General features: G+C 39.6%; 2 protein-coding genes and 4 long non-coding RNA genes across 14 annotated transcripts in view; 4 read left to right on the top strand and 2 right to left on the bottom strand.

The window, feature by feature from the left end:
• LOC107316201 (uncharacterized) overlaps nucleotides 1–17633 on the top strand; it is an 18437-nt gene extending 804 nt beyond the window's left edge. Inside the window, exons 2-5 of the long non-coding RNA XR_014948964.1 lie at nucleotides 11282–11349; nucleotides 14042–14092; nucleotides 15962–16027; nucleotides 17515–17633. This is a non-coding gene — a long non-coding RNA (uncharacterized LOC107316201). The remainder of the gene's footprint in view (nucleotides 1–11281; nucleotides 11350–14041; nucleotides 14093–15961; nucleotides 16028–17514) is intronic.
• Nucleotides 17634–22993: 5360 nt separating this feature from the next.
• On the bottom strand, nucleotides 22994–25884 carry LOC107316200 (uncharacterized). The gene is made up of 3 exons (XR_001556228.3): nucleotides 25679–25884; nucleotides 24102–24162; nucleotides 22994–23127 (listed from the first exon to the last, which is right to left on the bottom strand). It is a non-coding gene; the product is annotated as an uncharacterized LOC107316200 (long non-coding RNA).
• A 2964-nt stretch (nucleotides 25885–28848) lies between these two features.
• RAB11FIP2 (RAB11 family interacting protein 2) lies at nucleotides 28849–60495 on the top strand. Of its 6 annotated transcripts, XM_015867452.3 has the most exons (7): nucleotides 28913–29842; nucleotides 40190–40632; nucleotides 41337–41799; nucleotides 51289–51374; nucleotides 51872–51986; nucleotides 52405–52450; nucleotides 56034–60495. In XM_015867452.3, the coding sequence occupies exons 1-7, from the start codon at nucleotides 29490–29492 to the stop codon at nucleotides 56259–56261; spliced, it is 1734 nt and encodes a 577-aa protein (XP_015722938.2). In that variant the 5' UTR covers nucleotides 28913–29489; the 3' UTR covers nucleotides 56262–60495. The 6 variants fall into 6 exon arrangements, 5 of the variants coding, with proteins under 5 accessions (XP_015722940.2, XP_015722938.2, XP_085411437.1 ...); XR_014948963.1 differs by lacking the exon at nucleotides 51872–51986 and having other exon boundaries at nucleotides 51191–51374; nucleotides 56034–57181; XM_085555311.1 differs by lacking the exon at nucleotides 51289–51374 and having other exon boundaries at nucleotides 56034–57181.
• An 18716-nt stretch (nucleotides 60496–79211) lies between these two features.
• On the top strand, nucleotides 79212–92449 carry LOC146760005 (uncharacterized). Its single transcript, XR_014948960.1, has 5 exons — nucleotides 79212–79479; nucleotides 79784–79869; nucleotides 82607–82751; nucleotides 85782–85919; nucleotides 89310–92449. It is a non-coding gene; the product is annotated as an uncharacterized LOC146760005 (long non-coding RNA).
• Nucleotides 92450–92873: 424 nt separating this feature from the next.
• On the top strand, nucleotides 92874–99976 carry LOC107316167 (uncharacterized). Its single transcript, XR_001556206.3, has 3 exons — nucleotides 92874–95191; nucleotides 99038–99123; nucleotides 99812–99976. It is a non-coding gene; the product is annotated as an uncharacterized LOC107316167 (long non-coding RNA).
• Nucleotides 99977–102726: 2750 nt separating this feature from the next.
• Nucleotides 102727–141952, bottom strand: LOC107316216 (uncharacterized). 4 transcript variants are annotated; one of them, XR_014948961.1, is made up of 5 exons: nucleotides 141775–141952; nucleotides 141463–141565; nucleotides 118143–118312; nucleotides 107792–109118; nucleotides 102731–105438 (listed from the first exon to the last, which is right to left on the bottom strand). XR_014948961.1 is itself a non-coding variant. In XM_085555310.1 (4 exons), the coding sequence occupies exons 2-4, from the start codon at nucleotides 141544–141546 to the stop codon at nucleotides 109010–109012; spliced, it is 363 nt and encodes a 120-aa protein (XP_085411436.1). In that variant the 5' UTR covers nucleotides 141547–141565; nucleotides 141775–141952; the 3' UTR covers nucleotides 102727–109009. The 4 variants fall into 4 exon arrangements, 1 of the variants encoding a protein (XP_085411436.1); XM_085555310.1 differs by having other exon boundaries at nucleotides 102727–109118; XR_014948962.1 differs by lacking the exon at nucleotides 118143–118312 and having other exon boundaries at nucleotides 102732–105438; nucleotides 141775–141948.
• Nucleotides 141953–144179: the final 2227 nt, after the last annotated feature.

The raw sequence follows: 144179 nt of genomic DNA, 5'->3' as shown, positions 1-144179 counted from the left end.
GCACATCCCACCCCACTGGAGATGTGCCCATCCAAGCGCCCCTCTTAGTGGTGAGGACAATGCCAATAAGCAGTGCAGTTTGAGTAGGAAACAATGTATTCAACCTCATGGTTACCACTGGAATCTGGCTGTGAAGCTTTGTTTTGGACCAATCTAACATTAATTAATGTTTACTGTCCTGAGTTACTTCACCAGGAACAGAACTGCACTTCCCTTTTTGCCCAGATGTGAGGGACCTGCCCAGGCAGCAGCTCACACAAAGGGAACTTTCTTTCCCTTTTATGTGAAATACACTTCTTGGATTAGAAAAGTCCAAAGAAACATGTCCAGGGCCCAGGACAAATACTGAATAACTTTTGTTCCATGGAAAGTTTCCATGTTTGAAAACAATGTCATGTTTGGGGATTGCAGCAAACGCTGAAACACTGAACTTGCCCATCAGATTGAAGTGCCTTTCAGTTTCTTTATCCCAGCTCCAACTCATTCAGCCTTAAGAAATGGGAAGAGAGACTTCTTTTTGGTAAATACTTACTAACATGTGATTTTCAAATACCCAGACTGTGGCTCTGACTGCATCCTGTCACGCAAAAAGAGACATTAAGTAATTCCCTAGCGTTAAGCGGTCTTTCCTATGTGTGGGACCATAATAGCCTAGGGGAGTGCAAAGAACTCAACATAGTTGAGGGCATAACTGAACAGCTTTGTCAGCTGGGAATGGAACAAATGCACATCTTGATACATTTTTGTACTACTGCAGCTTCTGAATGCTATGCCCTCTCTTCTTTCCCTTCAGGAAGTGTGCCCGGCCCTACACAAAGATGTAAGCAGCAATCACTATCTTGCACAATCATAGAATTATCATAGAATCATAGAATGGCCTGGGTTGGAAGGGACCTCAGGGATCATCAAGCTCCAACCCCCCTGCCACATGCAGGGCCACCAACCTCCATATCTAATACAGGACGAGGCTGCCCAGGGCCCCATCCAGCCTGGTTAACGAGTTCTGCACTCTGGATTGATTCCACCATTCCTGTGTCTGCATCTTTCTGTAGATTAAATAAACTCTTTCCTCTCACTTTTTCCCCCCTCACTCCCCATAAAAATGTCTAATTTTGTTCATTAGAAAGTTAAATGGTCCCACCAAAACCCACTAAAGATTTGGTTTAATACTTACGGTGAAGTCACAACAGCTTTTCATGATGCAACTTGACAAGTTCCTTCAAGAAGGAGTTGGGAGCTTTCCCGAGTCTGGACTGTAGGGTCCAGCCTTCACCTGAGTTGCGCTGACAGCAGATCACTGCTACTGAAACAAGGTAAAGGGTCTTTAGGGCGATTGTAAGTTTAGAGCCTTAGCAGGAGTGGGAGTGAGGCTGGTAAAAATCAATGCAAAATTGCTGTCCCTGCTTATCCAAGGGAAGTGTGGAACTGTGTTAGCACACAGAGAACAACAAAATAGCAAACAAGCACTGCTTACCAATGCTTCAGCAAAGGAGCCCATGTATCCCTGTTGGCTGGTTGGCTTCCAGCAGCCTCTGGGAGCACTTTTATCTTTCCGCCACTCTGATTTAAGATACGGAGTTACTTAAAACCCCCTAACAGTCATCTAAATGTCAAAAGATGAAAAAATAAGTTTCCATCAGGCTCTGCTTTTTATAAAAATATATCAATTTAATAACTTTGGTTTAAAGAAAAACAGAATGATCATGTTAAAATACTGCCAAATTTATAAACTTTGACAGTCCCACATACTGAGATGAACGGGCAAATTTATTAAATAAGAAATAAAATACATTTTCTCCCTGCATTCATTGTAATAAAAAGACGCACACATCTGTCCCAAATTTCTTTTAAGGCACAGAGTGGCTGATGCTTACAGGAAAATGGTGCCTTTCTGCTGGCGTACCTCAAGATAAATCCGCAGCTTTGCAGTATCAAAATTCAAAATGTAATCAGTTCAAGTAGAAACGAGAGCAATTGTTTTCATCCACATTAACCCTTCGATGTCACGATTCAGTATCCTGCAGTGCGTATGTAAAATAGCAGAAAGCTTGTGCAAGTCCATCTCGTTGGGTTGGTACCTTCCCATGGGAAAGCATGGGCCACATTGCAGCAGGTTTTGTTAGGATGGGAGGCACAGATTTACATGCTTTCACTTAATGTTGGCAAGACGCCTCAGCCTCCTTTCCCAGCAACCTACAACAACATCCTGAGATTAAAAGGTTGTTTCAGGTGTACTTCAGCACTAGGTTATGTTGCAGTTAGAACAGTTAGAATACAAAGAAAATGGAACATCTTTCAAGAACGAGAACACAGCAGTCCTCCATCTCTACCAGTAGTTTTCACACAAAGTCTCCCACATCTCCAAAAGAAGGGGTGTATTCAGTAAATCCTTATCTATGTGCTTGTGTTCTCCTCTCAGCCCAAAGACACTTCTTCTGAATCTAAAGGCTCCCCATCTACTCTGCTGGCCAGATGGCATTAAGGTAAACTGAGAAAAGGAAAGAATGGCCTTACTGGTCAAACAAGGGTGGAAATCATGCAAGCTGAGCAGGTGCGTAAGCAACTGTTTCGGGTTTTGTGCATTTTGTCTGTTGGGTAAAGCATATGCTGGTCCCATATACTGGGGAGCCAAGCATTACAAAGCTGAGCTTTATGAAAATTTAAAAAACTGAAGGCAGGAAAGGTATGTCAACACCTCGCTGCAAAGGTGAACCTTCCTAACAAGAAGCAAGAAGGTATTTACTGGGGGGTGAATAAGGGTCAGCTGGAGGCTCCCCATTAACACTGCCCATGAAGTCCTTGTTCTGATGGCAGGACACAGCTGCAGCTGCCTGGCCAGGCTAGGCTGTGTGTGCCCTGGCACAGGCTCTGCTTGTGCTGGCTAGAGAGTGCCTTTCTGCTATTGCCTGAAACAGTTCTGCAAACAAGGCGAACTGTATGAGCAAAAAGCACTTGATGCCAGTATAAGCTGTGATTCCCCGAAAGCTTTTGCCAGTGTGAAGTGTTTCTAAAAACTGTAAAAATAAAAACCCAAAAACATCACACCCTTGACTGGCATTGGCATGTGTGCAGACGTTTTAAAGGTGTATTTGGCACAGGTTTGCTTTTGCTGGATAAGGCCGTACCAATGTAATTGAAGAATGTTATGTTAATAATAAATGGCATGCCCATTAACATATTTAACAACATTAATAAACTGGAAGCTGTCAAACTGGTGTTACCCTGAACAAAGGCCATAATAACAGTAAGTGGTAATTCTAGGGGACTATGTGAAAACACAAATCTTTCTTCTCCTAGTGGTAAAAAGTGCTGAAACTGAAAAATAAAGCAATATCTTTCCCATTTTCATGAAGAGCAACTTTCAAGCAGGGGAGCTCAGTTTGGAAAGGTCTAGAATAGAAAACAACAAAATAAGGGAAGAAAAAAGAAATGAACTTGTGCTACAGTGGGTTGAGTTCTCTGGATTCCCAAAGGCTATCCCTTGCAATGGAAGTGTGTTGCTCTCAATGAAACAGATATTGTTCATAAGTGTCTATTGAGAATCATCTAAAGAGAATCAAGCTGCCACAGCAAAATGAAGACTTCCAAGACAGAGTTCCAAAGGGAAAATTAGTGGCTGTGAACACACCTGACTGGGACACAGCACAAAGAACCAATGGGCCAAGCTCTGCATCTGCACAGGGAGTCTGGAGACAAATCATTGAGAACTAGGACTAAAAAAGTAACAGCCTGAATAAAGGTTGCAGAATTCCTAACATTGCAGATAGGTAGGACTTATTGCAGTACTGGACAAATACAACTTGTGTGACCAGCTGTAACTCAACTATACCACAGCTGCATAAAGAAATGCCTTATTTTGTTCAGCAGAGGTGCCTGGCTCTTAGGGCATTGCCATAAAGCAGTATGACTTTACTCTGCAGCAAACAAATCCACTCCAAAGCATCCTCCTGCTTTCTTCTGAGCTAAAATATGATGGGATCTATAAATCAAGGAGACTAAGCAGGTGTGCTTCAGGATGGAGCATTCACCTCTCAGTTTGACAGCAGTGGTTTGGACAGGGGAGGTGTTAAATACATTGTAGGATGATATTTCTTCCCATTCAGCCTGCATGTTTTTTATTGTATGTAGGTTAGAAGAGCATTCAGACCCAGGGCAGCCAAAGCTCATGAGTATTTCCAAATCATAGGTGTAGCAGAAATGCTAAGTCACAGCCTGAAGCCGTGATTGAGCACCTGGTGTGAAGGCAGGGCCAATGCAGGGCAGCTCAGGTGTATGCAATTCACCTGAGTTACTGGAAGGGGCAGAGCCAAGATCCACCCCTTCCCAGACCTCATTTAAGGGTTGGCAGGTAGCAGTGGGGGATTGTGTGAAGGCAATTGCAGTGTCAGTCTTGCTGGAGAGTCCTGTGTGCCAGAAATCTTGTAAAGGTAAGTAGCTTCTTTATGCTTGTGGCTGTTCCGTTTGAACATATTCTCATTTGCTGTAGTCCGAGACTGTGTTATCCTGCTGTTGTTGCTGTGCTTCCCATCATGTTACAATGGGCTCGTATGGGTAAATGTTTGGGTTTATGTGGTTCCTTTAGCCTTAGAGCACCTTAAGCACAGTTTCCTTCTGTTTGCAGGCATTTTTCCCACAGAATCATCACTGAGACTGAAATGGCTCTCCAGGTGAATGTGTTTTTTGTTTTACAGGGCACCTGGGGCACATCCTGAATTATGTGTCTGTAATTCAGGAGGATTTAGGACACCTGATGTGTTGTGTACTGCTACAAAATTGCATTCCAGAGCCTGGCTTTCAACATTTAAAATCTGGAGAGCCTAGATGAAGTGATTTTGGGTGGGGTCCCCTTGAGCTTTTCATTAAATGGTTTTTTGGACAAGGATGAGCAGTAACATCAAGCGAACCTAAAATCCTGGCTTTGTATCTCCATGCACTTGATATTCTAATCCACCCCAATGTAATCTGCTCCATCATGCGGCCTTTGGTGTAGGTGTGTAGTGCAGATCTGACAACAGAATGCTATTATGCATGCACCCACGTGCTGCTTGCAGACAGAGCAGTGCTGCTGTGCAACTTCTGCAGAGATGTTGAGCTGGAGCATCCTCACCCCATTGCCATTCAGTGCTCTCCACCTCATAACTGGAGAATTGGGCCAGAGAACTGATTTCCACCAGGCATGCTGTTGCCTGTGCTCTGCTTCCTGCTCTGAATGTTGGCACAATGGAAAATACTGAGTGCATTTGGTATTAGCAGAATGGAACTCTTCCAGCTAGACAAGTGAGAGTAGAAAATCAGGTGTCCCAGGCTTTGGCATTCACAGCCATCAGCTGGTGTTTTGGATTTGTGGACACGAGCAAGAGAAGAAGAGGGCAGGGATAAAGATTTAATTTCATTGCATTTCACTTAGTAGTCCATGAAATTTAACATACAGGATTGTCATTTAGTTCAGATCCTGTTGGGGGGATTTAAACTCCATTAAGAGTTATGTTGGCGCGCTAACAACCTTCCCATTTCTTATTTTCAAGACAAAGATCAGTGTTTTACTTTCACAGAGAATGGAATCTTATTTTCATTTGATATAACTGCAATTCTGAAATCAAATGCCTTTTTAGTCTCTTTTGTATTTGTCAGTCATTACAATACGTGCCAAATGCAGAGCTCTTGAAGAAGTCCCTAGCAGGGAATAGCTCAAGAAGCAATAAAGTATTGAAAGGGACTGTAGCAAAGCCAGTGGCAACTGCACTTCTGACCCTGCAAAGGCATGATTTGAATCGATTTCTTAAAGTCAACTCATAAGTTGAAAATGTTGTTATATCAGATGAGTTTTTCTGGCTGCTCATAATGACAGAAGTGCTGTAAAACATTCATAGCGTTGAAGCTTTAGGAGTTGACCAGGCTTGACAAAGTGGTTCTTTGATGCCATCAAGAAGGGATCTGATGGCAAATTCCTACTAAGAATGACACAAATGTCTGTGTGAGAGATAACTTCAGTATCTCTGACCTAGTGAAAAGTGGGTAAAACTGAAGCAGCCATAGTTCTTCTTCGGGCAGTTCTTAGTTGGGCTGGCATGTGTTTGTCTGCTGTTCCCCACACAAATGACTTATGCAACTCAAGGACAATTTGTTGGGACTTTCTATTTGCCAGCAAAGCACGTTCTCACTCTGAAATTCACAATTATTTAAGAGTTGTAACTAGTATCTGTTCACTGGGTCATTAAATCAAACTAATGAAACCGTGAAATGGTTTCCCACTGCCAACAGGAAAGAAAGGAATTTTAGGGCTTTCCCAAGGATTTGCAATGACAAACTTGCCAATCAATGCTTGCTGTGTAATGAGTAGAGAACTAATTATGTGATGGTTTTTTGTTTTGTTTAATTTCAGAACAAAGAAAATATAATAAATGTCAATCCTGGAAACTTAAGTGTAGAATACGCTATAATCCAGAGTTCATTATGACTTCAGGGTCTGCTAATAGTAATAATAAGGCATTACACTGTTCTAAGAAGCTTCACATCTAGAAGGTAAATACTTAAAAGCTTTCATACATCAGCAAATCCAAAGGCAGGAATAGATGTTATTATGGCTTTAGGTGGAGGGAAATTCTCTCTTTTTCTAATCAGTTCTAAATCTGATCACAGAAGAGCTCAGTTTCAAAAGGGAGACTTGGTGTTGTACATGAGGGTTAGTACCTACGTTTTTGGATGCTTTCTTCCACTTCTGTGTTGGTATTCCACACTACAGAAACAACCTTAACATCCTTAAGAATCAAACTCAAGTTAAAAGCTCTGATAGGCATAGGGAGCAAATAAGTGCGTAGTGTTTCCCTTTACTGTTCTGTTATCAAAGACCACTGTGATTTTAAGTCTTTTTTTAAAGTTTTTTTAAACTCAAGTTGCATTTTGATTATTTCTATTCTTTGTACAGAAGGATCCTTGTCGAAGAAAGCAACCACAAAACCACTTCTGACAACTCGCAAAACCTCAGTGGTTAGAGATATGAAATTAACTGTCAACCTTAAAGTAGTGAATAGCATTTGAGCCCTAACTCAACATAAATTCAATGCATACTCTATGATAAACTCAGGCTTCAGAGTTTAATTGCAGCACCTCTGATCTAATTTTTGGAGGTGTCTGTTTTCATACCCTGCATCAAGTAAATTAGAGAACTTCAGTCATGATCTACCTGTGTTCCAGTTAAATATGCTGGTCTGTGTTGGAGAGAGGGGAAGACTTGTTCTTCAGAATAAAAGTAATGTTAGAAATAAATCCTACAGAATGATCTTTCCTGACAGTTTTATTTCATAATGGCTATGTTAAGTAGCTTGGACACCACGAATCCTCGTTTTAGGATCCTAACCATCCACAGAAACAACACCCAAAACAATTAGCTCAGGTCACAGTGCCTGTTAATCAGCATCAATATTTGGTTTCTATAACATTCTAAGTTACTTTCTGAGGATTTAGCACTGATGAGTGACAAAAAGTGATCCAATACCTTACAGAAAATCAGGCTGCTGCTAAAGGGGGCTCAGGCAAATTTTCTGCAAAACTAAGGGCAGAAAAGACAAGAAAATGGGAAAAGCATGCCAAAGTAGCCCCAGAATTGAGGGAAAGGTAACAGCTGGATTAATGTTCAGCTGCTTCATTTCGGGGTTTGCCATGTATAATTAAGTTCAATTAATAAATAGTGCCCCCAAGATAGGATCAACCAGACTTTGGGTGTGGTGCTTAATCACTCCTGAGTTGGGGAGTAAGGCCAGCAGTCTATAATGGATTTAACTAATTCTTTTAATTGAAGCTTCATTTGCCTGATCTTTCTAAGTGGTATTAATCTAGTGATTTGCAGAATAAGCACTTGGAAAAGACTTCCCCAAATCACTTTAGAATCTCAAAGATATCCTCCTCTTAGACTTTCTTCTGTGGGAGAAGTGATTCCAGACAATGGAGATTCTATTAATTTGGCTAAGCATTCAGTCTGCTTGGATAGAAAAGGAGAAAACAAAATACTACTAAAAAATTTAACTTCTAATATCAATGTGTTTGTGATGACAAATTCTGCAAGGCTCTGAATCATTTATTTATTGATTAGATATTTTGTTAATAACAGAATGATGACATTTCAGGTTAGATTTTAGGAAAAAAAAATTCTTCTCAGAAGGAATGGCAATGCACTGGAACAGGCAGCCTGGTGAGGTGGTGAAGTCTGTGTTTGGGTGAAAGGTAATGATGCTTAGGGATGTGGTTTGGTGGGCACAGTGGTGATGACACAAAGCTGTGGTGGCCCCACATCAGTACTGCAGAGGGAACTTCTGCTCTCATGGCTCAAAACATCACCACTTGTGCTACAAGGGCCTGGACTGTTACCCCACGCAAACAAATAGTGACGTTCCCACTGGCTCAGCACAGCTCTGCCGTGCCTTCAGCATACGGGAAAGCTCATCCTGTCTTTTAATGTCAAGCTATGAAAAATTTATCCAAAAAACAACCAAGCACGAGTAACGTGGGCTGTCCAACCACGCACACAGCTGTGCTGACTTAATGGGGGTTCGCCCTGATCTTTTTTCCTTCTTCTCCCCAAGGGCTGCTGTGCTGCCTGCATTTGGGCTGTAAGTTATTAGGAAAAGCTTTCTTACTCCGTGTTTCTACAGCACCGAGCACAGTGAGAATGCAAGGGTCTCTCACCCTACTGTCCTATCAATAATTAGGAGCAGTCATTATCTTATTCCTGTTACCCAATCAAAGAAATAACACTACTTCGAAGCAACTAACAGATGCTGCTGCAAGTAGCAAAGCGCCTGTGATACCCACAGCTCTTTTTCTGCTCTTAGCTAGCCACTAACTCACTTAATTTTGTGTAGTTTAGCACATTACAAGATTGTTCAAGAGTGCCATAAATGATGTCAGGCACCATCAGAAACCACTTCAGAAAATCATTGCCTGTAGCCAGATCAAAAGGTGAACACCTGGAAACTTGCAGTTCTGGGAAAGCAGAATAAATCTTTTTTTTTTCTTTTTCTTTTTTTTTTCTTTCTCTTCCTCTCAGAGATTTGTTTCTTTTGCCTTAAAGAATTTGAAAGGTTTATTTACAGCTTTTCAAATGACCCCTAATCTATTTAGAAAAACATAGCATGGCAAATTCATCTCGGGTGTAACTCCATTTGTTGACTTAAGCAGACTCGTGCCAGAAGGGAGCCTGGCCCAGGAGCTGCTCTGCAGAGACAAAAAAGGCATTTGAATATAGCGGTTAATTGGCTTGTTGAGTCCCATCGCAGAGTGTCCTGGAATATATTTATTAAAGATAAATCTCTTATTTTGGTAAGATGTTATCAGTGACTCACGGTACAGCTTTAACCCTCGCCCCGTTCCAGGCATCGCTGCTGGAGGCTGATAATTTTCACAGCACCTGACAGCATTTAAAGAGACATTGTGTTACATAGTTTGGTGAAATGTAAGACCATAAATAACTTGGAAAATTGCCTATTCTGACAGATATCAGCAATATAGATAATTAAAGAATCCATCAGGGTCAGCTTTTAGGAAGCAATATAAGAAATTATTTATTGTGGTGCTGCAGAATTTAGAGAGATGCTGGGAGGCTGTTGCAGGGTCTGTAAGTAATATTAAAACAATGCTTGCTCTTGGATAATATAACCAAAACAGGACTTGTCTGCTTAAGCTTACACACTGCAGCGTTATTTCTTGATCAGGTGTGTATCAGTTTATTATCCCCCTCAAGGAGGCACAAATTGTGAGTGTTTTTATGGTACCTGAACCCCTCAAAATGTGGGGTGTTTCTGTGCTTCCTGCACTGTCCTGCAGCTATGAGCCAAACAATTTACAAGGAAATCCTGAAGCCACAGGGCATACGCTTTCTAAACTGGAATGATAAAGATAACACTGAGGTGGAAATTTGGTTTGAAATGTGAGCAAACTGATTTTTGGGGGGTGGGGGCTTTGGGGGGGGGGGGGGGGGGGGGGGGGGGCATTGCTTATAAATGTGTCATCCAAAACAGGATCTTTTAATGAAACATTTAGTTGAAGCTGGACATAAGCACATGCTTTGCTGCTAAAAGCAAATTATTTAATATGTGTGCCAACATTTTATAAATTTCAGCCAGGGTGAAAATATTAAAGAAAAAGGAAAAAAAGAAAAGCAGTATTTTGTATAAGGCTGCTTTGATATATACAAGAAACAGTTGAATGCGTACACTGAGAGAAACAATGCATTCTCATATGAAACAACAGCATGTAATATAAAAGCAGTGAAGATAAACTTTATCAAAACCCAAACTATTCTTTTGAGATAAAATAAATGCCTGTATGACTTATGTCTATGCGTCAGATCCAGCATTACTGAGTTTTTAAAGCTGACTTTGTGAGGATGAGATCAGGCTCCATTGCGTGGCATTACAGACTGCATTCTGATCTAGAGTTATAAGGTCTGAAAACTTTTGTTTTCCCTGTGAGCTCTCTTGTATGAAGCGCGATTTCAATCCTTTCAGTGGATCCAGGCTATAAGTGACAGATTTAATCTGACGTGAAGCATTTCTGTTTGATGTTAACTGTAATAACAGCTTCATCCAGTTAGACCTCCTAAAGCTTTGTATAAAGCAGGTACTTGACACAGAGTTTTCATTTTGTTTTTGTATTAGTTGTCTTCCTACAAAAGTGTGAAGTGATAAGTAATCTGAATATAGAGTGTTTTTTCTCAGGGTTTCCCCTGTAGTTCACATGTACTACAACTGCATAATAAATAGAAGTTTTAAGTATTTGTTCATAGAGGTCTTTCCTTGAACTTAAGCATAAGTTATCTAAACAGTTGAAAAAAGATTTATAGTTATGAAGAGGCCTATATGTCAAGCAAAGTTTTATGATATGTTCCATAATAAATTAGCAATAAATGGATACAGGTGACTGTGGAATTTATGGCCTTTAATGTTTTAATGCTTCACTAAAGAAAAACCTATTATTAAGGTCCTAAAGGGTAATACAGGAATACCATCTACAAATTGTCAAATTAAATAGTTGTTGCTAGGTATTTGAACAGTGGAACGTTTTGGTTTGACCAGCAACAGCAGCAGATTGTTAAGAGAAAACTGGATCATCACAGGAGTGTAAGTGGAGGTTTTATCCTGCAACCTTACTGCAGCATGTCCCATCTGCTCCAGCAATTGTACTGAAAATAATGGGCCTGATCCTGCAATCGTCTTGTATTTGAACAATCGTCTTGTATTTGAATAACCTGTAATTAGCCATATAGTTATTCTAAGCCTCTTCACAGGGCTGTGAACTGCTCACGCAAGTACTGGCTACAGGATTCACCCCAGGTTTGTAGATGGACCAAAGCTGGTGAGTAAAGTGCTGTTCCCCTCCTTGGGTGAGACCTTTTCAAATACTTCCAACCATGTGAAAATGACTGTTTGAATTAAAGGAGTAAAACCACGTGGGAGAGGAAATTCCCCTAGGATGCACTTGAACAAATGCTAAGACTTGATGCACCTGTGGCAAAGCCCATGAACATTCTCCATTAAGGTCTCGTAGATAGTTAATCCTAATCAGAAGACAAAAACATGGTTAGAACTGGGAAGAATACAACTGAAGTGGAAACCAAGCCCTTGGGTCAATGCAGGAATGGTATTTGGTGGGGGAAGAGAGAGGGATCTACCTTTGAAGAACAGTCAGGCCAAGTAATGAGGGGACTCTTCAAACCCTTTGGTACTTGCTGGCACGCTTGTGGCAAGCACCAAGGATATATCACAGATCCAGCAAAAAAACAAAGTCAAAATTGCTATTTTAAATGACACATATCCAAGCCATTAGCACAGTGTCTGCACATTAACACATCAGCACAAAGGTAGGGCCCAGGGAGGAAAAGGGGAGGGGGAAAGAGTTATTCCAAAGTGCTCTGGGACTGCTGCTGGGGCAGCTCATCTCTAAGAGGAAACACATGTTATCCAGTCCTGTGCCTAGTAGGGTTGGACAGTAATTAAAAAATATATTTTATTTGCAGAGCTGGGTCTTGAAACTAACAACTCGTGCCATTAATCTTAGTGATTTATAGTGAAGATTTGACCGAGGGTCAGCAAGTGGGGTTTTGCTGGTGGTGCAGGGCCATGCACTCTGATGGGATGATACAGTCCTCAGCAGGACCAGTGTTACCACCGAAAGTAGTTGGGAGACACATGGCAACTGAACCCACAGCTCTTGAATCCCATCTAAAACTGCTAGCACTTCCCCCAGAATACAATGTAGGTGAGGCAGAGTTGTTGGATGGAGTGGGAATTAGGAAAAGAATGGTTATGGCCATACTTGCTTGTTTTGCTCCTGTCAGAGGTGGCTCAGCGGAGTCTGTCTACTGCTGAGCTGGAAACCATGAAATTTGCATTCCCACATGTAAATGCAAGCTAGCAGCTGATGGGTTGTCTAAACTTGAAGCTCTACCATGCTAACTGTGTTGCAGACCTGTCTCATCTGTCCTTCTGTGGAACTCTTCTGGCTTAGGGTGCCCTGCCCTGTTCCACTGGTAAAACCCAATATGCAGAGGGGTTGTGACCAGCACTGCCAGGCACAGCTATTGCTCAGGTGAAAATCTATCCACATCCAGAGTTGCTGTGACATAGCAACTTTCTAAGGAAGTTCTGGAGGCCAATTTTTTAGCCAGCCTCTAGCACAACATGGGGAAACATCAATTAAGCCCCCTCGTCTTTTCATTTCTCTTCAATGTGGCTTCAGTAAAGAGAGATACTCTTCAGGTAATTAACTAATTCATTAGCCTTACTTCTTTGCTCTACTGTCATGACACCTCTAGAAGTTCCTCCTTGTTTTGACAGGGTTGAGGATTTCTTAGTTTTCCAGATTTTTGGGGTGATTCTTTAAAGAATTTGATGGAACACCTGTGATTTCATCTGGAAGCTGTATGCATCTTCACCCTGTGTACAGCTAACTTCCAGAACAACCTTCAATCCATATGCCCATCAGCTGTTGGTTGGACTCAGCAGAGTTTGTATAGATGTGAATATTTGTGATTAAAAATCTGTTTTTTTGGATTCAAATATTATAGGATCTCCCAATGCTTGTTACATTTCCTTGTGCCTTTATATTATCTATCACTTCCATAGCAAGTTGTGCTGTTACTAGCACCACACGATTAAATAGAGATCCATGAATTATTTCTCTGTACAAAAACTCTCATGGGGAAAAACAAGTCATTTGTTTCCCTCATCCTTCTTCTAAATTAAACTTACAAAAGTTAAGATAGATTTGCTGTTCAACCCAGCATTTTTTAATTTACACATTTAGGTGGCATAAATGTATGAGATGGATTTAAACTGGAATAGTACTTTTATTCATTATAAATATAAGCTTCTGTGATGTTGTTTTCAGGTTATTTTGTCACTATCTATTATTCCACCACAATAAATCTTTAAACATGCATGTTATTTAGCTATAGTTCTTGAGATTTCTGATTTATTGATATTTTAATGGCATCTACAGTAGTGTTTAAAAGAGGATAAAGAGATAAAATTTATGGTTTTCAGATGCTTAAAAGCAAACTGAAATATATGAAAGTATGTAAGTGATGAAGTGTAATGAGCTACAATTGCTTTGCATTTGGGATTCTCAAACATTTTTAAGCAACAGGAAAAGAACTGAGATAAGTGTTTGTAGAGTCATCCTAAGAGATGATACATGTACCATATGATAAATAAGAAACAAGAGAATCACAGAATGGCCTGGGTTGAAAAGGACCACACTGCTTATCTAGTTTCAACCCCCTGCTGTGTGCAGGTTTAGCAAGCAGCAGACCAGGCTGCCCAGAGCCACATCCAGCTTGGCCTGGAATGCCTCTACGGATAGGGAGAAAAAAGGTGTGTGTCAGTTCATGTGATATGATGTTAGATATGTCAGGAGTTCACAGGAAAAAATAATAATTATAAAAAAAAGGATACTTATGTTGATAAACAGAAATAAAGAGCTAAAAACAGAGCACACAACCAAATGCATCAGCCTCAATCTTTGTGTTGTTGGTGATATTTTGCAGTTTAGAGAAGCACAAGGAACTGTGATGGGACGGATCTTCATAAAATTAAAGGTATGCTTTCCCATGCAGCTTCCTAATAGATCAAGACTGGGTTACAGACTGGCTTCTTAGGTTGGTTTATTTACAGTGTTTGGGGATTTATGGTTTTTTGTATTATTTTTTTTTTCCCAAGTTGTTGATTATTTTGATTATTTGAGAGAGATTTTTTGTTATACTGGTGGTATACACAGCAAACTGATTTTTGTGTCCAGTTCTATATAGTTCATGTAAACAGTACTTCAGAAAACACAATAGTTACTCAACAGCATTTTTGCTGGGATTCATATAACAGCCAAGTTAAGTTCAGGGCCATTTATCTTTTCTTTCCTTTCATTTATTTATTTGTTTTAGTTTCCCTGGCTGTATCTCCTTGTCTTCTTTTTTTTTTTTTCCTTTTCTTGTTTATTTCAACTCGAGAGATTCGGTGAAGAGAAAAAAAGAAATAAGTGGAAGTTATGCTAATGAATTCTGTGCTTCCCTTTTAAAGATACAAGCATAATCTTTCGCTCACATGCCTGCTGCAAATTCAAGCATGCAGGATCAAAATTTGAAATTATTCTCACTCTTGAAATAAAACAATTTATGTAAAAAATCTCTAGAATGCACATTTAAATCACAGCGGAGAATTCAGCACCTTGAAATCAATAGTCCAGTTTAAATCTAAAGCTGAGGTTGCTGTGCTAAAGAACACTGAGTAGTGAATGCAACTCAGGCTTTTGTTTGTGAATGCACTTTAGCGAACACCCCCTCGTCCCCTCCCCAGGACTGGGAGAATGAAGTGACACCATTGAGCCATTGGGAAATGAAGCAGCCATGTCCTGGCTGAGCTGATGTCAGCTCCTGGTTTTCTTTCTGCAAAGCTGAAGTTTGATTATATAACCCTGCCTCTGTCATTTGACAGACAAATGTGCTCAGGCCCCTAACATTTGCACTGCTGCTCTTGCTGCCATTAAGAGAGCCTATCGCCTTGTAAAAACGTAACTACATGTGTTTCATAAAAATCTACGTAAGAATAACAGCAGTGGGGTACTTATATCTTTTTGGAACAATTGAATTCTGAAACAAGCATCTCTGGTTCTTCCACCCGCAAATGGATCAAATTACATTTCACTAGGTAATAAAGTGTGGTACAAAAGCCTGTCCAATCTGTTTTCATCTTGTCTTGTACAAAGTCTCAGATAGACTTACTCATTATTCAATCTAATGGGTCTGTATTTGGCATATATTGAATGTTAGCGCTCTCCTTGAAAGCTGCAGAGGTCAACTGCTCCTCAAAATCCCTTTCCTTCCTTTCTGGGCATGTTTTCACCAGGAATAATAAAAACAGCAGGACTGAATGTCATAACTTCCTAGAGTGGAGGTGATGGTGTAAACCATAATGATGAAATTACAGAGGCAATTTTTTGTCTTCAGCCTTGGCCATCCCTATGGAGCCTCGTCCATAGCTAGAGATATGCATCGGGGAAGGAATCTGCTCCCAATGAAATGCTCTCAGAATTGAAGGTCCACATTATTAAGCATTATCTTCATTGCAAATTGGCAGTGTTTGTGTGACTGTGGCAATGCGCAAGAAAAAATCCTGCTGGCAAAAGCTGAAGTGGGGGTGTTACACCATTCATTTAAATGCTTTCCAGGATGAAAATGACTTAATTTTATGTTAGCTGTGTGTTAAGTCGTGGTCATCAGAGTCCTGTAAGTGGTTCAGTTGCAGCAACTGAAAAGCAAAGTACTTTTGAAAACAGCTTGAAAAGGTACTTGGATACAAATGATAGGCTCTGCAGCAAGGAATTACAAAACTTACTAATCATGCACAAAGATGAATAACACGTTGATACAGTTGAAGTAATTTCTTTGCTCTCATTTTGCTCTGTATTTTTCTAGTCGCTGCACTCAAAGTAGATGCATCGCATTTTGATGTCGTTTGGCTCTTTTCAAGGTGTGAAATTGGTAAGCACCAACACCAAAGGAAAGAAGTTCTTTTAATACTGCGCTGTGCCACTTGAAGCAGAATTACCCTCTGGCTCAAAGCCAGCAAACTCCAGTGAGAACTATTTTATAGCAGATGACTATAATAAAAGATATTTAAACATGGCCTAACAATGGATTAAACTAGTAAGACATAGTTTGTGTTAGATCCCAAGGATGAATATCAAAAATAGAGGCAATATTTTAGAAACAACAGCCAGCAGTGAAAAGTTTATTTCTAATATAAACCAGACAGTCCCCAAAATAATTTGTGGTTTATTTAATTCTTACCGTTCATCTTGTGTTCTTTTGAGTAAGCTAAAGTAAGGCACCCGCCTCAAAACAGCAGCTGGTTTAGATTTTGATTCTGGATCTCCAGTGAGCTGAAAAACTGTAATCTACATCTGCAGGGGTGGGGAGTCATTTCTGTAAACAGAGAAATAAGGATTCATGGTGGGGGGAGGGCGGCTTATCCAAAGGTGCATTAGGGAGAAGAGAGAGAGAAGAAAAACCAACCTCGCTAATGTATTATAATAAATTACTGTTTTGTCATTATCTGGTTATATTTGCACAAACATCAATTGCATGTGAGCCCTGAAAAAGAATGTCTCATTGCCTTTAATATGCACTGCAGTGTGCACCCATACAAAATCATTACTGTAACAAAACCAGCTGCGTGTAATAGAAAGCAAATGATTTACAATGTTACTATAAGAAACTACTTTATTTCACATTATCATAAAAAGAACAGCACTGAAAATTTGCATGACAAACACAAGAATCCAGGAAATTCCAAATCTAATTCATTTTTAGGTTTTAATAGGTATTAACTTACTAAGGTGAATTGCTAAGAACATTTCTTGAAGAATATTCCCAGAGAGTTTAGCTGCAATATTGGTAATTACATTTACTGAAATACAAGGTAGTCCAGTAGAAGAAGAAAACACAGAAGCTTTAAATACATAGGTCGCTCCAAAATTAATGCATTCAATTTCTTTCCATGGAATCTACAACATATACAAAGAGCATGATAGTGCTATTTGGTGGAGCAAATTCTCAGCTACAAAACACTGTCACCACCATTAGCTATGCATTGCCGAAGATGAACAAGAGCCTGCATGCTGTGCTTGTAAAAATCTGTACCAGCAGAAGTGACCTACTGTCTCTGTCACCACTGATGAAATGCAGCATTGAGCTGACATCCGCTGTTTGGTCTCTATTAACGTTCAGCAAGCATGAATGAATGTCAATGGGAGGAATTCAATGACACACCTTTGCTTCGCGTGCACTTCCATGTCAGCCCCTCTGATGCCATCTGTCAGACATCAACAAAATGTAACAGGGTGTTGGTGGAAGGGTCCTATCTATACTGCTGTACCATCAACATCCATCTCTGACATCACAAGCTGACATGATAAAATAGGAGGCGCTACTTTCAGAGCAGTACTTATGGTTTGCATTCCCTGCAGGTCCTAGAGAAGCATGTTTCTTTTTACCACAACACTTTGGCTGAAGGTTTGGTTCTATCATGGATATTTCTGAAGCCATTGGGATGTCAGACCCTGAGACAAAACCTGCTGGTTTAGTGACCGATATTCTTCAAACCTCAGTAGATATCAACCTGCATGGTTACATTTTTCAGCTGTTATGAAATTGAAACAAATAAATATAAGCAGTTTCAAACCTATACTCTACCCAGTTGTATGAAGTAGCTGGGTTACTCGAGGGATTTACTAGATTATGATGGCTACCCCATGAGCAAGGACACAAACTCTGTCTCATACGATTCATGAAACAAGTTTCTGTTGCATCATGGCAGATATGCGTATTTTGTGTAGGTATTGAAGGAGATAACAGTTGTTGCAAAAGAGGCAGAGGGGATGTAAAACAAAAGCTAGTCTTGAACAAACGGGGCTTTATAAGACTTAGGCAAAACTCAAACAAATGTTCAATGAAAGTCACTTTTATGGCTTTACTTTGGTTTATCGCAAGGCAGTAATAAATGTGTCTCATTAAAAGCCAGTAAAAGAACACCACCTACACCACCAATTGCTGTAACTGCAGATATAGCAGATCTGGAATAGTTACCTAAAGACCCTAATTTCCTAGCATTTAATGCTTCCCTGTCCATATAAACTAGCCTTCTATGGATTTAAAGACTGTTGGAAGCTAAAAGCAGCAGCTGTTGCTGGGAAAACGACACTTTCAAAGCTCTGTTTCTTTCTCAAGGTGAATTTGGAGGAAGGTCAAGTGAACATGTAGCTCTTGTTGGTTAAAAAAATGCCAGAGGAGAATGTGCCAACAGAAAGAGAAGCAATTCCCCCAGACTGCCTAGAGAACGAGCATCTTGCCTCCACTTTATTGCTCAGCGGGTCAAATTCATTCCTGGTGAAATGGCAGTTCCCATGGTGAAGTTGCAGGAAAACTTTGAATCTTTCTGGCACCTGTCAAGAAATAGGGATGTGAAAGCAGGGGGAGGAACTGGCATGTAGAAGCTGGGATTAAGGGTGGGAGCCACCACATAAAAGGTTATTCTTGTTCTGGTTGTTAGAACTTTTTTTATTGCGTAGAATTTACATACATGCTTATTAAGTGGTTTAAAAAAGAAGCCTGACAGATATTAAACAGCATGCCACACTCTTTATGCTGCTGCCATACAGATGTGTCCAAAGCATAAACAGACTTACATTCAGCACTTGATTGCTCTATGGGAGAGGATCTCTCTAGTAAACGTCTCCAAACTTTTCAGGACAATTAGCTTGAGAATTGGAAACGTCTTTTTTTCCTAATTTGATCCTTTTCTTGATCTCTTGCTGCTTTCCAATTATAAAGAGAAAATATATAGCAAGTGTTTTAATACCCTAGATTGAATTTCCTAAACCTAAGCTAGCTGTAGAATTACTGGGCCGGGGATTCTGGCACAAGACATACAGCTGTGTGTGAGCTGGTGGGAAAACTACTGGCGTATCATGACTAGTTTTGGTGTTCACACTTCAAAGAAGGCATGGAAAATTGAAAATAGATCAGAAAAGAATGATTTCAAGATATGTAATGTCGGCCTTGTAGGGATCGATGTATGCAAGCCTACTCGGTTTACTTTATCAAAAGAAAGGTTATGAGACTTGATAATTATATATTAATACCTACACGTGGAGAATATTTGTAATGGTTCTGAAAGTTAGCACGTAGAAACACACTGGGACCTAGAAGCTGAACATGGACAAAATTCTGACTATGCATAAAAAAAACAGGATTAACAGTAAAGTTAACGAGTTATGATGAACATTTCTGCAAAAAGATTGTGGATTCTTCACCCCAGCAGCTTTTTGGTCTTTGCTGTAAGGAGAAACATTGTGCTTAACCCATGAACTGCAGGGTGGGTGCAGGATTTCGAGGTGATACATTCTGTTAGTTAATCACAAAGATCTCCATGGCCAAACACAGGAATGGGGCAGTCCAGTCTTGCTCAGTTGAATTAGTTGGCAAAACTGAAGTTGGTATATGAAGTACATTAAAATCCATATCCCAAAAGGCCTCTCAAATCTGGCACATCTGAGAAGCTCTGTCACTTGCACTGATGCCTTTTATGCCTGGATTTATGAGTGCCTGCCCTCAGAAGGGAATGGATCCTGTAGGCATCCTTAGTTCTCAGGTCCAATCCCAAAACTGGCAGACTGTCCAACAGGATTCTTATTTACTTGAAGTTTATCACCCTACCCTTTATTTTCAGATTTCACCATGTTTAAGTTGTGAAAATCCTTCCTTAATGATCCATCCAGCTTGCAGTAAGGAAATGGTAATTGCTCTGTTCTGTTCTCTTCATACTTCACCCAAACCACGCTCTAAAATCCAGAGATTCTTTTTGAAGGTATTTTGAAGTTTGTATAATAGTCATACACCTGGTAAAAGCCCTTTAATGCATGAACTTGTGTTATCTAAATATTTTTGTGTCCATCATCCATTTTCTCAGCTTATACTTCTGTGAAAATATTAAAATATAGCCAGGTAATCTCTTATATCCAATCTCTTTTGTGTTACACCCAATCCAACTACTCTAATCCTTCTTCCACCTTCCTATCCCTCGCCTTTTTTTTCCCTCTCAAATCTGTTGCCACTGGGTAGAAACCTCTGGCAAATATCCTTTTGAGAATGCATACTGGGTACTGAAATGCTGATCTGAATTTCTGTGGTTTAAGCAATTTTCAGGGATGAACCTGTAAAGTTGTGTCTTGGCCAGGATGATATTTAAATCAGAACTTACTCCTGCCTCTGCGTTTTGTTGAGTAAAGGCTATTTTCACATTGACATTAGGCTCGTGCATCTTCTTTGAGTCAGCAATCTCTTTGCATTATCATGCAATTCAACCACAACTTTGGTGCAGTTAATAACACCTCATCTACAGATTTCTGAGACCTCTTGATATTGTCCCCAGGGATGGAAGGTAGTGGTAGGAAACTTTGCAGACAGTCTTGAGATAAATGAAGCTGGCACATCCAGTTGTCAGAATGGTGTATTTAATTATACAGCCTTTTCTACCAGAGAAAATGAAGGTGAACATGCTGTCACAGTGATGTGGGGGAGAGAAAAAATGAGACTGAGCAGCAGCAGAGAAACAAAGGAGAAGCTAAAGGAAAACAAAATATGGAGATGATTTAAAATCACTTATGAGACCTGTGCCTGCTAATGCATTTTTTTCAAATGATCACGACTTACATAAAATGCATCTGAACATCTTCTTCTCATTAGAAATACTGAGTTGAGAAAGATATAACCAGTATCCCAGTGTGTTCCTCTTACATGGGCTTTGAACCAGACTTAGAAAGTTGCATCCAACACTGGTATGCCTTAACATCACATGTTACTGGATGATGAGACATCTGTGTTCTTATATGGACAATCATATACTCCAACATTAGTGAGAGTGTTTTTAGAGAACAGTTGCTGATGTGTTCGCATGGTTCCTGTTTTTCTACTGAGACTGGTACACTCTGTCTTTTATTTCATACTTTGCTAGCAGATGGTGTTGCAAAAAATATACTATTTTCATTCACTGTATTTTCATAGACAATGCTGTCAAACATCAATCAAAAAAAGGGAGCACCGCTGGCTTTAGCCCATGAAGTGAAAAGCATAAGGTAACGGGCAAAGTAGGAAAACACATGACTTGTTCATTAGATTCATTCAAAGAGGTGAGTGAAGAATCTCAGAGTGTGGCCTCTGCATTCTGGCAATGTTAAAGTGGAAAGCTTTCATGGAAGTTCCTCTATTAGAAGCAAAGAAAGAAACATGGTGGTCAAATGTATATACCCAACAGGAGACTGTAACATTAGGTGACTGTCTTCATTTTTATTTACTCAGATTCCAGAAAGAATGAAATCTCTAAATCTCATTGCAAAGCTTTGCTTTCGGACACAGCTTATTTCTAAAGCGACAGTGAATGAAACTGACAGAGAAGACTTGGTGCACTTCTAGTGCAGGGGAAAGGGCTTCAGGGCTGTACATACTAACCAGGGGCTAAGTTCTGCTCTCAGTCACACTGGAGAAAACTCAAAGTAATTATCCTACTGACTTCAGTAATAATTTACATTACTGTAAATGACAGCAAAAATTGGACCAAATATAGAAATAATTTATACAAGGCCCTAAGTATAGTTGCACAATTCAATCTGTAAATAATGCCACTAATGCACATATGGCTAATTTACATCCAGACTATGAGAACATATCCAGTGCTGACTTCCAGGATGCTTGAAGCACTAGGCAGTGCCAAAACAAATGTGCAGTATTCCCATAGCCCTCACAATCCTTCCAACTTTTGGTGTTGGGAAGATTCACTACAGATATTTTGGAAAAGTGAAGTTTTGTCTGTTCTATGACTAAGTTTTCAACGATTCTTGCAAAAAAGTAAATAAAAAGGGCATAGAAGGCTGTCAAGATGCACTCCATGTCTATTTGCATGAGTTCTGTACGCTCGCTCATCTCAATGAGTTGTTTTCATCTAATTTGTCTCTTACTGGGAGCAGAGCTTTAGAAGCAGCTTGAGTTTTCTAAGAATAAACCATGCTTCAATGAAAGGAGGATTGTAAGCAACACTGGAGAAGAGCGCTTGGAGTACATTGATTTAATGCACATAAAACTTTACTACAGCAATTTAATTTAGATTCCTTCTATAATCATATATTTATATTAAGAACTGTCTGGAGCCAAACTGAAATTTACTTTGCTAGAAGGCAAAGATGATATAAAATCTGAATTATTCATCAACACAGCAAGAAAAATTCTCCCTATATACCCAATATTGTTCTGAGCTCTACACCAGCTTTGCAACATGGGGTGAAGAGTTAGACAATCTGTGTCTTGATTTACCAAGACTTGAGAAGAACATGTATTGAACTTAAGCCTAACAAATAAATAAATTCTCCTTTCTTTCCTCCTAAAAGATCTTTCACTATTGTATTTATTTTTTTTCTCCTTTATTATCAGAGAATAAGCATTCTCCTGTTACCAACACATAGGAGGTGTTGAGACCCCACAGTTAACTGCAGATTAATCACGGCTGACTTGGAGCTGCAGGTGGATTTCATTAGATCCTTCAACAACAGAAGAGAGATGGGATAGGCCTCTGGAAGGAGAAAATCTCAGGGAAGAAATTTTGGGGGCCTGGGAAAAAAGTCTTGGGAATGAGTTTAAGTGTGTTTGTTTTAGTTAAGGTGATCCAACTACAAGAAGAAGGTCTTCTCCCCCTTTTCAAGCAGCTTTTCTTTAAGGTAGGTAGATACTTCACCAGCTTGCTGAAACTGCTAACTTAGCAGACAAAGAAATGATGGAACTATAACAGTTTAATGTATCTGCAAGTAAGTTCCTTTTACCTGGTCTCAGGTGGCAGCCTTCTACCATTGAACATTTATGTCTTGTAAACAAGGGGAAAGAAGTAGAGAAGGTCAAAACTACAGTTATTAATTTTTTTTATTTTTATTTTTTTGTTAGGACACAGTTTTATGGTATTTGCTGAAATTTTCCTGCAGAGAGTTGGTAACTTTGGGATAATATCTGAGGTAATGGTTTCTGAGTTCCTTGGAGACCTATAAAGAGAGAACAAATGCATGATATATTTAAGTATGGGAAAAATACCTTTAAAGAAACCTCACTCAGACAATGATAAAAATCTCTTATTTTTCCCCCTTATTTCATTAGGACAGCAGAAAAAAAAAGGTCATAATTTTCAAGTCATTTATTTCTATTGCTAACACTTCTCTGTTTCTGTCAAGCACAAAAAAGATTATTCTCTATACAGATGGTGAAATTATCCTTGTCTTTCCTTATATTTATATCCAATTCCAATGCATGAAAGATATTTGCAACCTTCAAGCATTAGATATGTACTGAAAACAAAAGAATCTGCATATTTAAGTCTGAAAATAGATGTCTCATAGCCAGTACCTCTGGTGTAACTCTTTAGATTGAACCCCAGTTTGAGCTCCTGTAATTTTTAGATGGATGCTTCTCTAAGGGTCTGTTTGGGGACCTCCATTAATTTCTAAGCTAACTAAAGGTAAACCTGGATCCAGATGCCAGGGACTGTATCTTTTCTGCTGCCATCTCTTGTAGACGTCTTTCTGAAGATGATCTGAATGCCAGAGATCTAGGGCCTTTCAGTGCACCTAAGGTATCATATGTGTATTTTAGGTTAGAAGTGCTTGGGGAGTTTGTATAACAGGGATATTGTGACCCAGCTCTCCGGAATAAATAAATAAATACATAAATAAAACCAACAACTAAAATGACTTGCTTTTCTCTTACCATTTAAGCAAAAGCTGCTGTCTTCATGGCTTTAAAAAATCTGAATTGAAACCTAACCCAGACACCCAACTAACATCTTGAGGCACAGGCAGTTTGGGTCAAATCTGGATGACTGGCAAGTTTAATTATAGCATTTGATGACTGTTTTACAGCATTTAAGCCTCTTTGAACTTAACAATGGATGACAGTGTTGAAAGGCTGCGAAACAAGTTCAACGAAAAATGAACAAAAAGGATGGTTCTTCCAGCACTCTTACCTGGTGTTTATTTAAAGTCTGCTATTTTACACGTCCTAATGCATCTATGACTCCATATTTCCTGTTGAAAAATGACAGGTTTCTGTCAAAACAATGAACAATTCCATGAGCATTTGCCATATTTTGACTTCTTGTCCCACTCTTCATGTACATTTTTCCTTTGCTGTTTATCCTATGATACTGTTTACTGAAGTTACTTAATAAAAGCAATGAAGAAGGAGGCAGGGAAGCTACATTCTATGGAGGATAAACTCTTACCTGGCAGGAGGGGATAATGGCTCACTAGCAATGACAGGGCAGTAGCTGGGAGCTTCATACTAGCGTGAAAATGTGTGCACGGTTGTTGAGATCTACAGTGGATTTCAACCATAGCACTGAGGCCAAGGCATTTGGAAGACAAAATCATATATCTTAGGATATGTGCCATAATGTGAAAGGCAGAAGAGAGCATGCACAGCAGGGTATCGCCTGGCTTGTCCAGCCTCAGAAAACCAGGAATCTCCATACTTGAGAATGCAGAATTTGAGTTCGGGACAGAAACATGATGGATATTCATCAAGCTTTTAAGATTTGCAATCAAAATACTTTCAGCCTAACAATTATGGTGTTGTTTTTTTTTTCCCCCTCCGCAATCCAGGGAGCAGACAGAAACAGTAGCTTGAGGAAAACTTTCCAATTCACAGTGGTGGGTTTGATCCCAGCAATTTGATTTCTGCAATCAATTAATTCTGGTGAATTCCTGGAGAAGTCAGTAATTGAAACAGTAACAAAAGCTAAGATAAAGTTAACAGACAACTATGTTCAGTCTCAAAATTTGCATAGCGTCTCCAGTAAACGTGTAATCTGGACATTTGCAACAGCTACTGAAAGTTATAGTCAGGATGAAAGCAGAAGCTTGTTACATGTCTAGACACAACCGGGCTGCGCCTCACAGCCACATAATGTTCAAAACAAACACATCACCCCAGAGCCAACAAAGAATAATTCAGCAAATAATTTCAAAGAGAGCACTTAAAAAAATAAATAATGTAAAAATCAGAAAACAACAAAACGTATCCTACTTCATAAACAGAAGTCAAAGAGTAATGAAATCACGAATTTATCTGCTACAGTTCACCACTGTAAGCACAACTGCTCTGATCCTCTTTAGCAAGAATGCAACTGGAAATGAAAAGCAGAGGATAGAACAGCCTCAGAGCAGTGTAGGCTGGATGATTTTCTTGCGTTTTCTTCTGCAAAGGCAGCCAGACTATCAGGCCTGATGTTTAATCAGATGTACTGTTGGCTCGGGAATGAGAGTGGAGAGGGTATTTCAAAGTACTGAAATCGTCAAAAATCCACCATAATTCTTAGAATTCTCTTTTTTGAAAGAATAAAATAAAATACCGACCCTTTGGGCCAGGAATGCTTGGAAGAATCTGTAATAGAGATAGATGGCACACATGAGGATTATGGATTCATATTAAATACACCAAAGGTATGCACTGTTGTTCTGCGTTAAACAATCACTTTCTAAACAATCACTTTTTAAACTTTCTCTAGTCAGTGTATCTTGTTTTCTGTCCAAGTCCACTTACTCAGAGAATATTCGATCACGGTTTTTCTTCCACTTTGTGGTTTTGTTTCTTTCAGAAGATTTCTGAGCTCAGAATATTAACGTTTGGAGCTCACATTCCAAAGCGGCTCTTTAGAGCTATCTCACAGTAAAAAGTATTTCCCTGTGAGGAAGTCTTGTAGCTCCTGTATCATTTTCTGTGTTGTCCTTTTCCTTGCCTCTCTCTACCTGTGTAGGATTGGAAGAAGGCACCTGAGAAAAGAAAGGCCACAACACTTGATGCTGAAGAAAAGCCAACAAAGCTGGAACTGCTGGTCTCTGAACAGTTTTTATTTGCACTATTTGTTCTCTAGTGTTGGTGCTTCCCATACTTCCTCTCCTTTAACACACCTTCTCTCACATTGCCAGTCCTTTTCCTATTCCTTCCTAAACAAACCATCTAAAATGAAACTCGTGTGATTAAGATGCATTTTGATGATGTGAGCCAACTCAACAAGGGAATGTGAGGACCTTGATATGTAAAAAGCCAAGGTCTTTTCAAAGTGAAAGCATGAATTATGGATCTTGCCAAAACCACAATCTAGGAAAAATTCTTCCCTTCACCCAAGAGTCATTTGAGTTCTAATGATCTCTTTCAGAGTCTCGGGACTTTTCTTCTATCTGCTGTTTTGTTTGGTTGGTTTCTTTTTTTCCTGCTTATTCCAATCAGCAAAGAGACAGAAGAGAATGTATCCATCACCTCTCAGCTTCGTGGTACCCTTCCCCATGTGATCTGTTGTCTGGTTAGTGGCCACTTCAAATTCAGGCAGGAATAAAAGGGTTTCTCAAAGATCAGTCATCATTATTAGCATTCCTGCTATACTGCTAAAGCAAAGTATTTAATATTAATGACCACTGATATTCCTGTGCTGTTTGTCCTGCATCCAAGATGCTTGGTCTCAACAAGGAGGAAAAGCAAAAGTGAAGGAACAGTACGGTCTCATCACCAAAATGGAATGCAGAAAACAAAATGGATGTTTCTTGTTTGATACTAAATTACGGACAGCGATAAGCAAAACCTACAGTGTGTGCAGCCACTGCATGGTGGCTGTGGTTTAGCAAATGGGAATCCAAGTCATTTCTGGATTAATGCTCTAACATGGTGCCAGGGGACACTGTGCTGCTGGAGATATCATTATTTAACTAGGATGTTTTGTCATTTATATCGCACATTACATTCATGAAGAGGACAATGTTCCTATTCCAAAGAGGACAGAATCAAAAGGCCAGATTGCAATTTGACCCTGGAGGGGTATAAGAGTGAATTAAATACATCTGGTGCACCTTTGAGCAGAATTCACACCGAGCACAGGGGTGGGAGAAAGGTCTCCCCAGTGCTGGCTCTACCAGATGAGCAGAGAGAGAAATGAGAACTGGAGAGAGCCTCCCCCCACGTTCCTCTCACATGCCACACTGTGTGCAAGGACAAATAATCCACCGCTGACTTTGAAGGCAGGAAGGGCAGACTGTGTGTGCTACTGGTATACTGTATTCTGAGGTACAAATGTTCCTCCACCTTCCCCTGTTCAGCTGCAAGCATATGTACTCAAGCCTGTCCCAATTTAGAAATATACAGTAAGAAGAAATGATAGAATACCAATAAATGTCAGAGAAAAAAAAACAAATCCTGCCTGCTATGAGAGCTCATAAAACTTCTTCTAAGACACAGCATGCAAGACATGATGTTTGACTTAAATTCCTGATTAAATAAATACATTCTGCCTACCTAAAATGCATTTCTTGTTTTGATTTGACGAGAGCATCACGCTCAGTCTAGACTTTAAGCAATGAAGAATACTCTATTAAAACAGAATTTATATGGGGGTAAAACTCACTTGAGAAATCATCTGATTTACATGTGTTTTATTGTTTCTCAACAAGAACCCAGTGGCTTTCTCTCAAGACTCCTGCAGAACGCTTTCACTATGATCCTTCCTTGCTCTTCCAGCCATTTTCCTGAGACACTGCAATGCTGTGCACAAACACAGCAGTTCAGCCTGGGAACTTGTTAAATCATTTGGGAAAGACACCCAACGAAAGACGTGGGACTTTGGCAGCAGTAGCAGAGAGCAAGGAACTTCCAGGTGAAGGTCAAAGGCAATTAATACAACAATGCTGATGCACAGCTGTAATTTGGCCATTGTTTATCTCACCAAACAAACTAACAGAGATAATCACAGCATTAATCTTCAAGAAACCCTGGCCCTGGATGACTCATTTACATACTTTTTCTAAGTAAGACCCCAGTAAATGTTCTGAAGTTGTCATTTCCAACTGGACAGTCTTCCAACATCAACAAAAAGCAGATACAAAGTAGAAGAGGAACGAACGCCAGCGCCGTATTAATAACTATCGGAGCATGCAGACAAATATCCAGCTCACAGTCAAAACTTAAGGGTCATCCAAGTAGTTATTTAAATTGTTAAAGATAACATGAGCTTGGACTCAGCCTGTAAAGGGAAACTAATGACTGTGTGCCGAGCAGTGATCCCCAACCTCTCCTGACCTCAGACAATAACTCGCTCAGCGTTATGTGGTGCGGGCAACATCTTACTTTACTCTCCCTAATGGCCTTCAACTTTAACTTTTTAATTTCCTGTAGCTCAGAGCAGCAGCAGAAGGTTTCCCAAGCGTTTGTTGCTCACTAACCCACGAGCCAGGGCTGGGGACATGCAAGGGGAGGATGATGAGACTTGGTTCTCTGCTTGCTGTGGGTTACATGGATGGGATACAGAGCCTTCAACCCTCACTGCACGCAGGTTTTTGGGTAGCAATGAGGCTGTGTCTGTCACTCTGTTTAATGCTGCATATATATGCGTGCATCGACTCCACAGAAGTGCACACAAGAGAGCTGTTTTCACACCCTCACTTAAATCAAGCAGAATGGTCAGGGTGGGGTGGCTAAAAAAACAAGTTCCATAACTTCCACAGGCGGTTTGCACCAGGACAAGGGCCCGAGCTGGACCAGCCCGAAGCGGCCGCGGCCTGTGTACGAGGGGCTCCTTCCCTCAGCGCTCACGGAGACGGGGCGGCGTGGAGAGGCGCAGAGCTCTCCCTCCGCTCTACAAAGCTCTGAACGAAGGGAGCCGCTGCGTTCAGGCGGAACTCAGCCTCATGCCTCCCGTTCCCTTCCGCCCCAGCCGGGCACCGCCGCCGGGAGAAAGGGAAGGGGAAAGGAAGGGAAAGGAAAGGAAGGGAAGCACCGCCCGCCCGGCGGCCGCGGGGAGGAGGCGAACCCTGCCCTCTGCCCTCTGACCGCCGCCGCTGCCGCCGCCGGCAGCATGGGGAAGGCGGAAGCGGCGGAGCCGGCCCGTCAGGCCGGGCGGTGCGGGGGGAGCGCGGCGAGAGGCTGAGGAAGCGGGAGGGCAGCACGGAGCGGAGCGGGGCGGCGGCGAGCGCGGTCCCCTTCCGCGCTGCCCGCCGCCCTGAGGAGCGTAAGAGGCCGGGAGGCCTGCGGGGCCCGCGCTGCTACGGGGGGCTGCGGCGCGTCGGGCCGGGCGGAGGGGCCGTGGGCCTGGGGATGACCTGGGGGCGGCGGGGAACCGGGCCGGGGGCGGCACGGGGCTGTGCCGGGAAGGGCGGCGGGGCCGGCCGAGAAACCGGGAGCCTTGTAGCGATGGAGTCACCCGCAGGGCTGCCTTGGGGGGGGGAGACCTGAGCGGTGGTCGGTGCCTCCTGAGAGAAGTGCCCACCCGGGGTCGGTGGCAGGTGCCTCCGCTGTAAGTGCCCTTACGCAGTAACTTGAAGACTTAGAGACTTTGTTTTGGTTATTGCTGCTGCGGAGAGCTTCAAAGATGATGCTGGCAGAGCAAGCCCAGAAGTGGTTCCCAACTCACGTGCAAGTCACGGTTCTTCAAGCCAAAGGTCTGAAGCCCAAAGGCAAAAGTGGCACCAATGATGCATACACCATCATCCAGCTGGGCAAGGAGAAGTACTCCACCTCTGTAGCTGAGAAGACCCTGGATCCGGTCTGGAAGGAAGAGGCCTCCTTCGAGCTGCCTGGATTGCTGATGCAGGAGAACCCAGACAGATACATCCTGTACCTGATTGTCATGCACAGGTCACTGGTGGGGCTGGACAAGTTCCTGGGACAGGTGGCCATAAATCTGAACGATGTTTTTGAGGACAAGCAAAGAAGGAAAACAGAGTAAGTGATAGTTGTTTCTTTGCTTTAACTGTGGCCTGTTTGCTTTGTACTTTGGAGGAGGGCAGAAATGGAAGTCTTGTTATCAAAGTATTTGGAAATGAAATTGGGACATTTCTATCTTCTATGGTGTTCAAAGCCCCAGGCACATACAGTTGTGTCATTAGGGACTGAGAAGTTCTCTGTAGTCACAGCGGTTATTCTGCACAGGGCAGGGTGGTCAATACATGAACATTCTTTGACAGATTATTGTGTACAATGTGAACTCATTGCAATCTGTATTTCTAATGATTTTTTTTCTCCATCCGCTCAAGGCAATATCCCCATTCAACATGTGCCCCAGTTTGAACCATGCATAAGATTTAGTCTCTCTTGAAGCCTGATGTCCTTCGTCCTAAAAATGCTTTTCATCAACACCTGCATCCAAGTGTCTTTAAATATTCTTTAATTTATATTTTAGTGGCCACTGAACTGTGACTTATGAAGGTTTGCCACAGCAGTGCAGTGCTTTTCTGATCCTGATTAGTCCTAGGCCGTGATCCTTGCTATATCAGGCCTCTGCGGAGAAGACAGAAGAGAACGTGCTGCTGTTGTAGTAGCCTCCGTCATTACATACAGAATCATCACAATTGTAATTTGCCAGCAAATTCTAACACTAGAATGCAAGAAAACAAAAAATAAAAGTATCACAGCAGTGTATTCGGCTGAACAGTAGATGTGTCAAACCGTTATGGGGTTTTTTTGTGTATGTCTCAACTTAACTAGTAAAATTGTTAGCATCTCTGGTGAGGATATGGTTGCACAAAGTACTTTGGTACCAGTGTAATTTATCCTTAAAAGTTTGTGGGAATAAACTGTATAGCTGTAAGTGTACTGTTTGTATGCCTGGTACTGTTTGTTGTAGGTAGATGTGTCCCACAGAAGTAGCACAAGAATAGCATGGAGACTTCTAGGCTAGTTGTGTGTAGACACAGGTATTCTGCAGTGGTTAAAAGTTAATGCCCAGGTGTCTTTACTTCTCTCCTCTAGAGGTTAATATCTCATCTGTTGAGTAGAAGGGATCCTGTGCCCAAACCTCAGCTGTTAAAACTGTATAAGTCTGGTATTTCTTGTGTTCGCTGTGGTGGGTTTACGGTAAGATGCTGGACTTTGCATCAAAGTGACTAAGACTCTGGCATCATTTATCTTTTGCTGACTGCGCTGTGCAGGCGTCAACCTCCAGCAGAGTCAGAGCAGACAGTTGGAGACAGCAGTCAGTGCAGCAGTATTAGCCAGATCATGCTGATCAGTGCCTGAAAGCCATCCCAAAACCTGGCTCTGCTTATGTGCGGTGGTGGTTGAGGTTGAAGGAGCACTGAAGGCAGGTCAAAGCAGTCTTTGGATTGCTTTTCTTTTTTTCTTTTTCTTTTTTTCCCCCCCTTTAATTTACTAGCAAAATGATATGTTCACACATATACAAGAGAGCAAAGCATCCTTACAGAGTCTCTTGTGGGTTTGTAGTGTGAACTAATATACTTTTTAATTGCTTATCTTTTTAATGGCAGGCCAACAGCAGTAGTTCTCTTTATGCAATATGTGGTAATGCCTGTAGCTTTAGGCTCTTAATTTCTGTTTACACTGGGTTCAAGAAGTTTCAGTGCTCTTTAGACATGGATCTTAAGTACTCTTTAATCATCAGTTGTAATTATCTTGCAAGTCAGTAGACAACTGCTTTAGGTTAAACACCTTACTGCTCTGCAGGAAAAAGGTGACTGAAGAACATAAAAACGCTACTAAAGTAAAAACTTTGTCAACGTAGATGAAAATGTCTGTTCACAAGCTGGACGAAAATAAGTAAATTATTCATGTATTACTATGAATAATGTTTTCCTTTGGGAATCATACACTTAGCATCAATTTTACTAAAAGTGTTGCTGGAGTTCTTACAAAACCATCACAAAAAAGGTGTGACTGGCAGAATAGACGCAGTGCTTGTTGCAGTGAAGTAAATATGCAAAGCCTGTCAGTATGTTTTAATAGGAAGTTTTGTTTAGTGTGGTTTCATATGTGTTCTTTATTCTTTCTTTCTCTGAAGTGTGAGAGAAGAGCTCATGCTTCATGAATGTGAAGTGATGCCTCCCCAGGCTGCTACAGAACCTGCTGGGGCTCTCCGAGCTGCCCGTGAGCCGTACTGCAGGAGGTTGGGCCCCCTTGGGAGGCTTTTACAAACAGCCTAAGACCTATTTTCAGAAGTTACTTGAGCATTTAAGATTAGAAATCTTATTAAAAGCTGATGGGTGTTGGACTTCTAGAGCCTAACAGCCCTACTTGTAAAAGTCTTATATATGTGTAAAAGAGTGGCTGGGTGGTTACTGGCAGCTTAGACAGCACATGCACTCTTACTGCCAGTTTAAATTCTTACGAGGTAGAGGCATTGAAAATCCACTTTTCCTATCAAGGTCTTTATGTGCTTTAGAAACCTAGGGGGGAAAAAAAAAGAAAGGGAAATTGTTTTGGAAAAAATTGTTCAGTCCTCCAGCATTCAGATGTTTTTGAGCAGTTACCATGGTTGTCCATTTCTAGTGCCTTCGTGCAGCACGTGGATGTTGTTGCTGTTTCTCATAAGCACTAGTTGGAGAGGTAGATACGGTATTTGTGTGTGTTAGGAGGGGCAGACTTTCAAAAATACATTCACATGTATTTTTGCGATAAAAAACAAAATGCTCTTTCTCTTTTCCCTTTTTATTAAATCCTTTTTGATATAAAATATCCCTGGTCCTGAGTTGGCAATAAACAAAAGGTAATATATTGGAGCTGAAGAGCATCTAGCCGTGACTGCGCTATGGGAACTGAGATACCCAGTGCCTTTTAAGACCGAGTCCAATGTCTTTATTACTGAAGCATTCTGATGGTTGAAAGCTGTACTCATTGTTTCAGAAACACTAATCTGTTTTATTAAGCAATGTTTTTACTTTCAAATATGTTCAACAGGCTTGCGGTGTTATTAAATCCAGAGTTATTTTCTTATGTTGATGTAACCTTAACATTTCTTGCTTTGTTTGGGGATGAATGAGATCCAGTTATTTGATGAAGTGTCTATTGGTAATATTTCTACTTTTTAATATATTTAATAGCTTCCTCTTTCCAACACAGCTGTACATATGGTGCTGTAAGAGACAGACTTGAGAGTCACCGGGGTATTGCAAAAAAGATATTTAATATTCTGCACAATGCTGAATCCTGTCAGCAATTCCCCAGAGCTTTTTTAGTAAGGAGGTATGAGAAGTGAAGGCTACCAGCTGATTCTGAATTCCTAGAATTGAAGAGCGTGGGGTGTGTGACATCCAGCTTTTTGTGTTTTGTTTGATTTCACATTTTATAATTTGGAAGCAGTACATTTACAAACTCACTGCAACTTGAAAAACATATTGGAGAGAAATAGTCCTTCTTTCTCTATAAAATTTATTTGTTGTGTTACTTGTGACACCATAAGAGAGACTTCATACAGCAAAGTTTTTAGGCAGAGGCCTTGTGGTAAGATTTGCACGTTGTGTATTCTAAGAAACTTGCTCTGGAACAAGATCTAATGAAACAAAGCAATGTATCTACTATAATTCAATAGGGAAAATTCTATATGCATCCTTGAAATTGGTGTTTTTTCAATTTCTTAAAAGTGAAAACTCCTGGAACAGTTAGGTGCAGATGTGGCTCAGATGGTCAGTCGTTAGGTTTCTTCCTGAGACCTCAGCCAAAGCGTGTGCAGGATCCCAGCTTATTTCTTCTTTGTCTTGGTGGAAGAAGCGCCATCACCCTGCGGTATCTCCGTAGGTGTGTGTCTGGCGACTCTGCTTGTAGTTAGAAATGGGCAGGCTCTTTAACTTACTCCGTTCTTTTCTCCTGAGTTGAAAGCTAGGTCCAGATGCTGGGAGTTTTTACTGAGCTGTTTTTAACTATTTGAAAAGCGTGGGAGATATGGCTTTATTGGAGATACACTGAGCACAATGTTTCTGATCTTAGATTTCTGCCATCTTTTAATTGCTTGCAGGAGAGTCCTATGGCTTTTTTTCCTCTTTTGATTGGTAAATACATTTTGGTTTTTGTCTGGTGTTCTGGAATAAATGCACCTCTTCTGCTTTTGCGGTTGAAATTTCAATGACGTTAAATTAATCAGTTGTTTTAAAGCACATATTTATGAAACAATATGTATCTGTAATTATTTCAATTCAGTTATTATTCATCATTTCCTTAGTACTGCTGATGATTGAACAATGCTTAACACCAAGCAAGATTTTCAATTTCCATAGAGCAAAAAATAGCCATTTACTGTTGTGTTGTAATTTACTGCAGTACTTTTCAGTAGCTTTTCTTAATGAGTGTGCTCAGTATTTTTTTCTCTTGCGTGCTAATGTGCCCAGCAATAGAAAGTCATTTCTGCTTGCTTTTACCACGATGCTACTTATTTTGTCAGCACTCACTTGGTCCTTGTTGCCCTCTAACTCCACCCTGTTTATTGCCCATTCCTTTGCTGGTTTTCTTGGAGAGCTAATTTTATTCCACGTTCAGCTGATGCAAGATGCAGCGCTGCTCTGGAATGCAGAATGCAGAGGGAGGCAGGCAGTGTTAGTTATTGCTTCTTACAGAAATTTTGTTGGAGGACTTCTTTGATTTGTGGCTTAGTTCCTCCTATCCCTGGTTTCTGTAATACCGCAGCCTCCCCTTCTCACCTCCAGATTGCAGCAGTGTTGATAAAAATGTTTATTTGAGCATAATACAGTAAAGGAATCTTGGCCTTATCGAAGACGTTTATCCTCTGCTTACATCAGTCATATAAAATAATCACAAGCAACTCATGAAATGAATAAAAAAAGCCCAAGGAGTGAACTGATCAATACCGCTCTATTGTAAGCACTTTTCCTTATGAGTGCTGAGCTTCCTGAAAGGTATGGAAACGTTGTGACTTACACCAAATTAATGTGAATTCCTTCTTGGCAGCCCCCCCCTCCCATTACACAGAAAGGCTCCCCTTCGATCGCCTCTGTCCGCATCCATAGCAGCAGAAGCAGGAGTGGGTGGCTTCAAATGCAACTTGAGTGATGAGTAAGCAAACAGCTGCTGATAAACAGGTTGTCACAGGCTCATTGCTTGCTGATGAACAGCGCTTTTTAAAAATCAATACACAAGAAATAATCCACAGAAATAATGAACAGCCTGGATGGTCCATACAGGTTTGATCTGCTGCTTTCACAGCAGTGCTTAGGGAATGAAACAAAAAGAGAAGTTAGTAGTGGGGGACAGAAGAAAGATGGTTACAGAGAAAAGCAGAAAGTAGAGCCTGGTTGTACCTTTATGAGATTATAGCAGTATTCTAAAGTGATTTAGCAGTATTCCCAGCATTTACATTTCAGCAACAAATGTGAGCATATACACTGAATAAGTCATAATTCTGACTCAGAGGCTGAGTGCCATCTGGATTGAAATGCTTGCGCTCCATTTTCTGCGCACACACATGCTTACACAAAGCTGCAGTAAGTGGCCTTAATTCTCATCACTTCAGTTCCTTTGTTTCTAAAATAAAAGTTTTCACATGTAGCTTTTAAGCAAAGTATTAGCTAGTGTAAATGAAGACCACATAATTACTTTGATTCCAGCTGATGTTAGTGAGCCCCTTAGTAAAAGCATTGTGATGTGTGTCAGTTCCCATATGTTTTATGATGTTAAATGTCAGTCTGTAATATTTATTTTTAAACTCTACTTTGTATATCTCATTTCATTTGGCTTCCAGAAAGTAATAATATTCATCTTTGTGAATGTCATCACTTATCTTAATAAGTAATCCATTCTCTTCTTCATTTCCCCTCATACACTGTGTTTGCCATTTTCCTACTTTTCCACCTCTTTGGCCAGTGTCTTGATATGGTACCTAATCGACTTACTGGGGGAAAAAATAGTTTATGAATTTTTTATTTAAATTAATTTGCTGCTAATGAGTATGTTAGATGATTCTCGGCTTTGAGTGTTGTTTTTCTAACCATTAGCTGGATAAATCTAACATTTATGTTAGTGGGATTTTGTGAAGTAAGAGTCTTCAGTGTACCTAATTTGAATGTACATAATCTAACGTGAAGTAGCAGTTCTTTCCCATGACAGCTGATGTTCCTATTCACTCATTGGGATTTTGATGATCATTTTAGGGGTGATTTGATAAGTACTTGTTGACCTCCTTGTAACTGCATAGCAGAATTGCTTAGCAGATCAGGCTGCTGGTTTTAGCTATAATATCAAAGTTAGCAGCCTTGTAGGTGCTTTGATTGCTTGGCTTTTTGCAGAGTTCATTTGGTGATTTGGGAATTAAAATCAGGATTTTTGCAAGAAATCTTTGAGTGTAACCTAAACATTTCAGCAAAATGCAATTAGATCAACTCAGTAGGTGTTTACGGAGTGAAGGCAGAAGAATGTATTTGAAAAGCAGTGAAATGAGGGAGAAAATTCCTCTGTTAGTTCACCTCTTTGGCATTGGCAAAGAAACTGAGTCAGAAGGTCCTGCCAGCAAGCAGAGTGAGTTTATATTATACCTAATAAAATAAAAATGATCAGAAACCTGTGCAAGAGAGGGAAAGCCCATCAGCGCACTCAATGCCATATGAGAAAAAGAAGCAATGGTTGTTCTAATGGAAACCATAGGGAAAAAAGTAGAAATCAGAGGGTGTATGGACGTTGTCCTACAGTACACTAGAAGGTGAGAGCAAGCTGTACGGATGTGATTCAGAAGGCAGTAGGGCTCCCTTTGAAGTTAGGAAAATTTGCCAGACTTTGTACAAGGTCTGTTTAAATAAAGACTGTCTGCAAGACTGGATGTAATATTTGGTTATTAAATAAAGGGGCATCTGCTCTCATAAAAGCCACCCTGTTGGGTTTTTTTTGTGCGTGTTATTGGCTATTTTCCTACTTTGTGCAGGCTTTCTATAGAATAAGCTTATGGCAGCCTGACAAATGGAGTATTTATTGTGGCTAAAAGTACTGTAAACAAAACCAAAATAGCAAGTTTTATTGGCATTTATAATACATTACAATTTTTTAAATTGGCAGCGGTGTAGTGGAATTTAGTATTTTGGGACCCAAATGTTATCTGAAAACAGTGGACTTCATTTTCCAATTCTTTTTCTATTATGTACAGTACTGTTGTTCTATTTGTTGCTCACGCCCATGTGTTGTAGAAACAGATTCTAATAAGAAACATTTACAGACTCGGTTACTCGCTGATGTGCAGCTCCACGCAAATGCGTTCCTTGCATTTGTTCTCTTCTGTGTATAAAAAATAATAATTATTATTTGTCATTGAATTTGATGAAAATCATTGAGAGTGCTTCTCATATTGCCTTGTATGAGCAGGAGCTTATGGACCATCCATTGTAAGTGATTCAAGATAAAATCTCCAGCGTAACAAAAGAACCCCACCTTCTTTACTTGCATATAATGATTAAGTATATGTGTTTTATACAAAGACCTGACCCGGCAATCGTTCTTCAAAGAGAAATTCCTCTGAAGTCCAGAGGAATTTTGCTAAAAGAATTCATGATTCAATTCTGTTGGAATCAGAAGTAGTTTAGAACATGGTACCACCCCATGTAGGGTCCAGTCCCTTACAAGTCTCCACTGTCTTATTAATAAAAGTTAGAAGAGTTACTTTGTTTTCCCAGCTGAACTCCTCTTATTGTGAAGTCCTTCAGAGTCTGCTTGGAAAATAGATGTACAAACATCAGAAGGCAATGTAGTTTTTGTGTATGGAAGTTCTGCGGCCCTGGTAAATATCAAAGTAGCATGTGTGGATACGTCATTAAGAAGGAAGTTTTGATAGTAACATGGAGTTGTTAATTCATGCTAAGAATGCCAATAATTGGGTTAAATTTGGTTTTAAATGAAAAGTCTTTCTTCAACATAGCAAAATCTTAAGAAGCTGTCGATATTGTTTTAAATCAAGTTAACCAGTGTCAAACATCAGTTTGATGTTTCTGTAATTCCTAACTAGAAACATGAAAATTCATAAATCTTATCAGAGATACAGTATGAACGTTTAAGAGATATGAGAGAAGGGAAAGGGAAAACATTTCCTTACATTGCAGGGTGAGCTAAGAAATTTCAGTGTCAAAAAATGAAGTCCTCTCTGCCTGTTAAGCCTTCTGAAACACCCATAAGCCTTATTTATATTTAGGGACTGTGTAAGCAATCCTGCGCACTGAGCACACTGAGGACTTGCTCAGTGTTATTTGGTGGTTGTTTTTTTTGTTTGTTTCTTTTCACACAGACCAGATGAATTTGGAAATTTATAAGCAAGGGCTTCCTTGTTATGTTTGTGGGTTTTTTGTTGTGTTTTATTTTTTTTTTCATTGCTTTTTTTTTTTTCCTTAAAGCAAATATAAGAACGCATTTTCTTTTAAACAAAGTAATCTTTCCATTTTTGTGTGTGGGTGTGATATTGTTTTGAAAAAAAAAAGGTTTACTCTTGATTTTGTTGTGTATGTTTCCTTTAAAGACTCTATAGATGAATTAAGGAGTTTCTGGAATCAGTTACCAAGAAGTGAAATCTTAGTAAGTAAAATGAAAAACAATCCCGTCTTCTTCGGACTGTTAACATTCAGTTTTTGCATTTCACATAAAACACATAAATGAAGTTATCTCACAACAGAAGGAAAACTATCTTCCTAAAAGTTGAATCGGCCTTCACTGATCTCCAGCCTTTCTGAATTTGTTGATCTCTTGGCCTGGGGTCAGTGTCAGGATGCAGGTTGTCTGATATTTCCTAATTACTCTGCTTTGGAGTGGCGTATTAAACTTCTTGGGTATCACAAGGCAACAAAGTCACAACGCTGCTTATGCTTTTGTTATTTCTTTGGAAGGTCACCTTTGTCAACTCAAAAAAAGAGTATATCTCCCTGAAAACTTGATTTCTTCTGTCACCTTTAAATATATTTATGAAATCTGAAAGGAAATTGAGGGCTATTTTTCTCCTTCCCTGACCTTGTTTTGTGTATTTGACAGTATTGAATAATGTATGTATAACTGCATAATCAATTTTGCATCTGTGTTGATAGGCAATTTCATTTCTTAGTCTCCAGTTCAAAAGTTACTTCATCATGATAATGTACTCTTGTGTTGGTGTGCGTGCATGCATTTCTACTGACTGTGCTCCCAGGAGTGGTAAAGCAGTAACAGGAGGGTGTTGCTACTTCATATTTAGCTGAGCCGTTTTACTCATCTAACTTATGTAATCAGAGAGCTAGAAATATGAGTTAGAACCTGTTAGATAGTTTCTAAATTAGTAATTTCATAAAATTTATAAGAGATTTTTCCAGGGCTTCTAATTCAGCATCACCTCAAGGCAGGTGGAAGAACTTGTCCTTTGGATGACTTGTCTTCCCCTCCCCAAACCTCTTCAGGAAGGTTGAGAAGTAGTGTTATTTCTTTTCCTTAATGATGCCAACCAATTAAATCATTTAATATTTTTCATGTGTGAGAAGAAGTATAAGAAAAGCTCTCATGTCCTCCAAAAGGAGAAAGAACAGCAATGAGAATATATACAGATGTGTTTAGAGCACTTCTGTGCAACTGGAAAATTGGAAGTGTGCCCTCGTGCCCCTTTTGAAATAGGAAGAAACTACTGATGATGAGTGGGGAGTAGGTCGGTCATTCACTTAGGTAAGGCTGTGGAGGAGGGACTGAGTCTTAATTCTACTGGTGAGTCCAGTAGACAGAAGAGCAAGGTGGGCAAGTAGTCAGACATCTGGTTAACGATAATGTCTTTGTTGAAACTGAGAAAACACATATCTTTTTGAAACAAGTGACCTCATCAGTTGGAGGTTTGGATCATGTTTGCAGAGCCTGTGGAGGTGTGATGAAGTAAATCCTACTGGTTACCTGCAGCAAAGGGCAGTGTCGGATACACTGATGCTGTTCTACCACTGGTGTTTGTGACCGAGGTTGCAGCTGCAAAACCAAAATGATGTTTGAGTGTAAATCATTCCAAGGTTTTGGATATTTCCTTTTTAGTTTGTGTAATAAATATTAGATACAAATTCTTTGTAAGCAGATGCGATCCCCTTAGCTTCAGTGAAGCTTAGTAAGCTTCCATTGAGTTGACTTGGATTCTTGAATTGAACAGAGCAGAGAGTTTCCTGCTTTCTAGTTATTGCATGTATCCTCTTTCAAAACCAAGTGTGGACCAAAAAGTTTTTCAATATCGGAAATATTTTGATTTTCAGTATGGAATTTGGCTTTCATATTTTTAATTATATAGCAAGACTTTAATCGACTAACTAGATTTTAATTGCAGGCCTCCAAAGAAAACAACTTAACTTGCTCTTTTTCTCATTTAAGGTGGTTTCCCCTAGAGTCCAGACAAGGAAAAAGAACCAAAGACAGAGGAGAAATAAAGGTCAATATTCAGTTTATGAGGAATAACATGACAGCAAGTATGTTCGATTTGTCAATGAAGGACAAAACCAAATCCCCTTTTGCTAAACTGAAAGACAAAATGAAGGGTCGAAAAAATGATGGGACATTTTCAGATACATCATCTGCAATCATTCCAAGTACTCACATACCTGATGCAAACGTAGAGGTGTGTAGTGGTGAAGTACAAATGAAATCAAAACCAAAAAAACCTTTCCTTTTGGGACCCCAGAGGCTATCTTCAGCTCATTCGATGTCAGATTTAACAGGATCACACGTCTCCTCAGAAAAATTAAAAGCCAGCACAGGTGGCTACTCTCATCTTTTCAAGCGTCAGCTAGAATCTTTTGGTTCAGTTGATGAAGGAGGTAAGTGAAACTCATGCTACTCAATCATGAACGTTACAATTATAATTCCCCACTTCTAGAGCATACAGAAGTCTGTTTCATTATGAAGCAGTTATAAGGCCAAAAAAATAATGAATTATTGCTGGCCTATTTTGTCTCTTCCACTAGTTGGAAGTAACATAAATGCCATTAAGAGAGTAAGAATTAACTTACATTGATCATAATGTATTATAATTTTTAATTTTCCTCATGTCCTCATTTGGGGAGTGTGTTGTAATGAAACATTGCATTCAAGCCGAATTCAAGGCAAAATAATATAGTGTGAAGACTGTCTTTTTAAAAAGTTAAGAACTATCACCGAAGTTTTAAACCTAATTTATACAAGTGAGTGGAAGTGCTTTGCATCACTCAAAGTTTTTAGGCAATAGATTACTGTCACTTTCTGGAATGCCACACTAGCTACAGCTGTATTCCTTCTAGAACTTAGTTCTTATGCAGAAAATTAAAAAGAAAAAAAGGCTGTAGTTTATTCTTTAAACACATCAATATCATGAAGACAATGCCAGAGCTGTTGATATTTTAAACGTAGATTTGTTAGTCAAGGGTGCTTCAGGCTAAAACTCGCTTTCAGACCTTCTATACCAAAGCTAAAATGGTTTCTCTGTGTGTTATAAGCTATGCTGTAGCATCTCATTGATAATGTACTAATGGCAGATTGTTTGCAGGGAGTGTAAAATCTCCGCATAGGAGGACATTAAGTATTGATACTTCTAAAATGAACCAATTGGACAGCACAGCTGATGAAACTGCGCTGGAAGCACAAAATGACCCATTTACCAACGTGAGTGCTTCATTACCCCAAAAATTCGCTACACTGCCAAGACAGAAGAATCCATTTGAAGAAAGCCCAGCAACGTGGGATCAAAACATAAGTCTGTTTTCCAAACCTGTTGAAATCAAAAAGGAAATTAGAAAAGAGAAAAAAGAGAAAGTTAGTCTTTTTGAAAGAGTGACTGGCAAAAAAGATAGCAGGAGGTCAGATAAACTTAGCAATGGGGGATCAGAGAGCTCCACTGACTTGAAATCACCGAGTGCGTTTGGTGAAACTCATCAGGAGAGTTTTGATTATGAGTCAACTAATCCGTTCATGACAAGCTTCAAGCCTACAAGCATCTTGCCATCTTCAAGGTAGGTTTTGGCTGCATCTTGATTTGCTATCTTGAACATGTTATATAAATCAAAGTCTGAAGAGTTGAGGGGTGTAGTCTTTGTTTTCCAAACTATCAATAAGAATTTAACGATTTTTATTGTTGCTAAGTGACATTTATGAACCTTTAATGTTATTTAACCTTTTCATTCTATATTTTATTTAGAAGTTACATTTATATTAGTAAATGTATTATTACTGTGACTCTTGGGTTTGCATATGCGGAAAACCTTGTGTAATAGCTAGCAATGAACTACCTTCAGTCCAAGGCAAGGTTTTAAAGGGTGAAGTTTTAATTGTTAGAGTATGATGGAACAGAATAAATGAAAGGTTTGAGCAATGAAAGCAAATGCTTTGGAAAGAATGGGCGTAGATTCTATATATTGAAGCACAAGAACTAGAGACCATTCTGTTTCTAAATGAGAGCATCTGCCTGGCCCTTATCGTGCCTGGAATCATTTGCCTCACTGTAGCTTTCCTGAGTTCATGTGTATTCAAGGCCATATACCAGGCAGCAGTTTATATGCTAAACAAAATGACTTGAGTTACAGGAATTAATAAGAAACTTTGATGAAAATTATTTATTTTAATCTTTGTTTGCTTATCAGCAATTTACGCGTTTTCCTTAAATTAACACACACACACACACACACACACACACACACATATATATATATAGACACATATATACACACAGACACAACATATCACTTCACCTTTGGCTTTTGTTTACTAGGTAGACTATATACATAGAGGTATATGCACACACTACATATTCTGTAACCAGTGTTCATGATCAATCAGGTGATTATTCATTTACATTCCTAAATATTTTTTGTACATTAATGTCAGAAATTAATTGACAGATCAATCTTACTGTATCCCAGCTTCTTTTTATTCATAGGTTACAATATATACACTTCTGTTTAAAACTTCAAATCACTTTCTCAACTAAACTAATCTTGGTTGTGGATTTAGTAAACTGATATGGACCAACTGTAGAAAAGATTAGTTGTCTACAAGCTCGTACAGACTTCAGTGACTCATCTTCTTATTGCCTCCTACAAGTCAAGCCAATTCTACTGTCTTAAATAAAGTATTTACAGCCAGAGTCTTAGAATATTATTTATTTAATAAAGGATTTCTCTAGATTAAAGTGAGGTTAGGATGTAGCTTGCTTTGTCAGAAGTTAAACTTTCATTTAAATAATCTCCTTTAAGCAGAACTAATTTAAATAACAATTAAAATTACATAGCATTTAATATTTTTTTAAATGAAAAAATGTGTTCGGGCAGATGCTAGATATCAGTAGTGAAATCTTTTGAAGTTCTTGAATGCAACAGATCTTGATAAATATAAATCTTAAACAACAATCACGATGGACATGTTTTTTCTTTGTTTTGTAATTAAAAAGCTCATCACAGTGCCCATTCAGAAGGGTTCTGGTCTTTCGTTCCCTCTTCTTGTGTGAGTCTCTTTTACTAGTTCTTGACTTTTATGTAAACATAACTACTTGTCTTATCAAAAGTTTTTGCTATTCCAAAAAGCCAACAGTAGAAAACATTATGACCATTTTTATAAGTCAGCTACTCTAGAATAGTATATATCATGCAATAATTTATGTTATGAGCTTTTATATCCCCCCACTATTATGGTCAATGAGCATCTTTAGAAGAAAAGAAAAAAAGTTCACTTTCTTTTGTATGTATCTTGAACAATTTCTTTTGAAGCAGAAACTAATTCAAAATGTGCATATTTAATAAGTTTATAGTTTAAGTTTACCTTTTATCTGCAGAGGATTTGTTGAATAGGATCCACTTTTAATTTTTGGAGTTAGTAATACTGTGAGGAAAGAAGTGTATAAAGCTGTGAGCACAAAATAAATGAGGGTGAGTAACAAATTCAGCATGCAGGAAGCACACACAGGGAATTTGGATTCTGTGTTTCTGTTTATTTACCCAGCATGCTATTAAGCTTTTTGATGGGTACTATCTTGCAAGTAAAACAGGCAGCACGTTTTAGTGAGGTGTGTCCAAAATCAGTGGTCTGGGGTGGATGAGGAGTTTGCTTTGCAGTTCATCTCCCAGTTATCCCCCTATGTAGCTATGCCTTGCTGTGATTGATGGAATGGTCATGGATCCCTGTCTGATGAAATGGAACAGGAAGATGTGTGGTTAGGCCATAGGGCCAAGCTGAGGCTAGTAGTACAAACTGGAGGAAGAAAACAAGAAAATTCCATACACTCCCAAAAGACCTCTTCATCCCCAAACCCACAAACCACTAAACCAACCAGTCCAGGTCAGTAATACGTATAAATAGATTAATTAAAAGTCTTTTAATATATATTTATACCTCAGGTCAGCCACAGGAGACTTGTTTGGATTTTTTTTTTTCCTCTATCAGCTAGTTAATGAGATCTCCCAGGGTTTATACAACCTCATGCTGTAATCCAGTCGTTAAGAACTGTCACTACGTGTTTACCTTAAATTGAAGGAGGTCTCAGATTGGAGACACCTCTGTACCTCTTGTCTTTCTTTTTTGTTCTCATTTAGTTTCAATGATTCTTCTCTACCGGATCCTTTTGTCCTTTCTTTGCATTCTTGTCTCCCTGCATAGCTGGGATCTTATAACCTATGGACCGACCTTACCTGTCTTTGTAATAATAAACATTTCAGCAGTCACCTCTTTTAATCAACATGTTGATAGTCAGCATCATTATTAGATGCTCCTTCTGCTACTTGTATCATTTCTAGATTTGTTTTCCTTTTTAATTATTATTTTTATCAAGGTCAGTTTGGTTAACTGCTTTAGGACACCTGATGTTTGACTTTGCCTAGCTAATATTCTCTTTAGAGCAAGGTGACACATTTTAGGTTAGGAATCAGTGGATGTAGGCATGCATTCCTTTCTGCATAATGGCTGTGGTAGAGGGACAGATTGGGTGTTTGGTGGGCAGCAGCATCTCCAATCACTGTAATTAGATTTGCTAGGAGTCAAAGCTCCCAGCTTTCTTGTGGGAGACAATTCTTCCAGTCTTCACATGCAGAAGAAAGCAGACTGTCAAATGGTTGTAAACAGGTAAAAGGATGAGGTTGTGTTTTAATGCACAGGTAAGAAACCCCAGTTCTTTCCAAGATGGGAAGAAAATATATGGATTCTTCTGTTGCTGGCTGCATGGTCATGCATGTCTTGATCCTGATATCTCTATACAGTGAATAACACTGTAAAGCAGCTTTTCAGCAAGTTTGTTGGGTCTTGGGTCTTGCCTCAAGTCCATCTGAGTTGGTTGGATAGTCTTGATTGAGCAACAATTATGTTCAGAGCTGCAGCTCATAACATCACTGACTGCAGGCTGGGGGAGCTTCCCAGCAGAGCTTAACATTATCTTTAAACACATTCACGAACAATTAATTTTATTGTCTTGGCTTTCAAGTGGTTAATTTGCAGTCAGTAGCCACGTGGATTTTGTATTGAACACAGTTACAGAAATTGACAGTGATCCTTGCAAACAAAGATTTGTTTTATTTGCAATGACCGAACCTTATGCATCGTTTCTCAGAAATTGTTTATGTTTAGGAAAATACACTACAGTAGGCTAATAAACTGATGTGAAAATTTCTCAATTTACACCACTTGACAAGTGCTAAGAGAAAAGCATCTTTAATTTTAATGTGTTATTAGGACCTTTTTAGAGAGATTGGACAAGTTATTAACAAGGTCCACTGAGACAGGAGACGGGTAATTAACAAGACCTACAGAAAGGGAGTTTAGGTAATTAACAAGATCTTAGGCACTGGACACAGGGAAACAAATAATCCAATATTTAAAGCTGACAGGTTGTTACTAGTCTGATCAAATTCCAGATCTGGGAATCTGGATTGATAGGTGTGAGCTATCTACAAAGCATTATATGTAGTGTGTCTCTGTGTGTCTTATATATATGCATGTGTGCAAGAGTAAAGATAAATTGTTAGTACAATAGCCTGAACATCAAAGATAAATGTCTGCTAAATAGTGTTGGTGTTGCTTGTTACGTATGATGGACGTGGTTACTGGACACAACTCCATTGGAATGAACCCCAGCAGTGGCTCTAATGGCTGTGCAGTCCCTCAGCTGCACAAAGTAGTCACCCTTTCCCAGAGCACAATGCACGTCACTACTTCTGGGTTCTTTTTGTATACCCTATTTAGTAATGTTGATCTCTAGCAAATTCATTGCTGTGCTTGCTAGAGCAGTGAAGTCTGTTCTGACACTTGGGCACATATTTCTCTTATTAAAATAATAACTACATCAGGTGAACTACACTCTTTTCAGAATTTTGTTTTATCTTTTCAAGATTAGAAGCTTTTGTTTTTAAGTTCACCACTGGAATTGGACTTCCCATGTTTCTAGTCATTTGTGACCATTGCTAGATAGAATTTTGATGGATTATGGCAGCTCATTAATTATTACTTAGACTATTAGTATTTATTAATTTATTAAAGCAAATATAATACTGGTATATGAGAGGAAACAGGAATCTACAAAACAAAGAGGTTGGGTTGAAGCAGTTGATTCCTGGAGAGAGCTCATTGAAATACCTAGTATTTCCACAATTAGTATTATTAGTACTTACTATTATTTTCCTGCTGACTTCACCACCAATCATTTCTTATTAGATTCTAAGTCTGTTTCAGGAATGCTGTTGTAGAAGTTCTTCCTGCTGAATAACAAGACATTTTTAACCTTTAATTTTCTGTTGGTGCACATTAGGCTGTGTGAAATCTTTCTTGAATGGCTTTGAGGCATATCATCTGTCACAATGGGGAGTGTGCTGCTGGTTCTGTTTGCTTTAAAAATAATACTGAATAGTTAGATCCATTTTCTTTATTAGTAAATGCAGAAGCAAGTTAAAACTGAGGGTTTTTTTTGTTGTTGTTTGTTTAAGGGGATTTTTAGTTTGTTCTGTTTCTTTTTAGGACCTAAGAATTAGTGCAATTTCTTTAAGCATTCAAAGTCACTTACTTAATTTTCAATGCACAGTTGTACTTCAGGTTCATTGTTGTTTTTGGTTGGCTCACACATCTCTATAAGTAGAGTCTTCTTGTGGAGGTGCTGGCACAGCCTTTACTGTAGAGGATTCTTAGTGGTCTCCCGAGGACAAATAATTCATCATTTCTTTAGGCGTAGCACAGCTGCCTAATAAAAGCAGAAATATTCAGATGCTTTACAATGCTAACTTTTATGTGAAACTGTTTTTGTTTATGAACGTTGTTGAACATGAACGTTCTGTTGAGCGCACTGTGTAGATCACTTTTGGATCTAGATGCCTCATAATGAGTGAACTTACATGAGTAATGCACCCAGCAGTCTGTAAGTACAAGTTCCATTATTGAAAGATACTTAAATATTTGCAAGCAGAGGTCTGGCCATCTGATAGAGCTCACAAATGCAGCCCTGCACACCTCCAGGTCCCTGGTCTGTCTTTGGTAACCTTAGAACCAGCTGCCAGCCTGCTGTGGGTCCCAATTCATGATGTTCAAAATGAGGTTATTTACATGTGTACACAGATTAGGGATCCAACATGCCATTTTATATCTGCTTCTCAGTTTCCTCACAGATTCGTGAATGACTGCATCGTGACAGTTGTGCTTTTATATCATCTTTAATTTATTTAATGCATCAGAAAAAAAAAAACCAAAAAAACAACAACACAGAAAAGCACTTTTGAGATACATGTCATTTCAGGCCAAACAATCCAGTCTCAAAGTGCTTAGGATGTATTGTTTAGGTACTGTCATCTTGTGTTGCTGCTAGTCTTAGAAACAGTTTATTTGCTGCATACAGTGAGGAATGTTCAGCATTTCAAGTTTGCTTCGCTTCTGCTTTCTTCAGCTCTCATTCAGCGTCCACTTCTGTTTCCGTGCATGAGAAGGCAGAGTGATACCACATTTGAGCATGAAGAATACTGCCTTCTAACGCCTGGCTGCTTAATATGATAGAACAGATGAAAACCAGTATATAAAAAATTAGATTGTTTATTGATAAGCATGTTAATGGATTTAATTATTCCCGTAACAGAAAGCATTGGCTTTATGTGTGATGTTGGTCTGGGCAGAGATTTTTTTACCATTGCTAGCCATTGTAAAATTAGTACAATTCTTCCTAACAAGCTTATGTGACTTTTTTTGTTTGTTTTTTTTGTTAAGTTTCAAGTTTTCTGTCTGATCACTTCTGCACTTATGGTGGTCTTACTGCACTACATTTGAGGTGTCCTGGAAGTGCAGGTTGACCAGGATTTATGGGACTTCTTCACGGAGCCTGCTGCTATCAGGAAGGCTCCAGAGTGCAGCAGTCTGCTCATGAACAGGTCGTTTCCAAAGGACTGTGTATAAAGAATGTGTATAGATTGGGATCAAATGGCTCGCAATAAAAGTGTATCTTACATTCAAAGTTTGGGGTTTTTAGTGCAGTTAACTCTTGGCATGGGACGTCATAGTAATATTAAGAAAATGGAGTGATAGCAACACAAAATGATATTCTCTTTGTGTCCTCGTGGGGCTGTGCAAACTCCAGAAGGCCTTGGAACACATCTTGACAGCAGGACAATTTATGTAGTGAAGTGTCTTAAGTGATGTTCCCCAGAATCTGATTGGGAAATAAATGGTAATGTGCTTGCTCAGCTGCCAGACATGACAGTCATTCCTTCTCAGAGTATAAAGTGATGTCTGCATTGCCAGACACAGCAGGCTAATAATATTCTTTGGAAAACTAAGTATCTGAGTTTCATTAACTGTATGCGATTTTATTCATTTCTTTTGTTTTTCTATTACTTTGGTAATAACTTAAACTGCATCCTAATATTTCAGATTTCTGGTGTGTGTTGTGATAAACCAAAGAAAGATTCATAAGCAATATAATAAGAATTGTAAGTGCAAAGACCAAGAAGTAAGAAGGGGAAGAATTTTTAGACTCTGATAGAAAATCATGGTACAGCTTTACTAATTACCTGTACAGAGATGTTCTGTAGTAGTCATGAAGTAATCATCCAAAACACTGTGCAGAATCAGTTATAGTATGTTTGTCCCCAGTATCATTTTATACTAGTTGTATTTCTTATTTCTTTTTTTCCCCTGACAATGTGGTAGCAGGTTTGAAATCCAAGCTAGTAAACCCCAGAAATTATAACAAGCTTTTGCTGTTCAGTAAAAAAATGTTAAGAAACAGTTGTAATAATAATAATAAAAGGACAGGATTTAGTTTGGTAAAAATATCTGATATGAAGGAACTCTTAAGGAAGATAATTGGATTCCCAGTTGAGTGAAATGGGGGCATGACTAACTTCTGTGCTGGACCAGGTAAGTCTATTTTACCTCTGGTTGCTAGAGGGGATTCAGAAGCTGAGTGGCTCTCGTGTTCAACCAGCTTATAATCTCAGTGCAACTTGTTTCTGCATCCTCACGCTTGCTGATGTGATTTACCTCCTTGTATTAGTTCCTGAATTTCTTGAAGGTGCTCAGAGTGAATGAAAGTTTATTAGCTGTAAGAGGAAATCCACGGTCTGTCTGATGTGGGACCTGGGACATGACCTAGAGGTACATGAGAGTGCTAATGGGCAGCAGTGGGGGAGGAAGGTTTCCCAACCTGTCTGGATTAGCAGAGGAGATAGAAGGAGACTGGATTCCTTGAGTAGGTTAAGGAAACAAGAGTAAGGTAGATGAGCTCCTCTCAGTGAGCAGGAAGAGGAGTGGACAAGCCAGTTTGTGTAGGTTGGCTGATATAGTCAATGTGCAGGCATGAGGGTCAGATGTAACACCTGGAAGTTACAGAGTATTAATGAGGATTCATGAGCCAGAGAAACCCAGTTGGACTTCAGTTCTCAGGGGCAGTTGGCAGAAAGTTTGTTTGTTAGGAAAGAAACATCTTTTCACTTGTACACTGAGCAAGTTTAGTGTGGGCATAATTGAGAAACAGTAATTACAAAATCCTGCCATGCCAGATTTTTACAGTCACTTTTACAGTGAACTGCTCTCTAAAAACAAAAAGATATTTATTTTTTTTTCTCAAGCTGTGAACATATTTTTATGCTTCCATAGCAAAAGATTCTTGCCAATTTATCAAGCCCTGGGGAAAAAACAGAGACAGGCCTATAACTAGGCTATGTGCTGGGATTGTTACACAGTTAAAATAAAAGACATGATTTCATATAGTTGCTTAAATTGATAAATTCAGAATGCTCTTACGGAGTCAACAGCTGCTGGAAGAACTGTAGAATCATAGAATTACACAGGTTGGAAAAGACCTTAAAGATCATCAAGGTCAACTGCAGCCTAACCATGCTACCCTAACAGCCCTCCACTAAATCACCTCCCTAAGCACCACGTTTGTGCAGTTCATGTTCTGTAACGCTAGAGGTGTGTTTTCTGTAATCTCTAAGTAATCAAATGATCAAGTCAAGCAATAACATCAGGGATGTAACGTTGTGTTGAAATTTAAATTGGAAAAAAAGAAAACAAACCCTACTATCATTAATTTCAATACACAGTATCTGCAACTCCTCCAACTGCATGCATTCATAATTTTACAGTATGCTCTTTCAAGGCATTACAGGGCTCTTGGACAGTGAGTTATGGGTGCAGCTGGGAGAGTCTGCAACAGCTCATGTTCACCTCGGGCTGGAGGAGCTGGCAGGAAACCCTGCAAGGCTCGGTGGGGCTGCGGAGCTCCCACGTTGGTTGGTTGGACAGGCTGACTTAAACATGCTGCATGCAATCCCAGCACCTGTTTCTTCCTGCCTCACTGAGAAGCAGTATATTTCTTCATATCTCTCTAAAATATGAGTATTCGTAGGGTTGGGGTTTTATTGGTGAATATTCTGTTTAATAAGTTTTTTTGTTGTTGGTTTTTTTAGCATTATTTTTTTTTTTTTGTAAGGATATTCAGATTACTTCATGTGAAACACACAGATGTGCTCTTTTGTAATTGCACTCGTAGTGTTACAGAAGTGACTGCTGAGTTTTTAGATGAAAATAAAAGATTAATCCATATTGCCAGTGATTTATATTTCTAATTTTGAAGCATAACTTTTCATAGGCAGAACTGTTCCTTTTAAGCAGCTGCTGTGTAAGGGAGTCCCAGAACTTATTGCACAGAAAGTCATTCAGCGCAATGAAAGATTTTGCTTTTTTAACCTTTCAGAAGCTCACTCAGTTGAGCAGTCAGGCTGTATTATTCCATATCTTGTCTAACATGAGGAAACAGTCCCAAAAGAAAGATATCCCAAATTAACGCCACACTTCATTAAATAGAGACATTCTTGGTTTTCACCAAGCTAATTTGATCCAGTTCAGTTAACTCTTTTTTTTTTTTTTTTTTCCCTGGGATCACAAAAGGCAGCCATGAATGAAGCAAGTTCATCATGTGTTTGACACATCAGTGTGAAACTAAAATGCAGACCATGAGGGAGGGTTCCTGCCTTTTTGCTTTTTAGACAATACCCGATGAATGCAGCCCATCATTCAAAACTATTCTCCAGCAAACTCCAGGCAGAGTGCTTCAGATCGCTGTTACAAACAGGTACAATGGGGGTTAGCCAGACCTCGATTCTCCAGACGCCTTTTTACTTCTAGTTCTGACTGTAATCCAATCTTCCTCTAATATCTTCAGTCTAGCAGATGGTTCTCTAAACTACTATATATGAGGGAAAGACTTTGAAATGAAATAAAAGGACATAGTAAAACATCGGTTTGTATGCTGTGTCTCTTCCATTTTTATGCCATGAAATATATGGCTTATAATTTCAGATATCAAAGAGTGATGGGCACAAGACACGTGCTTTTTACTTCAAGCTACCTTTAAAATTAAAAGTGTACAATTTGTACTTTCCAAATTATTTTTTCAACCATAGATTGCAGGGGTTTTTTTTGTTTGTTTTTGTTTTTTTTGTTTTTTACTAATTTGTCTTTATTCACGTATCAGCTTGTTGACTGTGGAATTAAACATTAGTTTTAGGCCATTGAGACTCCCTAGCCTGAAAAATAGGAAAGAAATGAACTTCTGATTGCCTGTCATAGCATTTGCAGGAGCTTGTTACCAGTTTGGGTGCAGCCAGACACAGAGATGTGTTTTCTTGAAGCTCTGTCAACAGATGCCACCCTTGACAGCCAATACATGCAACCTGAGTACATGGTAGGTTTTGTGGTGTGAAAGTATGATGCCTACTATGGTGCTACCGAGGAATTACTATTAGTGAGTCATACCCAAATTCTGAGCACACTTTCTCTAAGACTCAGTTTTCTCTCAAAACTTGCTATAGCAAATATGTGAGCCATGGCAGCATTGCTAGGGATAGACCAATCTGTAATATCTTTGCAGTGCTTACTGTGAACGTATATTAGAATGATATCAAAAATTGTGAATAGAGAATATATGAAAGTTTGTATGAATTTCAAGTGTTGTCCTAGTTATTCTAAGTTTGACAAGTCAAGAAAATAAATGGTAATAATTGCCTTGTGCAGCCAGTACTCTGCGTTCAGTAGTAATTTCTAGTAGAAGTTTTGGCCAAATAAGTGTGCACAGTTGATGTTAGTTTGTTTTTCCTCCACAGTTTTAACGTGAATCCTTCTGGCACTGAGGACCTCAGGAAAACAATGGTAAGTTGTGGAGTGTTATGAAAAGCTGTCAGCAAATACCAACTAGCTGGTGCCCAATACAATATGAGCTACTATTCTTTTTTAATTTCTTATAAGGAAATGCTTGTTGCTTGTTTGTTTTGTCCCTGGAGGTGTTCAAGGCCAGACTGGATGAAGCCAGGTCTAGTTTTAGATACGGAGGTTGGCAGCCCTGCCTGTGGCAGAAGGGTTGGAGCTTGATGATCGTAGAGGGTCCCTTACAACCCAAGCCAGTCTATGAGTCTATGATTTTTGTCTTGCCTTCTATCGCCTATTGCCTTCCGGAAAATCTAATTGGAAAATAAGAAAACTGAAATGAACTTGGAAATAAAGAAGAGTTTTATGCTTAATGTGTAAAATATTTGGATAACCTCTAGTATTACAATGTAGAAAAGAAAGGGAAAATTAGATCTGTACAGGGAGAGCAATAAGAAACACTGGGGTATGATGGATAGCTCTAGAGAAATGCAGTCAGGTGAGAGCCTTGCACTAGGCGGGTTCCATTAGCCATCATAGCAGGTGTTTCCTTTCACCAGGCTCTGAGACTGGAGGACCATTTTTAGCTGGTTCATCCAAATGAAAGTAATGAGCTGATACGTGGTGAGATTCATAACAAAAATAATAAATGAGCAGCCTTGCAGGAAACACTTAAAATAGAAATTAATACTAAAAGTTATTATTCAGAATACTCTTTTACTGTCGGAGTAGCTAAAAATGTGTACTAGGAAGAAAAGACAAAACAAACTCCACAGATGGTCTGTGCAGCGTCTTTGGAAGAAAAATGTGGTCTTGCTCAAATTTATTCTGTGAATAGATCAAATCTTTAAAAGTGGGTTTGTTTTCAATCTTTACAATATATAGAAAACAAGTTTCACAGGGAAATATGACTTTGTACTATTTGCTTTTGGCTGGTTTATGTAAATGTCCTTTAATGATATTTGATGTTTTTATAAACACCCAAGATTTTTTTAATGCAAGTAACTGGTGGGAGATGTCAGCGTATATGAATGCTGCCTTTGATCAGATAGTAAACTGAATTCTACCAGGCGGTTACTTAATCTCTGACAAAACACATCAAAAACAAAAATTGATTTAACTTTGCAGCTATTGTCTGTAAAGTGGCCGTAATTACAGTTTCTATGTGCTTGCAAATGTGCTACTGGAAATCGTGTAATTTATTGCTGGTAAAAGCGCCGTTATGATTCTTTTTAAGAAATAATACATGAATTGTTTTATTTAAAGGATTTAAAGGTGATAAAAGAAATCCTTGATGATTTTTCTTTCGGAACAGCAGCTATTCTAAATGTCAGCCGCAGGATTATGAGGTGGTGCTCATTTAATACAAAATAAAATTAAGAGAAGAAACTACATCACAACCATAGTTTTGAATGAAACCATTTGAATATATATATTTTTAAATATTCCAGATTGCTTTCTGAGGTGTTTGAGGTAATTTATTATTGGGTTCTGCTGTAATAACCCTCACCAATTTATTGCATTTCTTCCTTGCGCATCGCATTGAGTAATTATGTTTGTGTGTCTCCTGCTCTGGTGCCAACACCTGTCTCTGACAGCACTGCTTAAGTGGGAGCAGTAGCCAGTTGAAAGGGCAGCGCGAGCTCTTTAAGGCCTAATTAAGAACTGAAAGGAGGATGAAGTAAGGAGGACAAAAGATGTGAAAGGAGTTTAGATTATATCCCCAGAGTAGAATTCCTCATTAGAACAATATGGAGACAATCAGAGATTGCCAGGCCATCGCTTTGATTTCTCTTCCTCCATCTCCTCTGGTTGTCAGTCTGCGCCCCAATAGGATCTTACAGCTGAGACAGCAAGCCCATTATTTGCAACACATTGTTCACTACTTTCCTACAAGATTAATGTTTTATATTATATTTTTTGTGTCTTAATTTCATTAAGGGTATAGGTATTTAAGTACCATTTACTCAAACAAGACACTTATAATCCCTCCTACCTTTAACAGTATCTATTTCTAAACACAAAAAGCATTGTAGAATTTTCCTGTGTGTTTAATTTGATAAGCAACTCACATAGAAGATCTGTCGAGAGCATATGTATGGCAAAACATCTTTAAAGCATATGTATTGTACACAGTTTTCCAGTAAACTTTATATAATGATTGAAAACAACATTGCGTATTCCTCTTCCTTTGCCAAATCAGAAAATTAAGCAAACTCTGTATTTTTGTACATTGAAGTTTTAATTTATTTTCCAATGTGTAAGAAACACCCTAAACCCTTAGTTCTTTGAAGATAAAATTTAGCTTCCTTCTTATGAAAGGTGATGTGCTAAAAATAGGATGACCACAAAGTGAAGTTATTTTCTCTTCTCTACTTTTTGGAAATCAATTAGTAACCAATTTATGGGTTTCATCAAGGTAGACATTTTTGTAAAATGGGACTTACTGATCATGTAAAATGCTGTAACTTGATATTAGAAGTTCAAAATAGTAAATACACCTACGTAAATGTGCTATTAATATCTCAAATGCAGTGAAAAATCCTTAAAAGCACCTAATTTGAAGAGCTGCTATTAAAATCTAATTGATGAAGAGTGGCTGATTGATCTGTGGTACTTCAGCCTGTTTGCAGTGCACCATCTTTTCTTACTAGGCTTAACTGAAAACTCTGTGCACCTGCATATGTTAATGATTTGACGTGCCAATGTGTCAGTATGGAGCCGTATGGGAAGAAACGATCTTTTTCTCAATTATAAATTGCCAAATGTATCATTATCTGGTTACTGAAGATCTCAGCTCTATCTCTTGACATAGAATAGGACATTGTAGTGTTTTGGTTCGTGTGTTGACCTTTCTTACAGGGACCACTTTGCCCATCTTTGCTAATAACTGTATTCAGTATCATCAGAAATTGATAGCAAAACACTGCTGTTTCCTCTGCTGCTTATTTCTGAGCCCTTCTTGCTTTGAAGGCAGCCATGCAGAAAGGTGTTCTAGCAGTTCGCATTTCTGCCTTAAGCACTCTGGGCTTCTTCACCTGAAATGTAAAATTGGAAATTGTAATGTATATTTCAGAGGCCAAGGCCTGGCAAGCTGCTGGCGACTAAAAATAGAATATGAAAGACAGATGAGGGCTGATGTCATTTAAAGCTAAGTAAATGTTTTGCTGTAATATTCTCTAAAGATGAGAACTCAGGAAAGTTTACGGTAGGGCTGGAATTCTCAGGGCTCTTTTTCTGCTGTAATTAACGTTACCTTATATTGGGTTTCCCAAATGGACCCGCTAACAATTTGTTGGGGTTACTGCTCAGGTGTTCACAAACTGTGTGCACATCTTCCTGAGAACAGCCTTTTTTTCCCTGATGTGTTAGTGTGGGAAACATTTCAAACTGGGCAACGTATCGCCAGCTGTTTGCTCCAGGAGGGATATTACAGGGAAAAGCTCTACAGTAAAAGGAGGAGGAATATAAGAAAAATGTCCTATGTCAGAGGTTTACATGAGAAATGTATTAAAAGCAACCTGTCAACTTCTTTACTTCAGAAAACTATTTAATTAAGTCTGATGATTTTTGTTTTGTTTTCTTGTAGGATGGAAATCCTTTTGACACCACTGCAGGATACCGGAACCTCACCTACGAAGAGGTTTTGCAGGAGCTGCTGAAACATAAAGAGCAGCTTAAGAAGAAGGACACCCATATTCGTGAACTTGAGGATTACATTGATAATCTTCTTGTCCGAGTGATGGAAGAAACACCCAGTATTCTCAGAGTGCCATATGAACCTTCTCGAAAAGCCGGCAAATTCTCCAAAAGTTAAAATGGTGACACTGGGTGGTACTTTCTGCTGAATACATTCGTGGAAGGAAATAACATTTCAACATTTTGACTTCTTTTCATTCCTTTTTGTTCTAAAAAATTCCAAGCATTGGAAGGATGGGACTATGGCGTAGCTTTTTGTGTTGTTATTATTTGTTTTTATTAACTCCAAACACTAGCAGGTACTGCCAAAATGGTACTTCATTGGATTAGCTGAATAACTTTATTTTTCCTTTTTGAGAACAACTTTAGCTGCAGCATCTTTACTGTAGAGTAAATAACACACATGAATGCAGTGTCTGTGTGCACACTGTCCATGCCTTGTCAGCTGGGGTACCCTGTGCTGTTTTGAATGTTTTCTCGACTGATTAATATTATGCAAATATGTCAATTCTGGTATTAAGACATGCCAATTAAGGCCACTGTTTTCAAGCCAGTGTAGAACGCTTAACTAAATCTAAATGTGGCTTCTTGCAATGGAATGCAGTTTGTTTTACATGTAGTAGAGGAAAACAGTGATGCGCAATCTTTGTAGAGTAAATGCTATACTGTATACAGTATGCTTTTGTATGGCAATGTGAAAAATACCATGCCATTTCACTAATGGCACATGTGGGAATGAGTTAATTTACACTTAAATGCAGGTTTTTTGTGTATAATGATTGAACTTTGGTGGCGAGCTCATTACGTGGGATTATTTTGCAGATCTTTTTGTATGAAGTTATTGCATGCTTTTTTTATATGTTGAAGTACTTTGAACAGTGTTAATAGAGTCAGAAGTAGGATGGGAGAAAAATTGGAATAAGGTAAGAATACTTTGTTCAGTCAAGGTCTGTACAGTAAAAATACAGGAAAAATGAACAGACTGACTTAAAAAGATGATAATTCTGAGAATACAGAACTGACTCAATTTAAGATTGAGTTTAAAATGATGTGTCTCTTAAGTTTATTTAAACTTATGAGAACAAAATATAAGCCTTTAGAAATAGGCTGTGTTGCTGAAACATGACTGGGGTACCTTAGGTTTAATTTTATTTAAACTTTTTAAAAAGGTGTGTATTCGTTAAAAGTACTTTACAAGTGGGTTCTCCTTGAGGCAGATGTAAGAATGTAGCGAATGTCTTCCTGATCAGTTAATAACTGTAAGATGACAGATGGAAAGGATATCTGTTATTCACTAAATTGGCTAAATATGGTGGTGAATTTATTAAGGGAAAATAGGAGAAGAATCCTTACAATATTAACGTAGGTAGGTTTTAATTTCCTTCATAAGAGCCTCAGTTGGATTTTCTATTGCTGTGAAACGGTAAGTATTTAAAAGGAAAAAAAAAAAAAGGTACAGAGAATATTTTAGATTTGGATTTTCTTTTCTTCCCCCCTCCCCCCCCCCCCCCCCCATGCTGTAAAAAATCTATATTTTTGTTTTGAAAGCTGCAAAGATTACTAATATCTTAAATAACTACTGTCTGGTAGAGATGAAAAGGATCCACTGTCTGAGTACTTTGGACAATTTCTCAGTTCTCATTTCTTTTTTTTCTTTATTCTTTTCTCCTCCTTTTCACATTCATCCTTTTAATTTTCTCCCATTTTTAGGAGTTATCTCCCATCCCCCCACAGTTAAAATTTATGCAGCTTGAGCATTCTCAGCACTGTATTGGGATCCACCAGTGCGAGTCATTTTGCCTGGATGACGCCTCAGCAATTCCAGTCATCCCTCCCTAATTGTAGTGTTCTCCATTTGGTCATTCGCAACAAAGGAACAGGCCCACTTCATCAAGTGATTTCTCTATTGATAGATGAAAGATTCATCAAGTTCTGTACCTTTTAAACCACATGAATGTCTTTTTGACCCACTTACGGTCTTCATGACTGTAAATTTGCTGTAATATATTCGTAGTGCCAAAGTTTATATACGAAGTCATGGTACGTTTACTGTTGGAACTTAGGTTTTGCACTCAGTTAGATTTTAATTTCCTAATTACACCAAGATGTATTTCAGTTACTCAGTATTTCCATGCAAGTTCTTGAACATTTTTTCAGCCTTTGGCTAAGGCAAGTGGCTTTCTCATATTGTTAATGGGGGAGAGTTGTGCAATTGTTTTGAATTCAACAGTCATTTTCAAACTAACTGGTACACATGAGACAATGTGTAGTATCCGTGATGATTAAACCATACACACCAGAGGGGTTTAACAAGCAAATAGACTCCAATGACTTTTCACTTTCGAGCCAACTTATTATTATTAAAATGACACTCTACTATATTTAGCACCTCTGAAATCACTCCTTTTAGAATGTAAATGTAGAATATCAAACTGCATAATTGACTAAAAGCAGATCATTTGACATATTTGCATACAAAGAACGATAAGCAGATTAAAGGTAGCGAAAAGATCAATTTTTGTGCATTAGTGGAGAAATTTAGTGAAGCTTTGAATGTACTATCTTGTCTTTATCTGATCTGTGAGTGAATAAACGCACCTTTTGTTTCCAACAGTTTATCAAGGAAGAGAGAAGAACAACATGCAATTTAGGAAAAGGTAAAGTTACAGGAATTTCAACTCTATATTTTTATATGGAGTTCTTATGGCTGAAGATATGAGCTCCTCTGGGGCAGTTGTGGAACAATTGCACACCTGTCATTTTCTGTTTAAAATGAAAATCTTACCTTTTTTTTCTATATTTTTGAGACTATTTTTGAAATGCATCTTCATCCCACCTGTATTCGATGGAGCATGCAGCTTTCACATGAAAACATTTCATACAGAGTGATTTATTTGCTGAAAACAAAGTAAGTTCTGTTTCTCCTGTGGGACAAAATTGTGCGTTCTCTGACAGATCACTTAAAAATTATAATCACTTGCCACTTGCAATTAGTCTTTCTTGCCCTCTGAAATGATTAGAATTTGGGGCACATTGTTTTGGTGTCTTCTGTCAAAAATAAGTACGAAAGTTCATCCGTGCGCACCCTGTACTTGGAAATTCTCCTTTGACACATCTCTGCTCGTAGCAACGTACTTCCCTTACTTCAGAGAACAAATATCAAGGCGGTATTTTAGTTTTGTAAGCAACGTTAACTTTCTGCCATTCATGAAGGATGTTTAATATTTATATACGTTACCTCGTGCTGCTGTATTTTATGTTTAGCTTGGTTTTCCACCTACTAATGAATGTAGCATTCTCCCTAGATTATACATAGCTACATTTATTGCTGTTGGCTCCCTATCAAGAACTATTTGTAACTTTCCAGCTGTGAAAATGTTGCCTTGCATTTAGAAAGGCTTCATGATGTGGGGACCTAATGAAACTCAGGCTCATTAGGTAATAGTCTGCATTTCTTCCTCTAGAAGATGCCCTTTCTTAGATGCGTCTAAAAACAACTGTTGTCTTAATATGTTTACTGCTGCACTGGAGGCTTATTTACACTTCCAGCTTTAAAGAAAAAAATATTAAGAATGTAAAGTAAGCTTTTTTGCTGTTTATGTATCCATTACTATTGCTGATATGATAGAGGTGTTAGCTCTGTGATTTTAAAATGGTGATATTTGAAGCATGTTGCCTAACTTCCTCTCTTTGAAGTCCGTGATGAAGGATAGTAGTGCTGCTGCATTCATGATACTAGATGTAAGGCTCTGTCAGCACTTTTAGTTTGAAATGCTATTTTCAGGAATTTGTAACTTCTAAATCTGCGTATGGGCACTGGAAGTATTTAATATGCAATAGGTAGCACTTTAATCTGTTTATGAAGGGTTTTGAGATTTGTTTCTGTTGGAAAAAGTCATGATTTCCTACGGCATAGGGAGCATTTACTTTGCCTTTCACAATTTGTTCATCAGAGCAGCCACTGTATATTACAAGTGATAGAGCCATTCCTATTCATCTTATAAGCTTCCAGGTGTCTTGTATTATGATATGCTGTAAAAAACAAGCTGAAGATCCAGGTTGTATAAGAAGTCTGTAAAAGATATGAACATTACTTCTACCTTAAGGGTTAATTTTGTCTTGTGCAACCAATGGTACTTTGTCTACATTTAATAATGGTACAGAATCACAGCTGTATGCACATGTGAGAACTGTAAACCTAGGATGCATGAAAAACCTTTATTTTTGTTTCATTATTGCAACTTCAGCGCCTTTAATTTGATTACAGTGTTATCTCGGTATATTTTAATTTCTGCCCATTAAAACAATATTGCATGTCTAACACTAATAAAGCACCACAATGCACTACCACAGTATTGTTTGAATTGTGATATTAATCCGTGTTTGCAAGAAATGGAACATCTAAGTTCCACATCCATACATGTAAGAACTTGGCTTTTGGGAGTCTCAGCCTTAGACAATGCTGTTCCCTTAAGGGTGGTTCTAACTGAATGACAAATACAGGGCGGTCAACAAAGGAAGCCTCCAAATCTCTTCAGCAGTTGTTGGGATAACATGCTCAGGAGGAAAATTCTAGGTGTCAATGAGTGAGTCCCGTGAGGAGGCTTGAATTTTGGTTGGATGAAGTTCCTTTCCTTGTACTGGCAGCGTGGCAGAGTCCTTTGTAATATTACTATGGGCTTGACAGAAGGCTTAGAAAGGGGTTCTTCCCTTCCAGGCATCATGAAACAGGATGGCTGCTACAAATCAGGGTCAAATTTTGAGATACATGTGCTCTTACACATGCTTGGTTCTGCAAATCTCCATTACTTGTGTTACCTCGTGCCTCCCTGGCTTTGCAGCTTTCCTAATGGGTGAGTGGATGAAGAATGAGGATGGAGGAGGAAGGGAGGTTTCTGAAAGCACCACAATGTTGCTTAGTTGATACCAACTGTAATTCTATTGACAGTGTAAGATCCCAGCTTGATTAGGTAGCTTCCCATTTTCCCAACTTGGTCTTGGTTTTCAAGTTTTCACTATTTAACCTCTCTAATCCCCGATAAATGTTTTTCAAGGCTATTTTAAATGCAGGGTAGCAGTTAAAAAGCAGTTGAAATACTTAGACATAAACAAAGAAGGACCATTAAAAACAACTTGTCTCTCTTCAGGTACACACATATTAAACTTATTTAGTTAATTCTTTATGGAAACATGCAGACTAAAAGTCAGGATTTCATTTTCTTATTTTGTTTAATCTGTTGTTAGGGGAGTGCTGTGCAGGCTCTGGCTGCAGTTCACTTGGGATACGTTGCCCCATTGTATAACAATGGACGTGTTAGTAAAGCTATAAATAATGATGATGAAAAACGAATCTCATCTCTCATTCCACATTAATAAATTAAACGTTGGATTATTTTGTATTAGTGCCGTCTTGTGGGAGAGGAGTAAGACTATCTTTTAAAGGAAGCTGTAACTCTCTTGTCTGTTCTGTATATTGAATAGTGATGATGGAAGGCTACCACGCTCAGCACAGTCCAAGTGAGGACATTGTCTGTGCAATGCTTATGTAAGTATCAGTACATTCCATCCTGTGTACCAGTGTCTACTCCGTGGAGATTTTTATAGTGTTTACAATGGGTTTTTATAGCATAGAATCATATAATTGAGTTGGAAGAGACCTTTAAAAGCCAATGGGTCCAACTCCCCTGCAGTGAACAGGGATGTCTACAGCTCTATCAGGTCCTCAGAGCCCTCTCCATATTAATCCCTCAACTTGCTGACCATGCTTCTTATGCAGCCCAGTCAGCAGCCCATATGGCAACTTAGATCAGGCTTTGATATTCATGACAGAGAAGTACTCTCCATAGCTAAATGCTGGCAAGTTTAAAAGTAAGCTTCTTAAAAATCATCTGGGCACATTCAATACTTTAACAAAACCCAGCATTTCAAAGGGAAGGAAGTTCCTTGGGATGGTCCTTTGCTTCAGCCTTAGAAGTGGGAGATGTGGTGATTGCTATCTGATTGTTCCTTGGGGACAACCAAGGTCAGCCTGGATGGGACTCTGAGCACCTGATGGGCTGCGGGTGTCCCTGTTCATTGAATGGGGGGTTGGACCAGATGGCCTTTAAATGTCCCTTCTAACTCATGATTCTATGAGTCTAAATATCCGCTGTGTGATGAAGAGGGTCCAAGTAGAAGGAATGTTGGGTAGATTTCACTTCTGCTATAGAAAACAAAAAGGAGATGGAGAAAAAAATAGCCCGCAACACAGAAACAAGCCAGCAACAGAAAGCTGGAGTTGGTAGGACAGGATTCTGATTTTAAGGAATCTGTTTGCGCAACATGTGGCCGATTCTTTTTGTAATAGGATGCTTTGTTCACTTCTCCTTGCAAGCAGGATCAGTGTCAGGGTGAAACCCACGAAAAAAAAAGAAAAAAAAAAAAGAAAAGAAAATGGGAGTTTAACAGATGGATTTGTTACCATGAGGTATGAGGCAGATGTCAGGCAGAAGCCAAGTGCTTCAGGCTCTTACCACCTCTGCTCTCTCCATCCCTCTGTCGTAGCATTAGCTTTAAGGATTGAACTAAGAGGAAACTAGAAAGTGCCTGAGGAAATGTGGTGCCTGCAACACGTGGCTGCCCAGGTTGCATTTCTTTGTTATTGAGGTGTGTGTCTGGCACAGGGCCTGGTGGAGACCACGAGGAAAATGCTGAAATGTGTCGTGTCACCTCTTTCTCTAAATGATTCATTTGGGGCTTTCTGGGGTGACGAATGTCTCCTTCTCCGATAACTTGCTGCTTACATTATGAATTCCTTGAAAATTGATTCCCTGGGACATCTCTACAGAAAACATCGAGCGTCTCCATTTAAATTTAATGAATTTTATGTCATTTGCCAAGGGCTTCTACAACACATTGTGAAAATCTGCCTCTTTAAGGCCAGAGGTTTGTCTAAAAAACCAGGAGCCTCGTGGCATCCTTGGAGAACTGTCCCCAACGTTCCAGCTATGAGTGTTTTCTTTTTCCTAATAAGAAGTTTTTCCCATTAAACCAGCTTGTTACATAAACTTAGAATTCATAGCTCCGATATACCTATATTTTGCTAACTGTGGATTACTTGGTGTTTGTTTTTAAAGAACACAAGCTCAAAGTACAAAAGGCAACTGCTTTTTTAAAAGAAAAGTCTCCTACATAGCAATTGCAGTTCAATAAGCTTTCTTCAATACGTTGTTTCTAAGGAGGGTTTACCTGCTGTTGTAAATGAAGTCATTAGACTTCTGTAACAGAAAGCAATTCAAGGTCTTTATGCAGTTTATGGGTTTGGTTCCTTTGAGATATGTGCTCCAGTATTTTAGGTTTCAAAAGTTAACACAGTTAGATGTATTTTATGGTAAATTAAAACGATTGTATTGTAAGATTACAAGTTATTTTCCAAGTTATATAAAGCCAAAGTTTGTGCTCCTTTGTTCATGGCAGACATTAAAACAGGCTTCTGGAAGGAATAAGAGTTCCCTAAAAACAAATAAAGTAGCTCAAACCTTTGTATGGAACAGCAACGCAACTACACTTGGGCGTACAGTCTCAAGCACTCCTTTGACAAACAGGTGAGCATCAAATTCACTTTCATTCCTTTATAACATGGAGGACAAGAGAATGGGAATGGTATTCCAACAGGTGCCGTGTGCTGTGAATATGGAAGAAAATATTGACCCAGATTAGTTGTTGGTTTGTTGGTTGTTTTTTTGTTGTTTTTTTTTTTTAATCCGTTTCCCAATTTTCTGTAGTAGTTTGAAGTTCTGAACATTTCACCACATTTTATTTGGAGCATTATTTAACACTCGTTCCAGTTCTCTGCATTCTTATGCATGCCGATGTGCTGAACTCCTCCAGAAACCAGCATGGCTCTCCATATTTGGAGGCTGCTCCTCTTCTTTGCTTTTTGGCTGTTTGGGATGTGGCTTTCTGACCAAAGTAACGAAGTATGTGACAAGAGCTGTCTGCCAGAACTGGGATCACAGTGAGTTTTTGAAGGCTCCTTTGAAAACTATCTTGAGCTTTGGGAGGATGAGTACAAGCCTGAACAGAGCAAATGCAGTGATGGAATGTCAAGGTGGAAACAGAGCTTTTTTGTGTTTGAGGGTTTGGAACTACATTGTCAATCTGATCTTAGGGGAAGAGAAGCGAATAAACAGATGGATTTCCAAATGCATATCCATCAAGGTAGGATAGGAAGGATGCTTTTCATCTGCAAGTACTTGAAGTTGTGCATTTCCTGCTTGAGCTTGATATGCACAAATTATTAAACAGCTAAAGAGCATTAAACTTGTAGTTCTTATTGATAATGTCATGCGAGACATTAACTTGTCTGAAAAGTTGCTAAGTTTGGAGTTGAAAGAGTTAAAAGACTGTGCATTCCATTCCCTATATCCTTCTAAGAATCATATTATAGAATGGCCTGGGTTGGAAAGGACCACAATGCCCATTTATTTTCAACCCCCCTGCTATGTGCAGGCTGCCCAGAGCCGCATCCAGCCTGGTACTGAATGCCTTCAGGGATGGGGCACCATAACCTATTCCAGTTTGTCACCACCCTTAGTTTGCATATGCGAAATACATCTGATGTAGCAGAGTAGATGGCTGTGCTTTGCACCTGAATATATGTATTAATAAATAAAAGCTAGTACTAGTCTTGGAGAAAAGAACATTTTTGTGTAAAACTCAACCAAAGCCCCTCTCACAAACACAGCACCTTTCGAAATCCCAGGGCTGTAAGGCGTTCAGAAACAATGAAGTAGGAGAAACCCACTCAGCAATAATGATCTTTAGCAACTGGGAATTATGCATTTAGGTAACAAAGTGAAATGCTGATTTTAGAGGGAGAGGAAATAGGACAGTTTTTAGATGGATCAAATATTAGTAGTATACAGGGTAGCTGCAGACAGGAACAGCATCTCACTTGGTATATAAGAGGTGAGGAATGAGCGTGCTGTTTTGCTGTGGCAGGCATGAGAAGCAATAACCAGTAACTTATTCAGGAGGCAATAGCTGGCTGCCTGTGTTAAGCATTGCACCTCAGGAGTGTGCTAGGTGCTGTGAACACAAATGGGAACAGATTTCTCAAGTTTTTCAATGGCCTAAAAAAAGAGTACACAAATCTTTCCCCCAGTCAAGCTACTTGAATTACAAGCCCTTGATTTTATACATATATACATACATATACATGTTTACCCAAAGAAAAATTCACAGATATGTAAAATAATACATCTTTCACTACTTTATTTGATTTTCCTTTGATTCAGCTTCAAAAAATGGACAGTGGATTTTAATCTGACCAAAGGCCAATGGAGTCAGTGCTTTGTTGAAGGACTGCCATGGAAATGGGGAGTGATGCAGCTCTGGAGGAGGCACCTTAGGCTGGTACAGTTCTTATACAATCAAAACCTTTGTTGTGGAATGTTCATCGTCAGGCAGGAGCTCTTGTTGCAATATGTTTTGATGTTCTGGGAAATACCTCCCTGTTTTTTTAACCCAGAGGGTTCCTTGGAAAAGAGATGAGCACACTACTGCCCAGCTGAAACTCTCACTGCAAGCCCAAATGCAAAGTGATGCTTTTTAATACTGAGAGGTAAGAGCATCGCTGGTGAAATTTCCAGGATTTCACCTTTTTTTTTTTTCCCATCACCAACCTAGGAGTGGTACGGGGGGAGCTGGGTCAGACTGACAACCTTGGAGCAGGCTGGCCATCTCTCAACTGCTGGATATTAATTATTTAGACCATTGGAAAACAACCCCATGCTTCCCTTCGGCATGAAATCTCTTTATTTTAGATGTGGCCCTGGAGTTTTCACTGTCTATTGCTGCCTGTGAGGAAAGATGGCAGGGTATCTGCCAACGGCCCCCAGTCTCTGGTTTCCAGAGCACTTGTGATGTGGGCTGTTGTTTTGTCTATAGGCTTTTACTAAATGGAAAGTTATGGAATTCTCAATAACCTTTTTCTTTTCTTTTCTTTTCTTTTCTTTTCTTTTGTTTTCTTTTCTTTTCTTTTCTTTTCTTTTCTTTTCTTTTCTTTTCTTTTCTTTTCTTTTCTTTTCTTTTCTTTTCTTTTCTTTTCTTTTCTTTTCTTTTCTTTTCTTTTCTTTTCTTTTCTTTTCTTTTTTTCCCCCCGAATTTGATATTAATGCCAGACTTTGCAATTATACTAGGTCAGACTATGATCTAAGTTTAAAAGATCTCTAAACTCTGGTATTAAGAGCTATTCCCATTCTGCACTTGTTTTAATGCCTATCTTAGATCCAGCACAGCAGTCCCTTACCACACCTGTTTTCAAAGTAGCTACTAGCTTTGTTGATAAAGGAAAATTTAGGGCTGAGTATAAATTTTGTTCCGTAGGTAGGAAATATTTTGTTTTTCTAACAGTAAAGTTACACCAAAAATGTGCTTGTAACCCAAGAGATGGCTGCAGCATCAGTCTTCTTTCTGAACCCTACCTTTCCCATGGCACAAAGGTAAGCAGCTGGATATGTTGATTTGCACAGTGTCTGTTCTGAATAAGCTCCCTCTTCAACTATTGGAATACTCTCAGCTGCTGGTGCAGCTGTACGTTCAGTCTGGCTTCAAACCAGGATAGAATGTGCATTTTTGCAAGCTGTAAACATTAACTGAAGAACAATAATACAATGTGCATGTGCAATATGCCATTCTATTTTCTTTACTAATATCATAGCTCATTGAATGTATTTTCCAGATGCTCTTTGTATACATTTAAGTATGTGTCTGGATAACCGTGCTTCTTAAATTCAAGAATCAAGTAGCTACTTCATATGCCACACTTATCTTAAGTAGAATTTGATTTAAAACATTTATCTTCTCTACTATCATCTCCTATGTCAAAGCACGTTTAAATCACACACTGTTCCTAAATCCCCTTGTGTTTAACATGGTGTCAGAGTATGAAAGAGTTGGACTAGCACTCCGTTGTTTGCTCACTTTCGTTGTTACCAGCTGCTCTGGCCTTGTTTTGAATGTATCACTGAAGTTGGGAAGGAGACATTTTAGCAAAGTAAACTTTTAATTTTTAAAAGCAAGGTCAGACTCTGGGGCTGGCAATACTAGAAGACTGCAACCTAAGATGGGTCCAATTATGCAAAATCATGTGTTGAGTTACAGCCTCATGTCTTTCACAGGTAGAACTTTTAGGCAGTACCTCTGAGTCCTGAGTAGAAGAAATTCCCTTTGATGGACAAGAGGTGACCCTCAAAGCAGAGCAGGTTTTACTGATTTTTGTGTCAGTGTTTAAACCAAATGCTGTCACAATTAAGTTCGTTGGTTTGCGCTGTGTGTCTTTGAGGTCAGCTTGTGTTTACTTGGATGATCTGTGAGGAAGTCAAGTAATGAATTTGCCAAAAACCTACTTGACTTCTCCTTTCTGGGTGAAGGAAAAAGATGTCATGCTATGCAGTTAAAGTCTTTATCCTCGAGCCAAAGCACTGTGCAGATATTTTGTAGCTGTTCAAGTGTTTTGAAAGAGTGACACTTCTCACAGGCAGGACTAAGGCACTTGTATGCGGGTTTTATGCTGTTTCTCTGTGTAATTAACAGAGTACAAGGCAGTTCGCTGTCAAACTAACTCTCAAACAGTCTAATATACTCCTGTATTTCTACTTGTAAATATTATTCAAATTTCATTGAATCACTGGTGAAGGAACTGAATTCTAAGCCCTAAACTCCATCCCTCTCCAAGATCAGCTCTCATCTTTTGATGATGTTTAGCATCCAAGTTATCTGCTCACCTCCCACCACTTGCAGGTGAACTCCTGCTCAAGCTCTCCCTTCTATCAGTAGCATCTCCCATTTGGAAAGCGTTCCACTCTGCCTCTTGTTGGTCGGTGCCCACCATATTGTTCTGCAGTATAAAAAGGATAGAGGTGTCAAAACCTGGCTTGAGACAGGTTAATACAGATGTTTGGCCAAGTTTTGAGAAAACTTGTACTGGCTTGTGTATTTCTAGATTTTAAATAACTAAATGGATCATGGTAAGATTAGAACTAACAATTTTTTGTGTATGAAATAAGTATAAAAATACTTATTTTTTTAAACTCTGTCATTTTCAGTAGTTTCCCTTTGCCACATGAATTTACTGTGGGCAAATGGAAAACAAAACAATGTATTCAATGTAAGAAGTCCAATACCAGAATAACTTGAAGGAAGTTCCGAACTTCCCTGGTTGTGGAGTCCCCGATGGGGGAAGATGCGAACAAAGCTTGAGAAGGGCATGAACTGTGCTCTGATTTCCATATAAGCAAAATCTCTGTTTTCTTAATATTGAATGAAATTAAGTAAAAAGTATTTTATCTTGGTTTAAAAGAGCAGAATTTGGCCACGGTATCAGTGGTCATTAAATATTTTTAATCCTTACAATATTATCGTGAATCTATCATTATTTAGCTGCTCTGAACTCCCATAAAGTAAACTGATACAGGCTTAGGCTATAACTTGTAACTTATGTTTAAAATCCCAAGTCACTGAACTGAATCAAAACTCGTGGTTCAAAAAGACACAATATTTTCACATGAGGAAAGCAAAACAAAAAGGGAAGAAGAAATCTCCTTTTGCAATAGACTTCATTATTTGGTTTTTCTGGACTTATATTTTTTTCTCAGGGAGACTTAGGGTACTTAATGTACAGTAATTAAAAAATTGAGGATTTATTATGATACTTCAAAATATCATTAAGACTTATGTAAACCAGAGTTCAAATTGCAGTTGATCTAGTTCCTTGGAGCTATTTAAGCTAGAAAGAACTCATGAGTTTTACAGCCTACGTTTTTTATAAAGCATATTATCCCAAACGGACCAATCTGAAAATCACCATAGTGAGAGTTTGTTATATTTGGCTGGGATCTGCAATTGTAAGGAGTCAATCCAAAATTCGGTGAAGTCATGGATTTTCATCAAGTCAGTATAGATTAATATGGACTCAATCTGTTACACTTCAGCTAACAATGACCTTTCTTTACATATATGTGCATTCACTTTCTACATTCAGTTGCCAATATATATAATTCTTAAGCCCTACAGAGCACTTTAGTTGGGAAAAAAACCTTGCCTGTCAGTTGTTCAATCAGCGGTTATAAGTAGTCAGGGTAAATCCTGCACACTGCAGTGAGACTAATCCAGGCAGAGAAGTGCGAGTATTGAGAGATCCAGTTTTTCCAAATAAATTTATTTAGCTATTTAAACCATACATGAATTCTGAAAAAGATGCACCGATAGGCTTAGGCAGTTTCTTAGCATTACATTTGCTGAGAAACCATCGGGCTAATTTCCACCAGAATTTATCATCACATGCAAAATTGCTGCAGTTAAGAAAATTGCCATTTGATGTATAAAGGGGTGAATTGTTCTTCTGAAAGCAAGGTAGTATCGAGTTTGGCAGTTGTTATACCGGGTTATATGAACTGTGAATGTTCTACAATGTTCTCCTGTACCTAATCGGCTCTAACTGTTGATATGTCTCTGAATGAGGCTTGTAAATGGCAGTCCCATGAGTACCAGCCAGTTCTGGAATAGAAGTTTTGATAATCAAGTAACGTATATGCTCCCTGCTGCATGTAAATTACACCACTTCTGTTTCTCTAGATTCTCTTTAGAAACAGTTGATTGGCACCACACACTTTGTGTACGGCTATAGAGCTTTAGATTCAGCTGAGAAGTTTTTTCTTGCAACAACTGCAGATTATTCATAATGCAAGAGAATATGAGGACAGTGCTGGGGTATTTAAGATGGCATTTTGATTGACTGGGCTGAAGTAACATGTAGCCTTATACTGCTTTTATATATAATTATTTCTTCCATTACACATGCAAAGATTTTTCCTGTTGTGTCCTAGCTTGGATAAAAGGGGTATTGCTTTTGCCTCTCACCTCAGCCAATGTGGCTTGTGCTAAAGGATGGAGAAAGCCATCACATCTCCCACACCCCAACGACATGCATCAGCTATATATGATTTATCTTTTAATGTGCTGAGGCCCTGCTCAAGATAATCTCTCATTGACTCCACTGACATATTTTCCTATGGCAAGAATGTTAATTTTTTTTTTTGTCTCTAATTTTCATTTCTGTCTCAATGAGACAGCAGACATGATTTATAGAGATAAAGTTTATACGCTCTTGTTCCAATTCCACTTTAATACCTGTCATGAATGATAAACACATAGGCTTGGCAACTGGCGTAAATTACAGGAGCACAAGTATTGCATTATCCTTCCTAAAATATTGCCAGCCCCAAATTACTTAATGGTACTCAGGGTTAGCAGGACACTGAGTGTTTCTGTGGTCTGTAAGGAACGTATGACTGAAAGTGGGGAGGTCTTCACACCATGGGTGTGTAACATGCTGTGCATTATATCATGAAATGTGATTCTTCCTCCTATGCTTTGCTTCCAGCTTTATTTATGATAGAAGCTTTTGTACTTAGGCACTGGGTTGAGTCATTTTTCTATGATAGGGTCACTGTTATCAATGATTATTTTTCATGTACATTGATATTTGTGATATTTTCTATTAACAAAGAGTATTCATCGCTTATTGCTACAGAGGCACTCTGACGATGTGTGACTTGGTATAAGAAAGTCAACATAAATCTTGCCTTCATATTGTGGTATGTGGAAGGTAAAATGTTATTACACTCTTCTTTTTGTACTGTAGAAAGCGTTCTATATTTTATCATGTGTCCACAAACTTGATGTTACACTCTTGATAATGCTTGTGTTCACAATTAATAACAGAAAAGGGCATGTGAAATCAATCGATGCTGCTGTTTCTGCTATTGGCGTTAAATGGTTAGAAAATGAGGTCCTGATTTAGGATGCTATAGAGAAATCAGATCTTTATAGGTATTTTTTCATTTATTATGATAGTTGACATGATTAAATACTTTAACTAGAAAATATTTTCTGTTTACTTTCTGGGATCAGGCATTGTTTTTTGTTTGTGTTGAATGATCTTTGCTTGAACTTCCTTACCAAATTTCTATCTCTAGAGTAGCTCTCCTAATATTTTTATGCATTTTTGAACCTTTTTCCTCATTATGTGTGGTTATTGACTTGCCAGGGAGCACAAAATCATAAGACAGTTTTGCTTGTCAGACATGTTAGGAAGCAAGGTGGTCTTTTCCTGTTGGATGTTTTTGCCAAGATGCTTAGGATTTGGATCTGCCAACTCATACCAGTTCTGGTGTGAACTCTGCTAAATTTCCTGCTGAGTTTTTCAGCTCTCAACCAACTATAACCCTAAGAAAACACAACAGAAAGATGCATTTCAGCTCTACAGCTGAACCTGAATCTCCATCCAGGCTGACCAGGGGGATGAGGCCTTGCTGTGGGATCAGCCCTATGGCACTGGCTCTGAAGCATATGCAAGAGAGACTTATCCCTGTGATCTCTGTCCATCTTGCAGGAAGGCAGTTCCTGCCAGAGGATCAGACCTTAATTATATTGATAGAAATATGGCAATATGGAAAGAAAAGCTCAATATTCTGCAAGTTCAAGTTCAAAAAATCACCTTGTCCTGGGGAAGATGACTTTCCTCAGGCAGAGGTATGTACTTCCACGGTTCAGTATCCTCATATGTGAGGCTCACCTATAAAGCAATCATTTCTGGCCTGTTCACAGTTATTGCCTTGAAGAAGGTGGGTCTTACTGTCCATGCTTCACTCATTGCAATGCAGACTGAATGCCTCTGCATCAACAGTGGATCTGACTTCATCGCATCAGGCGCCCTTTTGATAAATACTGCTGTTGCGATGTGTTTGCACAAGGGGAAGACCCATCGCTTAAAAACATTTACCTGATGTATTTACATATGATTCTGCATTCTCCCAAGACCTGTTGGCAGCATTAAGTTATTCTCCAATGTCAGCTGTTATAAGGTTGTGTGCCCTGCGGCTTTTCAGTTCTGCGTAGAAACAAAGTACTTGCAGTTGCTTTGCCATTTGTCCATCTCGTTGCTTTCCATCAAACAAAAAAGCATTTCTCAGATGTCATACGAGCGTCAGCATCAGATTTCGGAGCGATTAGATTGGTGCTACAGGTAGATCGAAAACTGTTGCTCCTGCTGGTGTGTACTAAACCGTTAGTGAGGCCTTTGATGTTCTACCTGAGTGCTTACAAACTGTTGCCACCTCAGTCTGTCAGCATTTTTGATGTTCCAAAATGTGGAAAAGATAACCACGTATCATTAGCAACCTGTTGCTGTTCAATGATGAAAGGCTTCGGTGGCAAAAGCGACGATCATATCTGCACTGTTATCTTAGAGGCACGTTAGCTGTGCTGTGCACTAAGATTTGTCTTGCCAGCCATTAAAATAATTAATCAGCAAAATGGCATGTTAATGAGGACTGTAGAGATGCCTAGATGGGCTCATAGAAATGATCCTTTATGTCTGAGGGTGTTTTTTTCTCTGTTCTTCCTTGCAAGAAAGAAAATCCAAAGCAGCTCTGTGCGTTATTCCACTTACTTTAGTGTCTGAATAAAATCAGAAGCAGATCCTTGAAACTGAGGCAAAGTGTAATGCGAATGAACCGCTTTTAGAATGATCGTTTGATTTGTCTGAGAAGGAAAAAAACGCTTGTGAAAATTCTGAAATATTTCCGAAGATTGCTTTGGTTTTTGTCGTCTTTTATTTTTAAGCTAGAAGTAATTCCGATGGAGCTGTGGTTGCAACTACATCATCTGTCTCTGAAGTGCATGCAGGACTGGATGATAGTTTGGGAAAGAACCCCCCCCCTAAACACTGATAGGAAAGTGGAAGCAAAGTGCTTAGTAACAATCAGAAGAGATGACAGATTGCATTATTGCACAACAATAAGTCTTAAAGGTATTAGAGGTATCAGCTTACAGCCCTTTCTATACCATCATTACCTGCCACTGCCTGACTCTAATCACAGCAATAGAAACTGGGGTAGCTCCGTGGGTGTTTGTGACTTTCTCTGAATATTTATGAAGGTTATAAATGAAATCAGGATCTTGCTCTCTGTTCTTAGCCCATCTGTATAACCATGAAGGCCAAATGAAGCTTTTAGTCATTATACTTAATTGGATGAATGGCCTTCAAAGCTGTCAATAAGTGGTATGTTCACAGTAAGGTAATTAATAACGCTATTTCCTTTTGGAAGACATATCATTAGCCATTATTTCTCGAGATACAACACTGATGTCTTTATTCAAAGAGGTAATTGCAGGTTACCCACCAATTCCCCACCAGTGACATCATCTTTGCAAACTGAATCTCACAATCTGTCACTTTTGAATTCATAATTAGGATATTTTTCTAATGACAAGTGAATGTTATTGAAAGAAATACCTACTTTGTCTTTACAGGAACAAGCAAAGGCTTTTTTGAGGGGTGAGGACTTGCAGCACCGCAAGGCTTGTGAGCTGTTAGACCAAACATCTGGGACCTTGAGACTGGATGCATTGATGGATCCAGCAAAAGTCACAAAGGCAAACTGGCAGCTGTACCGCAATTGTGACTGCATACTTGAACAGACATTCTCTGCTGTAGAATTTATTTGCTAGTTCAGAAGCATTGTATAATAGCAGATAAAGACAGTCTGTTGGATTGTCCCCATTGATTCTCCTAGAAAAAATGAACTATACAGTCCAAACTGTTTTTTCAGCCTTTTTTAATTAGCGAATATGCTGTGTGGCATGGTTTACTTCTGACCCTATTCTGGAAGGTTAGAAACATAGAAGACAATGGGATACTTTAGTTGTTTAAGTTTGTTCATCTTATTTCAAAATACATGTGTACAAATAGCAAGGATCTTTCACCTGGAGGTGAACAGCTCTTTCTAGTACTGTAAAGCTATACAGATAAAATATGTTGCATTTATGTCACTGCATAATCCTAAAATACATCCATTGGTTTCAGATGTCTCAGAGAGTTACTCGTCCTCTTGCATTGGCTGTTAGGCTGTTTTCAGTGTCTTGGGAGCTTCACAAAGGTATAAGCAACAGCATGCTTTGTGCACTGACTTTGATCTGCAGACTTCAAACAAATGTGCTATGCGAGCATTTGTCACAGACCCAACAGTCTAGCAGGAGCTGGAACCCTTTCTACAACCAAACCCTGCTATTTTGATTCTGTTTCTGTATCATCACCTTAGCAGGAGCAATTTAAATGGTTCCAGCCTTCAGCTGACCCTGTGTCAGTGCATGTTCAGGTGAATCAGGCTAGATTTTGGAGAGTTAACAGCATGGATAATCACCAAGCAGGGCGCACAACTGCAGTCAGGTCCCAGCCAAAAATAGCATTTGTATTCTTGACCCAGGATGGGGAGATTATTTTCTCTGTCAGAAGGCTGTAATGTAGTGGAAACTACAGTTTCTTTCTTAGTGGTTGAAGATTTTGGTGCTAAGCAGTTTCTTCTGGTAAAATATTTTAAGTAGTGACATAATTTCCTTTGAATAACTATCATTTTCAAGCCCAGTAAAAGTGAGAGCTTTATGGGCTGTATTAACTCAAACAGCCCTTTGGAGAACGTCTAACGTTTTATGAATACTTATTGTCTGCTTTTTCTCCCTGCTCTTAAATAATGAAATACCTAACACCTGCAGATGAGTAATGATGTCGAGGAAGAAGATCTAACACTTAGCTCTGCCTGGAATATCAGGCATCAGAATTTCTCATTTGTAAACAAGGCTTCTCGTAGGGGTTGCAAATATCAGTCGTCATCTCCAAAGCTGCAGCAGGAAGAGTTCAGACCATCGGTGGGTGAGTGCACTGTGACTGATGGCATGCTAGAAGAATTTGCCTCAGTTTTCAGGCCTTGTGAACCATAGGCTGCAAATGGCTCATACAGAAGTACAATGTGAAAGAACTTAGAGGTCATATAAACTTCTCTCAAGGGAGCAAAGAGATGTGATGTTTCAAATTTAATACGATAAACATTGAGTTTGGTGCCTGGTCTCTTTTTTTTCCTTACCTGACTATATTTGCTATCTAACTTGCTGTGTGGAGCTTGCAATGGCACTTTGCCTCAGTGATCTCATCTCTATTTAGTCTTATTCTTTCCTTTTTTCTTTCCTTTTTTCTTTCCTTTCAAACATCCCCTGGTAGTATTTTACCTATTCACAGATCTGGGGAGAACGCTACTGCACAGCTGCATTTAAATAGCAGAATTAGAAATAAAAGTTCTTGACTTACTAAGCAAAAGGAAGGTGGATTTTTCTCTGTCCTAATCCCCTGAATATATAACAAATTATAATGCGGACCTGTAGAACAATTAAGGCATAATTATTGAAAAGTGAAAGTCTGGGAATAAAAGCTTCATTGAATCTTGCATTTTAAATACAGGGAGTTGGATCCTAGAAATCTTTCTTTGGTAGAAATACTTGTTTAAAAACAGATTGTTTCATACCTGTCACTATCAAAATGCATTTTCTAGGTGATAGATCCAACCTTGATTTGCAGGAATGAAATGACTGTTGGATGGTGGAGGTTCCCACAGCCTCACGGGAGAAGCTTGATACCCATGCTGATGTTGGTGGATGAAACACAAGGCCAGAGCATGCACCATATAGCAGCTGACTTTGCCAGCCCTTGCACGACTCTTTCATTTTCTGCTATGGGAACAGAGTACGTCATAGGCAAAATGCAGGACCAGGGCTCTCAGTGCTGGACCATCTTTCCTGTTTTTGCCCAGCTGAATTAGCAGTTTAGCAACAGGTTGCCCTAGAGGAGGACTGGTGTTTGAGGCAGCTATTGAAGCTCTTCCCAACTCCTTCAGCAGAGGCTGTCACAGGACACTGGAGCATTGACCTGGTACTCTGTTGAGAGATTCTGCAGTGGTGCAATGAGCTATGGATAAAGGACCTCAAGGGCTGTCTGAAAATCAAGGTACTGTAACATGATTCTATGTTTGTCTTAGATGCTCAGTCCCTTGGTTATACTACAGAGCCGCTTGCAAAGGTTTACAGCATGAGCAGTATCACAGATGCAAAACGAAGTAGTTGTATAATGCATACGTAATTATACATTGCACAAATAATGTTAATGATGCTGCCACATGCTAACTGCGTTACTCACTAGAGGGCAGATTATAATCCACACTGGGTACTTTCCTGCTCACTGCCTGTGTCACAAGGAGACAACAGCTCTCAGTGTCTTGCAGGTGGGTGGGGGCACAGGGAGGGGATCTGAGGCCAGTGAGCCTGGTGGCAGTCTCATCCTCTTGCTGAAAGGAAGGGGAATCATCAACTGGCTCTGAGTAATAATCTGGTTGGTTGCTCTTTCTGGAATTGTACAACTGTTATTATTATTATTATTAATTTGTTTTGTAATTATGGCAAAATTGGAACATATAGAAAGCTGAAGTCCAGCTAAGGCATAACGAGAGCAATTGTGATGCTCACTCTTACAAGCAAAAATGTTTGCAGAATTAGGACACTTGTGATGATTTTATACACTCATTGGTATTTAATGTGCACTATATTTCCATTCTCCCCCTCTCACCCTCTTTTTTTTGTCTTTTTAGAGTTTATGTAAAAGTATATTTTACTATAAATGTTACTATACTTTTTTTCCCAGTACCAATCCATAGGAATCTATATTTTAAGCCTACTTGAAGTACAGACCCTACTTCCAAAATATCCAGTCAGCTTTGGTGTTAACATAAATTTCTGCCTATTTATGTCCAGAACCACCATGGGGGATCTGCTGTGTGCTATGTAACTTAAACAAACCAAAAGGGCTTGAATGAAGTTTTGAGATCAAGACAATTCTTGTCTTTTCTTCCTAAGTACAGCATACTGATAAAATCAGTAACGTTTCGATCCCTTGAATTTTTAAAGTAGAGAGAGACTAAATATAGACATGGAGGCCTCTCGCTCAACCTGCTGACCCTGAACCAAGTGACTGTAGGTTGCACTGACAAGAGCCCCTTTGTCCTTTTCATTAATCAGACCCACTGAGCCAGGTAAATCTTCAAACAAGATGAATGGGCATCATTTTTAAAAAGTAAAATAATTCACTAGGCTTTGGGTGTGTTTCTCTTTAATTAGTTTGATGAGCACAAAGTCTGAGGCCTTGTCAAACACCCAATATTAACTTTTGATACTGACCCAGAAGTGGAGCACTGCAGAGGTAAGAGCATGGGCAGGTGGAAATAAGATGCTTTCTGTGAAAGCCTTTTGCCAGATGAGAGGAATCATTACCACGATGATACTTCTAATTATAACGTCATTAGGGCACTAAAGCAGGTTCCTATGGCACATGAAGTTTTTCAGCATCTTGATCCAAAATGGGTAAAATACAGGCATTAACCCTTTCACTGGAAGTAGAGCTGAATATGAAGGCAAGCTGAAAGAGCACAATTTATTTTAATGTTAAGTCATAGTATTTTTCAGAGTTCTGGAAAATACAGCAGTAGTAAAGAATACTGAAGAGTAATTCACCTGATCCTTCTGCATTCTGGACAGAGGTCACAGATGGAGAACTGATTATATGTGTTTCTTAAGACACCAAAAAGGGGAAGACAGTGTACTTTGTTGTTGATCTAATTTTTGTCTGACTGGAAAACAGGAGGTGAAGTTTCTGGCACAAAGTTGTTGCCCAAACCTTTGAAGAATAGCCAAGAGCAGATAACAAACAGCTCAAAGTCACGTTCTACTCCTTAAGCAGCTGTTTCAATCTATGAAGTGAAAAATTCTTCTATTTTTGTGTAATTTTTAAACTGTTGATGATACTATGACATATCCTCTAGGTTTTTCTCTTTGTTTAGGCAGCCTGGATTTATACATTCAAATCTTGGCTCTAGAATGGTTCCAAAAGCATGATCATGCATGCAGATACCACCAAATATGTCAAAAATGCTATGCTATTAAATGGCATGGTAAAACCTTCTACTTAGTTCTACCGTGCTTCTAGAATTTTTCTTGCAGGACTAAGTTGATCTTACCTATAACTGGCTTGGAAAGGAACAATATTTCCTGTTTTTGCACAGTGCTGACACTGCGTTTGTATTGCTCTGGACTGAGTTTAGCTCCTAGTTTGCTCTTTAGGAGTCAGACAGTTAAACCACAACCCAGTTCTGCAACTCTGGAACAAAATAACATCATCTTCAGTGTTTCAGTAGCAGAGGAACTGAACACTGAGAGTTGCACAGGTTCAGATGTCAGAATGCTAAATGGGCACAGCTCCCCCCAGGGTCCCCACCTAATAGAGTGTTCCCAGGCAGTGGCTACTCCAAGTTTAGGTGTGCATAGGAGATCCCAGATTAGAAGCCTACTGCCAGAGATACCCACAGGAAGGGGATTTTGAGTACTGCATTATGCTTGAGGCAGACATTGTGAATGATGGAAAGAAATGGGAGTTTTCCATTGGATAAAATTGCTCAGGGCAGGTAGATCAGAGTAACAGGTACCACAACAACCAAATAAGTTCAAAGCAAAATGACAAAGGGCAAGAGAGGAATTTTAAAGGGGGAGGAGACAGCAATAACATTATTAATACATCCCTGTGTTCTGAAGGAGCAGCTTTTTGTGTGTAAAACTCAGCAAGTTGTGACACTGAGCAATGCCACTGCTGTAGCACAGTCCGCGTGGTACAAAGTGGGGATGTGGCATGAAGATGTTGTGAATTCCAGAAGCTCCTTTTTGATGACTAAATAGTTATTAGCTCTTTGAGACTGAGTACCATTTGGGTAATTGGCAAGTGGACTGTGACCTGGAGGACTGATAAACTGGAGGGAAATTATTCAAAATTCTTTTCAGTTTTTCCTCCATACTGCTTTTGTTTCATGTTCAGACAACTCAATCTAAAACATGAAACGTTATTTTCATAAGAGCAATCATAATTGGCATAATTTGAAGAGAAAAAAAAAAGACTAGAAGCACTTGCTAATATGGGCAGAATTCAATTAATAAAACACCAAACCACATACTGTGGCTGATTTGTTTGTAAAACACACTTGTGTAATTTAATAGACAAATGTGTTGTCCGTGGTGGTCATTATATTAAGGCCACATTATTCGTTTTTGCGTAGTACCAAACATTGCTTTGTTTAAGCATTTTAGTTGCAGCTTTTTTCTTGGAGTGGTGTCAATCTTCAAGAATGTTTAGATATTTTACCTAACCAACCACTATTTATTCCCTTTTGAAAGAAAAGCAAATGGTTATGAGCAGCCCCGACCATTTTGCACTCCATATCCCTACCCAATCCCAGCTCCATAACACACCGAGAAGATGTGTGTGGACTTTGCTCTGCTCCTCCTCTTCTCTGAGCACCCAGGGCCTTCAAGCATGAAAGAGCTGCCCTGGTGCGTGCCCATCTCCGGACAGGCAGAGAAAATCTCAAGTGAGTATTTAAGGATAAGCACCCTGAAATGGTCTTTCGTTTGCTTTTGCTTCCACACATCTGTGACTTGGAATCACCTGAAAACGTAACTGCAGTTTAGATAGAGCTTTGGTGGGAAAATGTTTCAGTTAACATCATATATAATAACTGGTAGATATCTCAGTTCATACCTTCTGGAAATCTCTTTTTAATCAATTTATTTTGTATTGTTTTGGGCTGCAAAGTAATTTGTATCATGTTTTTTTCTCCTTCCCAGTCATTCCCTCCCTATCACCACTGCTCACCTTTATAAACTGATTTCCAGGTGGAGAAACCGTGATACTGTCTTCTTGCTGGGCTACAAAATGACAGCACCTATTATCTGTCCAGTCATCTGTTCCTGTTTAGTCAGTAAGTGGAACATATCCTACGACTTTCTTCAGATAATGTTCCTCTTTTTCCACATTGAGGGGGCCTCTATTGTATATAATCTCTCTGCAAGATAAGAGCTTAATAAATAACTCTTTCTTATAGTATATTTTTTAATTCTGTATGTCTAGAACACCTGTTCTGCTGATGCTTGTAGATTTTTAGGTAATTTGACTTTAGTTTTTATATAAAAAGGAGATATGAAACTTCCCCCTGACATAATTAGAAAACTAAAATGTAAGTTTGCTCGCTGAAAACTATATCTTGGAGTTCTTTTGCAATACAAGTTAATTAACTGGATTTAGATATTTGCAAGACGATATATTTAATGGGATTACTGCTCATATAATGTTCTCAGTGACTGATTTGGAATCTAAGCTCAGGGAACAGAATACTGAATTTCCAGCTCTTTGAGAGTTAATGTTGTGTTAAGGAAAAGTACAATTTGAACCTCATTGTTCATGAATAGCAAAGTTATTCTGGTGAAATGGAGCCGGTGCCTACAAGGGCTACACAAGGCAGATGCATGAGCAGGAGCGCAGACAGCGGCATTCCTGCGAGTGCTCGGCTACAGATATCCCCGCACCTGAACTCCTGGCAAGTTCAAGGCAATTGCATATCTCATCACAACATAATGGCCCTTTATTCAGCCCCTGTCTCCCAAGTGGGATCAATTAGATGCTTTGGTCTGCAGGCCTGAGAATAAACATTCGTGTTTTCGTTTATATTTAGAGTGAAAATGAAGGCGTGTGGCTGAGGCCGTTCTGCCTGCGGCCGTCGTGTTTTGAAACAAAGGTTTAATCTGTTCTTTCAAAATATTGATTGTCTTTTTAATAGGAAAAGGTAAAAAGTTAAATGACAGAAAGCTCTGGGGAAAAATACAATAGCCCCACACAGTGCACCAATAAATCTCACATTAGTGTCTATCTTCTTATTAAAGCAAATATATTTTGATGCGTCAGTTTGGTTCACTACAATGTTAGAGTTTCACTCCTAACACAGGATTTCTCTAATGAATATGGTGATTTAAATCTTTTGATCAGAGTGCTACTTCTAAAGAAATTTGAACATTTTTTTGTTTAAATGCTATTAACTGTTTCAATATTAGCTCAGCCAAATAGCTATTAGATGGGGAAATTTATATTCTCACTTTTAGGAATGAATGCGTAATTCTACAGTGCTTCTACATTCTAACACTTTGTTAAAGTACTTAACAAGTGGAATGGTGATTTGTGGTTAACTTGTTAGATTTTAAAATTTAACCAGCATTCCAAAGCTCTGGTGAGTTCAAATGCCTCCATGTTTTTCTTTATGACTATAACTTCATTTCTAAGCATGGATAAAGTGTAGTCTTAAAAATTCAGCTGGACAAGAAAATGTAGATGACAGTGGTTCACCAGGACACAAGTTGGAAAGGGAAAGAAAATCCCAGGGAGAGAAGAAACTCCTATATACCTTTTATATAATATATGTACCTTATATACCTGCATACATTTTCCTAAGATATAACATCAAATACTACTGAAGTGGCACTTGCCATGTTTTGGTCTTGAATTTTGGGGAGGTTTTTTGGTTTTGGATATGACTGTATGCTCTCATCAGAGGGCTTTGGTGACATGAAACAGAAGAGTAAAGTTACTAGTATGTGACAGTGTCAGAACTGACCTGCCAAACAAGAGTTGTACCCAGGCAACCTTGGTATCTGATGTTTTACATGGCTGCTACGTTACAAGTATTCTATTCCAAGTATTTTAGTCCTTGAATAAATTGCTCTTATTAAGCTAAATTTGAATCCATTCTGTTTATGAATGCATAAAAATATTCCTGACTGTTTTCCAGGCTTTTTAAGACTACTATGCGATGTACCCTATGATGTGAGCAATCACTAAACAGACAGCAACAGATGAATAGTTCACAGAAACCTCTTTAAACATCCTCAGCTCATACATCTGTGAAGAGTCTGTGATCTTAAGTTATGCTATTCTATGATTTTCCAGCAAAGGAATTTGAATTCTGTCTTTATATTCCTGTCCTGTATCAAAATGTGCTTGTTTCCAGCCAGGGTTTTCACTGATGTAAACTCAGATAGTGGTGTTCCTGGATTGAACAGCAATGTAACCCTATGAAGGGGAATTCCATAGTTGAGAGAGAGCTTTTTTTTCTCAGTGTGTGTCATGGAAAAGAAAAACATGATCATTTAACATCTTTCTTCCAAGCATGAGTACGTCTTCGAGTTTACAAAGTCAGATTTTTGAGATGAAGAGCTTTCATCCATAGGTACGTATATATATTTTTTTTAATACAACAAATTGTGGAACTAGCAAGAGGATGGTTATGAGTGCACAGCAATAACCCACATCCAGGAACTGCATCTGAAGCATCAGCATGAAAGAATGAAGGGCATTTCAGGAAGGCAGGATTCAAAGAACCCACTGCAGTTTGTCAGGAGCTCTATAACAAGCTGACCCAGTGCTTTTCTTTCATATTGAATACATGGAATTAGTGCTCTTAGTGCACACAGAGAGCAGGGGGATAACAAACTACTGCTTGGATAAAGCAGATTGGATCTATGTATATGAATGAACTCAGCCAAGGCTGGAGCTTCTGACTGAACAGTGTTGGCACCAGTTGTGCCTGGGAATTTTGCAAACAGTTTCAACAGCAGTGAAGAACTTGTTACAAATAAGTCCTGTAAGTCTGGATATTCTGCTGTTCACAGGGAATACAAAATGAGTGCAGACTGGAGGAACTCAGATCAAGCCATACCCAAGACATAAGAACACACCGTCTGTCAGAACTGAAGCACTTTACAAGTCAAGCGTTGCCAGCCAGAACATCTGAAAATGTTTTGACAGTATCAAAATGTATCTTTTGGAATGAACTGATAATGCTGTTTTGTCTTTCAATCCAACATTTTTTTATTTCTTTCAGCTTTCTGTTTTATTGGAAGAATAAGTGGAACTGAAGCTGAGTGTGGCAGAACATGTGTGTAAATTAGATTAATTTTTCTCCTAGTTGCAGGAAGCAGAATAGTTTCTAGCTTATCTTGACAGATGCATTTTACAACTATCTTCTATTTTATGCTTTCAGTCCAGAGAGAGGTGAGAAAAATACAGCGTTGTGCTACTGAAAAGGCAATATCTGAAACTACTCAACAGTTTGTCACTACTTTAGTCCAAGGATGATTTAATTCTGTAGTAACAGTAATTTAGAAAGCACAAAAATGAAGCTAGAATGTTTCTAAAATCATTGTCCACAAGATGTTGTTTAACAGTGCTCTGCAGGAATTCACTGATCCAAGGGCAGGATCTGGCACTATGGCAGCAACACTCTTCTCTAGGAGGAACTTGGAGTGCCCATGTGAGATGACTGCACTCACAGCTCCGCAGGTTCTGCTACGACTTGTTTTTCAGACACATCACCTGTCCTTGCACAGAGCCACTGGAGATCCTCCAACCAGGCCTGAGCACAGCTAGGTACTGGCTGTTTCAATTACAGCTCGAATACATCACACAGATAGAGGAGTGCATTGGGCATGCACTTGGCATCTGAGGCTTTTCCCAAAATGAGAGCCTGTGGAAAGCTGTTTTCATCTTCCCAAGCTTCTGGCCTGATGGACTTCAGCACAAATGCGTTTCCAAATAATGAATCTGCAGTTCACTTTTCTGGCCAAGGTGAACGAGCACACGTTAACTCATTCAGAAAGGAGATGAAAAGCTCACATTCAGGATGCATTAATCTGAAAACAAGTGTACTTTTGTGTCTGGGGAGTATTATTTTCATTGCCATCAATTCAGAACATAGATAGAATGTGATTCTAGCTTCACTATCAGGTTGCCCCACAGGCTGAGACCCCTCACCAGGCCATTCTATTTAATTTAGACTAATCTAAAGCTAAGTGAAACTTTGTACCCTCTCTGATTTCTCCCTATAATCAGGAACACTCTGATTTCCCCTTCCCCCATGACCCAGTCTGAGTGGCTGGGAGATGGGGGAGAGGGACACAGGAAAACGACCTCCAGGTAAAGGCAGCAGCTATTTGTGCCAGCCTGTCTGCTTGCATATTAACAGGTGACAAACACATCTAACCACACCGTCCCTAGCTCTTGTTCTGTTTGAATTTCTATTTACTTTTACACAGTTATTGTGAAGGCATAACCCTTTATGCTTTTACATGTGAGTTTTTCAAGGCATTGCAAATGTCAGTGGAGATAAATCTCTCATGGAAGAGACTTAAATCCTAATGCTGCTCTTCCTCCATTATGCTCCTGGGTTTGAGTGGAATTTGATGGGGCAGAGGTTGTGCCCTGTAATTTTAATGGTGGGACGTTTTTGGTTGGTGTTGTTTTGTTCGTGTTCAGAGGCATCAGTTTGCACAAGAGAATCTGTTTTGGACAGTATCCAAGGTCAAAAAGAATTCAGCAGCTTTGGCAGAGTGTTCCCCTCTGTATGTGGTTTACAAATTCATCCATATGTGGGACCTTAAATTAGTATCTTTCACTCTCTGTTGCTATCATCTCTGATAATTAGACTTGGCTTTGCTGCTTTCTCTCTCTCCCCATCTTCAATTTTCTTAAAACATCTCATGGTGTTTTCAGTGGATAAGTCAAGTGAAGAAGAAAAAGATCCAGTAATGCCCCTCAATTGGCAGGCACTTAGCAAGCAAATCAACAGGTTCCCCTGCTAAAGAACTGCACATATGTCTAGTTAATGTTCTTAACCTCTTATTTGCTAAAGCAATGAGACTCATCCTGCCTGTTACTCTCAATCTTTTACAAACCAAAATTTATAGTCTTTGCTTATAGTCAAGAAAAAAATGATCTGCAGCAGCCCCAAGTTTAAATCAGTAGATTTGTTTCCTAAGCGCATAATTACCCGGGGTGCAGTTCTCCATAAGGAATTCAGGTGCGAGGGGCTCTTCCAGTCCACTCCTCTTCTGGCAGTTGTTCAGTTTGTCACTTACCTAAATACACCAAGTGTAACCTGCTTCAGGAGGGGGCTGTCAGAGGACACATATAACTTTTATTGTCCTCTCTGATGTGACCGTGGGTCAGTCATCTCGTGGTCCTCATTGATGACTGGTTCACTGGTACTGTTTATCTCATTTTGCTCTAACGACAGAGACCACAGACAGACTCTCATAACTTCCCCTTGAAGCAATCATTCTACTAATTGAAAGGAAAAGGGCCTGATTGTGTTTTTCCTAAAAATATAACTCTTTTTCTGATTAGAGATGCAATTAAAATTAAAAAGAGATAGAAAAAGGCAAAAATGAATATCTTATTTTTGTCTGTTGGCTCACAAAACCTGCGTGAACATGAGTTTTATGTGTGTGAAACTGCCAAATTGGAGCCAGGATAGAAAACCTCAAGGGTCTGAATGTTGAGAAAAAGAGATAGATGAAACAGCTGAGTTACTGAACTGAGAAACATATGTGCTGTACTTACACATTTACCGACGTTCTAAGGATTTTCTGATATGTGGCTGCTCTCTTGAAAATTATTTACGTGGTAGCCTGGAGTTGTTCCCACAGATATGCTACCATTTTGATCTGTCAGTTACATTATGTGTTGTTGCAAAGAAGTTTGTAAACGAGTCTTTGTTCCTAAGATGGAAAGCATTTTGGAGGAGTTCCACCAGCCTAATGGGTAAATAGCAAGCTGCTCAAATAACTGTTATTATGTATGTGACCAAAGAGCAGTACAGGGTTTCTAAAGTAAGGTATTTCTATTCTCCTTGATATTTTTTTCTTAATGAAAAGCAAATCATGAACATCACAAATGGGCTGTCTAAAAATACATTAGAGATTGTCGTAAACATTGCTGATATCAGAGGAGATGGTTCCCATCAACTTTTGGCAATGCTGAATCTGATGTCCCTTTACAAACCCCAAGATGCTCAGGACAGACCCCCTCCTTCATGGTGCCCATGGAAACCACTGCAAATTTGACAGCTCTGGCTCCTGGTAACTCCTGTGGTCTCCTCGGGTCCATAGCAAGGACAGCTGCCCAAAGCCAAGGTTCACCCTCATGGTAAGTGCTCTGAAGAGAAACAAATGGACCTTCTGCTTCTCTGTGCCTCCATGCTATGTCACTGCTTTCTCTTCTTCCACTGCCTGTTCTCTAGGGGTCAAGATGACACTCAAACCTCTTCTAATCCTGGCCTGTCTCATTCCAAACAGACAGTTACGTGTTGTTTTTGTGTTACTCCTATCTGTTCCTCCTACTTTTCTTTCAGGTAGTTCTACTTGTTCTTATCACGTTTTTTTCCCATAAATATTCTCTTTCAGCTCATGATATCTCTTTTTGTTGTCAGAGTCATGCATTCTGCCCCTTCTCACAGTAATCTCGTGACCCTCAGGTAATATACAGTACTAAAATAGATGAAGCCCTTTCTCTTTTCTCAGCCAGCACCTAGTTTCCAGCCCTCCTAACATTGTATGCCTGAGGTCAAGTTAAGATGAGTTCCACAGAAAAGATATTACTTTCTCATTGGTAATTTAAGATTGAGACTGAGAACCAAGAGTACAACGCTTTAAGAATAGCTCTCCGTGTAACAAATGCAGTTTGACTGCCAGGAGCACAGAGTATTTTGTCAGAGCCTCAAAAGTATACTGAAAAGAGTGAAAATGATGCTTCTGTGTTGTTTAAATACAAACATCTGACCGGATCTTTTCATTTTGTTTTGTCATCTCCCCCTCCCCCCCCCAAACCCCCTTACTTTTTAAGCTGAGTTGTTGGTCAAATTATTTGACACTGCTTCTTGATTTTAGTGCTACTGAAAAATGCAGGAAAAAAAAAAGGGAAAGGTCTGAAGCTCACACTTCTGTGACTCAGTCACAGCTTTGAGATGTTGGTATCTGGTGAAAGCAATCTCTATTCACATCCCTCTGGCAGAAGTGCTGCTGCTGTCACTGCTAACTTCTCTTCCTATCCATAGGACTTGCTTATCAGGCTCTTCCATCTAGGTCAGCTGGCATGCAGTGTGTAAGGGCAAATGCAGTCTGGGTTTAAGAATCAGTTACATCTAATTTACTTACGTGCAGATATCTTTTTCATTTCTCTCATGAGGGATAACCCATAGAGCAAAATGCTTTCCTTTATCATGATATACTGCAATTTCAAAGCTTGACTGTCTACTTGGCTTCCCACCACTCTGCTACCAAATGTGCGGTTCTATCTGTTTTTAGCCAAAATTTGTGTCCCAAGTCGTTTTCGTTCACCATGACATAAAAGTTGTTCTGTTTCCAAAGAAAAATGTCTTGATATTTATAACAATGGGGAATCAGGTCCCTATGCCTTTCTATCCTCAATGGCATTTTCAGTCATCCAAAAATTCAAATCCATCCAAAGGTAAATTGCATATAACAATCCAAAACGGTTTTAAATGATTTTCTACTTGAATACAAGCCAGTGGATTTTTATTGATTTTTTTTTTTTATTTTTTATTTTTTAAGTAAAAAATAGGTTTTATTATTTTAGATAGAATATCCCCTTTTGTAAAGAAATACGGCAGGGAGTTGCAGATATACCAGAAGGCATCTTTCTTAGCTGTCATAACCACCCATCCATTGCTGCAGTGCTAACTTGTGGTAACTGCTCCAAGTAGAGGAGGTACCATTGTGCTAACACCAACACTCTGTTAGTAAAGACCATATACATGTTCATAGAATCACAAGGTTGGAAAGGACCTACAGGATCATCCAGTCCAACCGTCCTCCCATTACTGTAGCTACAGCAAACTATTAAACCATATCTCATAGCTCCTCATCCAGACGCCTCTTGAACACTGCCAGGGATGGTGACTCCATCACCTCCCTGGGCAGCCACTCCAGCACCTGACCACTCTCTGAGAGAAAAAGTTCCTTCTTATGTCTAGTCTAAACCTCTTCTGGTACAACTTGCAGCCATTTCCTCAGGTCCGAGTTATACTGGGTTTCCTAGGAAGGTCTAAGGAAAGAAAGCATTGGATAGAAATGATGTTTAGTCCTGAACTTAGCTTTGCACTGTGGTAGAATGAAAACTAAAGCTCACCTAAATGCAGAAGGAAATGCAGCCAACCACAGCTGAAGGATTAGTAAAAAGTGTTAAAAATATTATATGAAAGTTTTAATTACACAGAAAAATTACAAAATACCCAGTAATTACAGTATATTGATTCCAGTTTTGTTTTTTTTTTTTTTCTTGAAATGCTAAAACTATTTCAACACACACAGAATCAATAAACATAATTAAAATATGAGCTCATCAAAACAGTAATTAAATGTACTTAACAGCTTTTGTGGCTTTTCTCCATATGGTTACTGTGGGAGTGTGAATCTGGCTTGCTAGATAAATGTAACAAAATAAAGTGAAAGCCTGGGAAAAGATTACTGTGGTATCATAAGCAAATACAATAAAGTCTAGCTCTATAATAAGTTCCAATAAATCAAAAAGTTGACAAAGGAAGCAGTGTTTACAATTATTAGAGAGAAATTCTGGATGTTTTATATTTTTATAGGATTAACGCTATCATGGTCATAACATAGGAACCAAATCAAATCTTTGCTCCATCATTAAAGCTGCTCTACCAGAACACTTTCTGCTGCACAAATGATGTGTGGCATGTTTCTGGCATCCTGGTGTGAGTGACAAACCACTTGACAGCTGTCAGTCAGGGGGCGATTGACATCAGGGATGTGGTACAGCTGCTCTGAGCTGCCCTTTGGAGCAGCACGGCTCCTCAGTGAACAGATAAGAAGCACGGCTGCCAAGCAGAAAGTAAATTAGATGCTTGGAGCAGAGCATGTGGATAGATCTTCACCCCTCTCCCTGCCTCCTCCCTGGCAACATGAGCAGTGTCATGAAGAATACGGAAAAATCTGTGAGCAGTACATAAATAGGACATGCACAGCCCTTTTTGGAGCTCTCACCATATATATCTCTGCCTTGTCTTCTGAGGTCCTTCAGAAGCATAGCACATAAACGCTCTTTTTGCATCTCTGCACAAATGTCTTACATTGTTGCTTGGAAATAAAGGGTATGTGTCCTGGTAGCTTATGACTGCCATCACACCTTAATGTTCTAAAGAACAGAACATTCAATGTAAAAGCTTTGTTTAAATCCACCACAAAATCCCCAAAGCCAGCTAAACTCAGAGAATGAAATAAGACCATACATTACAATTTCCACTACCTTTTTTTCTTTTTTAAAACAATCGTGAGAGCTTTTCTCACCCAGATCAGGCTTCACACTACAATGTATGGACTTTGCCATCACCTTGTAGTCTGAGGAAATAAATGCTTTATGACTGTGAAGCAGGGCAAGAAGGCAAAGTTCTCCTGCAGTGCTGAGTATGTATAATCATTGTCCTCTGCTCTATAGCACATCCAGCCTGATGACTTTGCTGATTATTTGATGCTTTGCTTTCTTCTTTCTATGTAGGGAGGTGGATACAGAAAATAAGTCTGCTGTCCAGCCGGACCAGAAAGAAGAATGAAGAAGTTTTCAGTGGCTTTTTCAGAGGTGTTTCACATTTAGGAGTGTTACAGGAGCAGACGACCTTGTGCTTTGGAGAAGTCTGTGCCACAGTGGGGTTCTGGAATCCCTCAAGTAAGGCAAGTATTCTTATACATATGTATGTATGTATTTATATATATATGGGAGTTATATATATATATATATTCCCCTCCTTCAGGGAAGCAGGATTTGTTAGCTCAATAGTTGTGTTAAACACAGAATCCTACTTGGGTTGCACGTAGCTGTCTACCCTGGAAAGGAAAGGTTTCCTTTCCATCTATGTTTTTTTGTTTGTTTTTTAGAGCTGTTAAAAATCCCCCCCCCTCTCCCTCCCCCTCCTCTCCCCCCTCCCATCATTTTTCTTAGTATGATTCATTTGAGTTTGCTTTTTTTCCCTAGTAGTTGAAATTGTGTAATCATTCTACAAATAGAACCTGGTTCATAACACCTAAAACTACCATTCCACAGACCTTTTAAAACCCTAATGTAGGAATCAAATTGTGGTAATGGTTTTATGTTATTCCCCAATGACAGAATTACATTGTTTTACATTCCTTTATTTTATCACAAGAGCTAATGAAAAGGATCCCTCCCCCCTGCTCTCCCCCCCAAAGGCAGAGAGTTGCTCTAAAGATGCAGATAGAGGTATGTGGCTCATTCACCCCAGAGTTATTCAAACAAAACCAAAATCCTTCAAAATCCTGAATGAAGCACTAAGTCTGTTGGCTTCTGTTTGAAAACTAGTCAGTACATTTCATCTCAGTCACCTGTTTGACAATTCGTGCTAGCACTTTTACACCTGAAGGACTGGGAGTTATAATCTGTTGCTGGGTCATAATGTTAATTGTTTCCTCCTTCTAACTGAGTACTGCACCCTATTGCCTCTCCAGGACGGTGCTATGAGTTTATTGTACCCCGCATTCAGTTCCCACATCTTGTATTATGTTGCCAAGTAGGAGACAAACTGTCTAGTAATTAAGGCTGCTTTTAAAGTTGAAGATGGCCTTTTGAAAGGCCAAGATTGAAATGGAAGATTGAAGACAAAAATATCTTTAATGAAAATAATCAGAAGGGAAAAAAAAAGAAAAAGTAAAAGGTTTATTTTAGGCTTGGCCTGAATATTGAATTACTATGGGTTTAAAACATTCAGCAGGCATTAATAGCTAGGAAACAAATATCTGGCAAATTAGGCTCTGTGATCCATAGTAGGGAGCTTGATCATCCTCAGAAATAAGTACTGTAGGCATTTTGTTTTTTCTTCTTATTCAGCCAGCTACATACAAGACCACTCCATGTCGCAAATATATACTGGCAGAGGAAAATCTGCTTAGCACTCTGTATGGATAGAGTTTCCTTTTTAGCAGGTTTCTATAGGAGTTAACAAGCCGTCTTAACAAGCGGATTTAAAAACAAGAAGCAAAACAAATAAACTGGACTGCAATATATTATAGCACTGTGAGAGGGACACAACAATAGGGCCACTTTTTCATTACTCTGTTTAACTCTGCAAAGCCCCAACAGCATGAGCTGTAGATGATGCCCTATTCCATAAGATGATTAGTTCTAAGTAGAAAGTTTTCCATGAGTCCCCAGGGGGAGAACCATACGATTTTAGATGCTTGCATTCTTGCTTTCCATCACTGTGCACTGGTAGTAGGGTTTTTCTGCTTACAGTTCACCATGCTGAATTAGATCAGGCTAAGGATGTTTTAGTTCAGGTATCTCATGGTCTCATTTTCCTCTGATAAGTTTTTGCAGAGATTAATAGTGTCTTTTAAATTAAATGTAAATGGTGGAAGCAGTAGCTAATTTGGCGACAGCAAATACAAGGGTGTAGAAACACTGGTGATGCTTCTGTGGTTGAAGGACAGTTGTTTCAGCACACTTTATAGGATTACTTCCCTTTCTCTGATAGCCTGAAGAAAAGCGGGCTAGGCATTTCCAGCACCCATTCCTTACAGTGAAATAGGTATTCTTGTGTTTTTGAAATGTTATTTTTTATTCTTTATTTATCTCCAAAAACCTGTAACCTGATTCTCTAAATCTGGCATAGAGGCAAGAAAAAAAATGAGGAACGTCTGCCTAGACTTGGAAGAGAAAATGTAGCAGTAAAGTTTTGATAGCTGGAAAAAGTGTAGTGAGCATCTGTAGTATGTTCCTGCCTTATGAATTTGTGCAGGCACACATAGCTAAGCACAGGCCCCAGTTCTGAACCCCTTGCAGCACCATCCGCTCCCACCAATGTCTGTACAAGCATTGCTCCTCCATGCATGACTGGTCCCATTGGCTTCAAAGACACTACTCATGGGAGTAAAGTTACTCAAGCATTTAAGTGCTTGCTGGACTCAGGCCAAAAGCTTAATCTCTTCCATTTAATACCCTTTTCCTAAACTGATAACAGTCTTCAAGTTTTCAGTATCATGTGCAGCAGTTTAAATAATGTAGAACCAAAGCTAAAAAGTAAAATAACAGTATCGTAATTTAAGGAGTATCATGAGATAAACAGCATAGCACAGGCACAGTTTTGTTAGCAGTAAGTAGCAGTGTGGAAGGCTGTTGTACGTGGCTGGTATGATGGCACTCCATGTCTCTCAGGTTCTGAGAAAGCAAGGCAGGGATCTTGGGCAGCTCTTAAAGGGTGAGCGCAAAGTATTGATGTAAAGCAAAGTGTAAAAGATTGTGTTTTGTCTGAGGAGGGCAAAAATTTTCCACCATAAGGCACACAGAATTGTGGCAATATAATCATCAAAATGCTTCTGATTGCTTGAATTATGATTTTCTGTCAGTGCTGGAGCATTCTGACCTTGTCCAGTTCTTATACTAGTCTCCTTGTGATGTTACCTTCCTGTTTGTTTCAGATGAGCTCCAAAGGACATTGCTAACATCCGTTAGAAATGTTTCATTCATTCTCCCATTGCCTTCCAAAAAGAATACTACATATGCAAGATGATGTTTCCACTTTCTAAAAGGTGCTTGTTTGGGTGTCATTGTTTACACAAATGCTGTTCACATGCATTATGGAATCAGGAAAAATCAAATAAATGTGTTTTACACCTGGAATGGAAGATACGTGTACTTCGAATCTTATTTATTCCCTTTGTCTTGATGGTACTTCCAGAGACAAGCCTTATATGGAGTGGGAGTGTCAATAACCTCATCCTGCAACTTTCCATGCCTCTCAGATGCACTGGGCTTCTCCTGCCTCTCTACAAACCAAGTCCATGCAATTTACTTGATACTCTCTTTGAGAGGAGTTAAGAAAAGAGAAATTTGATGGACTTGAAGAAACCTATCTATAATAATATTCAGATATGGAGTTTTATAAGGACTAATGGCTTTTTGCCTAGAAATATTTCATTAATGTAGTCCAGACAGGACTTTTCTCAAGGGAAAAAGAACAGGAGCAAATGGAGGGGGGGTGGTGGTGGTGGGAGGGGGGAGATGGAAAAGGAAAAAAAAAAAATCTAGTTCTTTTTTATTATTATTTTTTCAGAATCAGGTTGTACATCTTTGGGTTTTCTTCATAGAAGAGAGGGAGAAAGTAAGAAACAAAAGGAACGGTGCTACCTGAAATCATTATGATAGCAATTATGCAATTTTAACATTATGCATCTGTCAGCATTAAGGACGTGTCTTTCAGGAGGAAGAACCTGAGTAGGTATATTTTGAACATGAGTGTTATACAAAAATGTTCAGTTCTACAAAGTTCCATATTGACATTTCCTCTTAAAAATATTTCGGTTATTATGCAGCGTAGTTTTCATTTGGATTGCGTGATTTATTCTTCCACAGCCACATTCTGAATTTTTGTACTAAAGAAGATGTTTCTGAGCAGCTTCTCTGTGAGCTAATGAGGAGCTGGAGGTGTCTGATAATGGTAGCAATAGCAGCTATGTGAGGAAAGAAGTGGGTAAAAGAAAGCATGGAGGTGAGAGCTTCCACAGTTGTAATGCAAACAATGGACTGAAGGCCCAGCAGAGCAGAAGAGGTGGAAATGGTCTTTGGTGACAAGTTCTAACTTGTAAAAGTGCCAGATTATGACATAAACCAAAGTGAATCTAGAGCAACAATAGCTCCACAAGGTCTGGTGTCAAACCAGCCTGCGTGAGGGAGAAGAGTGCTGGGATCCTGGCATCTCCCAAAGGTGTTAGAAAAGGGAAACAATTTGTAAAAATACAGGAATTCAACACCAGAAACAAAATACTGACCTAATCAGTGAAATGAGCATCGAAATCAGTCTTTGTGCTGAAGTTGGAAGGGTCTGGCATATCAAATAGAGAAAGAATATCTTCAGGAATATGCCAGAAGCTAATTGGTTTAAGAAATCTGGCTGTATATAGAGACCATTACTCATAGATATCACGTTTTTCTATTGCACAAATTATCTACAGTGCTCATGGTGTCTGCTCAAGGAAAAGTTTATTTTCCTTCAGTCTTTTCTTTTCCCCTGACCTCAAAGGACTAATTAACAAAGTATTAGCATGTTTCTAAAATATGACTGAATTCATCCTCTTAAGAAAATGCACTGAAGAATGTACCCTGTTATTAGAAATGACAGGATGTATATAGGGCCATATGTTTTCAAAGGGTTTTCTGTCAGTGTTAATCAAAACGCTGGAGAACTTATGAACATACAGAGCAGCACGTCAACCATATGGATAATATCTTCTCTTTAATAGTGAGAATTTGAATTAATAATAAACACTGGAGAGTAACTTAGAATGAGACAGAAACAATAATATTAAGACCAGTGCAAGCATAACATCATATCAGTCTGAAGACTGCCGAGTATTTTAAAAAATCTCATTGTGGATTAAATTCTGATCATGGAACTACATTCATTAATTTTTAGTAATTTAGCATGGAAAGGTAACTCCAAAAATGCCATTTAGATTTGCTGGTTTTTGTAAAGGACAGAATTTGTCTCTTATAGCGTGTTCTAGTAAACACCAGTGTCGTGTGCTGGTCTGAATGCTGGAGGTACATCCATTGTTACAGTCTACTTGTTATTGTAAAGGCATTGGGATATTTGTTTGATGAAACGTGCATGCACAAATCATTTCACGGACTGTGCAAGCAGATGCAGGAAGAAAGTGGAAAAGAAAGTTCCTAAGTTAGCTAACCTGAAAAATGGATTGAGACTCCATTATTTTCAATTACCCTCTGAGGACTTAACATCATGGACTTACCTGTTTTTACAGATGGTGGCTCTCCTAACTAAAAGTTAAGTTCTATTTTTGCTGTTACCAGCCTGGCTTTATTTTGTCCTTTGTTATAAACAAAGTTACGTTTAGAAGTTTGACTGCTGGTACTGAGACCCAGAGCCTTTCTCTGCTGGTAAGCACCATCCAGCCTTCGCAGGGTGAAAATCCGCATCTTCTATCAGAGACCACAAGAAGAGGAAATACAACATTCAGCCTTTGAAGCTGTAAGGTGAGACCTCCCTATTACATAGCGATAGATCTTATTGGTAACTATCCATCTGCATCACTTACCCAGCCTAAGAGAGATGATATTTTCTTTGAAATTTCTATTTTATTTTTCCCTTGAGTCCATTCTGGTTTTCAGACTTCCTCTGTTGCTGGTTAAGAAGTGTGTAACTATGGACAGCACCTTTTGACTGTGACGTGGTTCTTGCACCTGCTCTTTGCTTTGTTTTTGCAGTAGCCACAGGAGACCAATGGCAAGGAGCAGAGCTCTTCCTTCCCTCTGTGCTATTCCATCATCTCCTGTAATTTTGCTGTCAGCATTTGTTCTGCTACACGACAGCCTGTGACTGTCCTGCAGACCTCAGGGGAGCATCTCTGGTACGTAGGAATCAGTATCCACCTGCAGCATATTGGTAGAAAATGTGTAACAGCTTTAATTTAATTTAATCTAAATTTTCCCCATCAAAACCGGCATTTTGTTTTAAAAGATCAGCTACCAGGAAACCAGTACAATGGTTCTGTCAAGGGTTATGGCTTCACTCTTTCTGGGTGAGATGCGTTTTCCAGCTCCTTCGGACAACCTCTGCTCTAGCGTGTTTGTTGCTAAATGCACATTTGAAGGCCTTTCTTACACCTTACCTTTTACTTCTGCTCTACAACCTCTGTGAAAAAGCCCCAGAGCTGGCATGTAGCTCCTGCCAGGGAGGGATAAAGGGGCCTTCTGTTGTGCAGATGTTGGCTTCAAGAGTGCTCTTACCTCCATATCAAAAGAGGAGGTGTTCAAACCCAAACTAATAATATAACCACTAGTCAAAATAGAAAAGGGGCAAAAAACATGCTTGTTAAACTTCCGGGTACCCTGGCAATTAGTGTAACCACGGCATAATCCTGATGAGCTCTCACGTCTCCAGTTACGCTCAGTACGAAGTGTTTGTTAGCATTTTCTCCATCTGCTCCTATAGAGTCTCCATCAGCTGACAGAGGGTACGGTTACTGCTGCTATTAAATGTTGATGATCCTCACAGGGTCCCAGTTGCTTGTGGCAGGTATTCATTATGTTAACTGTTCCTCCCCCCACACTCGGTCATAAGGATTTTTCACTCCGGTGCATTTACTAACAGCAAAATCATGGCTTTTTTGATTAAGATGCTAAAATCAGCACAACTTTTAGGTTCAGTAAATTGCATTGGTTAGACTTTGCTTGCCTGAATTGAATGAAATGTATCTTTTTTTCTCCTAGTATGATATTCGAAGTTGCAAGTGCATTAACTTCTAGGATACACTATCCCTCACTAGAAAGGACATCTCTTCTTGTTAAACCAAATCTACCCTTATTCTTCTAAAAGGAAATAATATGCTTTCCCTTTCCTTAAACCACTTACAGATAGATCTAAGTGAATAAATATATTCAACAGCCTTTGCCTTTCCATTTCTCTTTTGCCAGCAATGCCAAACAGACTGTGAAAAAGAGAATTAATTCATTATCCCAGGATATTCATGAAGTTCTCTAGGCTTCTGATTCTTGGACTGCAGGTCATTAGGAATCATTAATTTTTAAAGCTACTGGTGACATCCTCTGAAGTACATGAGACTGAAATAAACAGGTCTATTAATGTGGTAGTAGCTTGGAAAGATGTAAGCGTATGAAAAAGCAAAGATCTTTAATGTAAACTGAGACAGTGCTGGGTAGGTGTGCTACCATATGGCACAACAGAGGGCACAAGGGTTAAAACAATGGGCTCTGAAATACATCAGGATGATCTTTTGCATCTTGCTCCTGCACTCCTGGCAGTTACACAGTGGTAGTTACCTTTTATGTAGCTTTTGCCACAGAGCAGTGGTGGTCAGAGGCAGCTTACAGCTGTCTGCAAGAGGTCTTGCAGGCACGTTTGTGCCTAAAATCCTTTTTTTTTATGTTCAAGTGTAGAACATGTTGTGGTTTTCCTTTTTCCTTCCTAACAAATATGCATCCCTCCCCATTTAAAAGTTAAACATGCCTTGACTACCCCAGCAATGACTTTCCTTTTGATGTGGCCATGGAATGATTAACCCATACACTGCTCCTAACCTGAGAAAAGATATGAGAGCACAGGATGGCTGCATTAATACTCAAGCCATATGTCCTCCCAGAAGTACGGTACGATGTCGATTGCGACCTCGGAAGAAAGCAGGCCTGTTTATGGCAAATATATGGAATTGATTAAATGAATAAATAACCCTATTATTTAGTTTTGCATAAAAATATGTGGGACCCAGGTCAAAGATAATCCCTAATTTTTCTATGCATAATAGATTCCAAAGTGTAAACATTACCAGTAGCATGAACCAGACTAGATGCTTTATGTCAACAGTCAAAGGTGCGAGTGTAAACTCAGAAATATTGATAATGTTTGTGAATTACTTCAGACTAAATTATGCTGGAGTTCCCAAGCTGCTATGAGTGCCTCTGTTGTTTTAACACTCCACTCTCTGAGTTCAAAGACTGACCACAGTTCTCATGGTCAGCATTACATTTAGTGTATATACGACTGATTTCAGAGCTTATGCTTCTGTGTCTTAAAAAGGTCCAGAGTAAGGCTGAAAGAAGCAGAGCACAGAAGGTTAAAGTGCCTTCGTGACTGTCTCATCAGACAATTCAGGTCAGGCAGAGTGATGCTCTGCCCAATGGGCCTCGTGTTTTGCTTCATGTGTCATAGGCTGAATGAAGAATAGAAGCTGGGGGCTGTGGGACTGGGCTCAGATCCTGGGGAACTGAAGTAGAGATTTGATTTTGCTCTGAAGCCACAATCTTCAGATCTTCAGCTGAATTCTCTGCTTCTCAGATTAGCTATGAGCATAATAGGTGTGAGAATAGCAGAGCATCTACAAATTATTCTGCTTTGAAGAAATGGCAGATTTTGCTACTAAGCAGCCCATCCTGCACATGGCCTTCATGTCAGGACCCATTGTGTTCTGATGAATATGAGACACAAATCCAAACTTCCCAGCTGCTTCCTATATGCAGCAGGATCCCAAACTCAGCCCCCACAGTGAAATGTTTTGTTTGATGAAGTTCAGACTTGAGTTCTGAACCGAGCAGCTCTTTGCAGTTGGATCTTTTATCTGCTGAATACACGGAGGGGAAAAGAGAGCAGTGCATCTGGCAGTGCACTGAAAGCAGACCTTATCTAATAGCATACAGGCTTGTGATTCACGTGTGTGCAGAATGCAACCCAATGTGCCTGTAATGTGGGGGGAATCCAAACTGTGCTGAAAGCAGTGGGAGCTTCTCCACTGACATCAGCTGATTTCTGGATTAGCTCCATAATAAGCAGAGGTCAAGGACATCACTCATACTTAAGTACTCATACTTAACAGAAGCCCAGCTAATAGGCACAACAGGATGTAAGATGATGCCTAACTGAGGTGAAGGGAAACAGGACCAGCTCCACCCCTCATTAAATCTGGATATAAGTAGTGTCAAGGATCTGCTGCATCTCAAAAGTTCTTCCTAACAAATAATAATGAGCTTTGCATTGAGATTCAAGACTTTGTATTGGATGACAAGAAGCCATTTTGGTTATTTAACAGTGTCTTCAAATTCAGTATTTAAATGTGATTTCATTTCTGTCTCTCTCTATCGTGACTTCAGGCAATGTTTTTTAAACTTATAGTGTCATACATGAAATACAGTAACTATTTCCAGTGAAGACTTAAGTGTTTTTATGTTATGCAGTTCTGTAATTAACATTGTTGTCTTCTGTGCTGTAGGTATCCACAGCTTTTTTACTGTCTGCTGGCAAATTATGGCATGGTGTTTGCTCTGAAGAGTTATATGACTGTGATTATATATCTACAGTTCCCCAAACTGTGCACCATGTGTTTAATAGAATTATTTATTTATTAAGGTGAAATACATTGCAATACAATGAAGGTAATGAGAGAATCTAGTGCACCTTGTTCTATATGTAGGAATTAGCCCTGAAGTGGCCTGGCAATTGGATGAAAAGACTTCTGAGGGTTCCTTTCAACTTACCTTTCCTATTCTACAAAATGTGTAAATAAGAGGTATTTAGAGCCCATTTGATGTGAGTTCTGCTGCAGAGAAGGAAGTTATCAGTTTGGCATTAGGTGCCCAGTACCCTGTTGAGGGAAGGGGATAGGTGACACCAGATGGGACCGGCTGAGTCACACAGGGAGGGGGCACAACAAGACGCCACTGCCTTGTTTGTTTTTCTTTTTCAGATGCCCATGAGCCCCAAGGAATCACATTGCCTTGCAGCCACTGCACAGCCACGAAAACCAGCTGAAAACAAAACCGAGCCTCTTCGGTAAAAGCCCCACAAGTGACCTCTTTAGCAAAGTGAACAAAGATTTGTGTTGGCTTCTCTTCCCCCCGCTATCACTTACACTACATGCGCACTGTTGTTCCTCCTGCCTGTGCCATTGTACCTCCCTCCTAACCTGTTTTCATCCTGCAGAGGAAGTCAGCACACAGCAATGGTGTGAGTTTACAGCACCTCAGCTGCTTTGTTCTAATTTCCCATTAGTGCGCATAGGCAGTAGTCTCAAAGATAGGTATGGTGCCTTTTATGTCAGTGGGTGCTCAAAGGTCTGAAGTTGGGCATCTGGATTAGAACTGCCTGACACATCAGTTTATAGTGCAAGGAGACGATTACTCCAAAAGAATTTATTATGGGACAGTAAAAAGTCTGTTAGAAGTAGGCTTCTGTAGATAGGATGATGTAATATCCACTATAAGGCACTATAACTGCGTTCACATTCTTTGGTGCGCCGTCCCATATAAAAATCCCCAGTGATCCAAAAACCAATGCAATAAAAGTTAAGGATGAATCCAATCAATAACCTACTGCATTATTCATGGGTTCAGTGATGCAGAGTTAATCCTCTGGGACAATGACATTAGGACACTTGAACAAAATGTACAGCACCCTGCCTAACACCCAGTCTGCACAGAGGACAAAACCCACTGCTGTAACCTTCATCTTCTTCTTTCAGGGACAGAGGCATTCTTGCTCAGCACTGGAACTTCTGGAGATGATAAACACGAGCAGCCCATCCCCAGCTCCATCCTGAGCACCTTCAGCATTGGCACTCAGCACCTCCGAATTGTGCGCATCCAATGCCAGCTCTCCACCATATCAAAGGAACAACGTATTTGCTCCAAGGTAAATCAATCCTATTGTAGCATATGAGATTTTCTCCACGTTGGTGGCACTGTGGAGGTAGCCGTGGTCTTGGGCTCCGGCTGTGGGAAGGGGTGGGAGGTGGAGGCAGCAGCCCCCCCCGCCTCAGAGCTGCACTGCTTTGAATATGCAATTATTCTGTCCCTAAAGGTAAATAGAGGGTTTGTGTGCAAGAAATATTTCTGTAAAATAGTTTGCAGCTGAAAAGATAACACTATTCCCTGCCTCCTACTTGGCTGTACAATTTTAATTATGTCAGGGAATCTCTCCTATTTTATATTCCATATATATTTATGGAATAAGCTGTTGGCAAATAGGACATTATTTCAAATAATTTAATGTATTTATTAAAAGAGATTACAAATCTATCCAGGCTATAGTCATTGCACTTAGGGCAACTATTATGGCTATATTATTGTTCCATTTATTTCAAAATATCTTTGGCAAAGACTGCTCCTCCACGATGAGCATGAGAAATAGACCATCTGATGGTCCCTGTGTTGCTGAGGGCTCAGCTGTCCCCCTGCCCTCCTGGACCCATCCTCATAGCTGTGCTCCAGAGAGTGAGAATAGAGCTGGGACAGAACAAAAAGAACAAAAAATAATAATAGGTTTCCTCCTCCTCCGTTCGGCTACATCGTCAACTCCATTATAGCGTTTACAATGTCGTTGCTGTTGTTCTTCAGGGCACGGACCGCCTTCACTCTGGACACGTTGGCCTGGGACATGACCAGCTCGATGTCTTTCACCTCCACACCGGTTTCATCAACCTCTTCTTCCTCGCTCTCCTCCTGCACGGTGGGGGTCTGTGTGTTTTCTTGGATGTTTGAGACGGCTTCTCCTTGCACTTTGAACTTGGTTATTTGAATTGTACTATGTGATTTTAGCCCTGAATGGAACTGAAATACAGAGCTGGCCTCAAGGAGGCAGAACCAGAGAGAAGCTGCAAAGATGCTGATGGACTCAGAGCTCCCGTGTGCCCCTGGAGATCCAGCTGAGGAATCCAAGGATGCCCAAACTGGTCCCTGCAGCAGCACTACATTTTTTTTTAACAATCTGTTAACAGCAGAAATACAACCACTGTTGGCTGTTGTCATGTTAATATTCGATCTTTCCAGATTCAGTGTTGAGAAACAAGGTGAATCTTTCATGCCAGTGGTTGCAGGTGTCATGCATTTGTCTCCTGGTATTTGGATCCACTGTGCTGCATAGAATGAACTGGACAAACCCACCTGTAGAAGAGGGAAGGGAAAGTGAAGTCCCCAGTGCTAAGCAGAGTCTTGCTGGAGACCACCAAGGGGACACAGCAATTTGTGACAAAGCCCATTGCATCATCACAACGAAGCCAATGATGAAAGAATTGACACCAATCTGTATTTCCAACAACCATTAGTGGAAAGGTGATCTGCACTCATCAACACTGTTACATCTGCAGCCCCCAAAGAGCAAGCTGTGACAGAGGGTACATGGTTATATAGCCTGTCTTGGAATGTAAGCACATCTACCTATAGACCAAATCCTTGTAAATGGGCACAAAAAAATCATGATGCCTATGCCTTCAGACACCAAAGGATGAAGATGAACACTGTCTCCAGAGCCACTGCAGAGGTGCCCTGTGCTGATATGGCTACTACTGATGACCACTGCTCACGTGCACATCCCAGGTCCAGCCAAGGTCATAAACTTAAGCATATTTATACCTCTTGGTAAGAATGGAGCTTTAATTGTATTTTGGGTGTTTTTTGCCTTCCTCAATTTCTGCCAGTGCTGCTTGTTTGCCACAGCGTAACCCGTGGCATATTTTATAGGTTTTCAACCTTTGCACACAAGGGATTAGAAAGAAAGTCAATTATGCATAAGATAGAAAGATTTATGTAAATATAAAACCAATATAATGTATTATTTACATACAGCCTGTACTTACCCTAAGTAACTTCTGCAGAAACCTGGGCTATCACAAACAGCTCGTGCACCATTTCTGAGCCCTACTCCAGAAAAGAGGGGAGGATTCCGGCTACCTTAAATCAGTGCTAATATTTTCTAGATGAGAGCATATTTGTATAAGAGCATAACTCAACATAACGCGGATGGACAACAAGCAGGATAAATCTCTATCATTTATTACATTTGCTGAGCGATCAAAGGTGTCTAACTAGATATTTTTCCTCATTGGTTGTTTGCATTAGATATGCAAATCTCCTTTCTTGCAGAGCCATTTCTGAATATATTTCCGAGGCTATTGATGTCCATTACTTCACTTAAATATAGATCAGAAATACTGACAAATATTTTCATTCAAAGAGTTTGATCATTTTCAGATTACTCTCCATGCTAGTAATTAACCTCAGTCAACACCCTTCCATAGCACTTTCAAACACAGTTCCTAGCAAACATAAAGTTTCATAAATATGTACTAAATAACCTTAAAGCCCTTTATGAATAATTATGAGTTTTTAAGTTTTTGTGAATCTGCATATTAATTCCACGCCATAAATAATACATGAAGCAAAAATCCAGCTTGTTTGGTGTCTGGGGACAGAGAAAGAAAAGGAGGGGATAATTATCAGTTTAATGTGGGAAAATACTTAACCTAAAAGATTATCTTCAAACTGATGACTTTATAGGTTTGTATATACGTGTGTATAAATACACACACATATGTGTGTATATATATATATATGTGTATATATATATATAAATATATATGTATGAAGATAGATATGTCTGCAGACACACATCCTGTCTGAGATAGCTTTCATTTGAGGCGTGTTACAACTCTGTCTCCTCTGTGCCATGCTGAGCTCTTCAAGTGCAAAGCGATGTGATGAGCTCAGCCTCCACACAGCCCCTCTTTCTATAAACGTATGTTCCCCCAAAGGTAGAAAATTAATGAGAGGCTGCTGACTAAAATTACTACATTTTGCCTTCTGTGGGACATTATGGATTTAAAAGATAAGCAAGAGTGCAGCAAGTCCAAAAACAATTTCATTTCATTAATCCTTTAAGTGCCTCGGGATGAGCAGCCCATGTCCAGCAAAGGTGATGCTGCTGCGTGCCTATTGCACAGCAGTACTTGCACACTCTGCTTCTCAGCTCCACATGGAAGGCATCCAGTGGTGTGGGATGATGTATGGCTGAATGGTCTTAGGCTGACACTTCCTGGATGCTCGCTGACAGTAATAGGAAACGTAAGCGGTGTGAAGAGGCAGCTTGTAGGTAAATCAGGGAGCATGTATAGGATTTTTCCTCTTTATTCCATACAGCTTACAGCAAAGAGAAGGCATTTTCTGTTCAAATGTCTTTGAACAAAACAAAGTGGAAACTATTATGTTTCAAAACCAGAACCCAAAAACATACTCGATGTTTGCCTTTGTCAAAGGAGTACAATGGTTTATAGTTTGGGAAGAAAATCATTGCATTCCAATTTTATATTTTTTCAATAAGGAACTCTATTTATTTTTTACATATTAATCCACATACATAATGAAAATAGATTTCACTTCTCATTTTAAGTCCTTCAGATCTATTTCACTTCCTGGTCATGCTCAGTGCTTGGCTAGGAGAATAAAAGGCAGTATTTCAAATAATAGCAACTCAATAGCAAACCTGCTCTCTTGGTTTTAATGCAGAAAGAAGAAAAGATGCACCAAATTTGTGGAAGAATCTTCAGAGATGGGAGCATTCCCTTGTTCTGTCTCCATTTCCCAGCCCTGCAGCGTTAGTGGAGCAGTACTGGTGGTACGGGGGTGCTGCCAGGAGCAGGGTGAGGGGCTGGGGATAGGATCCCACTAAGGAGCTGAATCCAAAGCTCAACTTAAAACTGCTCAGAAAGATTCTAGGGGGGGTGAGGGGCTCCTTGAGGTGTCGGCAGCGCCGTCTCGTCATGGCAGCCTGCTAATTAACCGTGATGGGTTTAAAGCCTCAGCTGCAAACGGCTCTTGGAGAAACGGATGGAGCACTCAGGTTTGTTTTGTATCCAAAAGGGGACACAGAGTTGAAAGAATTGTTGTAAATCGGCGTTATTTTGCATCTGTTTGCTTTGTGTACCGTTTGTTAGGAATTTATTATGTGAATATTTTCAGTTTGCAGGAAAAAAAAAAAAAAAAAGAAAAATAAAAAGAAAAAAGAAAAAAAAAACAGTAAAAACCCTTTAAAATATCAAATTGTGGCTGCTGTGCCTCGTGGAAAAGTAGAGATTCTCATTTGGGAGTTCCGCTGTGTGGATGCAGACCTGTTGATGATTGGTTTAAGCTAATTCTCTCACATCCCGGATGCACAAATCCATAAACTTCAGTAAGAACTCAGCTGCAGCCGATGTTATTGGTCGAACTGTTTTCATCTCAAGCCCATTCTGAATCCCCAACAAAAATAACAGGCCAGATGCCCAGACAGCAGCTAGAGACCCTCATTAGGCATCATTTGCATCCTATTAACCACTGAGCTGTGGGTCATTCGCTGCCTGTCAACCATTCAAGTCATTCCTTTTGTGTTAATTAGTAGAGAAATAAGGAGTTAATGAAGATCTTATGATCTGTGATGATTCATCTTTGTTGTTTCAAACGAATCCCTGCTCTCCCAGCACTCCAATGAGCTCTTGCACACCGAATAATAGAGGAATAGTGGAGGGAGCTTAGGGCAGCCTTTGGAGTGCCATTCTCTGGGGACCTTTTGCATGGTGGGCTTTGTTAGCTAAAGATTAGAAGGAGTTAATTGCTTCAAGATTGCTCGCAGATTAGGTTACATGGTGGGTTGTATCTATGTAAGCATATGTCAGGTCTAGTTAAAAGATAGTAGATGCTTATTTTAATAAAATTAAGAAAGGAAGAATTAATTTGTCATTATGGTAGAAACCTTATTTCTACTCTTCATTTGAGTGCTTTCAGATAAATACAGGACTGGTTTCCCTCTCATTTTCCTGCTTGAAATGAGAATGCTGGGCAGGAGGGCTCCCAGGCTGGATCCCAGTTTTCCTGCCCATTCCGGGGATAGCACAGCATGGCTGTAGAAAGACACAGGTGGAAAACCCGAATCAACAAACAAACAAGCAATATGAACAGCTCTGAGATTTCCTCGAGGTTTAGGAAGAATCGATTCCTCCTTCCACACCAGTTATGGTGTATGCATTTTCACAGCTGACAAGCTGACTACAAAGTTCCATAACAGGGGTGATGAAACATGTACAGACCTTCGTGACCTGGCTATTTGAAAAGAAACCAGAAGTGAAATATCCTTGGCTGTAAACCAAAGTAGGTTGTGAAGGAGCACCTTCTTGCTGTAGAGAGTTGCTGCTCTTCTTACCATGGTGGCAATAACTTCCAGAAAGCTGAGCTCCAGCTATCGGCCTGCTGCAGAAGGTCTGCGTCACCACTGCTCCTCCTCCTCCTTCTGGCTGGATTTATGAATGGCACCAAGTTCTCCTAAGAGGCCAACATCTTCTTTCTATTGAAAGTAATGAAACAAAATAATCTCCAAACTGAAATTAATTATTTAGGTTTGCCAAATATTGGGAAGGCTTTTATTTAGACTTTATTTTTCTTTTTTTCTGCCTGTACATTTATTGGATGGAAAATTAATAATAATTATTAATATTCAGCTCTGTACTAAAGTGTCTATAAACACTGAGGTGGTTTAGCAAGGAAGAACAGCCTAAAAGAGAGTCAAAAATCTGTGCAAGGTAAAAAAGGCACTTCTCACTCAGCTCTGCTTTAGCTCTCTCAAATGGTAAAAAAGCAGCTCCTTTCTTTTTCTGTGATGGGACGCCTTGCCAATTGCAAAGATCTATATGGCAGGGAAAAAGAAAGCTTTTACATCTTATTGTGAAAACTGTTTATAATTCACGTCTCCGTGATGGTAAACAGAAGCTCAGTGTACCCCCTTGTCTTGTACAGAGGTTTTGCACTGCCCAGCTGGTCAGTAAAGATGGAGAAGATGCTGTGATGTGTGCATGGATGCTGGGATGCTGTACAAGATGCTGGGCCTCGTGGCAATGCCAAGCTGTGGCAATGTTGGTGCTGGGATCCTGCTGTCACTTGAAAAGGAGTGCAGACAGCGCTGTTCCAGGCAGAACCACATACCCAGTGACAGAAGGATCATTGTAGCATTTACTAAATGACTGCTTGGATGATTCATTAAAATCCCTCTCCACTTTAATTGCTCTAAATGAGGATACTATTCATACTGTTTTGATGTTAAAGGGAAAACACCCTACCCTGCCATGATGCGTGCTCACCAGAGGAAAAATGAGAGACCAGCACAAGAGGTGAGGAAAGAGGTGTGACTGTGAGGGAGAGGGAATGGGGATGTAATTGGAGGCACTGCAGAGGCACAGGGAGATAGGCTGGGAGTGGAGTCCCAGCCTGCACTGCCCAGGTCCCATTCAAAAAGCATTATGCCTAAGGAACTGCAGGCAGGACCAGTCCTCCAGCAGCTGCTTAAGCCCATCCCAGGTTTCAGTGGTAGCAGTGGCAGCCATAGGGGTTTTTTTTCCAACATCAATCAGGAGACAGATTTTTTCATGGGGGCAGGAGGGAGGGGAGCAAGATAGAGAGGGAGAAGAGGAAAAAAATAAGCAGAAGTAATTTATTCGGGATCTTTGAGAGGATAATAGCCAATTATTTGTTTATAACACTGGTTAAATTTTCATTAGGCAGATTAATGGAATATCATGTACTGTCAACATTGGACTGAGGGGTGGTCTGTAAGAGATAAACGGGCAAACAGTCGGTGTGTCTCCCTGAGTAAATTAGTTTTTGCTTTCCTGTTTTTCATATGAAAATGGAAAGGTGGACAAGGTGGTGCATTTTAAAACAGGTCTCAAGATGGACCAAATCAGTTAAATATGAAAGCAATTCCGGTAATAAATACATTATAATAACTTAGCATCGTGCCTATCATTTTGATTTCATGAAAGTCTGGGATAATGTAGATTTTTAACCTGCTCTCTTAATACACATTTCCTCTTCCTGAACTTCAGCGTTTCTTGCTGTGAGGTGAAAGCATATTACTTTTTTTTGCCTGATTTTTCTGTGTAATCTGTTCGGTATTACAGCTGGTAAGTGCTAGAGGCTCACAGCTCTTTCTTGTGAATTCTGGTATTATCATCCTGGATAGCATGAACAGTCCCCTCTAAGTACTGTATTATCAGCATCACAACCCCTGAGTGGTTATGGTTGCATATCGTGCTCTTTTGAAGTCAGAATATTTCTACAACACTAAACGTATTAGCCTGGGATTTTCAGACAAGCCACAGAGAGGCAGACACCCAAATTTCAGCTGGAGTTGGGCCCAGACATCCACTTAACCTCTTTGAAAATCTCGAGTCCTCTTGCCCAAGAGTAAAGCCAAGTGGATGCCTCCTCAGTCTCACCACCAGCAGTGGCACAGCCCAAGCAGATGGGAAGAAGTCTTCCCCAGCGAGCCCAGGGCTCTGTAAGACAATATGAAGTGTAAAGAGCCCAGATGCATTCCATCCAGGCTTAGCCACTAATGATTATAGAACAGTGAAAAGGCTTCTTGCCATGGGGAATAGAAAAAACATTTATTTCTGATAGATGACTATGGTAGTGCCTTGATGGAGTCTGCTAGGTACAGACACAATGCTAATAAATATCCTTAGGCATGACATGGGGATGACTCAAATATACAAGTTACCCTGAGTTCATCAGAACATCTGTAAAGGAAACATGACTGAGCATTAAGTAACAGTTCACAGTACCAACCCAAAACAACGCTGCTTGGTTTTGTTGTTTCAGCCTTTTTCAAAATCCCCCTCCCATACAATTTGTAGACTTACCCTTGGAAGTCAGTGTTCTTTATTTCCGCTAGCCAGCAGGCTCAGTGCACTCTTCTGCTGCTGCAGAACACAGTACTTTGCCAAATGCCAGTATTGGCACAGGCTGCTCAGACAAGCGGTGGAGTCCCCAGCCCTGGAAGTGTTCAAGAGTCGTGGAGATGAGGGATGTATGTGGTCAGTGGGCATGGTGGGGATGGGCTGGTGGTTGGACGTCTTTATGTGATTCTTGAGATGTCTTTAATAACCTAATGATTCTGTAATTCTAACGTATGATAGAATTTTTTTTCCCAAGTAAGAGATGTTAATTAACACATGTAAGATGTTTCTGGTCTATAAAAAAAAACTTGTGTATTATTGATGGCTTTAACTTTAATTCTCCTCCTGATATTCTACCAGTCCTGTTTTCAAAGGAACCAGGAGTTTAGTTTCTGAGAATCATATATGGGGCTTTGCTTGCTGTACAGACGCAGTCACCCAGTCCTGCAGGGAGCTCCGACATACAGGGATGGTTTTCACTTTGAATGGAGACGAAGGTCAAAGCTGTGACATTGGAATTTCATTTAAAAAATGTTTTGTTTTTAAGACTGCAAAATGGCCACTTTAAAACATTCCACTTTGATCATGCCAGAATGTTGTAAGAAAAGCAGACATATTTTAAATCGTACAGACATATTTCAGATTGTACAGTTAAAGATGAAATGGTCTGAAGAAATTGAACTGAAGCAAAATAAAACCAGAGTATTCAGTGAAACATTCCCCCCGAATCTGAGACTGTTTTTATCAAACTAAACTTTTAAAATCTCAGTATTGATGGAAAAGCATTTTATGATTGGAAAGTCCCCCTGGAAAAAAAAGTCACTAAAAGTTATTGGATCATTGGGTTCACCGTGCTGAAAAACACACACTATGAAGAAGTTTTTTTTCTGATATAACTATACTCTCTACTAGAATCCATTCATTTCAAGGATTCTTATATCCCGTCCATTACATCTGTATAAAGGCAGCATAAATGAGATCAAAACAAATCCCTGGCAGTGATGATCTATGAACTATGCTGAATGCTGTCCTGAAGTTCGTTGTCTATTTTTATTCTATTGTTTTTTATTTTAAGTTGTTGCGGCGGTGTTGGATCTGTGCTGGCATCTTCAAGGAGTTGTTAGAATGTCTGTTAGCAAAGTTATGGACATCTGTAATGGATGGGATTATCTCTACTACTCATCAGTGCAGAAAGAATAGCACTAATAACGCAAGTAAATTCTCGTCTTGCAGATGTTTTTCTGTTTCATCTTGGAAGTGAATCTGTTCACTCATAAATCTTGCTTTGGCTCTAAAAAAAAAGAAAGAAAGAGAAAAGGAAAAGAAAGAAAAAAAGAAATAAGGAAGAATTAGTATTTTAGCAAGTCTTCTCCATGGAATGACATTCCTCATTTTCAGCATAAATGAAATGCTGCAAGTACTGATGGGCTCTATTCTCCTGATATGTATTTATAGGATATGTGAATTCTGGAGAATAAAAAGAAATAATGTATACTTAATTTCCAATACTGTGGAGTATGAACTCCACCCCACAAACAATTCCCAAGGGGCAGAACAGCAGCCAGCAAAGGTGTTGCTCTTAAATTGTTACCACAAACTCTGTTATCATTGAGCTGAAGAAAACGTTCACCAAGAAAGGAACTGATTCTCTCCCCGCATTCTCCTGCAGCCTCTCTTTCTGCAAATGAAAGATACATGTGTGTACGTGGAAGTGTCTGTTCTCCTAACAAATAGCCCGTCTGATAAGTTCTTAACAGTTTTCTGAAATATTTCTGTTTCCTTTCCTTGCTGTGAGCCAGACCTCTCTCGCAGGCAGAGGGATATAATTAACAAAAGCATCAAAGTAGACATATTTTTAGCAAGTATACCTCATTTCCACAGTGTTCTTCCAAAACCTTCAGTTTTCCAAAAAAATAATCCCACCCACTTGTCCATAAGGATGAGCCAAAACGTGAGATTCAATTGGCACATGTAGATATCTGCCATTTTAGGGGATGAAAAGTTTCCACCTCCCTGAATGAGCAGGTCTGCTTTCACTGAAAAACTAATGAAGTTTGACCCTCTATTAACTACAAGAGGAGATTCAGTTTAGTTTTTGGGGTTGTTTTGATCACATTAATGCAATATATCTACCACATAGGGAGATTAGTGTCCACATTTCAATACAGTGGTTAAAATGAGGTAATCTCTACACCATTTTGGGATTAGTGATTCTACTGAAGCCCTACCTCTTTCCTGGGATGTAATTTTCTGTTTGCAGACAATCAGCATTAGTGCCCCTTACCTGCAGAACTCAACATAACCAGAAGGAAACTGTGCAGACTAAAGCTTTTAGAGGAGACTAAATAGAGAGGCCACCAAATTCCAGTAAGGAACAGTTGTGTTTGGACCCTTATCATTCTTAAATCCCCCTGGAAATCCCAGCATTGATTTGAGCTAAATAGTCAAATGAGAATAAAGTCATTCCCTGGTGACTTCCCAAATACTTTCTTTCTGAAACAGCCTTGTGAGATCTCTTGGCACGCTATTACACATTACTTTCATTTAGAAGACCTGATAGCATCCTGAGACTCACAGATACGATCTCTGCTTCCAGTTATATTCAAGCCTCTGATGGCAAAATTTGGCCAACTCCGTTTTAAATACAACACCTAGAATGTTAACAGAATATGTTTCACGTGCCTGGTAAAGTGGCTGCTTTTTATTTCAAAGCCGTTGACTTCAAAGGCTGCTTGGATTGTGTGTGCGTGTGTGTTTTCTTTTAAAAATCTTCATACTGTTTCTGTCTTTTTTTTTTCTCACTATCAAATAGATCATTACATTTTCAACACTTAAGGACAAAAATTCTTCCCTCAGATCTGCACGGCAGATCTTGACAGTAATATTCAGCTCTTCCCCACATGCAGGGAACTCCCGTTGACATCAAGAAGAGAACTGGAGACATGTATAGGTAGGCCTAAGGAGAATGCTGCGACCGGGACCTTCCAAGGACAGGTGGGAAATCTGACCCTGTTTTCCAAATACCTTGGGGTTTCGGTACCAAGTTTCCTCTATGTTTTTGGAATCTGCTCTTTAGGAGTCACTGAACATCAATTTCCTGAACACAACTGCACTCAGAATTTCAGGCACAGTGCTCAGGGCCATGTGGATAATCCATGCTCTGACCCATGTGTTGCTCCATTGCTGCCAGGCTTGTCTCTGAAAGCATGGCCACAAGATGAATAAGTGATTAGCCTTGTCACCAATTGCTTGTGCATTTAGAAGCAACCACATCTTTGCACTTGTTTTCCTTATCTTAATGGCGTGCTTCCTTAATGTGCCCTTTGTTAATGCTGTGCTGAACATCTTCCATGAACCTTGGCATCAGGAATTTTGTATTTGGAGTTGTTCATTCCTATTCCACAAACTTATTAATAATATGAACTCCATAACAAGTAGCAGCTGATGGCCAAGGGAACCGACTTATTGTTTTTCCTGGGCTTTTGCTGGGGGGTTTCACTTCAGCTCTGTTAATGTTAAGGAAGTACTGTTGTGGTAAGACAAACTTGTTGCTCATTGCAGTTCAAAGTGTTAGAAGGTTGGTGGCTGATCTCCATCAACATGTAAGGCTTTCTTTCATTCCTCTGCCAATTTTTACTGTAAATGCATTCTTAGTACTTTTCTAAGCATCTTCTTTTCCATATTATCAAACATTTTAAACAACATAGCTGCCAGAAAAGCCTGGTATGAATAGGAATAGAGGTCATGGTAAAATATCTTCCCCAGAATCCAGCTACCATGAAGAAGGATTAGCCATTAAATGGGCACGTTAAAAAATAATGTTATTAGGCTTGATTTGTTCCTTCAGTTCTCATTTCAGTCTTCCATTGAGTATGTTTAATGAGTAGCACAAGGCAGGTGAATAAGTTAAATAAGGTAAATAAGGCCCCAGTTAACTTAACTGGTTATGTGATTAATTCTTTGCTCTAGCTATTTTCCTCGTGTGGGAGTGTTTGTGTGTGTTAGGAAATGTATATCCAAAACCAGTGGTTCAGTTATTTAAAGATGTAAGGTTTTTATTTATACAAATGTTCTCCTGTTGTCAAATAGTGCAGCTTAAAGGGAAACTTACTGCAAGCAAAATTCAGACCAAGATCCAGGATGATGGAGAAGCTGTCCTTAAATACCCAGAATCTAAACCATACCCCTTGTGGGTGATAGAGGGAGAAATGGTGATGTGTAACTCAGCCACTTCAGGTGAAGGTGTTTTCCTGCCTTTTCCTGGATAGTGTGAAGGTTAATGATAACGTGTGGCCTTCCAAGAGTGTCTGAAAGGAACATTTGACCTACAGCAAGGAAACATTTCTCCAAGCTTGAGAAATTGTGCATACAAAAGAAGCACATTCCTGCCCTGCAAATCAGTGTATGTCTTTCAGCAGAGACTAGTTTGAATTCCAAATTTCTCACAATGCCCAATGATCTGTTTACACAGAAGCTTTCAAAACATTAGTAGCAAAAAGCCTGACCTGACAGGTTTTTCCTTCAAATTAGGGGAATTACTTGGAACGGTGTCTCTGTCTTCACCCACAGCCTTTGTTTTCTGAGAGAGCTTAATACAAGTTAACACGGGAGATTGACATTTCCTTATACTTCAGATCTGACATGAAAACCTATCTAAACTTTGCATCCTTAATCTCCAGGAACAGCAGAAACAAAGAGTTACGTCTGATATTGCTGCTGGATAAGTGCTGCTGAACGGAGCTGACACTTGCTGGAGTTAATACCCAGCTCTCTCCAGATACATGGACAATAGAGGGTTACTGGGGAAGCTTGACCTGCCTGTGGATGCAGGGCTGCTCTACACAGAGCTGAGGGAAGGGACATCTGCAGGGGTGTGCAGCCTGATACCCACAGCCAGCATGGGGAAGCCATTCTCCCAGGTTATCATTCCCTTTTTGTATTTTAATTTTGGAACCTATGTGTATTATTTCTGTTGTTGCTGTTGCCTGTTGCAACTGTTCAGCAACACCCACCCACCAGGGCTTTACGATCAAATGGAAAACTAAATAAATCAGTGTATTACTGCTGAAGGATTAAAACTATTTCCAGCAGAGGAATGCCCTCTCACTGTGCATCTGCTGAGGGTGACTCTGCTATCCTTTAGGGCATCCTGTAGGTGCAGTAATTAGTACCATCTGTATCTGGCACCAGCTGCAGTGGCTTCAGCACTGGAAGCTTCAGAATGCAACCCCATGGGGTGAGATGGGCATAGGGATGAAGGAGCAGGACGTGTGTTGGGATGCCCGTGTGCCCTGTGTGATGGAAAACCAGAGTGAGAGGGGGGATGTGGCCACACTACCATACCACATTAGAAGGTTCACTTTCATCACTAAGAATGCACAAAATGCTGTTCCTGGTGTTGTTGTTTCCTGCATTCATTTATATTTTAAGGCTGTTGTGAAGCAGGCTGATAACTACTTGGAGTTCTTGAATCGTTCTTGAATCATAGCAGAAATAAAATATGGCAGGACTCTCTCAGCTTGGTCCGATGCTATCTGCCTTTGTACAGCTGGTACTGCATTTTCATTCTGCAGCCAAGTGTCTGAGGTCAGAGAGTGCCTTCCTCTTTGTCTGGTCTCTATTAACTCTCCCTGGAAAAAGTTGTCCTCTAACAGATTTTTCCCCAGCATGTCTTCTTGAGACTGATCCTTTATATTTCACAGAGCCAAGCTGATACAGCTTTTGAATGAACTTGCTGCTATTTGCTCTCGCTCTCTCCCTTTTCCAGCTGGTAAGTGTTAACTCACATTGCCTTCACTTGCAGGTTTTCATTTCTTATTCCTAGGAAGTACATTTTCACATAGAGCAAAAAAGAAATCCCAAAACCGTAAGTCATAGCAAAACCGTTTAAACGCAGATGTAGCCGTTTTATGGTTGTTGCTATGACAGTTTGGCAAAAGGTTATGCATACTGTGAAACCTATCTTCCAAGAAGGGAGATGTCCATACATTAGCAAAGCAGGAAGGCAGAATCCAGCCTCAGCCATGCTGCTTATTTGGGAAGGAAAGTGAAAACATGGAAGGAAGCACTGCTTATCCCAGTGGTTCTTCCCTTACAGCAGCAGCTGGAGCTGGAGCTCAGTGGAATAATAGAAACAGAAGGTTGGTTGTCAGAATAGGAACATGAGGAGGAGATACTTCTAATCTGTGTAATGCCATGCATGTTTTAGCTCTTAGTGTAGCCATGGACATGTTTTAAAAACACTTTTTATATCTCCTAGCACTCCTATTCACTAGGAGTAAATCTGTATTTAGTGTACATGAAGTAAGACCTGCATGTTAACTCATTGCCTAACGTGATATATTTCTCACTGTGAATAAAGCCCAAGAAGAGTCGAAGGTCACATTCAGAGTTCCTAGGGAAGCATCATTAACATCCCAAGAAGTGTTCACTGAAAATCAACGAACTCACCAACAACACAAAATCCTACAAAAGGGACAGTCACAAAACTAGAGTAATTGTGCTTGCTCCAAGCTCATTACAGTGAATGCATGTAGCTTAATTAATTTGATGCTTGGGGAACAAGACTATTAATTTCTTTCTCTTAAGATGAATTCACATTAAATCTTGTCTTGACATGAATTTCGTTAAAAGTTAAATCAATTTTAACCATAATAACATTGAAAATATGATTTGGAAACAAAGTAAATATTTGGTTAATTTTTTAAAGATTCCTTGGGGGATCTTCACTGGATATAAAGTTATCATAGAATGATAGAATCACAGGATGGCTTAGGTTGGAAGGGACCTTAAAGCCCATCCAGATCCAACCCCTGCCATGGGCTGGGTGCCCCCAGCAGATCAGCTGCCCAGGGCCCATCCAACCTGGCCTTGAACACCTCTAAGGATGGGGCATCCACAGCTGTTCTAGCTATTATTCACAGTATAGAAAATATTTTAATGTCAATGATAAATTTATTTTTAAACTGAGTTATTCTAGGGCTGAATTTGGCACAGCAAGGTTTAAGATGTTCTTAACACAATCAGAATATCACAAGTCTTTTTTTAGCAATATTCATCTCACAAATGAACAATTTTGATACAGTGGGTTTTATAATTACTTTGTACATTTCGTATACTGTGCACAAAAGACTCAAATGCAGTATTTTCTTTGATAGCCTATTATGCCTGACATGGATTCCCTATCACATCTTGTTAGGGAAATTTATCTTATGTGGGAGATTTTCAAATTACACTTGCAAAATATACAAACACCAAATGAGTTTGCAGCTTAAAAATAAAACTAAGGAATGCAAGTTTAAAGGCAATTACAAGCATTTTGAACAGCATTTGACAGTAATGCAGGATATTAAAACTCGAATTAGCCCTCTCCCTTTGAGAACAGCACTGCTTTTCCCCAGTGTGGGGGGGACCACTGTGCTGAGGAAGAAGAAGGGATAGAGGCACTGCTGGTTGCTCACAGTCTGAAGATGCTCCAAAGCTCCCTGTGCACTGGGGGGACCGGGGATATCTTCTTCCCCCTTTTAACTTCCATGGTGTTCACCCTGCTCAGAACAGACACCATACCCATGAACAGCAGGGTGGGGGTACTGGTACACAGGTGCAGCAGAGCCTGTCCCCCCTGAGTCGCTCACAGCATTGCTCTTTCTAAAGGCAGCATAGCTTCAGGCAAATTGTTTCCAGCCTGTGTTCCCCACGGTTCTGGCTCTATCTGTGTGTTGTAGATACGGTGACTTTGTAGCTTACATTTATCTGCTCTTCCCCAACTCACTCATTACATCAGTGGCTGGGGGAAGTACATTGGTGTTGGGGATGTTGGGAAGCACAGCTGGTAACCAGGCTTCAGCACACCAGGTAGTAAGGCAAGAGTAAGGCTCATTCCCCCTCCTTCTGTCTGGTGGGCTCTAGCAACTCGGGCCATAGAAACACGCAATCATTAAGGTTGGAAAAGACCACTGAAATCATCTAGTCCAACCATCAACCCATCAGCACCATGCCCACTAAACCACATTAACCCATAGAGAAGCCCAGCTGCCAAAAAGTCCTGTATTCCTAATGTTCAATCATTGAGGTGCTGTGCTGAGGTGTAGAGTGCTGGAGAAACAGCCGGTACCTGGCCGGAACCATCAGACACTACCACTGCATAAATGTTTACTAACAATAAAGAGCAATAATGAGGTTTTACAACTTCCTGGCTCCTACTCTTGCTGACAGTCCCCCAGGAATAAAGCCACGCAGATTGGACGGGCTCCAGTGGGAAACGCAGTGCAGCTGCTCAGCGGCCGGTCCCACAGTCCGGTACTGCTGCACCAGCCTCTGTGCTGCACAGCTCCACTTTAACACACCCATTTTACAGCTTCTCGTGCTCCAGCTGTCTGAAAGGAAGACATGAAATCAATTTACGCTCTCCCACAATACATGGTGGGCTCATCGTGGCCCTGAGCATCACAGCAGAACCAGAGCTATGGTCTGAAACTCGGTTTTGTGAGAAACTAGGATGCTCCCCCCTCTGTCAGCTCTGTGTAAAACAGATTTCTTCAGAGTTCCCTGCTTGATTTCACCCACTTTTTCTCTAGCACACCGCCCTGCAAAATGTTTGCTTTTGTGTTAGGACTCTCACAATGCAGAACACCGTATTTGGGGATGACTTTCACAAAGAGACCCAACACACACATCTCCAGATACCCAACCCCATGCTCCGCTCCCTCATTACATTTCATTTGCAGATAGAAACAGATTTGGAAATGGAATATGGCCCAACATATCTGGGATCATCAGATCCCCTATGCACGCCCATATTGGCTTTGCAGAATGAATTTCACCCACAAGCAAGCAAACAAAACCTTCTTCCTGCGACGGAGATGGAATTTTAAGGCTCGAGGGCTGCAGTTTTCCGTCTGATGCCGTGCTATGCCAAGTTGGAGAGCAGAGAAAATTTCTTGCAGCCGAGTTATAAACCCCCTGAAAATAGGTTTTATTATGGAAATGCAAACATGAGCACGGCTATAGCAACATGAAAGGCTCTGCTGTAATAATGCTTAGATCCAACTCTTTGTGCACAATTGGCATAGAAAAGTATTTGATTTTTGTCATTTTTTTGCTAGTACATGTCAGTGTCGCTTCACAGTTGGTCTCAGTTTATAACAAAATGCATAAAAATTGTTAGTAATCCTCATTTATAACTTGGGACTGAGAAGCCCCATCTCAGACATTACTTTTCCTATCAAACATGGCTCAAACAGCTATTGACATTTGGAACAGCCATTCCTGGGAAGAAAGATTTGATGTTCACAGTTAACTAAGCAGTGTGTCTATCGAGTTTACTGTCTCTCACATGCTGTAAAGCATGAGGCTCATTGACCCAGCCTTGATAATCAGTTTGCTTTAGCTGGAAAGGAAATAAAAGAGAGAAGCAAGAGAAAGGGGAATCATGGAGATCCTCGGTCTATGATACTCTCCTGCTCTGCAAGCTCAGATGCTCTGCATATTTTCAAAATCCTAAGATTTCCCTAAAAATATCCTCATGTTTATATTTCATGGGGTGTTTTGTGTGTGTGTGTGTTTTTTTTTAAGGTAAAAAGAAGAGGCTGTGGGGAAAGAAAGAAAAGGATTTCATTATAATCATACAGTCTGCATCATGTGAAGGGAGTCAAGCTCTTATGGGAAGCTGCTATTCTGATCTGTGGGGGGGGACACAGGCCAACTTCTAATTAGGAAATACATAATTAACAACAAAATAATCAGCTGTCCTCCAACTTCCTAGCACACTGCCTTGAGTCACTCTGCCCCACAGTGCTCAAATAAAACAGTTTCTTTGCTATAGAATATTGGAAAGTAGTTTTTAAGGGGCACATTTTGCTTAAATTACTTAAATAAGCAGTTCTGCTAAGTTCTCTCCATTCTGACAGTCAGATTATCAGCGTTCAGCCACAGCTTCACCGTGAACGCCATCTCTTTCCTTTACCTATTTTCCTGGATCAGATGCATGCATCTCTGTTTCACAGGATCAGACACATCCCTGATGCTCAGTCAGCCTTCCCCTCACTGCTCTGCAGCAACTTTATGCTAATTTATTTTGACTGCAGCGGTCCAGGCACGTTAATGTGCAAAGCATCAGCTTTCCAGAAGTGCTTGAGATAACAGAATACTTAAAGACTGGGTTTGTTTGTTTGTTCTTAATCTAAACATCCCTTCCTCTCATTACCTTAATTGACAAGTGTGTGCAAATTAAATAACTTTTAGTAGGCAGTTTACAGATGAGGTATTTTGGTGCAGGACAAATGCAGTGCATTCTGAAATGCCTTCATAAACTCACCTTTTTAAGATTTCAAATATCTTTATTTTTTCACCCCCATACACCCCAGGATGAGTCTCCAGCTGGAAAAGACCAGGCAAGTGCCATGTGTTTGTAATACACATAGAACTGTTGGCTCTTCTGCTGCTATTGTGGTGCGCTTGGAGACATTCTGCATCAAATATAAGCCTCTGTAGAGGAACATAAAGTTTAAATGTAAACTCTGTGGTGATATCAGATTGCCCAAGCCAATCTAGATTATCTTTTCATTTCCATGCTCTGCTTCCATAAGAGCTGTCCAGAAAAAACTACCAAAAAAAGATAATCTTATCCAGTTCTCAAAAATTCACTTTTTTGCAGTATTATTGGTCCTATACGTATGCAGTTTGGACAAAGAGGCATTTCTGTCTTTTAGTCTCCCAACCAGAGAGAGAACATCAAAATCCCACATTTTCAGAAGGGAATAATCCTCACTGGGTACAAAGCGCAAAGCTACACTGAAGGCAGGAGTCAGAAATGATTTGCCTCTGGTGGTCACCTGGCCCTCAACCAGCCCCACTCCAAGCTGTTTACAGAGGCTTAGTGGAACTTCCAGCAGTCTTTTCACACATAGATAGTTTGTAATAGTTTGTTGTTTGGGATCCTGGATTGTGTATTCATCAGTTTCCAATGATTTGTTGTGGCAGAACTTAAAGGACTAAAGAGTGATACACTCCAGGCAACTAAATGAGTAACATATTGCTATGAGCAAAGGTATTTTTACCGTTGGTTTTTTGTTTTCTTTTTTACTGACTTTTATGTTTACTCTACAACAGGGACATTTAATGTGAAGGTTCTTTTCCTTATTATTATATTTTTAATTGGAATAACTTGTTATATCAATTATTGAAGCCCCCCAAAGTGAGGTGATAATGTGGAACCTAAGTGGGAAAAGCCTTTTATTTGGTGCTGGAAATTTTGTTTGCTTGTGATCTACAGGGGACCTCCTGTCACGGGCTTTTTTGTTTGGGGAGGTTTGTTGGCAGTGGTGGTGGTTCTTCCCTCTATTTGATTCATTTCAGTGGTGAATCATTAATTTTTGTGTGAAAACTTTCAATCTAAAATTGCCTCTTTTTCATTCCTAACATTTTCTAGAGCCTGTTTCCTGATTTTTATAGCCTGCTTTATTGCCATTTGCCTAAGAATCTGTCATTTCTTTCTGGTGCTTGTTGGTTGCTGATCACTGCTAATTTATTGCCACTTCCTCATTTTTTCATCCTATTTGTTGACGTAGTTATGACTGGAGATACACGCGCACAGTCACTAACGCAGTTAGGGAACACTTTGCCTTTTGGCTAACCAAAAAAATCCCTTGGAACAATGAATAGATGAAATGTAGAAAGTGTAGCATTTCACAGTTGCCAAAACTTGTGGAATATTTTACATTTCATTGGAGTCATCTGTTTAACAGCCCCTGTTTTGTTTTGTGTATTACTCTCCCATACATGTGCTTTTGGTTTTGAATCTTTATTGGTTTTGTCCTTTATTTCCACTCTTTCCTTAGTACAGACACATAGGAAATCATAACTGAAATAATATTCATAGTTTGCTGTATGGTGTGAAGGGAAGCAAATACTCTGTTTCCATCTGAGAAGCAGACAAGGATAAAAAAAAAACAACAATAATATCAGACCCAGTGTAGTGATGCTTAAAATGGAAGCGCGATCAAATCTTTATCACTTTTAATAAGAGAATCAGGTTAAGCCTGTGAAGAAAAAAAAAAAGAAGAAAAAAAAATACAAATATAGCCAGCTGAAATGTTCTTGTTCTGAATTATGATTAAATACTCGAAGATGTTTAACCCAATACTTTGTCGGGTGACGTTTCCCATGAGATTTGAGAGAGTATTTACTTATTCTGTTATTAAGAAATATATCTGGAGGTTTTAAAAGTATGGATCAAATTCTGTTTTATGCAGAGTATTAAATTTATACCACTGGAGCATGAAGTAAAATACAGTCCATGGTTTGTAAACCCTAAAATGTTTTTGGCACTTTGGGAGGAAGTTCAGAACGACTGTTTAAAATCTATTTCCTTTAGGCCACATTGCTGTATCTCATCTGTTGGTGAACATCCACCAGCACTATTAATAGCAAATGCAAATAGATGTTGCAAGATTTTGGCTGGGGGGTCACAAATCCTCAAAAACAGTGATTTTGGAGTTCATAATACCTTTAAGTAGTTGAATAGCTGTACCAAGTTTTTAATCCTGTTTAATGAGGGAAAAAAGAGTTCTTCAGCCATGGGCAGAATCCTGCTGGATGTTGGGGGTAGAGTAAGATTACACATTTACAGTGGGAAATATGGTCAGCAGTCAGCCCTGCCTTGATTGGAGGTGCAGCCAGAACTGAGTCACAGAGCTGACTGAGACAGGATGGAAGGAGAAAGACAACAGGACCTCATCCATATATGCAGGGCAACCTCAGCACTTGTTATCCAAGGGAGAGCAGCCTTACTTGGCTCTTTTTAACTTTAATTGCGGTGTTTCACAGGTGTTTCTCTTGAATTCACAGCCCCTGGAGTCATGTGGTTATGTGAGATTTCCCCATTTTATTGAAGTTTAACTTTCTATTCATGCAGCAGGGCTAGAATTTTGAACATTAAAAGTTGTAGAAGTAGGAGAATAAAATGAAAAGTTTTCAGAACTTGTTATTAGAAAAATAAATAAATAAATAAATAAATAAATAAATAAATGAAAATCAAGGACAAGATTCATTTTGTTCATAGACCAAAGGAGGAAACACTTCTTAAATGCATGGTAGATTCATCCTCACTGGCCTTATAAGAGCACAGTGAAAGCCCAAGGGTGTGAACTGTGGAAGCCAGAACATACCAGCTACAAAGTGTGCAACCCATCTATGGCATATCTTCTTCCTGCTCATCTGCAATCCTGCCTCCTTTCCACAAGTGCTGTGTAAGGGTATGGCTGGGTTTATTCATCCTCGAGGGCAGACATACAGAGCAAGAAGGGTCGTTGGTTTACTTAGAATGACCACAGTGAAATGCAGCTATCTTGAACTGGTGCCTTGCTCCTCAGCCTTGCAAAATCTCAGCCAACTTTCATATTTCTAAAACAAACCACTGCTTTCCATCAGGCAACCCAATGGGCATCACATTGTCCATAAGGCACCTGGGGGTTCTCTTCCCCATCCCTTCCGTCTTCATCTTGGACTGCACCAAGCACAGCACATGACTGGCACTGTACGTTAATATTAAATGTGCTGAAGGGGAGAAAGCTTATTTAATATTGCTCCAGCATTACAATAGTATGATGGTAAGGTGAGCCTTTTCCAGCTTATAAGATTTGTTGCCAAAGGCATGCTGCCTGTGCATTTAGGGGAACAGAAATCTTTAAAAAATAACCTCTAACAGAGGATCTTATGACAGCCAGCCCCAGCCAGAGCTCTGGATATAGAATGAAGCAGGATATACAGCCTGAGCTTTTCCCTATTTGAAAGCAGGTGTGCATAATTCTGGTTGGCATTTTGGATTCCTGTCTCTCTAAAAAAAAAAAAAAAAAAAAAAACCTATTAAATCCTTTTAAATATTTCAAAGCATCTGGGCAGATTTGACCATCTCCCTTCAACCCCTTCCCCACCCCCCCCAACTCCTGTTTAAAAGAGAAAAGAAAATTAATAAAACAAAATAAACAAACTAACAAAAAACTCTGAGCTCTTCCAAACTCCCTGAGGAAATTAACTACCAAAAAAACCCACTATGCTAATGGAACATTGAAGTTGTAATGTAAAACCGTAAAAGTCAGGAAATTCAGAGTTAGGGCTCCCGTGGTACCTTTAAGTCTGTCACCTCACGCACATGCACTGTGTTAGGGCCCTCAGAAAGGAACAACTGGGCTCAGACAGCATCCCACCAGCTGGGGATGCGGGGTGCTCGTCAGAGCTTCTAGCAGAGGGGATGAATAGATTTCTATTTCTTTTGTATGTAATTTCTGCATAAGGCCAGTTAACCTCAGGCAGCAGCCACACAAGAGCTGCAGGTTTGTTCAGACAGGAGATTGGGTTCTTGGTAGAGTGATTTGAGAAGGGGGGAAAAAGAAATACAGGAGAGGGGAAAGTGGGGCAGATCTGCACAAGCCATGGCAGATACCTCATTCTGCAGTTCTGTAAAAATAATATTGTAGCGAGAGCATTTATGAGGAGGATTTATAGGACAATTTTGCAGCCCACATGTGTATAAGAGTCACCAAAGCAATTCATATCAAGGAAAGAGGGCAACGCATTTCGGCAAAGCAATTTTTAATAAATATCCTTCCCGATATGCAATGTATACAAGTACATAACTGAACGCCTGCACACAAAGAGCCCCACAGATCCCCATCTTTGCCACTTTTCACCTTCTGCCACCCCACTCGGACCCAGGTTCGGTCAATAAGCACCGCTGACCGGAAGAATCAAAACAATTCCTGAAAAAATTAGGTTAGCGTTCATTAGCTCTCTATCATTTGGCCACCAGTAGGCTGCAGGATATGAGGGCCATTTAATTAGGCCCTGCACTACTCTCTGGTGTGAAAAAGGCTCTCAAAAGCTTTGATTCCCCACAGCTTCACAGCAGGAAGTTGTTGGCGATAATTGACACAGGATTTCCTTGTTAACCAGCAGCAGACATGCTGGATTAAAGCGACAGAGATCTAGAGAAGAAAGTGAAAAGAGATAAGGAGCTCGGAAAGACTTCTGCTTATTTTGCACTCGAGGATGATGAGCAAATAGCAATAACAAACTGGAGTGCTGCTCCCTGTGAGGAAGGCCGCCACTTATCAGACCCATTTCAGCTTGACTGATCAAAGATTGACTTCCCTTAAAATAACATAGGCCTGGGGTTTGTTAGTTTATTAAGCTGCAGGTTTTATGAATTATCACAGTTTTAAAGATGGATTGCAGTTTATGTGAAGGAGTAGAGGATTATCGGGTTTTCATCTAAACAATTATAAAATATCACAGCTGAAAGCTTGCTTGCAAATGACATAATTTTCTCCTGCAAACTAAACAGGTCATTGTATGCCTTCGTGTAAGCGTTTCCAGCAAGTGCACAAATACAGTAAAATTAACTCTGCAGCCAAGATGATAGCCCTGTAAAATATAAATTTAACTTCCAAAGCACATACAAACCTCACACTCCCTCATGCTGTTCCAAAGGTAATTGTATTTAATTTTTGACCAGGACCTTTTAGGTCTATTTGAGTTAAAGAAAGGAAAAGGAGAAATGACCTACTGAAATGTTTCTTAAAATGTGGTTGTGATAAATGGCACTGAAACAGATCCGCATGAGTATAGTTAAATGAAACGTCCACTTTAGAGCAGAGACAATTATTGGATATCACTTAATAACTTAACCTTACAACAGCACATGTGGCATTAATAAAGAACTGAGAGTAATAATAGCTACTACTACTATTCTGTGCAGTACCTGCAGGCAGATGTACATACGTAGGTGTGGGAGCCAGGGGAAAATGGGGGCACTGGGAGGCAGAAGGAGGAAGGAAAGGACCGAGGACTAAGGCAGGAGGTAATGCACCAGTGGTGGTGGGCTGTGGGTAGACAAGGTGAAAAGGGAGAGCTGCCAGGGGTACAGAACCTGCTATGAGCCACATGAGTACCCATGAGCTCCCTGGTCCCAGAAGAGCCATATCTCTCACTCCATCCAGGCAGCCCTGCTGCGAACGGCACAGTTTGGGGCCAGCAGTAGGGTTACTGTGCAAACCAGACGAATTCCCAGGAGAGGAAAGGGGGAGAGATAATGTGGCAGCAGCCAGGATGCTGCAGCCAAATAGCATTGGAATCTTCAGAAATCTCTACAGGGTGGAAAGAACCAGGGTAAACCTGCCCATACCTAAAGCTGTACCTAAAATATCCAGAACCTTACGTCGTTTTGAATGGAAAATAGCAGTTCAGCTGTGTGGGGAAATAAATGGGGTATCAGTAACTATTTTTATTCCAATCCAGAAACCTCTTTACATTTTTTCAAAAAACACCCAAACACTTCCATTCTTCCACTTCAGTTTTTAAGGTCTTTAATAAATCCTTTTGACCATTTGAGTGGGCCCTGAGCCCAGAAAACTCTATCCTTGCAACTGAAGCCAGGAGAACAGGAAAATGGACATGACATAAAAACACTCTCAACAATGTGGGGTCTTTTAAATCCTAAAAGGAAATCAATAATATTCTTAGTAATGAATGAAGCATAGGCACCATGAAGAACTCCAGTGCCCTGTGGCATGCTCAGCATCATTACATCTAGATTCACTGTTGACTGCAGTGCATCTGAACGCATCACCATCCGAAATTTGTGCCACCTGGAAGCCCTATCTCAGGGTACACTGTGCTTTCATACAGTCTTACAGTTTTCTGAGGAGAACTTAAGAAGCATTAGTCATCAGTTATCTTCCACTGTACAGCAGCTTCTCCTAGCATACAAAATCGGCAAATCAATTTTATGATTGCATCTTCTTCCCAAAGTTGATGTTCTGCTCACTGAAGCGATAGAGAGCCCTGGCAGCCAGCTAAGCACCTTGGAAACAGTGAAACTGCTCAGGCTGAGATCAACTTTGCTTGATCTTTTCAGTCTTAGAATTCTTTTTCCATGGCAATGAATCATGGTTTACAAAGTGGTGGTCTGTTACAACACGCACTCTTCAGTGTGACTTGATGAACTGAACGGTATTTTTTTACATTAGCCTGGTACTCACTGGAAATGAACTGGAACCAAAGATCTGAATGTCAACAGATATCAACACATTTTACTGGGAGAAGCTATAATTCCACATTTTTAAACTGGTTCAAATCTCTGTCACAGACTACATTAAAATTTTAGGTCAGAACACCTTAGACTAGGCTGACAGATCTCCCCCTTCCAGTCCTGTTTCTATCACCTTTCAACAAATGAGCCTAAAAATCTCTACACTAATTATGTGGTTTGCCACATCCTTCTTTTTATTTCCTTTCAGACATGCTTTGTAATTCCTCCTCTTATGCTTACCTTACTTTATTTTAAATTGATTGCATACGAATTAATTATCATATTCTCCTCTGTACTAGCAACACCCTCTTCAGCAACTGGTAAATTACCACGAGTTTTAATCAAGATGATACAGCACCCAGTTTGAGAGGCACTGCTAACACAGAACTACTAAACTCAGTGTAAGATTTACATATGGAGTATATGCTGAACTTGTTGACAGATTTCTCATATTTAATCCATCAGTTCCTTTGGGTTTGTACCAAGGTGGTTACACAATAACTTGCCTATTATTGCGTTATCAAAATCATATTTGTTTCCATTGAATGTTATTCCTAGCAACAGCACTACCATTGTCTTAAGGTACTTCCTCAAGAGCCTGATACAAATCCTCCTGTAACCATTGGCAGACTTCATGCCAGCTGAAGTGGTGCACCATATTGCTCCGTCCTGTTATACAAAACTAAGGACAACAGAAAAAAATACTCTTCAATATTTCAGACCAGGCAACCTGGTCTTATTCAGTCAAGAGCAGGGAGCATTGCTAGCAACACGTCATCATCACAACATGACATGTTAAGCACCGCAACACCCCACAATGCAAGGTGCTATTTTTTGTTTTGAAGTTTACCATGCTATCATATTTCAGAAATCCAGTTTTGCACATTTTGAGGAGAGAGATCTTATTATTTTTAGTAATTATTGTTATTGACATATCTTTCTTTTAATGGTAAAGAATGAGTTAAACTACAACTAAACTTCTTTGTTCTAATGTTCAGTGCATTTTTTTTTTTCTGAAGGTAGGATTACTCCCGTGGTCATATAAACAGAAATAAAAACATTTATTTTTTATATAATGTAAACAAAGGGTCTATTCTATTTTAGTTTTGACATAGCAAATTGAGATTTGTGGTCAACTGGCAACTGGCTTCAAAGACTAATCCATCTTAAGGCTGGCAAAACAGTTTGTTAATTTTCATGGGAAAGAAGGTTTCTTTAATTCACATATCTACATATGGTAGATATGAGTCTTTCATTTACAATGGCATTTGATAAAATCCTACTTTTATAAATGATGCATCTGCTTTTAATGTCTTAAATCCTGTGATTGAAAAGACAAATCTTCCCCCTTGTCTTTTTTTTTTAATATTTAAAAGGCCTTACTGCCTTAAAACATACATCAAGCAACATTGTAATAGAGAAATACACTTTTAAGACAAAGTGACAGATTTACATATCTGTGTGATGTGACTCTCTTGACAACCAATAAATGTATTATATTGATGAAGTGAATATGTCCTCTATCTGGTCATTTTCAACTGAAAACTAATAACCAGCATCACCATATCAGGCATGCAATAACCTGGGTTAAAACTAGGTTCATCAAATAAATCACTCAGGAATTTTTCTATTTCTTTCCCAAGACACGTTGCACATCTGCTTAGTGAAAGGAGGAAAGAAGCAATATTTCTTTGATCAAAGTCCTTTTTAATATCCTTGTATCTGTCCTTCGGGAATGCTATCTCTGGACTTGGGCCTGGGAGAGACACTCAGCATCTCCTAAAAGGTGCTAAGCACCCTTTTATTGCCATTGACTGAGACAAAAATATTCTGTTTCTTCCAAGAAAGGGCTCCTCTGGAACAGTTGCTGATGCTACATCACGTTCTAATGATCCAGCAAATGACCTAAAATCAAGAGTTCTAAAAACAAAACACAAGGTGTTTTTAATGAGTCCCAGTTTATATCAACAGCTTTCAGGAGAAAGAAAAGAATATATATTCTTAGCCAGAAAAGCATACTGCATTAAATTTACCCCAAGCCTCTATCTCATAGACATGAAACACCTATACATATGTAGAGATCTCTAAGAAACACTTTGAAAAGCTACATTGTGCTTTTAACTTTTTATAAAGTCTTATTAATTTCATTTAGAGTTGCCATGTGGCTGGCTTCCTGCCTGGCCTCTTTTACTATAGACTTGGCAGTTGTTATCCTGAGCACCGCACATGTGCGGACGAAGCTGAGCGTGGGTAGCAGCCATTTGTCTGAGGCGGCTGGGTTTTGTCATATTTCAAACTGGCAACCCTAATGCATGTTCTTACGGGACACAAATCCAGTATAAAATTTGCAGAGCCTACTCAAGGCCTGGCCTGGCACACACACATCCATTTTTTCACATGAGGATGGATGCAGGAGCACAAGGGAAGAGTTGGGCCTTGAGGATTTGTAGGACTGAGCTTTTAAAATGCAGCCCCCTATGCACTCCTAGCAGCTGATGTGGGACTCTTTTTCTACTGGGAGGTAGCAGGCACAGATATGGCATCTTCAGCCCTAACTCACTTGTCAAAAACATACTGAAAAAAGTGGTGATATCATGTATTTATCCCTCTTTCCAGTGCATTTGTAAGTTGGAATAAACCTGCACATATACACTGCTGGGAACAAATAGGTGGGAAGCCCACCCGCTAAGCCAATGTGCCATTGATGGAATAACAACCTACCAGTGCTATTTATTGTCCTAGTTACAGAAGAGACAAAACAAAGTAAAAGCAAATCCGCTCCATTTGTAAAGCAGTAATAAAATATAGCATACAAATAGCGTACAAGAAAATACAAATACAAAATATACCCAACATTCTAATGGCAATAAAGTCCCCTAATTCACTTCTGCAATTATCTGTACAGGCTGCTTGTATTTTTTATCTTTGTATTTGTATGCCTGGTCACCAGCATGTGTACCACTTAAAGGCAGCACTACCTATAGAGGCTTCAAATTGCAAACTGACTCTTCAAAAAATTCAGCCCACTGAGGACAGAAGCCTGTAAGGTGTCCGGGTGTGTTGGCTGGAATAATACGTGATACTGTGTTTATTTATTATCACAAAATGGAGTTCATCACAGTGTTCTGTACATGCTAAAAGACTCCTACCCGATCTAAGATCGTAGGTTAATTACCAGTGCTACTGAACCCATTAGGCTGCTGATCTTTGCTGAAGAGCCAAGTAGGGTTGAAAAGTTCTTGGCAAGTTTACATGGGTCCAATAATCTTGAATTAATTAATCTCAAAGATTTATCCTAGCTGGTTATTACATAACTTTTAATACATTTTTTTTTCCTATTTTTTAAAAAAAGAAAAATGACATAAGATGAAAGTAGAAAATCCTTTTTTTCCAACTTGGAATCAAAAGCTAGCTCTTTTTCTGGCATCGTGTTGAAAGTACTTGTATGTATCAACAAAATTAGGAGAATGCTCAGAGTTGCCTTTGAGGGTCATGCACTTGGCCAGATGGATCTTAATTTCCATCCAGTGCAAGGTTACATCCTATGAAATAGCAGCCCCGGTTATACACTATGAAATAACAATCCCAGAACTGCACTGCTCCTCTGCTTACATTGTCACTCAGTTTGGAATAGATAAAGGTAAATCTGGACCAGTTTTCACTGAGCAGGTGGTTTTCAACACAGATACAGATGGGTAAAATGACTGCAGATCTGTGTCTGTACCTGCCCCTTCCTCCAGAGCAGAAGTAGTAGGGATGAGAGATGAGCTGGTCAAAGGCCAGTTCAGGGTCCCCTTCCACCCTTATTCCTCCAGTAGCTTGGAAGTCAGCCACAAGGCAAGACACCTCTGAACATAGGCTCTGAAGGCAGTGAGTAGATGGAGAGCTTGTGTGTTACAAATCATCTCATGTTTGAGCTGTGCCTGAAATTACAAAGATCATCTTACGTGCTGCAGCACTGAATCCTGAACTGTGATTAGGAGAAGAGTGAAAAAAAATAAGAATGGTTTCCTATCTTTTGATAGCAGTATCTCATGACAGAGGCAGCTTTCGTCAGTGCTCCAAGCTTATGTTTTCTTTATTAAAAACTAGTGGTTGTACTAGTAACTTGCTTTGTTTTTTAACTCCTAAACATGAAAAGCAAATGTGAATCAGCCTCTTTAAATTAAATATGAGAAACAATTACATTTTGACAGTTTAATTGCATTCTTCCTCCAACGTGGCATTCTAAACAAGATACCACATGTATTTAGCATGCTGATTATATTTTTAGATTGTTTTGCAATTAAGGAAGTATCCCTAAAAGAGATAAAATAATTGGTTGACTAAATCACTATTTCTTGAGGGAACAGTATTAAGAAACGAATGTTGAATGGTTATATCCATAATAATTAGCTTTTAAATCACTGCTTAAAGGTTTTAGGTTTGTAGCCTTCAAAATTGTATCTGTCATTCAATTTGCTGCATATTATTCAAATTTTCTTATGTAAAAGAAACTAAAAAATAAAAATAAAACCATAAACAAGTGCTGCCAACAAAACAGCCCTCAGTGTAACTGAGTCTCATATCTGTGAATGGTGATAAAAGCCAGCACCCAGAATGTCTTTAAGCATGGCCTGTGTGTCTGATGGGTGCTGTGTTATCAATACTTCTAATAGAGAAAATGATAATTATTTACTTCAGAACTGCTGAGTATTCAAGCACAGTCCAACTTCCAAGGAGCACCGCACAGCATTGATATTGCTCTTGTTATTTTGCACAAATCTTCTTCTTACTTCTCTGGAGAAAAAGATTAAATAAAAGAAAAATTTGTGAATTTCTGTTGTTTTGTTCAACCAAAACAAACAAAAAATGAACCTCCTTTAAATGGGGAGGTGGGTTCTGAGTTTGAAAAAGAGCACAACCTTTCCCCAGATTAAAGCCAACCTTTGTTGATGATCTTTGGATAATTCCTTTAAAAAAGACGAGAAGGGATGTAAAACATGGGAGCTGGAATCAAACTCTCAATTCTGTTGGAAAAATAATCATGATTTAATTGCCATTTCAATTCACTTATCCTTTCCAAACTTTATTTTGACAAAATATTTGCATACAAATTTTCACACCAACAACAAACTAAAAGAAATTTCAACTTCTTCCAGTGAAATCAATGCAAGCTTTCCTTCTGATCATTTTCCATGTTAATTTGCGCAAAGCCAAGTCAGTATTTACAGAAGAGACACAGTAGGCTTGTGGTTCACAACAAGACCAGATGGAAGTTTCTGAAATGTGCTATTAAGATAGAAATATATATATTTAAAGGAAGAAAGAGAGAGGCTGAACTGCAGCTGGGTCTAAAGCAACCCTGTTAAGACTTCTTTAAGGCACACTGATTTCATATATTTATGACTGAGAAGCTGTATGGGAACTGTTGAATCATGGCCTGAACCACTGATTGATCACCTGAGGCAAGAACTGGGTCAGCCCTGAAGCACAGGTGAAGGCAATTCAGCTGTGTGACTGAAATGATACCCATGGAATAATGACCCCCATTTAAAGGCTGACTACCACTAAGGAAGTATTTCTTTCTGGAGATCCCTTCTATGTGGAGTTTTTTTGTTGGTCAGTGCTGAGCTCTGCTCTCTGGAGTCAGCAACAGGGCCAGAGGGAATGGCACAGAGCTGCATCAGGGGAGGGTCAGGTGAGGGGTAGGGGAAGGCTCTGCACCAGAGGGCAGTGGGCACAGTACCTCCTGGAGTTCAAGACACGCTTTCAGACATATGGTTTGATTTTTAGGTGGTTGTGTGTGGAGCCAGAAGTTGGAGTTGATGATCCCTGTGGGTCTCTTGTGGGATGGTTAGTGATTCTACAATTCTAAGATGAGAGTTCCGCGTTTTACAAGCTGAGAGCTGATGATGTCTTTTGAAGTCAGTGGCTGTCTCCTGATTGTAAACTGTCTAAAACAGCAGTGGCTGGAACTGAGATAGTTACATCCAAATGAGTTTTTAACCGAATCAGGTTTTGATAGCAGCTTATCAATAGCTGACAGCTGGGTATTGATAGAAAAGAGCAAAGTGAAGATAGTTTCTCATTTGCCATCTGCTAGGTGACAGCACAGACATCTAATTCATTTCTATTCGAAGAACTGTTAGTGCCATGTACACATTTCAGCAAGGACCCAGTGGCCACTCCTAGCAAGTCACTTGCTAACAGCACTGCCCTGCCAAAAGCAACAAAATTGGCCCAGTTGTTTGGTTTACATTTAACTGAGTTTAGCAAGGAGATAAAGAGCACTTGTCACAAAATACACTTGTGTCCATGATAGCTGCTGTGAGCAACTCTTGTGTTCCTGAGAGTGTGTTAGCCATCTGCAGATAGTGATCAGACAAACCATTCAGCACTGATCACAGTATCCAGTTATACCACTTGTGCAGAAGCAGTGATGTGCAAAAGTGAGTAAAAGTTAAACAACTGGAACTTCATTTGTTTCTCAGATGTTTAGTTCATTGAATGAAGGACAAATTTATTTCTTACACTAAACAGCCAGTGTTCATAAAGCAGACTCCAGCACCATTACCAAGCTCCTTCTTTGAAATGGAGACAGGAAGACAGTTCAGCTGCTATTGTGCACTATCTTACAGGCACAAGACTACCAGTTTTCTAACACAGGTGTTGTCATCTGAGGAAAGAGACCAACACATTTGCACTGCAAGGTCCTTTCAGGAAGCAGTAGAAAGTGATGTAGTCTCCCCTCAGCCTCCTCTTCTCCCGACTAAATGAACCCATTCTGCTCCTCATTATATCTTGTCTTGTAGTCCTTTCACCAGCTTCATTACTTGTCTCTGCAGGTGCTCAGGCAACTCAACATCATCCTTCTCATGCAGGGCCCAAAACTGAACATGAAGTTGAAGGTGCAGTATTACCAGTGCCATGTACAATGAGGCATTCAAGAAGACTTGCTCTATAACTTACCCTGGTACTGAGGTCAGGCTGATGGGCCTGCAATTCTCTGGATCTTCATTCTTACCCTTTTTATAGGCTGGGTTCCCATTCGTTAACCTCCAGGCAACTAGGACCTTCCCAGTTAGCCAGAACTGCTGGTAAAATATTGCTGGTACTTTAGTGTAACATATTTCTGAGATTCCTTCTTCAGTGGTTGTAATTCAACAGACTTTGGACTTAAACCATAGCTGTTTTTTTGGCACAGTGGACGGGGTTTAAATGAGCACAAATTGGGGAGCTACAAAGTAAGAAAGGGGGAGAATTATTTAGACTCAGGCCAGACGCATTGGGGAAAGGGACCAAAAGCAATTCCAATGAGAAATACTGATAGGCTGTGGAATTAAAGGCCAGCTCTTTCTTCTCTTTCCTTATAGTCTGGAGTATGCCTTGTAGCTCATCATATTTTTTGATTCTGGCACATATTTTATTAACTTCCATTATACAGAGAAACAGAACAGACCACTATTTTAAAAAATGCTGTGAGTAAAAAAAGAAATGTAATGGCTTATTCAAAGAGTAATTAAAGATTCTCTTATGGAAGTTAAAAGCCAAGAAGAGTTTGAGAGACTTTCACACACAAAATATTGTACAAAAAGTATATGTGTATCCATTTGCATCCACATTTGTGAGCCATGTGACTCCCCCCGAGATTTAGTTTGGCTTCTCAGTTTAAAGCATTACAGATACTGAAAACAGAGGACTAAAATTTGGCTTGCTATCAAACCCAAGCTTCAGTTTAGATGATGCAGGAGAAACTGATAGAATTGGACCTCATTTAACTCATTCCAGTCTGTTCAATTACTGTCACCATTAGAGAAGACTCCATATGCCAAAGCCCTTTAAGCCCAGTAAGATCTGATAAAGATTTCTGCAAAAGCTAAAAAAATTATATATATGTTAAACTATCAGCATCTTGTTCATAGGCTGAATGCCATAAAGGAGAAAAGATATTCAGGAATATAGCCCTTTTTTTTTTTTTTTCTTTTCTGTTCTTGCTATTCCAGAGATCTAGTCTTATCTCAGATACTTATAACTTTCACAAAGATGACAAAGAAGCATTAACATGAAATATGCTGTCAACTGTCTTGTGCTCATAGTGCTAGACTACAGACAGACAAGGCCTGATAGGTGCTGGTGTTGCTACTCCTGTTGTTATTTCATTGATTCTACGATTCATAAGAACAATTTGCTACACATCAAGTGCTTCTGTTAAGATCTAATATAGGCGTAAGACATCCTTGTGTATATGCAAGAGAACCTCCAGTAGTTCTAACTATGTCTTGTAGAAGGACATGAGAAAGGCTATTTGAGCTTGTCACCTGTTCATGGACGTCAGTGAAGATGGAAAGGCTGCTCTGGATTTTTCTTCACTCTCGCTGAGCACTGCAGAAATGAACATCACAATAGCTCCAAAGATTTCACTTCTGTCATTACTGTGGGCCAACAGGAAAAATCTACTGCTGCAGGAAAACAGTCCACAGGAATTAAAGGTATATATTTTGTAACCATCCCTAGAGCATCTTAAATAAGTTTGGCAGTGAAGAGGATAATTAATGCAGGCTAGATGGTTATTGTTGGAAATTAAAATCAGACCTGAATGAAACTTGCTGTGAGATCTGCAACAACATGGAACCCACTTGATATCTGATTTTTGTGATACACTGAGACTGAAATCCTGGGTCAAAATGCTGGTTAATACAGATACACTTTTCATAGAATAAATGGACCTCTAGCAACTCATCTCTGCTAATGATCAGGATAAACAACAACAACAGTCCTACAACACCAGTGATTTTTGAGTTTATTAAGCCAGTTATGTTTTGAAAAATTTCCCCACCTATTTTTATATATGTATTTATATATATATATTTCATAACACATATAACACACACACATATATATATATACACATCCACAGCTATAGGCTGCTGGGAAGTTCTCAAATACCATGACACATGACTTTTGCTAGATGGTAATTTCACAGAGGGACTCTTCCTCCTTCTGACCCTCCCCAGTTCATTCCAGTGTAAAGATGAAGGAGGCCCAGACCCAAAACTTGAAGCTTATTACATAAATAAAAAGCACAATACAATACCTCATAGAAATAAATTATCTTTTCATATAAAAATCTTCTAAAGCCCATTTCTGGAAGAGTAATAGAGCTGCCAGTCCAACACCTGCAGGGTTGGAAATAATTTACTCAGCCTCGCTGACTTTTAGGCAGGTTCTTCACTTGACGAATGGCCCAATTAAACATCTGTTAATCACAGTGTTATCTCATCTTGAGGTGAAATACCTATTTCTCATATCCTATCTTTCTGTGAGATAACATCAGACGGTCCCCGATCCACGAGGCAATCTTATGGTTCAAATAACTGTGCTGGGGAGCCACGTCCTGAGCCCACCATCCCAAAGAGACAGAGGGAGGCCTGCACCATTGCTGCCCACCCCCTCAACACAACCTCCCCGTAACCTCGGGCTCCTGAACTCTCTTGTACGTTTTAGGCCTTGATAATAAAGCAACATCTGCAAACTTACAAGTGCTTTACTCGAGTTAATTGAGTAAATTGAAGCAAGATGCGGTGCAGGGGTGATCTATGATCCCGGGTTGCGGGCCTAGAAGGGAGACAACAGATTTACTGCAAAGACAGTGGGCGGCCGTTTGTTCAGGGCCTGGTTCACGGGAAGTTTGAGGTCACGAGGGATTAAAATATCTTCAGAAACAAATGGAATAATTTGGCTGAAATATAAGGCACACAGTGCCAGCTTATGCCAGGAAACCAGGTGTGATTTATGCGCCTTCAATCCAACACATTTTTCTGATATCTGCCCCATTAGGTTGAATTTATAGATTACTGGGAGAATATGTGTCCTCGTCTCTCCTCATCTGACATGTTTGTACTCTGGGGAGCAGTTCAAAGTATTGCAAAATAAATATAACAGTGCGTTACCCAGCGATTGCAGGGACAAAGGCCTACTCTAGTGGGATCTCAGGGGGAAAAGAAGAAAAAGAAACAAACCGAAACAAAGACCCAACCTCCCATTTACTATACTTGTTCAGGAATTACTTATTAAAAAGGACATTAAACAGGTAATGCTCTTTCTCCTATAATCTGTACAAGTCATTAAGTTTAAGCACAATTCGCCACCTTGAAGCAATTGGATACATTGTAATTTGTTTTATGGCCTCACAGATGCAAGGTATTTGCTGGGCTATAAATACATAAAAGTGGTTTATATGAGCAGCCCTTACCCTTAGAGAGCTACGAGAGGAGAACCTCTCCTGGTTTTCCTATTCACATCCACAGACACATGCACACACACACACTCATGTACTATATATGTTGATATTATTTTTTTAAAGCCTGGCTCGCTTTTAGTGGAATACGCTGTCCCTTTTGTAGTTTCTCTGCTGCTTTATTAAATCCCAAATTCCTTACAAAACTGTACAATTTTAATAACACAAATCCATGCAGGTCATAAAGCTGTCGAAATGTACATAGCACCAGCCGTGATCAGCTGCAGTGATATCATCAACCCTGATTAGCTAGAGCCGGTCACACGACAAGGTTTTATTACAAGTGTCATTTACATTTTTGACAGTTTTACAAGGCTTAATGGCTTTGTATTAAATACATTGTGTTTCGAGGAAACTGACAGTTCAGGGTATCTTGTAAAAACAATGCTTTGGTATTTCCTCGGGAACAATATTCAGGAAAAAATGAAACTTATAATATCGCTTTAGTAAACAGGGATGTTTCACAACAGCAAACAAAAAAACTTCAGCCAAGCTGTGGCTTAATACAAGAACCAGAAAAAGCTAGGAAAAAAAACATTTTATCTATAGGGCTTCTCGATTTTCTATCAAGATACATGTTTTGTAACATACCATAAGAAGTTTTGTAGCAAAACTGTTATCAATCAGTGAAAAACCTGGGCACATTCCCCACAGAAATTAATAGGAAAATGCCCTTTGTGGCCCTTTGCAAAGTTTTCCTAGGAAAACACGATTCATTGTTTGTTTTTGTTTTTGTTTTTTTTTCACAAGCAACAAGCACTGCCTTGTAGAGCTTACATGTTTCTAAGCTTTCCTAACAGGCTGGTATCTATTTTTAATTTTACAAAGACACCTTGCCAAAACTGAGCATTTTTCACACGGTTTAAGCCAGAAATTGGTAAGATCATCTGTTTCTACATGCACTACGGTTTCATTTAGGTCTTAGGTAGAGAAGTTTAGAAGGAAACCTTCTGATCTTTGAAGGGCACTACAACAAAACTAAAATCTACAGCTATGCCTTTTCATACACGTCAGTTATTTCTTAAATTAAAATAAACTGCTCAACCCAAAAACTCCCTTGAAGTGATAGAAATAGGTGTTTACACAACAAAATCCCGAGTGGACTGATCATTGAGTCCAGTGCATCAAATCTAAGTTTTTCCCCCCACAGGGTATCCACTTACACATGTAATGGTTTTCCAACTGATTAAATTTGTGCAACCTATTATTTACTATATGAATTAGCTTCTTATTCCCAGATGCATTTCATTCACTGTTGTTTCTGAGCCAGTTTCCCAGCAACATGGCACTAACATCTCTTATCATTTACATGCACAGGTTTTATTACTTTGATTATATCAACATAATAAAAATGGTACAGTTTCTTTATGTCACAGCCTCTTCTTTATGTAGCGACCATTATGAAATTACTCACACAAGTGGAAAGAAGATTTTTGATACTATGGCTGAATACAAACTACAGATTAGCTGTTTAGGTTGGGAAAATGAGCAAGTTCAAAATAATTATCCCAAACAAAACTGTACTATCAGCATAAAAACTGATTTTACCCTGGGACTTAAATGAAAGAAGACTGATACTCCCTTTCTCTGTGTAAAGCATTAGAACCTTTCTGGTGCTTTTTGAGTGTGTAGTCCTTTAAAGTCTTAGTTCATTCAGAAAAAACAAGTCACACAATAACTTACCACCTCTACTGATTTCAAGGAGCAGTAAGGGAGCTTTTGTTTTGTTTCACTACATACAAGAACATTAGTTTAAAATTTTGATTGTCTATAGAGATAATTCTGGCATGTCCCTGCATTTATTAGTGTGAACTTTTCAACCACTCACTGATTACTTTAAAGAGGGTCAGCCATTTGACTCACCCTAATCCTATGCGCATTATTTCACTTGTCTGTGGCCCATATGCAGGTGATCTACTCAACAGCTACTTGACAATACAGAAGTTCTACATAGTCCATAGAAAATATCCTTGAAATGTTGTAGAAGTTCGAGAGGAAGAGTGGTATTTGAGATCAATCATAATAAAGTACTTTTAGCAAAGCAAATCTGTCATCACTTGCCCACTGGTGCTTGGGGACTGTTGAGTATCCTGTTCCTTACTTCAAGGAACGGCTTTCTCCTTGAAGAAACCACAGAAAATGTGAATGTAATTTGTGTTGTTCTGTAAGGCTTTCCTCTCCCATTCTACATCCCATGGAGTTCTGCTTGTTCCACTTGCCCCCTTCCCAGGGTTTCTCTCCCTGAGCTGGTGCCTGGCCAGACACATGTGACCCTTCCCATCTGTCCCTGAATCCTTTGTTGGGGTCATAACAAAATCATTTAGACCTAATTTCAGTGATTTTCTAGACAGAGACCTGCCCACTGTAAAAAGAAAAGCTACTGATTGGGTTATTCCAGCCTAACACATATGATTGTTCCATGGGTTTCAGATTCATGATAAGTGAAGACTGCAGCCAGTTCCAAAACCTACTTGGACGACTTACGGGACAGAGAGGAGCAAGTTGCAGTAGCATGTTTCTCTGTATCTCCTCTACCACCACATTGACACTGTGGCTGAGGGACCCCTCTGGTGGGTCCCCTCCCTTAGCAGCCAGTCATTCCTCCTGCCCAATGCAGAGCCAGCCTCCCTGGCCTCCACTGCCTCAGCAGCAGGTTGTGGATGGGCTGTTCTGTATTAAAGTTTGGAAATGAAAGTGAAAGCACATGTGAGACCTGCTGAACAGAACAGCAGAACCGGAGACTTAGTTGTATGCCAGAAGCCACAACCAGATAGAAATCACAGGTTAGTCAGGAAATTACTTGCATTTAATTTGGGGCCATGTCTCCTGGGAGGAGGCTGGCCCTTTCCTGTTGTGCAGCGATGTTGCCCCCGGGTATAATTTGCCTTTTTCATAAGCAAGGGTGCTATCTCGTCTTTCCTCAAAGAGACCTTTCAAAGCCAGCTGAGGAGAATCAAATGTGGCACATTAGCAACAGGACAATGGCAAAGTCATTATAAATTGACTTCCTTACTCTGAGCTTCAGTAATCTGGATGTATTACCAGCATGATTCTGCAATAAAACTGAAGCAGCTAGTTCTTCCACTTGACTTAAAAGCAATCTCTCTCTTCCACTTCAGAGAGGCGTGCTTCCATCTTCTGGGGGACGCAGTACCCAGCCAATAAATCTTCCAATCCTTATGCATATGCACAAGGAAGGGATATTTTCCCAGCAGTCATGAGCATGACCACAGCACATGGCAAGTTCTGCAAGACTCAGAAGATGAAGCAGCACGCTTTGTACCACCACCTTCCACCTCCATGGCCTCAGCAGGTGGCAGGCAGTAATCTCATCACGTTGCCCTCCTACCTAGACAAATTTGCTCCAGAGATCAGAGGTCTTCTCAAAGACATAATTAAGAGCTGGAGTACAGGCTGATGCCCTGTTGTGATTCCCAGGCTTCCCAAGAGCTGCAACTTAAGGTCCTGGTTAGGCACATGCTTGGTTCAAACAACAGTGCTGCTCCAGCCGGTGACTCGTGAGCAAGGTCAGAGCTGTGGAAGCCATCTTAAACATGGCTGGCACGCTGTAAGGTAAAGTATGTGCAAATTTTTCCCCTTGCTTTTTTCTTCTCCCACTTTCAACACAAACAATGGCAATTTTTACAAGCATGTGTCTGCCATAAAGTGAGGACTCACTGTAAAAATAACTTTTCATTCAGAGTAAATAGGCTTTTTAAAAGTACATTTTCTGCAGGGCAAGGTTTTTTTTTAACAGTTCTTGGCTCCATATAGAATTCATTAAAAATATTATTCTGGATCAAATGAGCAAGGTTTTAATATAATTATGGGTTGTTCCCCCTTCTTAACTTAAATTTAAAAATTAATGGTTGTGTTCAAGTATAATTGCTATTCCTGTTCAAGATGTTTTACTACCGTTATTCTGAGACATCTGTATTCTGCATACAGTTTGCTATGACTGATTATTTTGTGTCAGAAATTTCATATATTGCTGCCTGTTGGCAATACATAACTCTCAATGTCCTCTGCATAGAACATCATTACTTTTCATGAGCCACGTGCCAGGTCCTCTTGTCAATTAATAATCCAGCTATATGATTTTCTGTATGGTGCACTCAGACAAATATCAAAGGTCAGATTCTGCATGATCATCACAACAAAATGTGAGCAGGATTAGGCATGTGCAACTCCAAAGTTATTTACTTGTATTCCATCTGCAATCTTTGTGTTCCTTTTCCATCAGCACTAAGGACACCACCACTTTCTATTCTGTACAACCCAAGCTATCCAGAAGCAAAGCATCGTGGACATGGTGTGTCCAGCCCAAATCTAAGCTTTTCTCTGTTCCCAGGACTTGCCATCATCATATAGCAAACTAATGAAATAAGTGAAACAGAGCAAAACAAACCCTCACCCTCAGACACTGTGCAGGAATAGCAGCTGCAGTCTGTCTTGAAGGGGTTAATTAATTCCAGTTTGATATAAGTTTGGATAATGAAGACTTTCCCATAGCAATAAAAATTCATATTAAACTCAACTGGCCTTGGTTCCTCAGGCCTCACACAATTGCTTTCAAGCAACACCCCTGGATGCAGGCGGGTGGGAGTTTTGCTGCCGAGAGGGGTATGGAGAGCTTGGATGGATGCAGTCCCATTTCAGGGACAGAACCCATGCTGGATCAGCCCTGCCCCATGTCTGTGGGTCTGGACTGGGGTAACCTGAGCCAGAGAGGCTGGGAAGAAAAATGTACTCCTTCTTGAATTTCATGGGCTGGACCTTTCCCGTATGCTTAAGAAAATCTATTTACAATATTTAAACTGTGTAGACTATAAAAATGGTTTAGTGGGCTACCAAAAGATTTAGCTAAGCCTTAGTCTAATTAAAAGTATCCCGTTAGCTGTGAACCTGTGGGGAGCAATTTAAAATAACTCTGGAAAACAGTGTTTCCTGGGGTTATAAGGGAGAGTTTTTCTTTCTTTATTCTTTTTCTATAGCTTTTTCATTTATTTTTTGTTTTGTTTATGAATTTACATCTGACTGCAGGTTTCAGCATGGGCTTGCTTTTAGTACCATATATAGTCACTTCTATTAAAAAGGAAAAAAAAGAATTCCTATTTTCCCCTTTTATCTACAGTGTGTGTAAAGAAAAGTGACCGAAAGGAGAGGTTAAGAATAGTTCCTTTTTCAAATCTATGCTGATTGAATTAAAACGTTTGAATTTTATTGAACAGGGAAAAAGAGATTTTTAAAAGCCTATCTGTAGCCCCCCGTAAAAGCATTTTTTTTTAATAAAACTTCTGTTTAAAAAGTATGTTATTAGCAGTATATCCTGTGCTGCATATTAATAAAACAATGGAATTTTGTATTTCTTTTTCTCATAAATTACATAATTCAAACCTTAAAACACCTTTAATGAACACTGACTCGGCATGTGGCACTTAATAAAACTGGGCTAAACTCGTTTTCTGCCTGACAGGCTACCAGTGGAGAATGTGCCCTACAAGTAAATGATTAAGAGGCAGAAATCTTTTCTGGACTACTATTAAACACTTCAAAGATTTTCAAAGTCAGATAAAATGAAAAGCAAATGTGTTTCACTGCCTCTCAAATACCTCAAATGTTTTAGCAGGTGCAAGCAATGAAACGTTCTGTAGTGACAGCACTTTAGGGTCTGCAAAGTGCACCCTACTGAATTATGGGAAAGCAAGGCTTACTTCATAAAAATTCATGATTTTCGATGAGGAGAGATGCATGTCCTCAATACCCGTGTACATATGTAGCACAGAAGGAGAGTCCCATTGTGTCTCTGGTGTCACAGCCTTGTCTTAACCTCTGCTGGGCTTGCTGGACTGTTTAATGTTGAGTTTCGCAGCCTTTAACCTTCGTGAGCTTTGCCTTTGTTTTAATGCACAGCAGAAGAGCAGGCTGAGATTTCTTCCCTCTGCGCTGTCTGTGCTGCAGGACATATTGCAGCCTGGGGGAGGAAAGTTCAGCAAACTGACCCGCCCTGGGCACCAGACTCACCAAGGCTCCAGGGATCGTAGAATTATAGAATCATCAAGACTGCAAACCCCACAGAGATCCCCAAGTTCGACTCCAGCCCACCCCCACCATGCCCACAGCACACATCCCTCAGTGCCACATCTCCACCACTCTGGAACACCTCCAGGGATGATGACTCCCCCATTCCCCTGGGCATCTTGTGCCAATGCCTTAATACTCTTTCTAAGAATCAATTTTTCCCTCATATCCCCAGCAAGCACAACAGACCTTGGCATTTTCAGCTTCCTCGTGCCTCAGTTTCCCCCTGCACCATGCAGGCAGTGGTTCTTCCTGCTGCATGGGCTGTTGCATGTCCGCGATACCAGGAAGCCTGCAGGTATGGAGGAAATAGGGCTGATTGTCCGGCTGGATTTTTAAACAGCACTTGCAAGCCAAGATGATGGAGGAAATTTCTTCAGTATTAATTGCTCTAGCATATAAAGGAAAGTCTACACATATTAAATAGTTGTAGCTGCTTTGAACTTTCTCTTCTAGAAAACTGTAAATGAAAGTAGGGCTTATAAAAGCAAAGATAGTTACCATCTGGGCAGGTGCTGGTAACTGCTCTCAGGCTCTGCCAATTTACCAGACCATATCCTGCAATCTCAGTCTGCAACTACTTGAATTTGGATTCGGAAGGGTGTTATCGGATGGTTGTATGGGTTTTCAGGGCCAGACTGAGAGTCTCTTTCTTGTGAACGTTTGTCATGTTTCCTTTGATCGTGCTGTATTTTAACATTTAACTGACAAATAGTTTGTTGAGGCTTAATAAAAAACCAACACAAGTTAAACACTGTACAGACCTGAGTATTGCAGGCTATATATAATCATAGGAAAAGCAGGAGAAAGTGATAGGATAGTTTTAAGCAAGCTGTTGTTTTCTATAGCAACTCTGTATTTGCTAGAACATATATTAGGAAATAATTATTTATACACTCTCTACAAATGAAATATAAATAAGATGTGCTTGCTTGCACCAAAAAAAAATGGGATTGTGAAGCAAACTGGAAAGATGGAATGCTTTTTGCTGGGCTGCTGGAGGGGTATATCCCTGTCTGTATCTAAACCCACCCCATGCCTAGCCCTGCTGCTGCCCTGCCTGCATGGGCTCTGTAGAGGTGTCTGCACCACTGCTTGTGCACCTCTAGGGCTCACTGATGGATGGACTGAGTACATTCGGCAGCCATCCTAAATCACATGCACTGTGCTTAGGAGACAGAGCTATTGCAAACAAAGTGCTGCCTGGAAGAGGGGACCTGCAATCAGTGCCATTACAAGAGCGGAAGATTGGAGATTTAATAAAATCTCATTATCCTACTGCAGGGGAATTTATTTACCTTTGTGTCAAAGTGCTAAGTGAAGTGTCCAGCATAAACTCCCTAGTGAATAATAACATGCATGATTAACTTTAAAACCCCGCTAACATAACTACATGCAAACAACTACACTCAGCATAGAATTATTGGTGGAAATATAAACATGACCAACAGCTTGATGATGCTCAGGCTGTGCTTCCCCCAGGTGCAGCATCTCTGCCCTTTCACTCCAGCATATTACTTCCTATGGATGGGTGGAGTGAAAGTAATTCTTCTGCCAGGATCTCCATGAGAGCATAGATGGGAGGACGTGCAGTGAAGTCATGTTACAAGTGCAAATGTATTCAGTTGTGCAACAGCAGAACCACACAAATTGTCTCACATTAAAACGAATTCACAAAGTTTGACATAATAGAAGCTGAGAACAAATGTTTTGCCATGTAATCCATAAAGAAAATTCATATAATATATAAAATAATCCAGATCAACTGAAAATATTTATGGACCAGCCATGCAGCTGGTGTAAATCAGCATAGCTCCACTGAAGTCAATGGAGAGACACCGGTTTTAGGCATATGAAGATTTGGCACCCGGGTAATTTGGATTTTCATCAAGAAAACCCAGAGCTACTTCTCCTGTGGATTTGATGATTGAACTCCTGTTTAAAAGGTTGTGTTTTGAAATTCTGAATCAAGAAAATCATATATTACAGTCTGGGTTTTGAACAGCTTTTGCTGGCTGTGGAAACATTTAATTCATCGCAGTTGGCACTGAGTATTATCTGAGATAATGTAATGGAAACTTTCAAGGATTGATGAGGTTTTTAACATTTTACATGTGTATTTACCCTTTTTATTTTTTAATACATGAACAGGATTTTAGGGCATTGGAGTCTGATCCATATTCCATTACATTCAGGAACAGCCTTTTCATTGGCATCCAAGTGCTCCGGGTCATTCCCTTGGTCAGCCAGACACCTCTAAGCTGCACATATATGTGTATCCCATGTATTGTCTATATTTATTTTGTGAGATGGGAAAAATTAACATGCCTACCATTTACTGGGATGTTTGCACATGAACATTACATCACACATTTAAATAAATACAGATGTATTTATTTCAGCATGTGAATATCCAGACGTCTATGCTTGCCTGGCATACATCTGGGTAACTGAAGCATACTATTTCCACTTGTTTATAACTCCTTTCTTTCTGAACCAGTTTTTTTTCCAACTTATCCAAGCCCACATTTCCCGCTGGAGACTCCATGCCAAGTTTGAACTGTTTTCAGTTACCCAAGCACAAGTAAAACATCTGATACAATTCTTTAAGCATGCTCAAAACCAACCATATGGATTTTTACCAAACTTTCCAAAAGCTACAGAAGTATCAGCCTGAAGGATCTTTTTTTTTTTTCTTTTTTTTTTTTCCTTTTTTTTCTTTTTTTTTTTTGGAAACTCTTAAAGGGGCTGAGAAAGGAAGTACTTCTTTAACTAGTAAGGAATGCTCAATGACCAAAGCATTACAGTGAAGAATGTCTGAAGATCTATTTCTGGGTAAGTTCACGTCCTGTCCACTCATGTCAGCTGCGTTGGGTAAATTTGGAGTCCTAACACAGGCAAGATCC

Source organism: Coturnix japonica, chromosome 8 (assembly GCF_054131305.1).
Source record: "Coturnix japonica strain WE chromosome 8, WE-NBRP24, whole genome shotgun sequence".
Lineage (NCBI taxonomy): Eukaryota > Metazoa > Chordata > Aves > Galliformes > Phasianidae > Coturnix > Coturnix japonica.
The sequence above is the reverse complement of the archived record's forward strand: the minus strand, read 5'-3'. Positions and strand labels throughout refer to the sequence as shown.

Coding starts and splice junctions, on each gene's coding strand:
- RAB11FIP2 (XM_015867452.3), top strand. CDS start 29,490: ATGATGCTGGCAGAGCAAGCCCAGAAGTGGTTCCCAACTCACGTGCAA. Junction 41,800..51,288: donor AGCATCTTGCCATCTTCAAG/GTAGGTTTTGGC, acceptor TTTGCTTTTTAG/ACAATACCCGATGAATGCAG. Junction 51,987..52,404: donor ACATGCAACCTGAGTACATG/GTAGGTTTTGTG, acceptor TTTCCTCCACAG/TTTTAACGTGAATCCTTCTG.
- LOC107316216 (XM_085555310.1), bottom strand. CDS start 141,546: ATGCAACAGCCCATGCAGCAGGAAGAACCACTGCCTGCATGGTGCAGG. Junction 118,313..141,462: donor AGGAAGCTGAAAATGCCAAG/GTCTGTTGTGCT, acceptor GTTCCTCTACAG/AGGCTTATATTTGATGCAGA. Junction 109,119..118,142: donor ATATTTGAAATCTTAAAAAG/GTGAGTTTATGA, acceptor CTTTTTTTTTAG/AGCCAAAGCAAGATTTATGA.